Here is a 139,947-nt window from a genome sequence, read left to right as displayed (position 1 = left end):
AAATTCAACTTGAAATGGAAAATTATTTCCTTTGATCTGAAATTTCATTCCTCTTGAAATACACTTTTTTTTTCTTTTTTCTTTTTTCTTTTTTCTTTTTTCTTTTTTCTTTTTTCTTTTTTCTTTTTTCTTTTTTCTTTTTTCTTTTTTCTTTTTTCTTTTTTCTTCCTTCCTTTTTCTTTTTTCTTTTTTCTTTTTTCTTTTTTCTTTTTATTTTTTACAGAAAGAAACAGGCCTACAGAGAAGCAGCTAATATGTTTTTACTGCTGTAGCTATTAAAGGACACATTCACAGCCCAAGTAGGATCCAGCGCTCAGTGAAGCCGACACAAAGCCACTGAATTAAATGGGCCTTAGACAAGCCATGAAGCTCTCTGGAGAGAGCATATAACTGGATATCAGAAATAATATTTAAACAATGGTAAATCATTGCAAAAGATAAAATCACACTACTGCTTTGCTACCTAGTTTCTGACCAGCCTTAGAAGAACAGGCTCTGTGTTAGGTGTCAGGAAGAGCTGGGCTGTAACTCCACTGCTCATCCAGGTGTACTGGACAGTGGTTATTTTACTGGGAGGGGAAGGGACAGATGGGAACAGTTTCTCATCTTGCTGAGCAAGATTCTTCACAACTCACCTGTCGATGTCTGTGGTGAGTCTCTCAGCACCCTTGGGGAACACACAGGGTGTCACTGTTCTGGTCTTAGGAAGACAAATGTTGCAGCAAAGGGACCATTGTCTCGATCAGACCCAGTCAGTGCAGTGCCCTGTTCCAACTCCTGTCCCAGCTCTGCTAGCAAGGGGCCGTCCCCAGAGTAGAGCTGAACTTGCAGCATCCCTGGAAGTCACAGAACCACAGAATGGGTCAGGTTGGAAGGGATCATCATGGGCCATCTGCTCCCACCTCCCTGCTCAAGCAAGGTCATCCCAGAGCACATGGCACAGGATTGTGTCCAGATGGTTCTGGAATATTTCCAGTGAGGGAGGCTCCACACCCGCTCTGGGCAATCTGTCCCAGTGCTTGGTCTCTGCACAGGAAGAAATTCTCCCTCATGTTCAGGTGGAACTTCCTGGGCATCAGTTCCTGCCTGTTCCTCCTGTCCCATTGCTGGGCACCATGGAGCAGAGCCTGGTCCTTCCTCTGACCCCTCCCTGCAGACAGGAACAGATAGGGATAAGGTCCCCTTTCAGATATCTCCAGGTTAAACAGGCCCAGCTCCCTCAGCCTTTCCTCAGTGAGATGCTCCAGTTTCTTCATCATCTTTGCCACTCTCTGCTGGACCTGCTCCAGGAGTTCCATGTCTCTCCTGTACTTATGAGCCCCAAACTGGACACAGCACTCCAGGTGATCCTCACCAGGGCTGAGCAGAGCAGCAGGATCACGTCCCTGACCTGCTGGCAGTGCTCTTCCTAATGCACCCCAGGATCCCATTGGCCACTTGGCCACAGGGACACGGTGCTGGCTCAGGGACAGCTCATTGTCCACCAGGACCCCCAGGTCCTTCTCCCCAGAGGTGTTTCCCAGCAGGTCAGCCCCAGCCCATCCTGGTGCCTGGGGTTGTTTTTCCCCATGCAGGACCCTGCATTTGCCTTTGCTGGATTTCAGGAGGTTCTCTGCCCATCTCTCCATCCTGTCGAGGTCCTTCTGAAGGGCTGCACGGCTCTCTGGGGTGTTGGCCCCTCCTCCCAGCCTTGTGTTACCAGAGAACTCACTGAGGAGGCATCTGCCCCTCACCCAAGTCCAGGTAAATGACATCAGTTCCTCTTCCCTCAGCCACCAACACCATTACCCCATCACAGAAAGCCACTGAATTAGTCAGGCATGTTCTGTTCTTAGTGAAGCCATGTTGGCTGTCACCAATTCCCTCCTTATTTTCCATGTGTCTTAGCATAGTTTCCAGGAGGGTCTGCTCCATGATGTTTCCAAACACAGGAGTGACTCTGACTGCTCTGCATCACTTACTTTTCCTTCAAGAAGGTTGCCAAGATGTTTTATGCCCACACAGCCATTGTCATTTCACTGGCATCGTGCACGTAATTTTCTGAGGTACTGTAAGAGTTAAATGTTGGAATTTCAGGACAGGACAGCTGCAGTGGGGGAGGATGACCTGCTATGCAGGCACTTGCCATTAGATGTCTCCAGCCCCCTGGTCTTGGAAACAGAGGGGCTCAAGCATGACAGTCGGTGGTAGCAGGAGGTGGAATTGGAAAGCTTGTCATTCATCCTCCTAGTTAGCAAGCAAGGCCTGGTGTAAAGCGTCCATTTGCTTGGGACGGAGCTCTTGGACTGAAAACTAAGCTTCTAAATTGAGGTCCTCTCTGATCTCTGGTGGGCCTGGACTTTCTGAATGAAGCAGTCCAGTACCCGGGTGGAAACAGTGGTGGAACGCATTCTGAGGTCAGAATGCTCTGCAAGTTATAAACAGGGACCTACAGAATTTGCTTCTCAATGGTTGAGAAGGCTGCAGTTATTTTTCTCCAATTAGTTTACTTATTTAAACAACACAATAGATTTTCCTTGTGTAATTAACAGGGATTTTTCAGAATAATAAAGCTTCCACTTCCAAAAATACTTACCAAGTCAAGCAAAGCTAAGCAAAGCCAATCTTCATCTCAGTTGGGGCTAGAATAGGATTTCAATATGGATCAGTTTGCTATTTCCATTTTCTATATGAGTAAAACAGCCCAGAGCTAAGTGAAATGACTTGCAATGGACACTGTGCAAGTTAATGGCACAGTTGCAATTTGACTAAATGCTCAGTCTGGTCAGTTTGTCTCTTTCTAGTATTTCCATGTAGCTGATGACAGAAGAGAATGACACATCTGTTCTTTGCGTGGGCTCACTGAAAGTAATTAAGAATGGCAACAGGTGTTAAGATGAACTAAGATCTCAAAGGCAGTGACACAGCTAGGGAAAACTGCAAAGCACTGATTACATTAATTGTGATCAGTTAGAGAAAACTCTCTCCTCTAAGCAGAAGGGTTTTGGAGAACTTGCCTCATGAACTTGCCTCAGGTGCTCAGCAAAACCTTGAGGGCCCAAAGCTAACTGGAAGAGTCAAAGTAGCAAAACTAGACCAGCAGCAGACACTGGAAGTGTTCCACCACCTCAAACCACAAGTCTGTTTCCCTGAGAATGCCCAAAGTTAGAGGCCTGGAATGGGAATAAGCCCGTGGCAAAGGTCTGCTCCCTCCCAGAAGGCTCTCCTCCTGCTCTGGCTGTGCCCAGGCAAGGGGAATGCTCACACCTGGGCATTCATACTGCAATGTGTCTGTACCATTTGCCTGGACACCCCAGCCCAGCATGGAATAGCCCCAGGCACCAGCAACCCTGCTAAGGGCAGGTCCCTCATGGGCAGGCTCAGGCCAGTCCTGCTGTGTTTGGCTGCATCAGACTTTAAATCACCAGCCATGAACAGCTGAAAGGCCACATAAATAAAGAAGAACTTCAAAATTTTCTGATAGTTGCTGAACTTCTTGTAAAAAAAGCCAACAAAGACAAATGAAGCAAATGCTAAATGTTTGAGATTTATGGTCTACACAATGACCTTCCTTTGAAACAGTGTCAGTGTCATTTCCCTTGCTGGCTGAGTGCACACACACCGTCTCTGCAGCAATCCCTGACCATTTCTTTCTGGTTTCACTTCTTCTCCACCCTGATTTATAAGGATGTGTCCTGTCTTCATGTCTCAGGGAACACATTGGACTTTCAATAAACATACACAATGCAGTTCCTTTTCTCCCAAGAGTCAAAAGGAAAAGGCTCCTCCTGACAAGATAAACAACCCACCCGTTCCCTCAAGCAAATACATCAGGGAGGAGATGACCAGCTTTGTGTTGTGTCCTGGAGGTTTCCAGCCTGATGTCTCCTGCAGTGGAGAGCTCTATCAGAGAGGGCCATCTCTTGAGAGTGGCCTGCCATGGGCCATCCCAGGTGGGAACCTCAGGCCCAGCAGTATGTGATGCTTGGCTCCTCCCTTACCTCTTCACCAGAGAGATGGATATTTTGTAGCAGGGCACTATAATGCCCAAGGAGCCAGGCATTACAGACTCCACTCCATGGCCTGCAGGAGCTGATCCAGTTCCTGTTGAACTGATATCAAGTGATTTCTGTGGCTGATGGCTGAAATGTCTTTTAGACTAATAGCGTGGCATGGTTTTGATTTAAAAAAAGAAAAAAATCCATTGACCTATGGACCTTGGAACTTGTCAAATTTGTCTTACAACCTGACCCCAAGACCATTAAAGTCAGTTTAAAGTCCCCCTTTGATTCCATCGAACTTTAGATTGGCCCTTGGCAAATGTTTCAATTAACCTTTGCCAGGTTCCATGTTTGTAATGAAATCTAAATTCATGTTAGTTTTGTGTAGTTCCCATTTCTATAACAAATGTTCTTCACTGCCTTATTTCCAATAAAGAGATGTTCTCGGGCCCTGCAGACCAAGTGCAGCCTCAGATAGAAGATAAATCAGTGGCCACATGGGACCTGTGTTTAGAAGGATGCCATAGCAATGTCAGAAACAAAGTGGTTATTTATCAGAAGGTCCCAAACCCACTTTTCACCTCAGTCTGCTTATCCCTGTACCCTCTGTAGAGGAATAGTCCTGTTATTGAGGAGCAACACTGGGCTCTCTGACTTGGTTACCTGAGGAGGGAGGAAAGAATTGCATTGACGTAAGAAATGCCTATAAGGCCAAAAACCAGGCAATGAAACACTCATCCAGGCTCAGACAGAGAAACAAGAGAACACAGGAGAACCAGGTGCCACCGGTCAAGTGGAAGAAGACAACTGTCTACATGACAACTCTTGAGCTGTAGAAAAAGTGAGGTCATTCACACCAGCATAGGCCTCTCTCATCTTCCATGAGGATGCAGAGATCTCAAATTATCCCACATTTGCCACCTTGCAAATCATCAGGGACAGTTGCCATGGATCAGCGGACACCTGATAACTTGTTACCCAGCAGTAAGTTCTTCATGTGTTCAAACTCGTGATCTCCCTTGGGACTGAAAGGTGCTCTGCAATGTTTTGGAGTGTGCCAGACTTTCTGTCTAGCGCTCAAATGCTGTTTACCTCTCTTTGATGCCCCTTTATTGCTATTTATTTCTAAGAATACCCTCAAAATTGCAGTTTCTGCTATTTTTTTATTAACTGGAATTTCTTGTTATTCACCTGCTGAGTGGAGTGATTATTTCAGAATACCCTTAGTGCTTGCCCCTCTCCTCACTGCAGCTTAAGGACTATCTTTTTGGAGGCTGCTTTTTTCTGGAATGGCTGTGTTTGGTGGTACCTCTGAGTGGGAATAAATTACTTCCAGATGGGCTGTGAAAACTGGTCCTTCAAAACACCAATATTAATCAGGCTCCAGCACTTATCTTTTGTATTGCGGCTGCTTGTCTCCCTCATCCCACCAGAACCAAGAGAGCTTAAATTAGCTTTCAAGGACACAAGTTCTACATCATTTTCACCTCCATTCAATTTTGTTTACTTTCTCAACAGCATTGGCTCAATAGTACCCTGATATTCCCATCCAGTGCTTACTCAAGATCAGTCTGCAGAGCACATCTTCTGATGATAGCTTGGATTTTCGATTTGTAGTCCACAAAGGGCCATGATATAAAGGTGGTAACAAGATTTGGTGCCTTCTAGAATAAAACCTTGCACAGGCAGAAGCCACAGGATGTGCCAGAGCAGAAAGGCAGGCTGGATAGCACATAGCATATGGGAGACCTGGAGAAATGGATTTGGAGCAAGTCTAGCTTCCACGGCAACCAGCAGCAGTGTCAGGTCCTTGGGGTATGCTCTGCCAAGGAACCTTCTTCTGATGATGATGCTCAGATCTTACTATCACGCAGGAGTTTTCTGAGGGCTGAAACGGTGTGGCACTTCAGTTGCCATCGTCACCCTTCTGCTTTTGAGTGCCATTTCAGTCCTGTGTGCCATGTTCAGTGTGGGTTTCCACAGAAATAATTGTATATGCTAGTAGTACATGCTTCACGTTCTGCAGAAGGATGACTGAAGACACTGAGATCCCTTGCTGAGGTGCAGTTTGGGTGCCTTTCTTTACCTGGCAGTCAACTAGTAAACCAGCACAGATACCAGCTGAACAAAAGTTCCTTTCACTCAGGGTTTAAGGCCCCACTTCTTGAGGAGCATGACAACTGTGTACCAAAAAGCCAAGTTATCTTAGCTAGTAACACACTGCAAAAGATGGATTTAAGAAAAATATGGTATGCTTTTCAAACACCAAGATAATTGTGTTGTGTTAGAGAACACCTTTCGAGAAAAAAATTTGCTTGATATAAGGCAGATCCTTATGTCTGAGTCAGGGTGGTTAAAACAACAACAACAAAACCCCTATAAAGCAAGAACGAGAAAGACAAGCAGGAGCAAAGAGCAAAAGCAAATACAAAACATACAGAGCCTTGGAAAGTACAAGAAAGCAGAAAAAGCCTATAAATACTTATGTCAATAAAACAAGCCACTGGTCCTCATTTAATTAGCAATTTTTATTAACAGTGGTTTGTTGACTTGTGCAGTGTTTACCTAGGGCCCACATAAAAAGCATTACAATCAGGAGATAGTGGCATTTTAATCCCCCTATTCCCAGTGTGGAAATGAAAGTGCTAAACCGGTCATTTGTGTCCACCAATAGATCAGGGGCAGAGAGATCACCAATCTTTGTATTTTCCTCAGGAGTCAGGATGCAGGGGAGTATAGCCATGGGCCCAGCTGAGCTGCAGCTTGCAGAGAGGCAAGAGGTAAAATAACTTCGGCAGATGTCATTTCATCTGCTGCACATGGACTCATAAGACCACAGCCAGCAAAACAACTGCTGGTTCCCAGATCCATCTCTTCCTGCTAGTGGTGTAGCGGGATACAAGCCTGAGGTCACATACTTTATTTCCAGTCTTTGAACTCAAAACCCATTAATTATAAATCTAAAGTCTTGTCTATATCTAAAATGTAGGATTCCATTGCAGCAAAGCAAAACTGCTGGAGATTTTGGGCTGGAGGTAAGGGGCCAGGACTGACCTCACCTGATTTATTTACCACTGTGCTGAGTACTAGAGTGATCCTCCTCACTCTCTCTGTTGGCAAAATAGGAAACATGATGGTCCATGATCATTTATTTCAGCAGGTCCTTTCCAGAGTTCAGAAAACATTGCTCTCTGCCTTAGTTCTGCTTCCCTTAATCTGACGTCAGGCAGGGGCTGAGCCACATCCAGAACTATCTTTAAAGGTCAAAAAGAAGTGTTAGATGAAGCTGCTAAGAATGACCCCAAGGGATCAGTGCACTGCTGAGGCTTGCTGGTCCCTCTCCACTCTTGCTAAGTGCCCTGTGCCTGCCCAGAAAGGTCTGTGCTGCCAGGGGCAGGGGCCTGGTGGGGCAGGGAGCTTGTGATGCTGGCCATGGGTACAGGGAGAGCTTCCCCTCCATCCTCTCTGACCCAGGTGAGCTGTGTAGGGGAGGTCAGCCAAAGCTGTGTGTCCGGATGGTGAGGGTAGTGAGCAGGATGTTGTTTGCAGTCCTGGCCTGGACCCAGCAGTGGATCACCCCCGTTGCTGCTGGATCCTCAGCCTGCTTTGTGGACTGGAGGAATTTGTGCAGGGAAGGCTGGGGTGGCAGGAATGCAGCCTGTCTGGGTTATAGTACCTGCAACCCCTAATTAGTCAAATACTTCCAAGTCAGACGCTGGTGACTAAATGGGTGTGGACTGAAATCCTCTTCCTCCAAGGGGGCTGGCATGTGGCTGGGACGGGGTAAGGCAGCAGTCCCCTGCCCGGTGTGGGACGGGTCTGCTGACACGTCACTGTCTCAGGGGGGTTCTTGTGCCTGCCACATCCCAGCTCTCCTCCTGTCACCCGCAGCATGCCGAGGTCAGACTGCCCGGGCCAAATCCAGCAAGGCCCCCCGACATCTGCTGGGCTGGGGCCACCTGTGGCTCCTGGCTTTGTCCCAGGCCCGCAGGTGGCACAGTCCTGGGATCCGTGGCTCTGGACCCACCAGCACCGCTGTGCCTTCAGCCAGCCCGGAGCAGGCAATCCATCCTTCACAAGGGCCCCCCGTGGCTGATGCTGACAACTTTCCACTACCTCAAATAACACAACTCTCGCACCGCAGCCCACTGCAGTGGGCAATGAAAACATGGCTTTTTTTCCGTCTTACAGTTTCCTCAAAAATGAAGGAGACTGAGCTGTCCCAGGCTGCAGAAGCCAGCGTCAGGATCTCTGACTTGCTGCTGGGGCTGGGCTGGGTGTGAGGCATCCCTGCTGGCTGATGGCATTAGTGACCTTCATCTCCAGGAGCAGGGTGAGGAAGGATAACCCACAAGTGGCTTTAATGGGTGACCATAAATATAATGGGAGACTTGCAATCACATAATTATCTGTCTAATCCATCCATCTGTTGTAAACACACTTTATTGATTATACACACACACACATAAGATATATATGCAATATGTATATATATTTGCAAAATGCTTGACAAATCATTCATGGATTGGAAGATTTATCCTACTTGTCACAGCTGTTCCAGCTGCTGTTTCCATTATAGCTATTCTTTTCCAGTGCTCCTAACTTTCTTCAACGTGGCACTTTTATGCTGGCATTTAAACATTGTGTTTCAACAGTCTGAAAGGAAAAATAGGAAGAGACCTCATTTGACCACTTTTACATTCAGTAAAAGTGAAAAATTTCTTTTTCCACGTTTCTGTGTTAATAACAGACTCCTGTGCTCTGTCTGACTGATGATGAGACAATTTACCTGGGAGGCATTGTGATTCTCTCAGCAAAACAAAGCAAGAAACTTCTGTAACTCTCCCTGGTCCTTGCTGCCTCAGGGGAAAGGAAAGGGGAAAAAAAGCAAATAAGACTATTTCCTTCCAAGGGAAGGGAAAAAACGGTATACAAAAGAAAAAAAACCCTTTACATGTGGGTTTATTAGTGCTATTTGTAAATACTCTCCAAGATTGAAGCCTTTTCCTTCCTTCTTTTCAATAAGGAAAAATGTGGGGAGGGATTTTGTCTCATTCCATGAGGAGATTTGAGCTGTTTCATTGTAGGTGGGGATGCCATTGCCCTGCTAACACCCTGCTGCAATGCAGCCTTGCCAGACTAACAGGAGAGCTGTGAGGGGTGTGAGGGCAGGGCGACACTAAGCTGAAAGTTTGAGATGGCACAGTTTCAAGAGGTTCAGCTGTATATAAAAGGAAATAAGCATTGATTTGGGTGATGTGTTTCTTTTCTGTTACCAACACCGACAGGAATGTATGGAAGTAGGGGTGCAAAGAGTACCTCTCCCTCAGTGTGTGAGGTGGGCTGCTCTCCGTCCTGCCTTGTGCAGGAGCTCAGAGGGATGCTCAGGCAGGCTGCCTGGTCTGGAAAGCTTTAGGTCGAAAAGGTGTACATGGGAAAGAACTACACCTGTGCCCATGGCCAAGATAGCATTGTCCTGGAGCCTTAACTCATACATTTCTCTCTCCTGTAGCCAAAAGTCAGATATGCCAGCACAATAGCTGTAAGGCAGGAGATGTTGAGCCAAAGTTTGCTGAGGCTGAGCAAATATTTCTAACTTTGGGATCACTGTGTGAGTGTCCTGTGCTTTGCAATCCTCCCTGTGCAGCTGTGGCTAGATGCTGATGGAGACAAGACAATGGGTTAGAATAGAACAGAATGGAATAGTATATTTCAATTGGAAGGGACCTGCAATGATCATCTGGCCCAACAGCCTGACCAATTCAGATGGATCTCTGATATGACCTGACACAGTAGATCTTATTTTCTGATCTGTTATCTGTCAAACCTAGTCCCTCTTTGTTTAGGTATATTGTAATACACAAGGTGCCTGCCCAGTCCTTTTCAAACTGCGTTGGAAAGGCATGAAATTTCTCAAACTCCTCTGGGAAAAACAAGGTTATGGTACTGCTGCTGCCCTATGTACCAGGCAGTGCCTCCATGGCTGAGCTGGTGGTTGGGATCAGGAGGTTGGTCTTCACACCAGGCTGCAGATGCTGGAAGCAAGGTTGGGGAAGAGGAGATCTGGAGGCTTTGAAGGCAGCATGCTGTCAGTGTAGAAGGTATGTGAGAGCTGAGGGTGGATCGATAGTGAATTTGGGCTTTGCTGGTGATTGCAAGATGTTGAAGGATTGCCCTGATAAGAAAGGTGTTTCTGTAAGCAGGAACAAATTGGATTTTTTAAAATTTTTTTTTAAATAATTGGGCTTTCCTGGCTTGAGCATATATGTCAATCTTTCTGTGGTGTAAATTAGTCTTAGCTGGTGATTTAGAGCCACCAAAGGCCCCAAGCTGAAAGAGTGCAGCCAAGGTGCAGTGATCCCACAGCTCGGTGTGGGTGAATGGGATGGACCAGCTGCCTGGTCCCGGGGCTGGGATGAGCGGAAATGGCAAGGAAGAGGGCCAGCACTGGTCCCAGCAGGGTTTCTGCCCCTCCTGTGACACTGCAGCTGTGAAATCCCGGGGTTAAGGATGTCTGCCCAAAAAGCTGGCACTGCCTGTGTGTCTCTGGCATAAGACCAGCATCATTAGGGAAGGTGCAGGTTCTTTCCTGCCACTCAGCTACCAAACTCTGGCCCTCTTCTGAAACAGTGCTCCCTGCCCACCTGAGCTGTGGGTGGTCAATTAACCCTGCCAGTCTGGGCAACACACCCAGGCAGCTCCTGAGGCCTCCATCCACTGGGGATGGAGCAGGGAGAGCCGAGGGCTGAGGCAGCAAAACGGTACCTCCTGGGTCTTGGGCTTCTCTGCTTTATGGGCAGCAAGATCCCTGTGCATGCAGGAGCCTGATGCCAGCAGCCCCCCTCCCTGGCTGTGGGATTTGGGACTGCCCAGCAGCTTGTCTGGCATGCCCTGGTGCTGGCCACGTACATAATCCCAGGGCAGGAGCCGTGCTTGAACTGCATGTGAACCGTAAATCCCCACTCCTAAAGCCGAGGGCAGTTCCCGCTGGCAGCCTGCTGCGGCGGCTCAGCCCGGGCCCCGGCACTGCCGCCCAGAGCAGCCGGCTCATTTAAATTGCTTTATAAATGGGCCAAAGAACTCTGGCTCCAGCCTTCATCTGAGTAATAAATACACAATAAAGCAGCCTCAGTGACTGAGCGAGGCCAAACAATCAACACTTCCAAAACAGGGAGGATGCTCTTACTGAAAAGAGGTCGTCTTTTGTAATGTTTTAGCCCTTTTCTGCCCCTTTTAAGGATTTCTCCTGGAGGAGATGGAGTAGACGCTGTGTTTAGCAGCTGTATGCCCAGATGGTCACAACATTTATGAACAACATCCCCTAGGAATAATTGTATTAAGTCTTCTTTGGATTTTATACTCTTGAGGGCCTAAAAAAAAAAAAAAATGAAAGATTCTCTAGAATTAATGGTTTGGCACTTCTGCATTTGATTACTGTATTAAGAAAGCAGCCAGTGCCTGACAGGTTTTTGTAACCACCTCCAAACACGAGACATCACACAGAACTATGACTTCTTAATGAAAAGCTGGAAAGTGTATAATTGAGGCTGAGGTAGGATGTGCTGACGTGCCAGAAAGGACATTTGAACCCTGCTATACCAGTATGCCCACATGGATTTAACTCCATGCTCACCGGCCAGGTGAGGAGCTCTTCTCGCGCAGATGAGAAGAGCCAGTGAAGATTTTCCATCCTCCTGTTAAGCAGCACACATGGGAATGAATTTGTGCTCTATTTGGCTTGCAAATTTTACATCACCTATTGCTTTTCCACTCACTTCTTTCTTTGGGGAGAGAGAAAAGAAAGCAACCAAAGAAAAGAAAGCAACAAACAAGAGAGATCAATGAACCACGGCAGAGCACTCTGCTGCACACACACTTCCTACCCACCGTGGGAGAAGGCAGGGAAGGGCAGGGGGGACGAGGGGAGGAATGAAGGCAAAGCCATACAGTTCAGTTAAGGAACATGCTGAGAGATGAGAGTGATGATGGTGACTGGCTAAAAACTTTTCAGGGTGACCATTTGGAAGGGTTTGTAAGTTTTAAAAGCTAGCATGCACTTTCCTGATGCATCCCAGTGGATCACGAAGTGCTTGGCAAGAAACAGCACTGCCCTCCCGTTAGCAAACTCCTGTCTGATGACACCCATTTTACAGACAGGGACACTGAGGCACAGAGAGGTTATTGCAAGGAGAAATTAACTTCCATTACGGAAAGACAGATAACACCTGTGATTGCAGAGATCCAACCATAATGGTCAGGAGGTCCTTACCCAAAAACGTACATTTCTATTTGTTATTGCCGTTTTGGAAAAGTCATGAATAGAGGCATAAAATGGATCTGCAAAACGTCCACCCCACACTGGGATCACCAATACTTCTCTGCAACCCATCACAAACTGTAGTCAATGACTTGCAGCCATAAGTGGTATATAAAGTAAAAAGCAGCTGAAAAGGGTATAACTGGTGGTCTAGGTCCTTGTGATAGCAGGGAATGTACAAAATTACTAAAACAGATGTGAACACTCCCTATTGCTCCAGTGAGCTCTTGGACACCAAAGATGTCCTGCACGTAGTGCATGGGAAATTAGATCAGTGCTTCCCTGAAGCCATAGCAGCCTACAAAACATCACACCACAGGCAAAACCAGCTGTTCCCAGCCCAGGAGACCCCAACAAAAACCAGCTGTCTGGTGTCAGAGGAACGGGAGCATTGCTCTCTGACTCATGTTTGGTAGCTGGCCTCTGAAAAGTGGCTGCTGCAGGACTGCCTGGGCTTGGGTGTGAGTGTCCCTTGGTCCCAAGAAGCTGCTCTGGCTGGCTGGTTGTCCCTTGGTCCCGAGACGCTCCACTGACTGGCTGTCAGTGCCTGCCATGGCCTTTGTTCGGATGCTCTGGGGGAGTTTGGCAGATAGGATTCCTGCACGTCCACTCCGTTCCTCAAGACCCTGGTGAGATGGCTTTGCTGCCCCTCTCTGTTCCTGCACCACTGCAGGCAGCTACAGCAAACCCCATAACTGAGGCTCCTGGCATTATCCTCCTACCACACATACGATTCCTGTCTCTAAAACAGAGAAGGGATGAGATTAGCATCTTCTCCCTCTCTTGCTATGGCAGCTTTTGACAGACAGAGGGATGGGGGAGTAGAAAATGGGGTAAAGATAGAGCTGTGTGTTTTGATAGGAATTGTCATTACCCTGATAGCAGTGAGGTTATGTGGGGACACAGTGGCTCTGACTTGCTGCAAGCCACCGGCTGGAGGAAAGGGTGGCTGAGGAGCTCAACATGGGGTGAAGGGGCTTTACTTTAGCACAGATAGTGGAGTGCATGGGGATAACAAACCTCTCCCTCTGCTGGCACCATAAACATGTAATGCACAAACCCCTGCAGACTCAGGTCACATGATTCATCTTCCTGAATCCCATAGCCCACAGGGTCAGGCACAAACTTTAAGCCTGTTCAATGTATCATTCAGGAATGAACCAGGTCGTTTTTACTCGTCTTTTAAAAGACACAGGTTTTCATTATATATGCTCCACGTGGAGGCTAAAGATCCAGAAACGATGGCTATGGAGTTTTGGCGTTCCCTCTCATCAGTGTGGTTAATTGCTCGTTTCATTTACTAGCTGGGTTTTAACTTTCCTATGGATCACTTGGCTCTTGAAATTCCGTAAGTACTGAAAGTCAGCAAATTTTGGGAAGTGTTCTCTAGAGGAAAGTCCTGGAACTCTTACAACAGGCATAATTTTCATTTGTGCAGGTTTAGTGCTCTCACAGAATAAATAAGCATTAACTATCCCGCAACCACGCCAAAATGCAGTCGGTTTGTAGCCTGCTGTGTGCTGCACTAGAAGCCCGAGCACTAGAACCTTGCAGACTAAATGCCTCTGTGAACAGGAATTGTGATCATTACTCAGGAGATACTTTCCAGATGAAACCTCACTCAAAAATAGCTATGCCTGGATTTAGTACCTGTAATACCAAGACAGTGGTATTTGCATTTAAACACTAACTTCAGTGCTAGGGAACTCATGAGGGAGAAAGGTATACTTTTAACTAACCCTTCTAGCCACTGGGTGCCACTAGTGACTTGTTGGGTTGAGGGAATAGCAGCTACCCTGAAACTTTAGGGGAGCAACCCACATGTAAATCCTCGCAATACGTTAATACATAGGAAGTTCACCTTCAACCTATTCGATTTACTTAAAAAGCATCCACCCTGCATGTCTCTGATTTCCCTCTGTTCTAATTCCCAGTGGCTGTACTTCAGTGCCAGGGTACCATTCAGGGTGCTGGGTTAGAGACTGTGTAACCAGCTCTAGGAAAGCCTGATGACGCAAGCAAAGCACTCAAGCTTATGCTCACGTTTATGACAACTGAGCAGCGCCTTTGCAATCAGTGAAACTGCTCCTCTGCCTACAGACAAGCACATATTTGACTGGATTAGTGCATGAAGTGACTGGAATCGAAGGCATGGTCAGCAAAGAAGCCCAGTGAGCTACTGCTTTTGCTGCTGGTTATCCTCCTCAAATTCATCCTTGGCAATGCAGACGCAGTGCCAGACCCTCACATGAGATACATATAATGACTGCTATTAATTCCTAGCAGGGGACAGGATCAGACCCCTGGGTTTAATGGTCTGCTTTTCATCTCTGTAATCCCCATCCCATCTCTCATTCTGCTTTTCACTTCAAAATTGCTTTGCCTGCCTCCCCCTCCTCCATTCTTATTGTTCTGGTGTTCCCTGCCACGATTTCTCCAAAGGCAGGATGGTGAGGCAGTTCATCTACAATGGTCCATTTCTGCAAATAGTCACATACAGGTGGAAATATGTACATGAGCTTATTCTACACCTGAAAACATACAGGGCAAGCAAATAAACCCCTGGAATCTACTTGAACACTGTACCTACAGAGAGCTCTCCACTGTTTTATTGTCTGATTTAAACTAGAGTGATACAAATTCTGTGTAGGGACAAGACTTAACGAGCCAGTAATTTGCACGTGTACATGAAACCCCTACAAACCAGGTTTAAATAGAAACTGAGCCCTTGAATAAGAAATCCAACAGAGGAACAGGTTTCTGGGGAGCAATGAGCTACTGTGTGTCAGCTACCTCAGGACAACAAGCTGGTTGCAAACCAGTGGTACCTGCAGTGAACGCACCCCATGTCTGTGCCAGTCCTGTTTCTCACATCTCCAGTGTGAGAGCAGGCACACAAGCACTGTATTACACTGGCTGATGTGCTGTCGATCCACACGCTGGTGTATCTCACAATAAGAGTGCCCACAGATCCCAGTGCACAGTCTTCTTTCTTTCCTCCAGTTCCAGGAGTATCCAACGTCCACTGATGGCTCCACTCTCCCTGCCCGTGGTCCCCTTCCCCTCCCTGCTGCTGTTCCAGCCGCAGGGGCTGGCTGCTCCCACGCTCCCATTTGTATGTCGCTCACGCGTCTCTCCCCACTTAGAGCTGTCTTCTGTTTCCTGCTGCCAAGAACCGTCTCTATTTGAGACTCCATTTCAAACCCATGATTACCAGGAGCCTTCCTCTCATCTCATCTCTCTTCAGCTCTTTCTTACTCTTCACTTCTTCGTCTGCATTTTATTTTGGTCTGTGAGCGCGTGCTCTGGGGCAGGGAAGCCCCACGTGTACTTGCTGCGCTGCAGGAGTGATGTGACAGCGCGATCCTCACTGTGCAGAAGGGACCTGGAAAAAAAGGGACCTGGAAAAAAAGGCACCTCATCATCTGAAGGCAGAAAGGACAGTGTTGTGATGAATTTTTAACTATTATCCCTGATTCTGTGGTTGGGAATACTCCCATGTTTTCTTCCTGCCGGTAAGGCAGCCTTCTGGATCAAGAGTAAGGCAGAAGAGGAGCAGAAGTGTCACACAGCTGCTTCAAGTCTCAGCTGATCCGCCCTCCTCAGGGCCACCTTCTAGCATGGGCTGGGGACTGGGCTCGGAGCAGCTTGGTGTGGCAGGCTGCAGAGGAGCACATCGGCGGGAAGCCCTGGGTGCAGACAGGCTGCATGACAGAGTAAAAAGGTTCCAAACAGAGTTTCGTTTTCCAGTAGCTGTACTGGGTAAATAGGGCCAGGACACAGATGGGTAATGTGCATTGCTAAGGCCAAGCCCATGGACTGTGTTCAACTGCTCATACTCGCTAGGACTCCCTTTTTAATTAATAAAGATTTTTCTCCTTCAGACATTTTAAAAATTACTCAGACGGTTCCTTCAAGCTGCAGGTTTCACATGAGAGAAGGGTTGCAAGAAATCACCATTTAATTAAATAAACATCTCTTTGAACGGTGACCCTTCTCCAAAGTTGGAACCTCCTTGCCATCATTAGAGCCCCACATAAACTGTAGCAGTTAGCAGCCTGCTTCGGGATTACAGTGTTCGTAGCAAGAGAAATTGCTCCTGAGATCATTTAACCTCCCTGGGGAGATGACAGGAAGGAATTAATCTTCCGCTGCTAATCCGCCCTGTGCTGCTGGATCAAAAATTGGCATCGATGGGGGTGCCTGCGCAGGGGAGCCTGCGGTGGCATTTACCATCCGCGTGTGCTCCCTCCCACCTCCTCCTCCAGCGCGGCTGAGGAAACAGGGGGCAGCTATTTCAGGAAGTCTACGTAACATACTATTAAACCATTTGTGCTGGCTGCGAAGGAGATTTGGTTTCTAGCGTTCCCCTCCAGTCCTAGCTGTGTCAGCAAGGTGAACACTACAGAAGGGCTTTCACTTTAGTCCCAGGAATCAGTCTCCTCCTTGGCTTTGTCGCTACTTGCCATCTCTTTTATTTTATATCAATTTGTTTTGTACTATTATTGTTATTATATTTCTTAGTGATTTATGTAGATTATTCAGCGGTGCCCAGGTACATTTTTATTCCCCAGAGTGCTTGCAGGAAATAGAATGTGCTGGCACGACCCTCTGCTCATGAGAGCCTTTGTGTCAAAAGCAGTTCTGCATGGAATGGAAACCTCCATTTTTATTTGTTTTTTCTTTTCCTGGTGAGTAAAATGGATCCAAGAAACAATTCCATCTGCTTGTGAGCAATCTGTGAGCAGAGAGGGGGTTCAGGTTTACAGAGTTGAGGTGGGGCTAGTCCTGGAGCAGGGACAATTCCTTGGGATACAGCACCCAGACACACAGTGAGAATAGCAAGTAGAGAACACCCTTAGCAACTGGCTTGTGAAAAAAAATTAATTTGCTAAATCATCGGCATTAAGTTGCCTTGAAGGTTGTAAATCACAAGGCTGTACAAAGGGAAACCTGCTCCTGCGTAGTCTGTGAGCAGAGAAAGACTATTACGATGGATTCAACTATTCCTAACTAATAAGAACTTATTAGAAGGAGTTCAGAAATTGCTAGGCTCATCCAAATCAATGGCCAAGCTCCTGCTGATGTTGGCAGAGGCAGGATGGGACCCCCTGGGCAGATTTTTCACAATAGAGGACAGCATCTTGTTTCCTTCTCCACAGCATTCAGGTTTTCAGCCCAGGACCAGCTGCCCCTGCCAGACCTTGTGCTGTCCCAGCTCCCACCTCAGCAGGCAGCAGGACCAAGGGGATCCACCAGGATGCCCAGCTCAAGCCTTGGCACAGAAGATGCTGTGGATAGGAAAGCCAAACCCAGAGCAAGACAAAGCTGCAGTGAGAGTTCTCAGGAAGGCTCTCACTAGGTGGAAGAGGGGACGGGGCAGTGTGGGAGCAAAGTCAGACCCTTCTGTTGCTAAAACCAACCCTGACACAGGCTCTTTTCTCCCCTGACTGATCCAAACACTTGCAAAAGACAGGTTTTCTTTTCACTAGCAGCACACCACCAAATGGGATTTGCAACAAGGAGGTGTGAGGGATAACAGCCCATCCCTCATACCCAACAGAGCCTGCAGGCTTCTTTTTCTGCTTTCAAGTTTCCCGTGCATTAATCCCCACAATAACACACGATCACCAGAAAAACCTTGGGAAATAGGGGGCAGGGGGATATGGACACTTTTCAGAGAGAAAGGTATAAAAGGAAGCAAAAAACAATCACAGTGGAAAAACATAGGTCATTTGCTCTTCCATTTTTCTGTCAAATGGTGATTAGAAGAGAAAATGTTCTTTCTGTACCAGTCAGGAAAGGAAGAAACATGTTCCACTTCTCTCAAAAAAAAAAAAATCCAGTGAAGCAAGAGTGATGCTATTTCTCTAACTCAGAGAAGCAAAGCAGTCTCCAGGAGTCTGTGGAGGTTTGTGAAGGTGCCCTTGCAGTTATGTGTTAAATACTGGGAAAAGCTTGTTTCCCAAATGTGTAGGGTGGCACAGATGACTCCAGCAAGCTGTTTGTCAGTTCTTGGGTATCCCCAGCTACCCAAACCTGCCTCCTGTGTCTCTCACTTGGAGTTTTGGAAAGTTTTCTGTAGGCTTGCAGAGTTTCTCTGAAGATGCTCCCCCATCTCTCTGAAGATGGCATTAAGCTTCACCAGTGCTGGTCCTGGTGTGTCTTGCTCTGGCTGTATCCTCCAGATGCTGGTACTGGACAAAACCAAGGTTGCCTCTGAATAAATCTTTGTCTTCTCTGCTCCACACTAGGAAGCTACAGGTAGGAGCTGGGATATACAGAAATGCACTTGTGGAGCACACACTTCAGTGTTCTTTATTTCTGGTCTGCGATCATGGGTTATTGTATTCTAGAACAAATGATAGCTCAGATGATATAAACACAGGTTTCAGCTCACCTAACAAGTATATTTCTAGTTCACCACTTTCTCTCAGCATTTCTGTATTGTGATGTCTCTTTTTTTGTACAACAATCGTTTTCATTTAAGCCGAAAAAGTAGTGTTTGGATGTGTTTAGGATAACCCTATTCTGCATTTTGTTTCAAGGAGAGCACATCTACCTATGCCAAGTGAAGTCCAAACTGCCTGCTAATTCATGAGCTGGGGTAACAAGCTCCACAAAACTTGAGCATGTCGCTGCACTTGTGGCAGTAGGCACAGACTGGAGCTGCCTGGTCAATGTGCAGCAACAAAAGGGGCAGAACTCACAAATGGCCACGTCACCCCTGTGGGCTCTGGCACCACAGATCAGCAAGTCCCAGTGCCCAGCCATGACCTACTATAGTGTTGTGGGTGCTGATGACATGCACCAAGCACAATATGATCTCATCTAATACCATTTCACACAAGGAGTCACTCAGGCTAGTGGTTCTAAAAGACCTTTATTCGACCTGGCCCTTTGACAGTCAATTCGTGTTCCCTGCCTAACACAACATGGTTAAAAACAAGCAAACAACCCAGTATAAAACATAAGCATCTGCAGCAGAATATATATTTCATTTTTACATTAAAAACTACTTACAGTGATAGATGACAGCGCGGTACAATCCAGAAACCAGCTGCCTATATTATGCATTATATCAATATTTATTTTAATTCTAAAGAACCGTAGTCTGGGGACTTTTACTAAAATAGATGCTGCAAATGGTGTCCTGATGGATTATTCTTCATTCCAAAGTAACTGTACTTGGACATCTCTGAATGCTGTTTGTCATTTTTTCTCCTCTCTCGGTTTTTCAGCATGCTAGAAAAAGAAATGAGAGAATAAAAATAGAGCTAACTGTGTAACTGAGGTGAGAATAATCTTCCCCGGCAATAGAGCACAATTGGTCTCCAATTGTAATTACTGCCTTTCTCACGCTCTAACAATAGATCTGGAATGGTGTTTTGGGGATACAGGGCTTTCCTTCGCAGAGCCATTGCTGCGTGATTCCCTGCGTTGAGCGGCTGTGCTTCTTCCCTGCTCCCCTTAAACCTTTCCCAGCGCCAGTGACAAATTGCCTAAGCAAATACCACACACGTGCAGCACGTTGTGATATGCAGAAGGTATCAGCTCAGCACATAACCCAAGCCGAGGCTCTGCCAGTGCTGCTGATGTACAAACTCTGCTGGGAGCAAAGGGAACCGAGGCAGTGCTGGGCAGGGGGAGCAGTCAGAGCTCCCTGTGCACAGGAGCTTGTGCAGCCTCTGGAATGACCCAGGGTAGCACTTCCTTGAAGCCACTTCTTTTGCAACAGACAGGGGCTCAACATTCAGAAGCATCAAAGACCATAAATAAGGGCATTTTGCTGTATCACTAATCTGAAAGGTTTTTCTGCTGCTCTTCCCTTGCAGACCCAGAGGTGAGGTAGCGTAGAAAACACAATTCAGGAGCTATCAAAAAGGAACATGGACAATTTTCGCTCCTTGAAAATGTGTTTATGTTTTTGTGTCATCTTCAATGCCTAATTGCTCTTTTTGGGGGGCAGCATGACTAAAATGCAGCATTCATGTCTATTAGAAATTGGAAAGAGCGAGCTATTTCTTTGGTGCAGCCCTGTTTATTTGCAAACAGTTGGCATGTAGAATGCAGGAGGGATCAAACAAGAGGAAACAATTTCTTTTCCTCCAGTTTCAACTTTGTTTCTGGAAGCACTTTAATCCCAGAGCTTTTTCTCTGAGCGTTTTCTCAGTCCTGCTACAAGTGGTGCTACAATTACTGCTTGCTTGCTGACATTCCTGAAGCTGTCCATGTGGTTTCTCTTATTTGTCATACATACAAGCATCCTTTTCTACTTATTTCCATAGCTACCCATTTCAGTTTAATCCATCTCTTAAGTGAAAGATGGTGGTTACACACTTCATTTCCCATATAACTGTATTAGCCAGGTTAATGATGATATTTAAAACCCAGCATTTTGTTGAGGATATTCAAATCAATGATCATTGCTTTGTTATTGCTGTTACTGCAATGATCCAGAATCACAAAATCATAAAATCACAGAATGGGTCAGGCTGGAAGGGACCACAGTGGGTCATCTGGTCCCACCTCCCTGCTCAAGCAGGGCCATCCCAGAGCACATGGCACAGGATTGTGTCCAGATGGTTCTGGAATATCTCCAGTGAGAGAGACTCCACACCTTCTCTGGACAATCTGTTCAGTGCTCAGTCACTGCACAGTGAAGAAATTCTTCCTCATGTCCAGGTGGAACTTCCTGGCCATTAGTTTCTGCCTGTTCCTCCTGTCCCATTGCTGGGCCCCACCAAACAGAGCCTGGCCCATCCTCTTCCCCCTCCCTGCAGACACTGACAGAGGGGGATGAGGTGCCCTCTCAGCCGCTTCTTCTCGAGGCTGAACAGGCCCAGATCCCGCAGCCTTTCCTCAGTAAGATGTTCCAGTCCCTTCATCATCTTTGTCACCCTCTGGTGAACCCAGCAGGCCCAGCAAGCTCAGCCCTGGTATGAAAGCTTTCATCCTCTTCAGACTGCTGGCTCCAGTGATGAGCATTTCTAAAACTCTAGAGTTGAAAAGTTGTCTAACCTCCCAGCAAATCTAAGAAAATCAATCCCACCTCAGAAACTAGTTTACTAAAATGTTATGATGCTTTTATTATCAACATTAAACGGCAGCCAAATTTTACTGGGAGGTGCTCAGTGGTGACAAGGCTTTTTCTGCCCTTGCATTATTTAAAGGTTAAAAGTAGAAGGGTATATCACTTAAGATATAGGACAAAATATATATAAATGTAAGGATGATGGTTCTTCAAATAGTGAACCCTGAAAAGGGCTGCGTGGGTGTAGCCTAAGGAACGACATAAACATCAACCAATTATTTTTACATTTTCTCTTTCTTAGTGTAAGCTTCAGCAGCTGGGTCCCATATGAATATGTCATGACAGATGACAGTGATATGAGCAGATGAACCCCAAGGCAACCCGCTATCCTGTCAAGGAGAGGGCAGAGATGGGTCCCCTAAATATGCATAGGCTGTGTCACTGACAGCAATTTACTGTTGTGGTCAGGCGCCTGGAGTCGGTGTTCTTCCCCAGGAAGCAGGTTTTAAAATATTTTTAGGCAGGAATACCATTAAAGTTTGTCTTCAGTAAGAATCGCTGACAAAGGAGAGCCCAATCTTCCACAACCTGGTGAAATTTCGCTTTTTTTTTTTAATCTGGCATTTAAAACAATGCTTAACTAAGCCCTGCCAGCTGCCTTACCTAGCAACATCAAGCTGAAGAGATTGGAAAAAAGGTTACTGGGATGATTTGTAATAAATGTTTACATTTTATAAACCGGCTTACACCTGTGTTTTGTCTGGCTGTGGCCATGTGGTTCAAAACACTGAAAATGGAGGCAAATGCACAGTTTCTTCTTTTAAGGTGAGGTTTCCAGCACCAGCAGGGTGCAAAAGGAGTGGCCAATCCATTATCTCCATTAGGAGCTGTATAAACAAAGCAGCCACCCTGTGATGCTGACAACACACAGCCTGTTGCTCGAAAGCTTGGATCAGTTCCTCTTCTGGCTTGCACCACAAAAAAGGCACAGTGGCTGTCACAGACTGTGTGTGACAGTGCAAAGCAAGGGCTGAATGTTGCTCCTGGTGTCTCTGTAATGTGAGGAATTCAAGAGCCTCATTTAAATATTAAATCCTTCCTTTTCCATACCCCATCTTCAGTCATGTTCTCCATTTCAAATACCTCCTCTGCTCTCAAGCAGTGACCAAAACCTTTCCATGGTATTTTGAAGGGATGCCAGTGATTTCTTATGGCAGGGATTCATAGGAGGGGAAGCTGGTGTGCATACTGCTCAAATAAACTGTGCTCAATCAAGTAAAAGGGGGGATGTCAGTGCTAAGGTCATAGTTAAAGCCAGTCTGGAATTTGCAGCCAAAAGAGGAATCAAATCCCCCTGTATCAAACTTCCCTGGCTGACTTTAATCTCCAGATTTTAGAAACTAGCTCTTGCATAAGGCACAGAGGGGTTAACATTATTTTCTGGCATAGCAACTAATTTCTAAATTATGTTCATTTTCTTTCTCATTTATTTCTAAATAATTGTAAATACCAGACTTTACAGATGGAAGATCAGATGGCACCTCAAGGTTTCTGTTGTTTTGTACCTGGGGAATTTCAGGCACCACAAATCATTCCTCCTGCTTCGGGTGGCAGGTCCGAATTATGCTGAGTTTAGCCAAAGGGAATGGTTGGGTTTGCCAGTAATGTGAGTTTAAAAGCCTTCCACCTCTTGCATTGCTCACCTGATAATAGAAATTACGGAGGTGGATTTTCAAGGTAACAGGGGAGTGAGATGTGTGGGATACGGGTGCTGTGCACATGATGTGACGAGCAAGTGACAGCACTGGGTGGAAGTGGCTAAGCCCCACTAAGCCCCAAGTGCTCCAGTACCTCTGCAGTACAGGAGGAATGGACTAAGCCTGGCTCTGGGCCCTGAGGTTCTGCACCAGATCAGCAGTGTTTGCAGCTGTCCTTGCAGAAGTCTCGCCCACGTCACCTTCACTCTCCTGCGCTCAGCCCATGCCAAAGGAGCTGCAACTTTGTGCTGGTGTGCACCAGCCCTGACTGCCCCACAAAGCTGAGGCAAGAGCAAGGGGCTTCCTCTGAGGGCTGACGCCATGGGGTTAAGGGCTGCTGGGCTTTTACCCTTCCAGGAACCCAGTCCTGCTCCTGCTCACACAGTCTGTCCCTGGCTTGTGGTTTATCTGCACCTCGGGAAGCTCAGCTGGCAGGGCAGAGGGGTGCAGGCAGCTGCAGCAATGGGATTGTGTGAGGCAGCATGGAAGGGGAAGGAGAGCTTACATGGGAGTTGTTCAGGGTTTGAAAGTTGGGGTCTGCCCAGGCTTTGTCAGCTCACAGATCCTCTGTTTCTCCCTGCTTGGGTCCAGATTGACTACAGAGCCAGTTTTCTCACCTCTCCCCCTTGGAGCTTGTCAGTCCTGCAAACCCACAGAGAACATTACAGACAAGCCCGCACCTACACTTCAATATCTTTACCACCTCTTCTCATGCTGCCCTCCTTACTGTCCCACACATCTCCCCTTTCTCCTTCCCTGCTCCCTCACTGCCTTTATTTTTTCCTCTGTGCCCATAATATATAAACTCTCCAGTGATTCTGTGTAAATGAGCAGTGAAAGAGCTGAGCAAGAGTTAGAAAACAGGAGAAAAGAGTTAGTCTGTGCCCTAGGAACAGCAGAATATAGAATTAATCCAGGACATGGTCTGGAAAAGGAGAGAGAGAAGGGGAGTCAAGTAAAGAGGTCATACAGAAAGCAAGGCGGTATGTGAAGATTTAGGGCTTTGCAAGACACTAGGGGAGGAACAGAGATGAAAATACATGAGCCATGCCATCTGTCAATGTTTGCACAGAAATCCCACCAAACCAAAAATACTGTTTAAAATCCATTAAAGTTGCTCGTGGCACATCCCACCAACAAAAACATTAGAAAGCCATGAAGTCCCTGGCCAAGCCTTCACTTAGGTTTGAAGCCCTTAACCGCAGTTTCACGTTCGGCACATCACCCCAGCGACTTCTAGAACCCACAGGCTTCCTCCCTCCCTTCCCACTTGAAACCTTTAACCTGAACCCTGCACGCAAACCTCTCCTGCCAAGAAAACAAAATGCAGCATCGTTCTTCCTCAGTGCACCACCTAACTCACACCAGCACAGGCAGCAGGGGAGAACTTGTCCAAACCTTGAACTCTCCTACAATAGATTCCCACTTAAAAACAAACAAGAACCATTTGCATCATCGTACATAGCTCCCTCCCACCAGCTGCTGAGACCATGTACCCTGAATTCCTGCGTCTCAGGGCACCACCAATCCACACAATTGCTCCTCCTGCAAACCACACTGCACAGTTTGAGTTTACGGTTAGGCAGCTTGTGTGGGGACAGGGGGAGGAGGTGTGTGGGTTGTGGGTGGTGGATGTGGCTGACGTAACGTGGAGAAGGTGAAATCATGCTCGCAGACAGCTGAAGGCTACATTAGCAACTTCATTGAGTATTTCTATGGCTTTGGAAGTGCCTGGTTAGGTAAGACATCCTCTTTTTTTCTCTTTTCAGTAAATTTTGAGGAAGGAGGAAAGTGGTGGTAAGGAGTAACCAGTAAAACATAAGAAAATAATAAGTCGCCATTTTTTCGAAATTGTTGCTTTGTTGACACATTAAGGTCACACCTGTTGGCTTCACTCTCCCACTGTGAATGAAAGTGCACTTCTGTTTTGGCCAGGATGTGTCCCTATCATCTCATGAAGCTGTGGGCTGCTGCAGCATTGGGTAGGAGGAGCAGATGTCCTGAGACAGTGCAGTCATTGGTTAAAAAACAGGACTCAACTGTATTTTGCAAAGGTAGTAAAGTAAATTATTCCAAAGGGATAATCTCACAGTGCAGAAACAGTAGAAAATATCTTGAATCACACCCTCTGCTCACAGTTTTCACCATCTTCCAACATTACTGCACATGCATGTTTTAGCACTTTTATCCATTTTTGGCCAACCAGAATTAAGCTGGAATTTTTCTAAATAGCTGCTGATTGCAAGTGCACCCACTTTTCCATACGGGCTGTAGCTGAGTACCGAGAAATTCAGGCCTTTATAATCACTAGCTTTTTCTGAAAGTGTCTCCCATGAGGTATCTATCCAGTGCACTGGGCTTTGTCTTTAGAGTTCTCACAACAGGGAGGGAGCAAGAGCACCGTTTTTCTCCTGATGTCAATATCTGTAATGAGCATTGCAGCTGGTTTTAAACTAAAAAAGGGTAAGTTTAGAATGTAGAGTTCTGCAACTGGGGAAATCTGGATCCTCTTTGCACCACTGTAAAAGAAGCAAATATGATGTATCACCATTTAGTAGGGTAGGACCCTAAATGGTAGGCAGCAACTAGAGTGGTAAAGAGCAGAGCTTGTTCAGACAGAAAGAGCAAAAGCCCCTGCTGAAACCCAGCAGTCCTGCCCTTTGCAGGGTGGGCTGGCTGGGCACTCTCCTCTGGCAGCCAGAGGGATGCTCCCAGCCAGACGCTGCCTTCAGGGCAGCACTTCCCAGCAAATCACAAGGCTCTGGGAGAATCTCTTTGCTCTTTAAATGCCTGGGTTTTTCTGCACGGTTTCCCCAAAAGATACCAGTTGTAATTTTAGTGGGTCCCCAGTTCAACTTACCTCATTTAGCAATAACGGTAAGTTTAAAAAAACTTTTAACATAATCGTGGACATGAACTTAGTGGTGCACAAATTACAAGTTACCCTGCATGAGAGCTGATTTGATGGCCTCTGGAGCCAACGCAAATTTTTCCAGCAATCCAGCGACGGGGACAGATATCTGGGAGACTTTGGATCAAGCCAAAAAATTCTACATCTGCTAAATGTTACTCACAAGGTGCCAAATATTGTGCTGGTATTACGAGGGCTGGATCATTATGCATAGCACAGGAAGGGTCCACTGTTTTGAAGTGAGTGTTTGACCAGGCACCAGTGGCCATACATGATGGCAATAGAGAAGTAGACCACACAAGAGCATTTGCACCAAGTGACTGGCATGGTTGTTGGTGCAGAGACCACTGACTGATATGAAATGAAATGAAATGAAATGAAATAAAATAAAATAAAATAAAATAAAATAAAATAAAATAAAATAAAATAAAATAAAACACAGCAATGACATAGTATAGCATAAAGCCACGTTACACAAAATAAAATAATGAAATCGCGTGTTGCGAGGGTTTCCCATCCGGCAGGAAACCATTTCTCCAACAGGAGGAGCTCTTTGCTTTGGTGAGACGATGTCAAAGGAGTGGCCACAGTTTTACTCCAAACCCCCTCCTCCTCCTTCCCCTCCCGCCCCTGTTTTATACGAGAGCGGCAGCTTAATTGATTTGATAACAAAATAAACAGCAGCCGAGGGCTGCCCGCGGGAGACGGCAGAGGAAGGTGATGGATGCCCGCCGCACGGCTCTCCCCGGCCGCCGCTCTCCGGACCCGGCGGGGAGCGAGATGCGAGCTGTCCCTGCGCATCCCGGTACCCCCGTCCGGCACTCCGCAGGGGCGCAGCTTGCTCCGGGCTCCGCACGGTTCGCAGCCCTCCCGGCGGGCCGTGGCTGCGCGCAGCCGGGAGCAAGGCTTTCCCTGCCGTTCCGCGAAGGAGCAGCGGGGGGGTGCCGTGCAAAGGGGATGGCAGACACGGCATCAAGTCCTGCCCTGGGGGCTTCTGAGCGGAGCGAAGGGTCAGCGCCTGGGCTTTCTCCCGGCGCCAGTGCGGGTGATGTTTTATTGTGCTGGATCCCCTCGCTGCGCCGAAACTTCGGGGGTGGGGGGAAACGGCCCGTACGTCTGATTAGTCTGGGGGTGGATGTCCGGCCTGAGTTTGTAGGATAACTCTTGCCTTCAGGACAGACGCTGCTGTCGCCTTAAACGTCCCAAACTCACTACGGAGAGAAGCTGCCTCCTACTCGCGGGTCGCCCCGCTAAGTCATCCTTCTAACCGCGGGCAATGTAGGGCTCGCCGCCGGCCTGGCATCTCCCACCTCACTTCCCACCCGTGCAAAACCCCCCCGCAGCCGCCCCAAGCGATAGTGGCTGGCATGACAGCACAAATTAACCTGCTGTCCGTAAAGGCACTTCACTATAATTCTGGGAACGAGCGGGCCGAGAGTCCGCGCAAAGGTTGCCACGGAGGGAAGCCGCCGTGGGGGCTGAGCTTGCCCGCAGGGTATGTTTGTGACGGGGCGGGGGGGGAGGGGGGGAAGTGGTTCCCGAGCAGCCGCAGCAGCAGAAGGAAAAGCTGCCGAAATAGCTGCGCTAAGCGGCGCTCGGCCACAGCCGTGCCCTCCCCAGGGGGCTGCCCGCGACCCTCGTCTCCCGCGGGCGGCGCTCGCCCTCCCGGGAGTATCCCCACATCGACCCTCCGATCCCGTCCCTGCCTCAGGGGCGTCACTGCGCCTCCACACCCTCCGGTGTCCCTTGGGCAGCTGCAGAGGAGCTCGGAGCCCAGCGATCGCGGGCGGGGGCTGCGGGATCCCCCGCAGCTGCCCACGCGTGTGCGGGCGGCCGGGCGCGGACGCAGAGGGCAGGGCAGTGGGCAAGGCTTCCATCTGCTCGCGCCTTCCGGGATTAGCGCAGCCACGAGCAGCAGCAGCACGGAGTTTCCAGCGCCTTGTCCGCAGTTCCAGCTTGTTTTTCTTCCTAATTATTTTTTAAAGACTCGATGACTTCTCTGTGTGGGTTGTGCTTTTTTTTTTTTTTTTTTTTTTTTTTTTTTTTTTTTGGTGATTTTTTTTCTGGCTGGATGGTTGTTGGGTTTTTTCCCTCTGGTTTTGTCTGCTCTGCGCTGCAATGGGGATTTTGAGCTGTAGAACCCGAAACCTGGAACCGTGACTAATTTAGGGGTGTATTTCTTCAGTGCATTCATTTTAAGACAGTAAACCTTAAAAGATGGAGTGGAGAGGCTGTGAAAGGGAGAGAGGCGGGAACGCACTGCTGTGTCTCTGCGTGAAGTTTGATACACCCTGACACACGTACAGGGCGGTCGGTGTGCGGGGCTGCAGCTCGAGGGGTGGACAGGCAGCCAGTAACGAGCAGATTGCCGTATGATTTAGAGCGATGATGAGGTTTATCATTGAACACTGATGAATTCAGGGAACATGAGAGCTGCAATTGACATTCCTAAAAACAATTAAATCGGTGGGGAGTACTGCTGGAAAATCGATACGGCCCAATGTAATACGGTTTGACTATAAACAGATTCCTCCCGTAGTAATAAACCATGAAGTGAGTGTGAAGTACCGCGATTCCCTGGCTAAAAAGAGGTCTTCCCCCTTCAGCGTCTTAAAACACATCCCCCCTCGCCCTCGGCAATGCTCCCCGGCTCCCGCGGTGCGTCCTGGTGAGCCGGGGCGACGGTACCAAATATCTTTGTGAAATTCTCCAGCAGCAAACGTTCATAACCCCGAGGGGAGGTCAGGAGAGGTATTTAAATAGCTTCCCGAATAAGTAGTGAGCGCCTTTGGTCTTGGACGAAAATAAACTGGGAGTTAAGCTTTAAATATCCAGGCTTGATTTAAGAGCAAGATGCACTCGGCTGAGTGAGCTCTCGGGCTGGCCCTCCGAGAGGAGGCCAGAGAAAGGATAGGGGAAAGGGAACTGTGAGGGAAGGAAGGGAAAAGGGGAAGAATGAGGAATGGAAGGGAAAGAAGGCCCCCGGGCCTCGCTCGGGCTGTGCCGCCCCCGCTGCTCGCCGCTGAGCGCGGAGGCGACGTTTCCTGCGTCCCCTCGGTCGGAGTTGGGGGGGTGTGGGGGACCTCGCCGCCGCCACGGCCCCGCACCGCGTGGAGGCTTCCAACAGAGGGCGAGGGAAGCCCGTCTGGGCTCCGAGTCCGCGCGGGGACCGGGATCGACACGGGGGCCCAGGGACAGCTCTGCTTCCCGGGACCCCCCCCCACGCCGCTGGCGGCTCCCACTAGAGAAAGGCTGAGGGGAGGAAAAGGGGAAAGCGGCGCCAGGCAAACCCCGGGGGCGTTTGCGGAGCTGACTTTTATTTCGGCTTTGGCTGGCGAGCGGAGCGCTCGGGGCCGCCGAGCCCTGCTGTGCCCGCGGCTTGGCACGGGCAGGCAGCGCCGGCTGCCAGCGCCGCGCCGCCCTCCGCGGGCTGCGATCGTGCGGTTTGCAAAGCAGCGGCTGCACGCCGGGGGCCCCCGCCCGCGGGCGGGAGCCGGGCGGCGGCCAAGCCCCGCCGGGGACGCCTGGCAGGGCCCGGGGGCAGCCGCCGTGCGCCGGGCGGGGGCGGAAAGCGCCCGCTTCCCGCGGGACCGCCGCTCTCCGCCAGCTGCGAGGGAAACAGGATCCCGCTGCCGTGCGCTGCACGGGAGCCTGTTCCTGGCAGCCGCCGGCTTCCCGGTGCCTCCAAGGAAGAGGATACAATATTGAATATTGTTTGTGCGGCCGGGACAAAATATCCAGGGCTGACGGGGATGGGGGAGGGGGGAGGTTCGTCCGCCCATGATGAATAATCCGGGCCGGCCTCCCGGCTGTGGCGGCCAAATCGCTCTTGAATCTGCCAAGAGATCAGCCGCTACCTCTGCCCGCTCCTCGGGCGCCGTTGGCCTTTCCCTGGCTGGCTCTGGCAGCACGCACATCGCAGCCGCCGAGCGCACGGCGCTGCCTCCGCCGGGGCCACCCGCCCGGGGCCCGGGCCGCAGGCTCAGCATCAGCCTGGAACGGGGAACGGGGATATAAAGTGTGGCAGCGAAGTTTGGAGAGGAGTGGGGGTTTCCCCGGGCTGGGGATGCCCGGCGGCAGGTGGAGGCTGCGCCGCCGCCCCGCTCAGCCCGGGGCTGGGGCCACTGAGGGGAGCGGAGCCCCGAGCTGCGCGGCGCGGGACCTGCTGACCCTTCCTCCCCCCGCCCGCCTGGCCGTCTGGTGGGAACAAACACAAGCTGTTCCGGACCGGGGCCGCGCAGCTGGCCCGGCGGTGGCGGCGGAGCTCTGCCAAAGAGGCCGCAGGGAAGGTCCTCGGGTTTCCCGCAAGCGCACACATGCTGCCGCCCGGGCGCGGCGCTGGGACCGCTCCCAGCGGTCGTGAGCGGCGGGGGCCTCGTGTGTGTGTGCGGGGGTGGGGAGGCGGGGGGGGAGCTTGTGCGGGTGGTGACGTGCCCGGAGAGCAGCTGGGGACGACGGGCGGCTCCGTGTGTGTGGAAGTCTGAGGCAGCGAGTGCCTGCGAGACGATGTGCGTGGGGAGAGGGAGCGTGCTGCGAGGGAGGCGGTGCGCGTGTGCCTGCGTGGGAAACCCTGCGCTTGTGCGATCGCGTGTGCGGGTCAGCGTGAGTGTGTGTGGCTGTGTGACACAGCCCGGGTGTGAGAAAGGGAACGTGAGAGGTCCTCGGCGTGTGTCCCAGCTGAGAGAAGCAGCTAATGTGTGAGAGCTGCCGTGCTTCCCCGGAGGATGCAGTGCCCGTGCGAGACGGCCATCGAGTGTGCGTGGGAATAAATGTGCGTGTGACACGGAACGTGAGTGTGACACGGAACGTGTGCGTGACACGGCACAATCGAGAAGCGGCAGTGTGTGTGCCACACGGAGCGTATGCGTGACAAGGTGTACGAGAGGCGGCGTGCCCGTGTGACTCAGCGTGCGACCGTGTGAGTGCACGCGTGGGCGAGAGCTGCCGAGCCGCGCAGGGGGCGGACGCGCGGCGGGGCCGAGGAAGCTGGGCAGAAACTGTGCCCCGCTGCCGAGCTGGCGCCCTGCCCGGGCGGCCCCCACTGCCGGGACCGCCCGCGGAGGCTGTTTGCCACCGGCGGTCCCGTCCCTTCGCCGGACTGAGCCCCCGGGCCCATCCGCCTCCGCGCAGCGCAGCCCGGCCAGCGCCCACCGGAGGAGGGAGCTCCCGGGGCAGGCGAGAGCCGTGGCTGGGCGGGCAGCGGGCCATGGAGGAGGGACCCCACGCCCTTCCCCTCCCGCTCAGCGCCGAGGGCCGTTCTGCCCGTCCCCACCTTGTTTATGTGCGGCAGGAACTGGGATTTTCCATCTGCCTGCTCCACTGGTCGTGACCTCCGCGCAGAGCTCGCAGGCACCGGCTCTCGTGAGCGGGGCCGGAATGCAGGGGCAGCGGGAGCTGCTGCCGCCTCCCCGGAACAGGACGCTAATCCTCACACGGGCTCCCGGTGTGAAAAGGGGACGATGTCAACAGCGGGGTGAAGGGATGGAACAGGCGGTGGGAGGCCCTGGAGACCTGCCCTTCCCGGGGAACCCTGCCAGTCCTGTCCTGCCTCTGCACGTCCAACCACTTCGGCACAAGTTTGCGTTTTCCTGCCTCGGCCCGATCCCTCCTGCCAGGGGCAACATAGGCCCTTAGAGGGGTTTTGTGGGGGAGGGAATCCCCACCTTACTTACACCACAGGGCGCAGGCAACCCCGCTGCGGCTGTTGAAGCGCTGCCGGGAGCAAGGCCCTCAGTTCGGCGCGGGAATCTGCTCCTGCTCCTCTGGATCCCAAAAACACGAGCAGCTGCATGGGAGGGATGCTGCGCTGGTACGGGCGCCTGTTCCCACTTGTGGCTGTGTGACTCTCGCCCGAAAGGGTTGGCGGGAGGGTGGGACACGGACACCGGTCCTGCTTGCTCTGGCGGGGGGGGAGAGGGAACGCCGAGGAGCCGCGCAGCCCTGGCCATGTCCGGTTCTCGGATCCGCTCGTCCTCGCCCGCTCCCGGACACGGGCTAGCGAGCGCTGCCTGGCCGCTGGGCTCACCCCCGGAGGGGCGGGGGGTGCCGCGGGCTCTGCATGGAGGCGGCAGGAAAGCAGCGCTGCGAGGGAGCAATGGCTCTCCTCCTCCTGCGCTATAGAGCAGAGGCTGGCTCTGTCTGAGCAGCCAGCAGTGATAAGAGCTGATTTACAGGTAGGGGTGAAACGTGCTCTGAAAATCTCGTGACACTTTCCTCCGGTGGATTCAAATAATATATAAAGACCGTGAGGTGGCGATCTCCCGGGTAGCTCCTAGGATGCGTGGCGTTGTTGTTAACACATGTTTCAATTTTGGATTGAGACTGTCAATTACCCGCTGAGCTGCGAGTCTTAGCCTCAGGCGGGCTGGGAAGAGGGGACGGGTGTATTTATTAACCTCTCAAGCCTGGCTAAGATGCGCTTCCAGCCTCTCTCTCGGCCTTTCTCGCACCTTCCCTCTGACTCTGCAGGTGCCACCCGGGCTGCCCCGGCGGCTTCCGCTGTCCTTGGCAGCCGTACTTTGCCTCCTCCGGCCCCTTCAGAGGCTCTCAGTCCTCACATCGGCGCAGCACCGCAATGAGCCCCACAGCTGCGAGGAGAGGAGGAGGCTCGCCCCGGCCGAGCTGGAGGTGGCTGTCTTGGCCAAAACGACCCCGGACGGAGCAGGGAAATGCACGGGCAGCGTTTCCGCTTGCTTCCCAAATACACTTTCTTTCTCGGTCGGAAAAACAGTCCAGCTCTCCTCGGCACAGCCGATTTGGTTTAGGGTTTTTTCCCGGAGCGGAAGAGACCACTATCTCCCCGGGGGCATAAGCAAACAGCTCCGAGAGCCTGCTCCAAAGGCTGAAGCGGAAGGGCTGACAACATTTCCTCTGGTAGCAGAGATCTGCAGGCAGATCGCTCGGGAAGCGCATCGCCCCCTCCCGCGGCGTGCCCTCGCCGCATCGCACGGTGCCTGCTAAGCACTCCGCGCCGTTTGCAGAGGAGACTTCTTTCTGGAAGAGCCCGCCCGCTGCCCTGGACCCTGCCTCGCACCTCCCCGGGGACGCTCCGCCAGAGCAGCCCGGGGAGGCCCCCAGCACCGCGGTTTGCCCTATTTGCGTCTCCACCGTTCCCCTGCAGTCCCCTGAAAACAAGCCACCCTAACTCGCTCAGCGCAGCGCCTCTGCCGCTTGCCTTTCCTTTCCCTTTCCTTCTCCCTCCCCGCCCTGACCTCCCAAACTTCTCTGGTCGGGGCCGAGTCGAGCCCGGCAACCCCCGCACGGCCCCGTACGCCTCTCAGTGCTGGGAGCCGCGAATGCGTCTCTCCGCACCAAGCCTCCGTGACGAGAAAGGCATCGTAGGCAGCCTATAAATAATTTCCATTATGTTCAGCTGACAGCGCGAGGCGATTAATTTTAATAGCTGTATATTTGCCTGTTTCTCCTAATGCTCTGTAATGAGATGAGAAGCCATCCAACCCCAGATGGCTCCAGCCGCCTCGTTATTTATTTATTTTGTGTGTGCGTGTGTGCAAAAGAGGGGCGAAGGGGAGGGGAGGTGGCGGTTCCTGCGGGACCGGCAGGCCCCCCCCGGAGCTGCCCCTGTCCCCGCCACTCCCGGTATCGCCCCCGGTACTGCCCGCGGGCCGTAGGAGCCATCATGACACTGCACATTCAGCCGCCGGGGCTCGGCCACTCGTGCGCGGGGCCGAGGCAGGCAGGACCGGGGGCCGCCACCGGCTGGGTGTTTCGGGAATATTTATTTATTCTCTCCGGTCGCGCAGAGAGTGACTGCGGGAGCGCCGGGGGCCGATCGGCGCGGGAGTAAATGCAGCGGATCGATGTCGTTCGGGGTGAGGGGCGGGCGAAGGGGACCACGGATCAAAGCCCATCCTATTAACCTAAATTTCGGTTCTGCGTGGCCTGCGGTCCGGGGGCCGGCGGGAGGGGAGCGCTTTGTGGGAGCCGGGAAAGCGAACACGCCGCCCGCCGCCGGCACCAGCCAGCGACGTGGTGGTGGTGGTGTGTGTGTGGCGGTGTGACAAAGCCTCGCCGCGCTGAGCAAGCTGTCCCTCAGCCCAGGCGGCGGGCGGGGGAAGGGGAGGGTGAAGGGAGGTTTCGACATGTAGGAACGGCGGAGCGAGTCCCAGATTTGGGGACTCCAAAGCGGGGGAGGGGGAGAAGGGGGCATTCTCTGGTAGGACGAGGCTGCTTAACCAGGTGGAACAGCACCGAGGCGAGCACCTGTGTCTTTTTCTAAAAGGCGTGTACTGATAATTACGAGAGTTAATTGCATTGCTTTGAAGGTCATTTGAAGTTACGGGGCTGTGTTTTCTTTTCAGGCTAGCAGACAATGCCCGTGCACTGTTTTAAATGTAAATCAGAGGGTATCCGCATAAACCTGTATTGTAGGATCGAGGCGTAATGGATTCACTCCGGCTGTGCCTGAGCTCGCCACAATACAGCTGAGCAGCCGAGCTGGGAGCGCGCCGGGGTTTCTCTGCGGAAACGCAGTTGCTGAAGAACATGAAAAGCATTAAATCGTGACGGGAAGGGGGCGGCAGCGGCGGGGGGAATGCGTTTACACTCGGGGGGGGGGGAATCTCGGGACCGAAAGATGTGTTGCTGCGGCGCAGCCACCCGTCGCTAGCAGCCAGGAAGTTTCTCACCCCGAGGAGACACGGGGCTGGCGTGTCACGCACCGCGGTACCGGCGGGGACGGCCCTGGCATCGCTCCTCCCGCGGGCGTGGAGAGGCATCGTCCCTTGTTTGTTGCCATGCCCCAGCTCGGGCACGGCCATTCCCAAAGGCTGCTCGCTCCTGCGGACGTCCGGGGAAGAAGGGCTGGTCTCCCCCAGGCTCGGAGGACCTTGTTCTTGCCGCCCCCTCCCCAGTGTGGGGCAAGTTCCGGCCCGGCCCGATCCAGAGGAATGTGGCATAAGGGGGACCAGCCCTTAGCCCATCCCCACTGCCTCCGAGCCTTCATTAATCGCACCGCCCGGGGCCGCGGCGTACCGCCGAGCTGGCCTTGCCATGCGATTAGCCCGACGCCCCGGGGTACGGCTCTTCCCGGCGGCGCTGACAGCCCGGCCCCCGCTGCCCCCGCTCCGGCACCTGCGAACAGCCCCGCCGGAGGCGAGGACGTGCGGAGGAGTCCGCAGAGAGCCTTTCTTCTCTCCCCCTTTCCCCACTAATAGCAGGGCACCGCTCGCAAGACGGTCGCGCCGCACGGAACAAACGTTCATTGATTTCCATCTCTGGGCTGCGGAGGAACGTGGGGCGCCTGGGGAACGGGCAGCCGTGCCGTGCCGCGCTCCCGGCCCCGCAACAGCGGGGGCGAGGGGGGCACGAACCGGGGAGGCACCCGATCGCAATCCCAGTTGGGAGGGTGTGCGCACATCCGCGGGGCCGCCTGTAAGGGAAGACGTTCCTCTCCCCAAGGATGTGCCGGCGGTTCGGGGCTGCCTCCCGGACGAGCAGGGGGGCCGCGAGGCGAGCGGCGGCCGCGGGAGATGCGGTCTGTCCCTTCCCGCGATGCCGGGCCACCCTCATGCACATCGCGCCGTGTCACCTCCCTGATGGCAACCACCACCCGCCTCTCCAGAAAAGTCGTCAGCCCGGTACCGCCGCTTCCCCCGTTGTCCACGGCAACCGGCGTATCTGATTGAACCTCGTTGTAGGCAGTGACACCCGCGTAATGGATCATCCTGTCAGTGCTTTTTTATCACAGGCATTTATTTTGGTCACGGCTGGTGATAACTTTGGTGTTTATCCCTTGTGTCGTTACGGGCCCTGCCACGATCTCCCTTCCGCCCTCCCTGCCCGGCGGGAGTGCTGGGTGGACAGGCTAGTCCGGGACGGCGGCTCCCCCCGCCCGTCCGGGGACCGCTGCGAGGGGCGCCCCGATAACCCCCACTCCCGCCCTGGGCTCCTGCGGCCCCGGCTGGGGACGGATCGATCTGTTTGGTTTGGTTTGGTTTGGTTAAGCGCCCTCCCCCGATCGCCCCGGCCTCCCCGGGGCCGGGTTATCTTGGGTCATGCTGGCGCGGAGCGCCGGGTGCGGTAAGAGGCTCCGGCGGAGCCCTGGTGCAGGAGGGAGCCGGGGAAAGAAGAAAGTGCCGTTCGCAGTTCTCCATCAATCCAGACACTTCAAAAGTAAATAAAGCACCGCAGGGAAGGGCCTCCAGGGAGGGGAGAGAAGAGGCCTCTGACAGCCGATTGTCCAGGGCGGAGCCAGGGCTATTTCCAGCCCGGGAATAACAACACTTGGGCTGCGGTGGCTCCGACCCGCGTGTCCAGGAAAGACCGGATCGGGGTGTTTGTTTTGCTTTTAATTATTATTTTGACGGCAGGCTGACGCAGCGCAGGCAAACAATAACCCCAAGCTGTCCGAGAGGGGCACCGGGGAGCAGCGCCGCCCCAGCCCGGGGGGAAAGAGCCCAGCGAGGGGGCGGGCGCGGGGCCAGGTTTGCTGCCTCCCGCGGAGGTCGGGGCCGGAGCCACGGGGCCTGGAGGAACCCGCTGGGGCTGAGGCGGCTGGCCGGGGGCGGCCCCGCGGCCCCGCAGGGAGGCAGCGCGGCGGGCAGGGAGGGCCTGTGAGAAGCAGGACCGGGGCCCCCGGCGCGCTTGCGGGCGGGGGTGTGGGGGGAGGCCGCCGCTCTTATCTGGGTCACTGGGGTTAGAGGGAGCAGCTGATAGAAACAGAGGAGCTGAGCTCCCGCTGCTGCAGAGATAGAGCCGCGATATGGGCCAGGCAGGCACCGAGCTGGAGGAAGGGCGGGAGGGAGGGAAAGAGGGAGGAGGAGGCGGCGGCTCGTTCCGGCTCCCGAGCCGAGCCCAGGTGCGCTGTGGTTTCCCTGCGCTTAGCGCTGTGCTCGGCGGCGCCCCTTCCCTCGCTCCCCATCCCCCGTCCTCCTCCCCGTCTCCCTCCAATGTTTAACCCTTTCCCACCTCCGCGGGGCTGGAGGCTGAGGCGTGCGTTGGCCCGGCCGCGTCCCCTGCGGTTCCCCACTCCCTCCGTGGCAGAGACTGATCACGGTAGGGGAGAAACGGGGGGGGGGGGGGGGGGGAGGGAGCGGGGGGGTTGGCCTTGTGCTGCCGAGCACCGCCCTCCCGGGACCCGGCTTTGTACACACACACTCACGCACACACACACCCAGCTGCGCTGAGCCGAGCCAGCCCCGGGGCCAGCCCCCGCCTGCCGCCGCCGCTGCCCGTGCGGCCGATCTCGGTTACAGCCAGCTGCCCAGCGGGGTTGGCTGCTGCAACCGCCGCCTTCCTCCTCCTCCCCGGTCCCCGCCGCCCTTTTCCTTCCTGCTCGGGTTGAGCTGCCCCGGAGCTCCCCTGGCTCGCCGGCGGCGGCCAGTCCCCGCTCCCGGGCCGCTGCCGGCGGGGAGGCGGATGCGGAGCGACCGGGGAGGGGAAGGGCTCTCGGAGCGCCCCCATCGCGCGCCCAGCCCTTTAATCAATTTCACCCTATTAATTATTAATTTTACGCCAGTCAAGCTTGCCCAGGAGGAGCGAGGAGGGGGAGGGGAGGCTGATGTCAGTCGGAGGCGGCGGCGGGGCCGAGTGCCAGGCTCCCCGCTCAGCCCCGGCCCAGCAACTTTCGGCTCCGCTGGCTCGGGCAGCTCCGTTCGCCGAGAACCGGGGGAGGCGGCGATTCCCATTCCGGTGAATGATGAGGTCCCCCCCTCGCACACACATCCACACACGCTCTCCCTCTCTCTTTTCCGCTCCCTCCCCTTCTCTCCCCGCCCGCCCCCCGTGTAGACACATCCATACAAGGGCCCATTGCATCGTAGCGATGATGGATCGTGCCTAGCGGGGGTGATTTGGTGTTGATCGCATATTATCACGGGCAGGTTGGACTGGTTGCTGATGGACGGCTTTCTAGCAAGCCGCTCCTTCCGACGCTCGGGGAAGCAGCTCGATCGAAAAAGCAGCTTGCTTTTAACTCCTTCTCTCACCAGAACGCGTAGGGCAAAGCTTAGCATCTGTCACAACAGCTCTCCGGATAGCACTTTTCCCTCCTCCCACTCCATTTTCGCCGCGGCAGCCCCGCCGCCGCCTGGCTCTCCCCGGCACTGGGCGAGCACCGGGCAGGATTGGGGGGGCTGGCGACGAGGGCTACCCCGACTCTTCCGCGGGCGAGCTGCCTGCCGGGCGGCGCAGTGCCCTGGCGGAGAGAGATGTACGTGAGGGTACCCACACCCGGCCGGGGAGAGCCCCCAGCCCACCGCCCGGACTCGGTCCCCGCCTGGAGAGAGCTTCTCTCTCTCCCTCGCCTCCTTCTCGCCTATTTTTTATGTAAGTTCCTGCAGATACAAAGGCGGTTTCGTAATGCCTCCCGTCTGCGAGGACCGGGGACCTTGGCTAACCTTTCGAAAAACTGATTGCAAGTGCCTGGTAGCGGCCCGCACTGACCGCACAAGGCACCAGGGGAGGGTCAGCGTCTCGGTGGCAAGCACCGAGGTAGCCATGGATCCGCTGCGAAAGGCCTGCTCGCAGCCTGCCTCCCCAGAAACGCTTCGTGCGAACGCTTATTCTCTGGCGAGAGAGGAGGGCGGTGGAGAGGAGGCTTAACCCTTTCGCTCCGCGCCGCCAGCCGCCTCCCAGCCGCCCGCCCGCTCCGAACCGCGCCGTGCCGGCCAGCCTGAGGCTCGGGGCACCTCCGCCGGGGCCAGGTCGGGCGCTGCCCGGGGACAAACTACTGCCACTTCTCCTCGTGATGGTGCAGGACAGGGAGCCACGAACTGTATTTTTATTTATTTATTATTTATTTTAATTTCATTTTTCTTTCTTTATTTTAATTTTCTTTTCTTTCTTCTTTTTTTTTTTTTTTTTTTTTTTAACACAGGACTCGAAAGCGATGGTGCAGCGAGCTGCCTCCTTATCTCGCTCTTCGCTGCTAGTTTAACTCCTTCCGCCAGGCCCAGCACAGGTTCCTCGGGCCGGGGATTGTTTTCTGTTTGGAAACCGGAGAAGGGGGAGGCTATCGGCAGGAAAGCAATAGCTCGCTCTCTCTGGAGAGCTGCTCTCCAACAGGCAGCGCCTTGAAATCTATTTAAAGAGAGGGAAAGGCGGGGGGGGGGGGGGGGGGGGGGGGGAAAGAACAAAGGGGGAGGAGGAGGAGGAGGAGGGGGCCGAACCAGAGCCAGCCAGAAAGGGAGAAAGCGATGGATCAGCCGGTTTGCAGCGTACATCAAGCTATCACATCTGTATATGCTCCGATCGATGAAAAGGATGGATAATATTTGTCAGCTGCAGACCTTTTTCTTCTCACTTCCCAAGGAAAGGACGGGGGCTGGGGAAAGAGAGGTAATAGGGACTTTCAAGGCCAGAGGCACTTCCTGGTACAGCCAAATAGAAAAGAAAGGCTAGGGATTATTATTAATTATTTTTATTATTCTGCAGCCGTCAAAAGGACGATCAAGGGACCGTGCAGCCCTCTCTGCCCGCTTCTTCACGCTCTCACTCCTTTCTCCCCGCCTTTTTCTTTCTTTTTTTTTTTTTTTTAACTCTTGCTCCTTGCAGGGCTCCAAAGATTAACCCTTTGCTTGAGGCTTGAGGTGGGTGAGGCACAAAAGCAGATCGTGAAAGCCTTGGACTGGAAAAAAACCCCCAACCCCTACACAAGCCCAGAGAGAAGTCAGTAAAACGCACTGTTACACACAGAGCGACGTGGTTTGGCTTTAGGGAAGACAAGAGGGGGGAAAGCGTGAGAGAGACATAGCCTCTCTCTCTCCACCACCCCCCGATTCTGCCAGCCCCTCGCCTGGTGCCTGCAGTTGCACTCTGAGTAAATAGTTCCCACACATGGTCCGCATTTTGCACAGCAGCAGCGTGTTTCCTCTAGGTCTCTCATTGCTGCTCTCTGAGCAAAGGAAATAAAAGAGAGAGAGAGAGGTTTAGAGGAAGTTAAAAATCAGACGAGCTGAGAAAAGACTCTGTGTTACACACATCCTGAACGAAAGCGAAAGCCCAGCATTTCTGCCCTCTGAGCGCCAAGCTCTCACCTCCTTAGTAATGTCACTAGCATATATGTTGGACATACCTCAGTAATTACTTACACCCGGCGAGATGGGCGCTCACAATAGCCGGGCTGGCTGCGGAGCCCTCCAGACGAGGCCGGCTGCCCGCTCGCCTCCTGCTCGCTGCCGGCGCGGCTGCCGGGCCGCAGCTGCATGCAGGAAGCGCCCCGGGGGAGCCGGGCTCCTTCCTCACCACCGGGGGATTCCTCTTCCCTGGAGATGGGGGTGCCCGGCAGCTAAGCCGTGTGTGCAGAAATGGCGATGTCTACACCCGCTCGGCGTTTACTTTCCCAGGGCATCAAGCATCCCTGGAGGGGCAGTGGGACGGGTGGAGTGGGGATGCTGGGTGTGCTGGGTGGGCTCCTGGGAAGGTCACCACCGTTCCCTGCACTGGGGTCCACCCCGGACCCGCGAACCGCTGCTGTCCCCGTGGTTGGGGAGCTGGAAGACAGGATGCCGGAACGGTGTGTGCTGCTTGGAAACCATTATCCGGCGTCCTCCTTTTCTTCTCCCTCCAGGCCCCGGCTCCGTCCCCGCCCGCCCCTGAGCCGGGATCAGCCAGATGATCCTCCGGCCGTCGGCTGAGTGGCAGCCGCTTCGTGGGTAGCATTAGGGCTCGGCCACTCCGCGCTCCCGTGACCCCGCCGTGTCTCTCTCCCTCCATCGCAGCCTCTCCGAAGCCCAGTGCCCCACCAGCTCTTGCTGTGTGATATTTAAAAGAAGGGTTGCATTCTCCCCAATAGAAGCCCACTCGTTTCCTTGTTGCCAGGAACAAAGCGTACATTCAGAGGGGTGGCTGTTGACGGCTCCCTCTGTATAGCACTGGAAAGCGGGTGGCCTTTGGTTACTGGCAAGGAAAATTCTAATCAGGGTGCTTGTAAGCGGGGCTTTATAGAAGCTTAGTTACAAAAGGCTTACACCAGAGTAATGCAATAACTATAATAACAGCCAGGGAGCCCTAAAGAGGGTGGAATGTGCTTGTGTCTGGATGATTTTCCCCGCTCGCACAGAGAGGGACTGTTTACCGCGAGTGCCATTAAGTATCGCTGGAAACTCACCAACCGCAGACTTATTTCAATATACTTTATTGTTGTATCTGCTCTAAAAGCAACTTGCTTCGGACGACTTCTAGATCGTCCTAGAGGAGAAGGGGAGAGAGGCCACCCTCGGGTATTGGAGGAGGCTCGGAGAACAGGGGTAGTGCCAAGGGTGAGGGAGCTGCGAGCCGGGGCTCGGCCGGGTCGGGGCGGCCGAAGCGCGTTCCGGCGGGCAGCGCCGCCGCCGAACAAAGCGGCGAGGCGAAAAGGCCCCCTGCACCCAGCGGCACTAAGCCGTCGGGCTCCTGCCCCCGGAGCTGGGTACGCAGCAACGACCCCTCCGCGGCCCTCCTCGGCTGTCTCGGCCGGTAAGGGCGTGGGGACCCCGAGGGACACCGGGGCAACGAGGGGAGGAACCGAGCATCGCCCTCCCGCCACTCCGGCCGGCGCCCCGGGGCGCCCCTGGCTGCGGTGACCCCGCTGTTCCGGCTCAGCCGCTCCGGCTTGACGAGGCTAATGGGATCAGCCACTGCCCTCCGCCACCGCTGCCGCGTGTTGATTTTTCCAACCTCTCCGCCCGGCCCCGATGCCCGCCGTCCCCCAGCCAGACCCAGCTACTGCTTGGCTGCCGGCGAGGGGCCGCGGCTCCGGAGGGCAGGAAATGGCTTGGCCGGGGAGCCGGGGCGGTCACCCCGCCCCGCCGCGATCCCGGCGTACGGCGGCGGCCGGCGCGGGCTGCGCCGGGAGGCGCCCCGGAGACCGCGGCGGCCCCGGGCGGGACGCACGAAGCGGGCAGAGCTCCACCGCCACCCCCACTACCAGCCTCCCTCGGCACCCCCGAACAGCCTTTGCAGCCCTTTATTTTAGCGGAACAACAGAGCGCGGCGAGCAAACTGCTGCTCCGCACAGGGCAAGAAAAATGGGTTTTTAATAGGCAAGGTCGGCGTGCTTGGCAGCCGGCCACCGCGGCCGGGGAAATAAACAAACAGAGGAGCTGCAACTTCAGGACGGAGCAGAAGTTGCGCTCCCGGCGAGATGAGCCCGCGGCACGGTCCGCGGGGCGAACGTGCAGCCGCGTACGGAGCGGCCGCGGAGAGCATCTCCGGCCCCCTGACCCCTCACCTCGCCTCGGGGGCGCGCCGGCTTCCCGCGGCCCCGGGACAGGAGCAGGGCCGGGGCAAGCACCCCCCCTGCGCTGCCGGGCGCGGTGCCGGCGGGCTGGCAGCGGGCGGAGGGCAGATGGCCACCCTTGTTTATCGCGTTCCGGCGGTGCTGCACGCCTAAGAGCTGCTGTGCGGCACGGCCGGCCCCGGGGAGGCAGGAAGGGAGAGGTGGAGGGAGCGGGAGCGGAGCCTCCCGATCGCGAAGCGGCAAGACGGCGTCTGCCGGAGGGTTTGCAGCCATGCCCGGGGGTTCCCGCTCCGCCGCCGGGGCTCGGCCGTGTCGGCCCCGCTGGCCGCACCGCGGGGGCGCCGCGCTCCCGCTCTCGCGGCGCGTTCCGGGCTCGGTGCCGAGCACTCTCGGCTGCCGCGCATCAGCCTCCCCGCTGCCTCCCGCAGCCGCCTCGCTCACTCCCGGATGTGCAGGCGGCAGGGCAGAGCTGATCCCGCAGCCTCCCCAGTGGCAATGGCCCCCGGCCTTTACGTCTTGCTCGAGGAACCAGCCCGGAAAGGGCGGGGGGGGGGGGGGGGGTCCGCTCCTCCGATCGCCCTTCACAAGCGTCTCTGCAGCGTCGGCCGCCGCAGGCCCACACGGGAGGAGAGGCGGCCCCCGCCTGAGCAGGGTTTGTGCAGCCCCTCTGCTCATGGGCGTCTCGGAGGGGACATCACTTTAGCATCCAGTTGCTAACAGGGCCAGAAAAGCACCAACGCTCCCGGGGTGAGGAAGGGACTCTGCATGCCCTCAGCAGAGGAGGACGAAAGGAGCTTGTGTCAGGAGAGCCGGGAGCGAAGTCCAAGCCTAGAGAAGCTGGACGAGAGCTCGAGAAGAGGCCGGCAACAGTCGCCCCGGCGGTCACAGACCTTTCTTTCCCGGCGCAGGTGTGGCAGGAGAGGACTTCTCGCTGCTGCCATGGTTCCCACCGGAGCACGGCCCGAGCTGGGGCCCCGGTACGCCGGGACGAAGCACGGGAGTGAGCCGCGCCCCTCGAGTTTCCACGGAGCCGCGGCCTGGGCTCCCAGGGCAGCTACACCGCCACCATCATCTCTCGGACACATCGCGGCAGAGGGGAGAATCCCCCCCCCGGTCCCGTCAACCCACGCCATTCCCCGCAGCTGGAGACAACGGGGGCTGCGACCGGGACGGGCTCCGGGCAGGGCGGCGGCCGCTGTCAGCGGCGCTCCCGCTCCTCACCCCCCGGACAGCTGCCAGCTTTTTGGCAGATCGCTCTGCAGTCGGCTCCCAAGGACTCCTGCAAGGGCTGAGACGGGTCACGGGGAATAGCTGAATAGTGCGATAGGCCGGCTAAAGCACGGCAGAGTAGAGCCAGGGAGAGCGGGGACCGGCCAGGGCAGAGAAAAGGGAGAGGTGCAAAGAGCCCGGGGGGGCAGCAGGCAAAGCCACCAGCCTGCAAAATGCTGAGTTGGCAGCATGCCGAGAAGCTGGGGAGCACTGCAGTCCCGACAGCCAGGGAAGGGGCCATGAAGAAGCAGCCAGAATGGGGCAAAGACCTGGTGTGACCCATCGTTTAAAAAATCTGGCTTCCCCTTCTCGTGCCAGGGTGTACCTGCAGGGTAGTCTCTGCCTTTCTGTCTCTCGTCCCATTATTCCACTACAGTCGAATCCTTCTGTTGTGACCTACAGCAGCGCTCTGATTTATTTTTAATGCGTTCCGATTCCTGTTCCGTTGTCAAGAGATGCATTGAGATTCATTTTCCATTCCCTGCTTTTCATACTTCTGTTCTGCTGGAGGGACCCGCCAATAGAGTTTAATTCGATTTGATATGATTTAATGAACACCTTTATCTTTTGTTTTTAGCAGAAGGATAAATAATACAACTGCATTCAGCTTTTGCTAAATCAGACATGTTTCCCACCGAAATCCTATCTGGTGATACACACTCACTGTAACATTTCATTAACAACCCCCTTGATTTATTGATTTTTAATATTTGTATTAAATGTTGTGTAAAATTGAACTCAGGCGTTAGAAGAGATTGTGCAAGTCACAAGACATGACTCCTACTTAATTGTTATTTTTTTTCGGTCCTGGAACAACAGTTGGAAAGAGGCCGGCAGGAGGGAAAAAAATTAAAAATAAATTCTCCAGGGGGAAGGCGAGAGGAATAAAGGGCAGTGCCCGGGAGAGTGCGGGGGAGATGGAGAGAAAGTGCAGCCCTGAGGGAGAGAGGGAGGGAGGGCAGCAGGGCCTGGCCGACGCTCCGCCGAGCCCCCCAGCCTCCACAGGCCCCTCGAGGGCCGCCCCCGCCTGCCCCAGCGCCCCGGGCCGGGGCGGCCACCCGGCTTCCCACTGCTTCCCCTGCTCTCCCGGCTCGCTCGCTCCGTGTCGCCTCCCTCCCTCCTGCTCCATATGGTTTCTCCCCTCCTCCTCCTCCTCCTCCTCCTTCTCCTCTTCTCCCCCCTCCATGTTGTCTCCGTGACTCTCCCCACTCCACGCTACTTCTCCGTTCCCCGGGGGAGCGTTTCCCCGCCGCGGCGTGGAGAGGCCCCGCAGAGCGGCCTGGCCATAATGTCTGAGGGGCTCAGTCGGGCCAGCATGCTGAGTGGAGGGGCAAGCGGGAACAGCAGGGGAAGACTGTGGGTCAGGAGAGGGCCGTGAGGAGGGGTGACAGCCAAAACTCCCGGCCAAAGTGTTTCCCGGCTGTGCGGTACAAGAGCTTGAAGAAGTTCATCTCCCCCACACTCTCCCTCTTCTTGTTTTCTTTTTCTCTCCTTCCCTTCTTCCCCCCCCCGCCCACCCCCCGCCCCGTGGCCGCCACCAGGAATACGAGGCATTCAGAGATCAACATAATTCACCTGCATCAAAAAAAACCTCGCGAGCTATAAACTAGCGGCTGATCCTCTGCTTAGACTAGTGTTTAGCCGTTCATGCATCATGAGTGTCAAATAAATGCCTGATTGAGGCCCTCAGCGGAGGAATTAGCTTTCCTTGTGCTGGAAATGCATAATAGAGAAAGTGCTGAGGCATCCTCCCCGGAGTTAGCTCGGGCTCCGTTCCCTGCTCTCTTCATCTCGTGAGTTTTCCCTGCCTTATTCTGACTCCGTCCCCCTCCCCACCCTCCCCCCCCCCCCCCCCCCATCAGCATGCCCAGCTGGCCAGGGGCGAGGGAAGTTCTCCGGTGTGTCCCGGACCGAAGGGGGCCGGCTGAGGGCGAAAGGAGCAGCCGAGCATCGCTCCCGTTGCCCGGGTCCCCGGCGCTGCCCCGCGGGCGCTGCGGGGGCACCGCGGGGAGCGCTGCCTCGTCCGCCCGAGGGCGGAGACGTAGGCGGAGGGAGCGGGGAGCGGCGGGGGGACCCCCCTCAGCGAGCTCCTTGTCGCTTGGCCACCCTTCCGCGCCGGGGGCCTCATCCTGCCGGCGGGTACGACCCAGCCCCGACGTTTGCTGGCGAAGGGGGTGGGGGGAAGGCTGGTGCAGCGCTCGGCTCCGCCGCCCCGGCCGCCCTCCGCAGCTCCGCGCTGGGCTCGCTGCCCGAACGGGTCCGAAGTCCCTCCGGGCAGGGGACGCCGGAGGAGCTGGGCAGGCGGCCGAGGCACACAGGGGTTAACCGCGCCGCGGCCGGGAGGAGCAGCTAAAGTGCACGGGCTGCAGATGCTTTTCAGGCCTCGATGTCTACCGTTTTAAATTAAAAAAATGCACCCGGCCCGACCATGCACCAGTGACCTGCAATTTCCCCTTCTTTTCAAACTGAAATATGGCCAAACTATCTTCAAGTTAACTTAGGGGCTGGGGACGGGGGCGGGGGAGGTGGGGAGGGGGGGGAAGGAGGAAATCGCTCTGGGTTGAGATCTCTGTGTCAAGTTTCATCCCCTCCTGACATGTCTGGCTCCGTGCCAAAGTCCTGAAAATGGAAAATTGGGGAAGGGCGGGCTGTGGGGGGTGGGTGGAGGAGCGGGGTGGGGGGGGGGAGCGGGCCAGAGCTCTCGGCGGAGCGGCAGTAGCGAGAGGCTCTGGCCAAGAGGGATGCATGAACGAGCCCGTGTGAGCGGAGCGCGGCGGCATCTTCCGCCATCCATTCCGCCGCCCAAGCGCGTGGAAAGCCGCCGGCCGCTGCCATTGTTACCGGCGGGCGATGCGGGGACCGGAGCCGCCGCTCCGGCGAGAGACAAATAGCCCCTGACAGCGCCTCTTCGCACCCACAGCTCGGCAGATTGGATTCGGTGGACGGCCGCAGGTCTGTGTCGCTCCCTTTCGCGGGAGTTCCTTTAAATCACTGCTCCACTCCCCCCTCACCTCTCCCGGGGGATGTTCCCGACCGTCCCCCACACAGCAGCCCTGCCGCCCTCCCCTGCCCGCTCCCCCTCCCGCAAGCGGCTGCGGCCCCGCTGCCACGGCTCGGCACGGCTCGGCGCCCCCGGCCCGGCGCGGAGCTCCGCCGGGGGAGGGGGAAAACTCTCTGGTGAAATACTTTCGGCACGCTGCGACTTTGCCAGGAGGGGCCTTAGCGTCGGATCTTTTGTCTTGGGGCCTTCGGCTTCATGCCCCGGAGCGGCTGGCGGCTCTCCCGGGAAGAGCCTCTGGGCAAAGTGCCGGGGAGTCCCGGGTTGCCGCCGCGGGCAGCAGCGCCCCGGCCCCCCCGCTGCCAGCGCCCGGCCGGCACTTCTGCAGGCTCGCTCGCCTCTCGGTTCCCCTTTACCGCCGCAGGAACCGAGGCGCTGAGGCTGGGACCTGCCCTCCGGAGCCCCGTCCTGCCCGCGACGCCCATGGGTGGTGAGCGTGACAGTGCCCCATGGGGAGCTGGGGGGGCGTGTGTCCCTCGCCAGCCGCGGTGCCCCCCTCCACCGCCCGTCCCGGAAAGAGGAGCAGGGAACAACTCTGGTAGCCACGGCGCTACTTTGGAGCTGCTCCCCGCCCCTGTGCCCAGTGGCCGGGCGCGTGCGCTCCGGAGCCCCCGGCACGGCTCGGAGCTGCCGTCCCCGGGGACACCGGGGAGTGCCACATCATTCGCGGGCGCCTGCAAGCGGCTTGGCGTGAGGCGAGCCCGCACTTTATTTTTTTCCATCATCACTTTCCTCGCCCCCTGCCCCAGCCGGAGCCGAGCCGGTGTGCGTGTGTGCAAGGCGAGGTTATCGCCAGCTCGAGTCATTATTTCCAGGCCGGCTGCCGCGGGAGTCTCTCCCAGGTGGAGCCGGTGCGGGCGGCCGGTACCCGGGGAGACAAAGGCGGGAGCTCGGGGTGCGACCGAAGCCCTGCTGCGCCGACAAGTGCGGGCTCGGCCGGTCCCGGTGTGGCCCCCCCGCCAGTGCCGGGGCTCTGCCGGGACCGCGGGTGCTGCCGCCGCCCCGGGGAGCCCGGGCTAGGTTTCCCGAGTTACATTTGTTACATTTCCGAGTTATATTTTCAGTTATACGGAATCTACTTTTAGGCGATTGTTTTCCCTTTCCACTTGTTTGTCTCCTGCTAGCCTCGTAAACTGCCTCATGATTTATTACCTAGGCTAAGTGCTTAATTTGTGAATATGAAACAGATTAAAAGGAGATCGCCGTATTTTAGCAGGCAGGCCAGAGCAAAGCCCAGCAGCTGTTTCGAGTTTGTAGGCATCTCCAACCTCGTGTAAGCAGCCCAGTCTGCAAGTGATCAAGGGGGTATCCCCGGGCTCTCTCCGAGAGGCCCACCGCCGCTGGCTCCCCGTGCGTGCTGCTGGAGCGGAGACCGCCACGGGATGGCCGCTGTGGGCTTTTTGGGGGGGGTACAAACACACGACTGATGCCGTCCGTCAAAGCGACACCCGTGGCTCTGGGATTCAGGACCGGCTGCGTCCCCGCCACAGGCGGGCTCTGCCGGCGGAGGGCCCAGCAGGCACGCAGGGGGTTAACGACGACTCTGCCCTCTCCTTCAAAGGACTCACTCGAGATAGAGTAAATACGGTCGGGGCGGGGGGGATGTGTGTGTGTGCCGCTCGGGCCACATGATGCAAAAGTAAGACAAGCACACTCCGGAGAACAAAGGCTTCCTACCCCCTTCCTCCCCCTCCCCCCCCCCCCCCCCCCCCAATCTGTCTTAATTCTGCAAGTAAACTTGAGCAGCTATAAAACAAAGGCGAACGATGAAAGTTATAGCCAAGGGACAATCAAAATAAATACCTTTGATGCAGTCCAAGCACGCACTTGGTATTTTCTGGAGTTCCCTGCTACCCCCAGGAAGCCAGGGCATCGCAGGCTCTTCCCAGGACAGGGGTGACGTGCACGGCCGGGGTTTTGGCTCGGGCTGATGTAGGCCACGTTCCTCAGCCCGGAAAGCACTGCCCGAGGCCAGCACCACCTCGTAGCCCTGGGCGAGGCAAGCAGGGCCGGACCGGGCCGTGCCGCCGGGGCTGAGGCCGGGGGCGGCAGCAGCGGGACGGGGCTTCTCCGGGTGTCCGCCGGGGCTAAGCTAGCCCGGAGGACTGCGGGACCGAGAGACGTCCCGGTAAGACGTGCCCGGGTCCCCGTGGAGGATGTGCAGCACGGCGGGGGGCTGGGAGCGGTGTCTGAGTTGTGCCCCTGCCCCCCGGGAGCCCGACGGGAGCCAGCCAGGGTGGTTTGCCCCCCGACCCGGTAATGGCCCCAGCCCCAGGTCATGCAAGTGACACCTTCCAGCCCGCGCCCCCCTGCTCCCGACTGCCTTACTCTTGCAGAGCCAACCAGCTGCCTTCATCCTTGTCACCAGCACCCTGCAGTAATTCCCATCCCCGGTGTCCCATAGAGCTCTGCCTTCTCCCTCTCCTCCCCTCCACCCCCTTGGCCTTTGGAGGAAGTTTTAACGCATCAGGGACGGCAGAGGAAGCGAAGGGGCACAGCAGCAAGCCAGCTGCCTGTGCAGCCCTGCAAACAGTGAGGCCTGACAAGCACAAGGTACTGCTGCTGAGCCCAAAAGTCAGAGAGAAGCAAAACTCTATAACCTGCCCTGTACCTCTGAGGGCCGCTTAAGAGGCAGGAGCAAGAGCACTGTGCCACTCCTGCTGCAGAGCCAGCTGCCTAGGACATAAATGATTCACGTGCCCTTCTTGCACCAGAGCAATTGCTCTGGTCCTCCAGACGTAGCTGGTGTGGGCACAGTGGAAGGTGCAGGAAGTGGGGATGGACTCTGGGCAGACCATTGGGACGAGGTGTGGTGTGGCACATGCCTGGGCAGGCTGAGCCCTGGTCTGCCTGGGAGCAGGAGAGCAAAGATGATGCACATGGCATTCAGAAAGATCCCTCTGCGTGTGTGTGTGTGTGTGTGTGGGATGTCAGAGTAACTCTTGTCTGGAGAAAACTGAATATAAACTGTGGTTGGGTAGCAGTCCTGTAGGCACATGTGAATGAGGGCTTGGGAATACCCCCTCCCATGGCAAGGAAGCGCCTGAAAGAAGAGTGCAAGAATGAGACAACAGCAGATATGTGTGTGTCAATACAACTCTTTCAGGTTTGCTTGAGACAAGGTCCTTCTTCCGTATTTGGGGCAAGGTTTGTGGCAAACCAATACTACAACTCATTTCCCAGGGGCCTGATGGGGTTTGGGTGTTGTTGATTGGTCCCTGCCTTGTGAGGGGAGAGATATTGCACAGGGATATAATACCACCAGTGTTCCTAGCCCTGAGCCTTGTTGTTCACTGTCTGAAGGCAGGACTGAAACTTCTGAGCAACCTGAAGAGCAGTAGGCAAAAGTGGCCCCAGGGTCTCCACACCTCCCTGTAGGTTCTGCACGGAGCTGCACTCTAAGTAGGTACACCCAGCATTTCAGAAAGGATAGGAACACACAGGCTTGTGTCGTGATGATACATCAGTTTTCAAGCAGTATGCATTAACAAGAAGCTGGAAAACCAGACAGTAGCAATGAAAAAGGAAAACAATCCTTTCCAACTTGTTGGCTTGGCTTTTGCAGTCATCCCTACCTCAGGGAGGGCCGTGGTCACAGTGTTAAGCCTCGGTTGTGCAGCTGAAATTCACCATGCTAAAAGTCACCTGGTCCCTTGAGCGCTCTTGTAAAGCACTCCAAGGTCCCATAGAAAATAGTTTGTGTGTACTTGAAACTATGTGGATTTGCTTCCAACAGAGCATTATGCCAGGTTCAGCCTGATCCTGTCTGGCTTTCACTGAATTAATGCCTGGATGGATCTAAGTCCCAGTGTCTCAGACCAAGGTGGTTCAGACAGCCTTCCCACTGCTCTCCCCTTGCTGCCCCAAAGGCATTTTAAAATCTCCTTGGAAGTGGTGTTACATGGTGATGGCTAAACCTCAGAAAAAACGCAGTGGAGAACATTACTAAAGCAGAATGGGCAAACCCCAGTGGCTTGGAGCAGTTGGCTGGGACACCAAAAGGTATGGAAGCATCTTCTGATTGGAACACAGGCGCACCCCAGGCCCCTCTTCTAACCCCAGCCCTTTGCTGCCTGTCTTAATTCTGCAAGAAGTAGCAGGCTGCAGGCACCAGTCCCTACCAGCCTGCAGGCCTTCCTGCAGCCAGGCTTACACCTTTGATGTTCTCCCAGTTACAGTTTGTCAAGTCCTGTCTCTCCTTTTCACTGCTTCCTAATATCTCACCATCCTCAGAACACTTCTGAGAAGGGAAAAAACGATTTCAAAAGTCCTGCCACTGAGAATTCTTAAAGACCACTACATGACCACCTAAATGATGCCTTCATATTCTTAGAAACTCTGTTTATGCTGCCTGTCTTGTTTCTTTGGGGTAGACTCTGCCTTGCATCGTCTAATGTACTGTTCCTGTCATCAGAATATAAAACAGTAAGGAGAAGTTTTGGAATTGGATAAGGCTCAGGACACACAGAGATAAATAGGGGGATTGACATATTCTAAATTTCAGTGCTATTTTATCTTTCCAGGTTCACAAATGTTGTGTCATGTGCCAGCAGCTTTAGAGTGCTGGGCACTCTGAAAACAGATTGCTACTGGCTGCCCCAAAAATGAAAGAAAAACTGGAAAGTCTACAGAGGCAGATGACCATGAGTGCTATGCTGGTGGCACAGGGAGGCAGGTGAGCTCCTGGATTTATGGGCTCCTTTGCTATATCTCACCAAGGCCACCACTCCCAAAGTCTGTGTCCTGTGCTTAGAAGGGAACAGTGTGTGTTTGTGTGTGTGTGTTCATGTGAATGTAATTGTGTTTCCACATAATGTGGATTATCTTTCTTTTGGCAGCAAATCTGTTCAGGGGTTTAGATAAAAAGATAAATCCTGCAGCCGTTCTCTCCCTGGGAAAGGGCATGTCTTCTGTCACTTTCTCTGCTCCTTTTTCTGAGCGGTCCCCAAACACACTTTTTCCTAGCTCAGCATCTGATATCACCTTGAGAGCCTGCTCACTGTCAGTGTGACACACTCCCACAAGGGGAACAGGGGGAAAACACATGGAACAAGGCACAGAAGGTGAGGTGTTGCTTGGATGAATGAGAAGGGAAAGGAACTAGGGGGTAGGGTCTAGAAGTACCCCCCAAGAACATTGCCCTACATGGTGCTGATGTGAGGGTTACACTTCCACAGCTTCCCAGGAAACTCTCCTGGCAGGGAGATCAGGTGTGCCATAGGTGCAGGACATCTAATGGGCTCCCTTCTTTGGAAGCCTGGTAGAGCTGCTTGGCTTGGTGTGAAGGCAACCTTGTCAGGAGAGAGAGCTCCATTGATTTAAATGCAAAATTACCCTCCTGCAGTTCTAATTTCCCAGGCGAGGGCCGTGCACGCTCTGAAAACATGAAAGTTGTTGATGTATTGGTTCAATTAATTTTTAAAATAAGTTTGAATGCCATTTGTTTCAAATTTGATAGGAAAGTGCTGTAGATTTTTGCAAGCAAAGAGTGAGGTGAGCGCGGATGGGGTGTGCATTTTACATGCCCTTGAAGACAGGGCTTAAACGATGCATTCATTTAGTACCAGACCTCCTCACAGGGATGAGTGAAGCCCGTGGTGAAAGAAAAAGACCTGAACATCTGTATTTGCTAAGTGGCACTGGCAGCAGTCAGCCAGCCAGCTCACAGAGAAGGGCAGACGTGCAGGTGTGAGACCCAGCTGAGACTGTTGGGTCCCTGGTCCTTTTAAAAGGAAATAATAGCTTGTGGGGGAACCCTTTCTGGTGGCCTTGGCTCCCGTGACCCCCCTCTGATGTATGATATTTAAACAAGGAAATGTCAATATTGGTTTTCCACATAGAGCCTCGTTCTGCTCTCTATGAAAACCACTGACAAACCCCTTAGAGGGTTGGAGGGGAGCAGACCCCAAAAGAGTTGTTCAGACCCAAATGCTGTTGGTGGCATTAGCCTGGAAAGAAGCAAGTGCAGGTTGTCACGAGTGGCTGGGCGACGTGTGCTTGCAGGTAAATTAGACAGAAGAGAAGCAATCCCATCCCGCAGTATGCGGTGCCTCAAAGCTGCAGGTCTGGTGGTTTGAATGATTATTGCTTTTTAAAATTATAAATTGCATTTTCGTACAGCAAGTGCTGTACAAAAGATAATGTGCTGCTTACTAGAATTAAGTGCAACTCAAGGGTGTTTTGTTATAACAAAGGTGACTTCTCTGTACTCGCTTTTTCATGCTCAGGTCTAATGGAGAATTTGATTTGAACCCAATGGCTATCTAGCAGTGGTTTTGGAAAGGAGTAATGCCCATTCTATGAGAGGATATCCATAAACCGGGCCATCAGATGTGTCTTCTGATATATGTGTCCTCTGAGGTAGGAAAGTGTAAGTCATAGGAAGAGAGGGCAAGTGTGTCTGACTCATAGTAAAACGAGGGCACATGGAAAGTATAAACGAAGGGAGGGCTGCTACTAGTAGGACATGAAGGCTGTGCTGTGTATCATGGGAAAAATAATTTAAGATCATGGATAATTTATGCTTAAAGGGGCAGTTATGGTGCAACCGCATGGCGCAGAACGTGAGATGGGGCATAAGCGAAAAAGAAACGTAACCCTTGACCCTGCGCCGTCCCTGTCTTAGCACTGGTTTATGCAGGCTGGGCCTTGTCAGGCGTTGCAGTAGCAGCTTCAAGGTCCTCTAATGTAATGTGAGCTCCATCACATTAAGTTCATCACATACTAAGTTCACCTTAGCACAAAAAGTGTAGTTACACAGGCTTTATGCTCTGTCACCACATCCCCAGAGGCAGTGGCAGAATAAGCAGCATGCAAGTCCCTTAAGCAGCTCTGTGCAAATGGAGAATCATTCCTATATGGGGACCAGCTTTCCCAGGCAGGCCATAGCTACTTTCCCACTGGGAGGTGACCACAGTGCAGGCCCACTATGCTCACCAGTCTCCAGCATGTGCCATGACCTCTGTTAGGGCACAGATCTCAGCAGGGACCGAGCAAGCTAGAAGATGCCTTGTGCCAGTCTGATTGTCTTTGGTAGGAAAAGCAGCTTTGGTCTGATGCAAGACCATGACCAACATGAATCTCTAACTGGGACCATGAAAAAAGACCTATAATTTGGGAGGAAAATAAGTAGATGAGTGTTGTTCAGGTGTGACTCCTGCTAGGAAGCACAGAGATCATGTATGAGCTGAGGCTCAGCCATTTCCTAGAATGAGTCTGACCTACGTGATTTTCTGCTTTTGAGGATATTTCTCTTTTTATGAAAAGAGATTGTTGGGTCAGATTGTTTCATCCTTGCTGTACAAAGCCCAGCACAATGCAGTCCCAGCTACTGTTGAGGCTTTTGGGAGCCTGTCTTACTCAAATAATCCAGGGCATTTTGGCTTCAACTCAGGCCACCTCTCATGCGGAACGGAGTCCAGGCTTGCAGCACACAGTGCAACGTCACTCACAGCCCTACCATGCTTAATGTCTGTCTTTTGGAGCAGAGGTTCACGGGAAGGTGGATGGGCAATGGGCTGAGGTGTGAAAGCAGACCCTTTCACGTGGTTGAAAAAGCCCTCATGGAATCTCTCTGTGAGCTCTCTGGGGAGGAGTGTCTCAAAACCAAGCCCCACCACTGGGGTACTGAAAGGATTGAACTACTCTGAGTCTTGGAGCAACTTAATGAGGGCTTTGGTACAGCAAGAGAGGAACAGGGAGAAGAGGGAATGGTGTAGTGAAGCTCTGTCTATGCTTCTCTGTTGTGGTACATCCAGGGATAGTGCCATCGTGAGAATATGCAGCAGTTGCTCCTTAAAGACAGAAGAAAAAAATATGAAGCCCTACTGAAGGGTAGGGCCGGTGGAGCACTGAAAAAGCCCCAGCTAGAAAAACTAAGCTAGTCCTGGATTTTGGTCAAGCGATGCTCAGCACTGTGATTTTGATGAAGAACACGAGTCTGCATGAAGAGAGGTGACTTTCTAAATGGAGTTTTAATAAAGTCAGTACTGCTAAGGCTATCTACAAAAGTTACCTGCATAGGGTTTTAAACAAGTAAACTTAATGATGCCATTAGTGCTTCCGACATGAATGAGGCTGTTGCTGCAACATTGTGTCCAGCTCTGTTGTGGTGTTTGCATGCTAAAAGTGCATTGGGAAATTAATATGGGATCAGAAAAGAGCTAGAAGAGTGATTCAAGGTCTGGGAATTACATCTTATTGCTAAAGACTAAAGAAATCCCATCTATTAATTTATCCAAGAGGAGGCTATGACTTGGTTTGATCATAGTCTTTAAGTGCCCTAAGTGTCTCTATGGGGAGATTTCTGATAGTCAAGATCTCTTTAATATGGCAGACAAAGGCATAATGAGATCCTATGTTGGAAAATGAGGCTCTATGAATTCCGAGCAGAAATAGGTGCTTTTAAAAAAAACAGTGAGGGGACATAACCACTGGAACAACTGAGGCAAGCAGTGGTTTTTCCTGTTACTTAAAAGTCTTCAGAGCAAGATTGGATGCCAGGTTAAAAGCTCAGGCAGAATTTATGGGTCTGATACAAGAATGTCTGGCTGAAATTCACTGGCCCATGATATGTGGCAGGTCAGACCAGCTGATCATAACAGTCCGTTCTTGGTTTAAAAAATCTATGAATTAGGTATTTCAAGTCCCCTGAGCCCTGATATTACTGGAGGTCTCAAAGGAATGCATTATAAGCTGTCATCATTTAATTGTTACGCAAGCAGGGGCATTGCCTTTTTCTTTTTTTTATTAATAAACTTATTTTCCAAGAGCTTGTTAGACACCAGAGTTAAGCAGCTATTAACAAACATGACAGCATTTTAGAAACAGTTCAAATAATTCTCCTTCTCCCATTCGCTCAGCTTTGTTTTGCAGCAGCACAATTTCATTCATGCCACATCTACCAGTGCTTCTCTAGATGAAATAGCAAATTCCAGCAAAATGAAAAACGCAACTTCCATACTTAGGGTGGGCTCCTTACACCGTGTCCTCTTCCATGTGCATCCCTTAGTCTCAGAGATACATTGCAGGCTTTCTCTCAGCACCGTGCATGAGCAGAGCAGGGAAGTCCATCCGTCTTCTGGTGCAGGCCCCTCAGATAGGTAGGAATCCATTGTCTGTCACGGGAGTGCTTGGCCTACAGAGCTCCTGGTTTGTCTGAGTAAATGGCAGAGAATGAGAAGATATTAAGGAGAGACCTGGTATTCCTGAAATTATGTAAGCTATTAACCTCTTTGAGGTTTCATAAAATGGCCTCCAGCAAATGGTCAGAATGTTTTTCTTACAGAGGAGTAGTTTTCAAGACAGCATAAACTTTCTTAATATCCCTTTAAAAGAAAAAGAAAAAAAAAGAGAGAAGAGAGAAAATAAGATAACAGAAAATCCCAGCCATAGCTCTTGGGAGTCTTGAAAATCATATCCACGGTTGCGTAGACATTCTAAACCTCTGATACATTCAGTGCCTCGTTAGCCTCAGTTATCAAAACTGAAACAAGAGGTGGTAAGGAGCGCAGCAGAAGATGGAGTTTAAAGTCGCTCGAGGACTGCGCTCCCGTCGATGGGAGTCCTCAGCCGCCTCCCTCCGCCCGCGCCCCTAACCCCGCGGCGTTTGATACGCAGGCGGTGAGTCAGAGGGACGAGGCTCCGCGGCTCGGCCGGGGCGGGGGCCGCCGCCGCTGCCTCCCGGGGCGCGGGCGGGGAGGTCGGCGGAGAGCCGAGCAGCGGGGGGAAAGGTGAACCCGGAGCCGAGCGGGGCACAAACCCATTAGTCGCACATAACTTGGGAAGACGCTTGGCCTCGCCATGACAACCGGCGGCCCGGGCTGCTCCCACGTCCCGCCGCCTCCCCCGGGAGCCCCTTTCCGTCCTCTTTCCCGACGCTTGGGGAATGCGGGGCTGGAGAGACGAGCCCGGTGCGGGTAACAAAAGGGAATGAAAGGAGCTCTGTAGCTCACTTTACACGTCCGAGAGGCATTTTCATGCCCTGTAATGAGAAGGGATCACTCCGAGGAAGTTCAGATCAAAGGGGAGAGCATCCCGGGCATTTGCATAATTGCCGGATTTCGGAACACGGGCTGCAACCTGGGCACCTCACCGGGGGCTGCTCCTCGCTCGCCCAGGGGCTCCGGGGAGAGGGGAGGTTGCAGACCGTGCTCCCGCGGGGAGAGAAGAGAGGCCTGCCCCGGGCACGAGATACGGAGGTGGCCGGGCCCCGAGCAGGGTGGGTGCTGGGGCACGGCTGCGGTGCCCGACGGCAGGAAACCCTCGGGGGCTCCGAAGGGGTGCGAACGTCCCGGTGCGCGGCCAAGCGGTGCCCGGGTCCCCGGGGGCTGCTGCCATTGTGGAGGTGGTGCCGCTGGGGGTCGGCTCCCTGCTCCCACCCCGCGACATCTGCGGCGCCGAGCCAGCACGCTGCCTCCCCGGCGGCTGGCGGGTGGCTCCCGGCCCGGCGGCTCGCACTGCCACCAGCGAGCGGGGATAAAGGGATTAAACGGCACGCTCGTTCCGCCGGGCGGGGGGGGCACTTGGCCGGCTCCAGCCTCCCGCTCCCCCCGAACGCCTCCCCCGCCGCCTGCACCCCCGGCCCCGCGGCGCTGCCCCCGGCCGGCCCCGGCAGCGGGGAGGCACCGGGCGCGCCCGCGGTGGCTCATTGTTCCCATAACCAACCGGGGCTGCCACCGGCGCCCGCGGTGCTCGGGGCGACGGGGTTCGCCGCTACTGCTACCGGGAAGGGGATGCCCGGGGACACCCTTTTCAGCCATTTTAAAAAGGCAAAGCTGGCGTCTCGCCGCGGGTGCCCCGTTCCCCCCTCCCCTCTTCGGAGCCTATTCTACGCCCGGACGATCCTGACGGAGATGCGCGGGTTCCCCCCGCCCTGAAGCCGGCACCACCCGCACACGCCCCGCACCTGCGGTCCCCAGGCGAAACTCCACCCTGCGGGGACACCGCGCTCTTCCTGAGCCCTGTCCTGGGGATGTGGCCAGTCCTGGCCCCTGCTCCCGCCCCCGTGCAGCCAGCTCCCGTTCCAGCCCCAAACCGGGATGCAGCCGGACGCTTCCCCAGCTCTGGCTTGGGCTGCTGCCAGCCCCAGGCCGGGGTGCAACCTCCCCACGGGAGTCGCGGCTTCTCCCTGCACGGCTGGGCCCGGGCGGGCTGGCCGGGCTCCAGGGAGGTGAGGTTAGCCTCGGAGCTGGCTGGCGGATGGCATGTTATTATGAAAAGCGAAAAGCGAGCGGGGAAGGCAAATAGGAGCATGGCACCGTATAGGCTCACCACGTGACCGAAATGTGTTTATCTCGCCCCGGAGAAGCCGGGCGGCCTGCGGAGGCCAACCCTGCCTTCATGGCACAGGCACAACTCCCGTGGCCGCGGACGGCTCTGGGCCCTGCGAGAGACCACTTCTGTTTGCTTTTGCTGTCGCTTCGGCTCTTATCATTTGCCTTGTCATTCATCATCAACCTCTCCCGGGCTCCCTCCCCCTTGCTCCCCCCCGCCGCCTCCCCCAGGGTCAGTCGGGAAAAGACTGAGAATCCATCTGAGGAGTGAGACGCGGGAAGAAGGCTTGGATGGTGATGTGGCTGGGTGGAGGGCGGAGGGGGTGTGTGTGTGTAAAAGCAGCTGCATGCAGAACAAAGGTGCTGGAGGGTGGCTTTTGGTGCTGGAGCAGAACCTCGTAAATGGGAGATTTCCGTTCACAAGACTCTGCTTGCACAGTTTCTGTCCTGCCCTTGAACTGACAAGTGAATATCTGCATTGCAACCAGAAAGTAAATCACACCGAGCCTGGCTCGGGGAGGGCGCGCACGACGCCTCAGTCTGTTGCTAAGTGCGAAAAAGTGGAAGATTTCAGCTTCCCAGCGCAGCCCCGCTTCTCCGATACACTATTTACTTTGGGAGCCCAGCGAAACGCGCTCAGTGTTTATTATGGAGAGTGCCGGGGCAAGCTCGCATTTGCGTGATTAGGAGCAAGCGGAAGAGCGGCCGTGGCGCGGAATATCAAAGCGAGACCGCCTTGGCAGGGCTCCCAGGCAGGGCTTTACTGGCACCCGCGGGATTCCGCGGGGCAGGGCGAGCGCGGCCCGGGCGGCGGCGGCTGCCGCTCCCCGCTCGCCGCCGCCGGGGCACGGGGGGAGCCGCCGGCCCTTCGCGGGAGGCCAAAAGCAAATATCGTTCCAGCCGTGGGCTCCGCGCTAACGAGGCGCAGCGGCCGGGCCGGGCCGGGCTCTGCCCGCCGCCTCGGCGCTTCCCAGCCCCAGCCGGGCGGTAATCTCATTAGTGCCGTCGCGTTTGGGGAGTAAAGCGCCCAGCGTCCTCGCCCGGCCTCGGGAGAGCAGACAAAGGTCTGCGAAGCAAGGCCCTGCGGCCGTGCCACGCCGGCCGGCCCTGTTAATGTTCAATCGGGAGCCGGAGAACCGTGCCTCTCCGTGTCGGGGAGGCGCCGACCCCCGCCCGCCGCTGCCGGGCAGCCCGCGACGAGGCCGGTCCAGCGTAGCACGCCTCGCCGCCTTGCCCCGCCGGGATATTTTCTCCCTGGAAGTTATGCTAAAATAACATTTGTGTGCACGTTAATGATTTATTTATGTGGCTAATAACGCTCACATTCTCGCTGATATTTGTCTAGGCGAAAGACCAGCTGCGAAATGCCCCGCAGCTGTAGCCAGAGCTAGAACAGAGTGCCTTGGAACCAGAAATCAATGCTCCTGAAATGAACAAGTGGACAACTTATTAGGCTCAGTCACTCCACACGCTGTCCCCTGATAACGAATAGATGAAGTAGATGCCGGAGAAGGGACATGCCTGGAAAGGCCACACACGCCTGCTCCTTCCCGGAGTGGCTGGGTACCACCGCGGGGCACAGCCGGCCACACGGACATCCCCGGGCAGGGCAGAGGGCCGTGACACGGCACTTGCGGGTTGCCCAGGGTTAGATGGCGATAAATACAGCAAACTCCCGGGAGAACGGCTCCGGGGGTCACTGATAAAGGTGTCCGGTTTCCCTGCTGCTCCAGAGAGCACAACCGACAGGTTCAGCGAGATCACGTAGTCGTGGCTTCTCTGCCTAGAAACAGTCACGCTAATTTTGCATTTTTACCATCCACGGGAAGGAAAAATACCTGTCGTCCCGCAATGCAAATCCTTACGCAAATAGATCTGCGGGCGCACAGGGAGCTGCTGGCAGCCTGACCTGCCAGCCGAGAGTCGCTGGCCTCGAGTTTAGAGGTGCTGGCCAGCAGCGGCACGCCCCGAGAGCACATAGGATCTTGAAGACCCCCTGTTAGCCCCTCGGAACTTGCTGCTGCCTCAGAAAAGTCCGAGAAAGAGCCTGCGGTTAATCTCCGAGGCCTTCATACATCTCTGGCGAGCAGCGCCCCAGCGCTAAGTGCAATTAACATAACAGACACTAAAATAGGAGAGCGGCGCTGAATTTAATTTGCAGGCTTAGGGGAAAAAAAAAAAAAAAGAAAAAAACCCCTTAGCACTTAGGAGCGGTCTGCTGATGAACGCAAGAAGTGATGTGGAAGGCGGCGGAGTAGCCCTCCTGCCTCGGAGCGGGGCCGCGGCCAGTTCCGTGGACCCTCTCCGGGAGCCGGGACCACCTTGGTGCGCGCAGGTTTCTAGACAGGTAAACTCCTCCGACGGAGATGCCTCCCGCTGCATCGCTTCAGCGCGGCTCGCCCCCACGGCGAGCGCTCCTGTGGCGACCAGGGCAACCGCAGCGCGACCAGGTCGCCGGCGCGGGCAGGCACCTCCCTGAGCCTCCCAGCTGCCCGCCCCGACACGCACACACCTAGATCCGGCTCACTTTCCTGCCCCCGCTGCCCCTGGGGAGAGGGAGGACATGGATGGGGGGCAGAAGCGACGGGGTAGCCCCCTCCCCGCTTTTCCCTCCCCCCCTCCCCCCCGCCTCCTGCAAACTGCCGCTGAAGTTCACAAAAGAGCGAGACATAAAGAGATCGAGGTTTCCGAGAAAAGGGAGAGGCGAAAATAGCGAGGTAAAGAAAAAAGAAAAAAAAATTGGTCGCAACAGAGGGACCCACCGACCGGCTGGGAAGCTGGTGGTATCCGGCCGGGGGAGAGGGGGGGAAGGAAGGAGCAAAGAGGGCTTTAAAAAACTGGAAGGCAAAAGCTGTTGGGGAGGAAGTGTAAACCGAGAGGGAGGCTGGGGGAGGGGAGAGAGCGCCATCTTTTCATGTCACAGTCACAGAGACAGCGCTGGGCTCGGCCACAGTGTCTCGGTTTCTTTTTAACAGCGGAAAACGTGCGATTAGCAGGCAGACGGGCGGAGACTACCAGCCTGCGCGCACACACTAGCCCGCAGCTCTGTCTCCGCGCCGTGTAATCCCAGCGCTCAGCCCTTCTGCACCCCCTCATTAAAAACCCGGAGATTTCCTCCTCCTCCTCCTCCGCTCTCCGAGGAAAACAACGCCTGCCACCGCCTAAACCCTGGCAGCGCCGCCCGCCCGGCACCGTCCGCCCGGAGGCCGCCCAGGGGCCCCGCGCTCTCCGGCGCCCTGTACGGCGAGCTGCGCGGTCCCCGTCACTCGGCCCCTGCTTCCTCTCGGGAGGCTGATTCTGGCCGGCCCCCCCTCCCTTCAGTCTCAAAGGGCCGCCCCCGAGGGGACGCACAGCGGGGGGAGGGTGTGGAAAGCTAGCTACAACCCCCCGTACCCCCCGTCTCCCGTCCCCAGGGGCTGCTGCTCCCCCGCTGCCAGGGCGGCTGCTCGTTTCCCCTCCGCGCCCTCCCTTTATCCATCCCGAGGGTGAGGGTGGGGTGCGCCGAGCTGGAGCTCCCCACACTGGGGCCGGCGGCGGGGAGCAGCGCCGAGATCGCCCGGGAGCCGGCGATCCCGCGGTGGAGCCGGGCACCGCCGCCCACGGCCCCATGAACAGCGCTTTATTCCGCAGCGCTCAAACCCCTCATTGTGTTTGGCAGAATCACCTGCCTCCTCCGGAGCCGAGCGATTAATTTAATGCGATACAGAGTGCGCTCCCTCCCGGCCCCTCCTCAGTGGGGAGATCTCCGCCGGGCGCTCCGCGCCGCGGAGGAGGGGCACGGCACAGCACGGCGGGGCACGGCACGGCAAAGCGGGCTGGCATCCTCCGAGCGCCGGCTCTCCCGGCGGCGCCCGGGGAAACGTTCCCCGCCCGGTAGCGATGGAGCGGCAGCTCCGATCGGAGTCGCACACAAGCATCCGCCGCGCAGACCTGCTCGGTGCCCGGGGGGGCTGCGAGGCGGGCGGGGGCCGAGCCATGCCTGGCCAGGGGATTTGATGGGTCGTTGGCTGCGCCTGGGGAAAGGCGGGCGGGGGGGGGGGGGGCGCGGTTGGCTGAGCCTAGCGATAGGGGATTTGAGAGGGAAGGGGAGGGGGGGGCTGAGCTCGGTGGAGGGGGTGCTGACTGCTGGGGACGACGGCTGTTATTATTGTTATTACTGTTATTGTTATTTTTAGGGGGCGGCGGCGGTGGTGGGAGCGAGGGGGGTGGGGCGGTCCGCGCTCGGCGGGGGGCGACGTGGTAGGGGGGCCGCCGGCTGCGCCCGCGGAGGGGGCATGAGGTGAGGGCGGTGGGAGAAGCGTCTCCTCTGTTTCTAATAAAGGAAACGACTTTTATTGAACGATAAATGCAGGGGAACGAAAGTCGTGTGGGTGCGCCTGGTGGGGGCGATTGATTTGGCAGGGGAGGGGTGGCGGCTGCCCGTGCCAGCGCGGGCTGTTTGGGGCGGGAGGGGCCGGCTGGCCTCGGCTGCTCCTGCCCGGGAGGGATCACGGGGAGGGGGCGTTGGCCGCCCCGGTGGAAGGGGATGAGGGCTGCCCCTGTTCGTGGGGGGGCTGAAGCGGGGGAGTGCGGGATGCTCGCGGTGGGGGGTCCGGCGGGAGGGGGGACGTAGGCCATGGGGTGGTGCGGCCTGCCCCTCTCGGGCAGGGGGGGCTGAGGGGGAGGTGTCGGCTGCGCCTTGCCAGTTGGGATTTGATAGGGGCGGTAGGAGACACGTCTCCTGTTTCTAATAAAGGAATCGGCTTTTATTGAAGGATAAATGCAGAGAACCAAAGTCGTGTGGGCTGCAGCCGCCGAGCTTCGTTAGCTGCCGATGTGACTGTGAAGATAAAACGCTCCACAATAACTCGAGCGCGAACAGCGCCGAGGATGGGGACGTGCATTCCCCGATGGCCTTGGCGCCCGGCCCCCTCAGCCCCGGCCCCCTCGGCCCCGGCCCAGCGGCGGAAGGTGCCCGGGGAGCCTCAGACCGTGTTAACGGCTCGGCCTTGGGACTTCGCCAAGTTTCTCTGACTTAGGGGAACTCTGGGGATGAGTAATCGCGCCAGGCTAGGGTTTGGGAGGGAGTTTTTTTTTTTTCGCTCTCTCGCTCGCTCTCTTCTTTTTTCCCCTTGTCATCAGCTGCTGACCCACTCACTTCGAGAGCACGGCACCGACGGGTTTCTGAGAAGGGCGGCAGGAGGAGACGGGGGTGCGGCGAGCCAGGGAAGCCCCCCCACCGTCTTGGCTCCCCGCCGAGCCACCCCGGCTCCGCTCCGGCCCTGAGCACGTTGGGGCAGCGCAGGGTCGCTGCTATCACGTTTCCTGTGCGGTGCCCTCGATGTGTCTTTGCCGGCGGACAAGGGGACGTACACACCCCCACGCCACACACACTCCGCTGCCTCGCGTGGAGGCCCGCGTGGAGGTTTCCCAGGGCAGCGAGGACACGGCGCTGCCGCGCCTTGCCCTCGGGAAGGTGTCGGGAAGCCTTTTCTACTCGATATCTCGTTTTATCGCAGGTGCCGACGGCTCAAGGACGGGAGGGGGAAACTCCGGGCCCAGGGGAGGCCCCGGGGGACTGGGAAGCAGCGCGGAACCCCGGCCGTGGCCGTGGCAGGCGCGCCGTGCCGGGCCGGAACAGCGCCCGCATCCTGCCCGCGGGCCTCGGGGCGGGCGCGGCGGGGCCTTGCCCGGTGCCGCAGAGGGCAGGGCCCCCGCCGTGTGCACCGGGCGCCCTGCCCGCACACGGCCTCCGCCTCTGCCTGCCGGGCAGCGGGGAGCGGGGGCGGCTGAGAGGCTCAGAATCAGAACCGACTCGACGCCGAGCACCGCCGCCCACAGCGGATCCTGCAGCTTGGCTGGGGACAGGCCGGGCTGGGGGAGTGTCGCCGTCGGGGGTGCTGCAGCGAAACGAACTGGGAAAGGCAGCCTGGCTCTCGCTTTGCCTCACCCGCCGCGGCTTGTGGGGCCGGCGCGGGGCTTTCCCTACCGCAGGTCTCTGCCCTCTCTACGGCCAGCGAGGGGCCGGGTCCCCCGCCTGCGACGGGGACGGCGAGCGGGCACGGCCGGGGAGCGGCGGGGAGCCGCTAATCTCGGCGCCTGACAGGTTTTGGTCCTCTGATTACCTGCGTGATTTGGCTTCCGAGAGGCGCTCTATGAAGCGGCTGCTGCCCTTGTTTGGGTGCCGTGATGGCGGGGGGGGGAGGGGGGCGCGGGGGAACGACGATGTAGAGAGATGAAGTGAGGACGGGGTTTTAAATGGCACTTCTGAACGCAAAATACTTTTATTTTCCCTTGGATTTTTGAAGCTGCTTTCGAAATGAACATTTTCTGCGATAAGAGGTGACCGATCAGAATCGCTGGGGGGAGGTTGTAAGCAGACGTTTTGCCCCAGCTTACTGTTATCTTATCTTTCACACTTGCAGGGCGAAAAAGTGGCTTATCTTTATACCCACCCCCCTCTCGCCTTAATTGCTAAAAACACTGTGAAGTGTCAAGTACAGGACTAAAGAATCTCTCCGCGTGTCTGCCATACGAGTGAAGGGGCTGGGGGGGGTCGGTCCGATTTGAAAAATTAGGGGCTTTTCTCTGGAAAGGTACACACGTGTACGCACCGAGAGCCCCTCCCTGCCCTCGCTCTGCTGCTGCTTTGATGTTGCAGGCTCTCATTTCATATGTATGCACCCCGACGAGCCACCCGCCGCTGCCGGGCTTCCAGCCGGGGCGCAAATCCCGCTCGGCACGCCGGCGAGCCCGGGGGCCGCGCCGCGGGGCGCGGGCGCGGAGGGCGGCGGAGGCCTTCGCTGTCACCTCTGGGGGGGACTGAATAACCCCAGTGTTTATGAACCCGGGCTCGGAATTGGTATTCAGCGCCGAGCCACCGTCTCCTCGCTTTCTCTCCCCACCCCCTTCGAAACAAAACACAACACAAAAACAAAACCAGAAGGAGGACGGAGGTGATTCATCGACTGTATCCAATTATTAACATACAAGCTGTAGTCTGCACAAACACACCTTCAAACCATGGCGGTTCCCCCGGCCGCCGTATTATGTTTAAACTCGGGAGCACGGTGGCTTCTGTTCCTCCGCCAAGCCACCGCTCGCTGCTGCTCCTCCCCAGGCCGCCGAGGGACGGGGACGGGCCGCAGTCCGCGCCCCCTGGGGCTCAGGGACCCCACCGGGAAAAGGGGTTGTAGCCTCCAGCTCCCGCGCATCGCCTTCAAAGGCGAAGGCTCAACCTCGCCCCCGTCGCTTTCCGCCGGGCCGGGGTTTTGTCTGGCTCCCGCTCCTGTTCGCCCCCTGAGCCCTCCACGCCGCCCTCCCGCCGAGCCCCACCGCTGCCCCCCGCTGGGCTGGGGGGAGGCGAGGAGAGCGACAACCTCGCCGGCGCTATTTTTACTCCTCTCCAGACTTGTGCGGCGCACGCCCCCTCCCCTGCAGGGCCTTGCCTAGCGGCTGCATCTCTCCGCTCGCAGGAGCCGCCGGGGCTGCCCGCCTTTCACCTCCGCCTGCCCCGCCGGCCCCACCGCCGGCACGGCCCGGCCCCTGCACCCGGGGCAGCGCCCGCAGCAGCCCGAGGGGACAGGGCGGGGGCGGGGGACGGGGACACACACACACACACGGGCGCGCCGCAAGCAGACAAAATGGCCGTGGTATGCAAGTGGGAGAGGTGGAGGGGGCAGCTCGCAGCCAGCCTGCCCTCCTCTTACAGCTGGGCTGCCGCCCTCCTTCCCCAGACCGGGCCCGGGCCGTGCATCGAGCCCCGGTGGGTCGGCGCTGCGCCCTCCGCTCCGAGCTCTGTCCGGGCCCGGCGAGCGCTTCTCCCGGGCGCGGCAGGCAGGCCGAGCTCCCCGGCTGGGGGCAGGCCGACAGTGCGAGTGTTTGTCTGCCTGTCCCTCGCGGGCTGTCCGGTCCGGGCGGCGAGCGGGGGCCGGAGGGCCGCGGGCATCTCTGCTGTTCCGTGGAGCGGGGAAGGGGTGCGGAGCGAAGCAAACGCAACCAGAGCGATTTGTCATTTGCCTTTGTAAGAAAGATAGCGGCGCTTAGTCCGTGAACCGAGCGCGTTTCGGGCTCTTCTGGGGAGAGGGAGAGAAAATTATGGATCTCCTGTCAACAGAGTAGCCCTGAACTACGAAATAAAATTGTAGTACTTCTGCTATGCAAAACCGCTTTGATTGCACGGGGAGTTTGCATGGCGGTGTAACAATATGCTGATGCCGTGTCAGGTCTGAAAGCGCTGCAGACCCTGTATAACGCCAATTGAGGCTTGTCTTGTTTTGTTATTCAGATTTCTACACTTCCATTAAAAATAGCCTTACAATAACCAATGATAAAGGTCTGATTTAAGACACACTCAAGCAGGGCAATTCAGAGCTTAGGACAGTGATCTGTTATTTATAGGCTTTCCCTAGCACTCATCACCAGGCTGTCTGAGCACCTCGCTCGCATTAATTCATTTTACCTTCGCAGCACCCATCTCCCCTCTGTCTCATTTCCCGTGCCCGAAGGACCTGCGTGCTCTGGTTTCCGTTTGGTGATCAGGGGAGCAGGCCGTGGATGGCGGCCAGGGCCCGGCCTCGCCACTCCTGCGGTTTAACCCCCAACTTTCTGAGGTGCGTGGGTCGGGGGCGCGGGGAAGCTTCCAATTAGAGGCGGCGCTGGAGGTAAATGAGAGCCGGCATAAAGCCATCCCACTTGGAAGCCTCCTGCGAGAAGCCTATTCTGCCATTAACAATGGATTTGTCTTTACGAGGAGGTTAAGTACTTAGCATTATCGGAGCAGCCGTTTTTGCGAGCGCATCCTCTCCCGGCTCCTCGGCGGCCGCAACAGCAGCGACAGCGCGGAGCCCTCCCCTCCCCTCCCGGGGAGAGAGCAGTGTGCAGCGGCCTGACCCGGGGGTCAGCTCCCTCCGGGGCGTGTGGGAGGGGGGGAGGCCGCCCGGTAATCCGCAAGGCAAGAGCATGCTTTGAATTTTCCGGGGTTAGCTCGGCGGTGCCCGCCGGACCCGCGCTGGGGAAGGCGGCGGGGCGCGCAGCCGGCCGGGGCAGGCCGCGGGAGGAGCGAACTGAAGCCCCAATGTCTTCGCCGGGAGTCGCCAGCCTCCCGCTGCAAAGCTCGGGGACCCAGGGAACAAAAAAGGCACAGAGGCGAACAAGCGCGAGTCTGTTCCTCCCCGCCACGAAGGAAGCTGCGTTCACAAAGAAAGTTTACGGTTAAAAATAAAAGCGGAGCAAGTTTACCCCGAGATAACTTTTAAGTCATTAGTGAAAAACAAAAAAACAACCACCCCTGCCCCAAGCACTCAGCCCCATGCTCTAGGCACACACTTGTGATCCGGACTTCGCAGCCCAGGGGAAGGGAATCGGGCGACTTTTGTGATGCAAGTGCGGGCCGCTGGCACCGCAGATCCAGACCTGTGGGAAGAGACAAAGCCCAGATCAATGAAGCCGGGAACCCGCGGCTGCGGCCACCTCGCCAGGAAGCTCGCTAGTTCTGCTTTCATATCGAAAGAAGCAATTTTAATGAGGTTTTCCTAGGAAAGGGGGAAAAAAAAAATCCAACAGAGGCCTCCCCTCCAGCTGTGTGCCTGTAACTCACGTGTGTTCAGTCTAATAACTTTTAATGTCTAGCCCTAAAACATCTTTATAAAAAATAGCTTTACAGCGTAATAGGCCAGGTGTCCTTCTGCTTGTTATTGGAGATTAAAAAAACGTGTGGGAGCCTTTTCAGATGCGTGGCCCGCCGCGCCAGGATCAAACCCGGCCGCTACCCAGGGCCGTGCTCCCCGTCGGCCAGCACAGTGGGACCGCAGCCCGTTCCCCGTACTCGGCGGCTCCCGGGGCTCCCCTGCGAGGAAGCTGAAGTGGTGCGGCTGCCGTTTCGGGTTTCAGATGGTGGATATTTCACTTCTGCTTTGAGACAGGCGAGTTTTTTAAGAGACGTAGTGAAACTCCAAAGCCTGTGATGGCAGTTTCATGAAATGCCAACCCTCTGGCCGTGACCCGGGTGCATGTGTGTATGTATGGGATGTGTGTGTGCTTTTCTCTGGACTCTGTGTCCTTTTCCCGAGCATTGGGCGACCCCCACTTTTTTTTTCCCCAGACGTAGTGTAGCTTTTCGATTACAGGCTTCTAGATTTGGGGCGGGGGAGGGGGGGGAGCTTTAGTAGGGACAACTTTGGGGAACTCTTATTTTCCCATCTTCAGAGATAAGCAGCGGCGGCGCAGAGCAGGCAGGCAGCCCCGGGCGTCGTGCTCTGGCGTTGAATTCCCATCGCCCTGCTTGCTGCTCCGGCGCCCTCAGTGAGGGAAGATTTTGCAGCTCGTAGCGTCTCCACAGCCTTTTCGCGCAGGGTCCTGAACGAGGCGATTAAAAATCCCCCCCGGGGCAAACTGTCCGCGTTAATCGCCTGGCGTTTGGCTGGCAGTCGCTCCCACACGGAGCGGCGGCGAGAAGGGCTCGATGCGGCGCCAGCGGCGCTGAGGTGGCAGAACTCCCGCTTCCCCGGGAAGGCGCCGGGAGGTGCGGGGGAGCAGTGGGCCGTGAGCCCGCCTGCCCCTGAGGCCGGGGCCGCCCCGGGAGCTTCCACGCCGCGGGCTCTGCAGGACCAAACCTGGGAGTATCAGCGGGGATGGGCGTTATGAACGTAAAATTTACGAGTCGAGCTCGCCGAGCTAAAAGTTGCCTTGCCAAAGTAAATAGATGCAGCCGATAACTACCAACCCGGAGATTAAAGGGCTCCACGATCCGGGCAGAAATCTTAAAGCAGCCGTGGAAATGCCAGCGAGGGAAACGGCGCTTCAGTCGTTCACCCCACCCCGGGTTGCCACACTGCTCACACCGGGTAAAAAGCGCGTTAAGGGCTGCCAAAGCCGGATCAGGCGAAAACGCGCTTTAATAAGGTCCCCCTCGGCCCCCCCGCCCCCCGCAATGCAGACGTTGACAAACGAGTGGCTTTTTTTCCCATCCCGATTCAGAGCTCGGAGAAGCGGACCGGGAGGAAGCGCGGAAATCAGCGCGGCCGAGCCGCGGACCACGCGAAGTTGGGGGCGGCGGGTGGGACCAGAGAGGGGCCCCGGGGTCGAGGGGCGACACACCCCCCTCCCCGAGTGTAGGAGGCTGCGGCCGAAAGGGTCCGCGCGTAGTGTGACCCCTGCGGAGGGTTACGACGGCTGCGAGCCCTCGGCAGGTCCTGAGGGAGCGGGGATGCCTTTGCGCGACGGGGGGAACCCGGAGCCGGCGGGTGTGACTGGGGGCGCGGGCTGCATCACCGGGGGGGTATCCCGGGCGCCGCGGGGAGCACGGGGGGAGCGGGGCGGGGGAGCCGGGGGCGCCCGGCGGAGGGGCCGGGGGCGAGCGGGGTGGCGGGGGGTGGCAGCGCGGCGCGACCCGCCGCGGAGGCTCGCAGCGATGTCTGGCAGCGCCGCTGCCGCCGGGGTTTTGACAGCTTGGCGGAGCGGAGTGAACGGAGCTTTATGGTAATTGCGGTTCTCCACTGGCCTTCTGGGTAGCGAGAGAGGGGAGTATCGGCGGGGCGGGGGGGGCGGCTTTCCCCTCCTGCCGGCCGGGGAGCGCGGAGTCCCCCCCCGGGGCGCCGCAGCTTGGCATCGACCTGTGCCAGCCGGGCGAGGGGCTGGCGGCGCGGCGAGGGGGGGCAAATCAATTAGTCAGGGCAAGGGGGGGAGCGGGCGAGCGGCCGGGCGAGCCCTGCCTGAGCAGGGAAACGCAGCCAGGGGAGGGGGAAACTTGCTGAGGGAAAAAGCGGTGGCGGCGCTGCTGCCGCTGCTGCTGCTGGCGGCGGCTCCCTCGGTGCAGCGCCTGCCCGGGGGGAGGGGAAGGGAGGGGAGGCGACGGCTGGAGGAGGAGGAGGAGGAGGAGGGAGAGAGGGAGGGGGGATGCGAGGGGAGCGCAGCGTGCAGCAGACGGAGCCCGGTCTCCCAGCGGCAAGGTGAGGAAGAGCGGCTTTCCCGGCGGACTAAAGAGGGGAGGGGGGGGGGGAGAGGAAGAAAAAGAGAGAGAGAGGAGGAGAAGAGGAGGAGGAGGAGAATTAAATCCCCAGCCACACACACACAAAGCCGCGGCGGCCAGGGCACGGGAGACGGCGGCGCGGGCGAGATGTGGGGAGCGCCGCGCTCGCCAGCGCAGGAACTTCGCCCGGAGCAAGCCAGCAACATGGCGCTGCCAAACCAGAGCCGGCAGCCGGAATGAGCATCGCGGGCTGCCGCTCCCACTCCCGCTGCTGATCCCAGCCGAGCCGAGGAGCAAAGCCCTTCCCGCGGGCACCTGCCCCGTCGGCGCAGAGGGTGGCCACGCTCCTGCCCCCCGCGCCCCGCAGCTCCCTGGTCTTTCCGCGCCCCTTCCCCGACCCGCCCGCGCTGGGGCAAGCCGCGACACACGCACCCACGGAGAGGGGGAGAGGGATCGTGAAACTTTTCTCGCCTCTTCCTCCCACCCCCGACGGGGCTGCCCTTCCAGGGAGAGCAGCAGGGCCAGGCGACGGTGTGGGGACCCGCGTCTCGGACCGCGCACGCCACAGCCCCGCGGCGCGGCAGGAAGGTCAGTGTTCCGCTCCGCGAACAGCTCCCGTGCGGAAGCGCCGCCGCCGCCGCCGAGTCCCGCGGTGACGGGGCGGTCGCGGGGCTCCCCTCGGCCGGCCGCGGGGAAGGCAGAGCGGCGGCGCGGCAGAAAGTTACGGCGCGGGGCAGCGGGGCTCGGGCGGGAGTGGCGGGCGGGCGGCGGCGGGGGCAGGAGGGTCTAGCGGAGCGCCTCCGGGGCTGCGGTGTCGGAGGGGAAGTTTGGAGGCAGTTGCTTGTGAAGATGCCTGTTTGGGGCAGTGGAGGCGGGGGGAAGCACCCGGTCGCGTTGTCGGCTCCGGTGCGCCCGTGTGGGGAGTGGTGGCGGTGTTCTCGTCGTCTCGCACTTTGTGATTGGGAAGGCTCCGGAGCAGCGGCATTACGGGGGTTCCCGTGGGACGGGGCGAGCAAGGAGCGGCGCTGCCGGCTCGCGGAGCGGGGAGAGCTCCCGGGCCGGGCTCCGCGCTCCCCGCCGACAGCAGCGCGCAGTCCGGCGGCGGCAGGCAGGTGAGCGGCGGGGAAATCCCGCTGCCGGCTGCCTTCTTCCCGCCGGGAGAGCCCGCTGCTGGCTGCCTTGTCCCCGCCAGGAGAACCTGAGGCGCTGCTCCCCCCTGTCCCTCCGCCCCGGCGGGGCGGGCGCCGCGGCGCACGTGGGACAGGGCGGCCCGGGGCTTTCCCGTGCGCGGAGCTGTGCTGGCGTGAGGTCCGGCGTGACACGGAAGTTTTGTCAGCCCGAAAATGTAGTTTGGAGTTGGGTGAGCGAGCCGGAGGGAGGCTCGGGGCTTGCCATCAAAGGGCCGGCCGGAGGGGGACGGCCAGGCGGGGAGGCAGTGGAGGCTGCTTTGTGAAGCCAGGGCCAAGTGGGGCGGCTCTGCGCAGCATATGAGGCATGCATTTGATGTTCGCGGAGCGAGTCCGGGGGCGAGGGCTGCGGAGCGTTCACGTTCCTCTTTCTTTCTCGATGTGTGTATGTTGGTTTTTTTTTTTTTTTTCCCCTCCTTCCTCCCTCCCTCCCTCCCTCTCGTTTCCGCGATGTCTGTCGGATCCCGGGTTTGGTGATCGCAGAGGGGGCGAGGGGAAGGCGAAGAGCACCTCCCCCATCTACCCCGACAAGAAAAAAAAAAAGCCCCGACCATAGTGAGCAGTGTAAAACTGACAAAGTGTGGGGACTGACTTTAATGGTATCGCCTCGGAGCTCCTCGCAGCATTAATTAATGAATCTTTTCCAGAAACTCCGTTCATTGCTTTCATCTGCTCTTTAGAGCCCGCAGCTTTTGTATTCGTGTTTGCATTAAAAAAGCGGGGGGGGGGGGGGGGGGGGGGGGGAGCCCAACCCGCACCACGTAGCCAAGCCCGGATTTTCCAAAGGTTTCTATTAACTTTTTTTTTCCCCGCCCCCTCCCCGTGGCCCTACCGCGGGGGGCGGCCGGGAAGAGCAATGCCCCGCCAGAGCCGCTTGGGAACAAAGCTGGGGGCGAGAGCAGGCGGGCGGTGCGGGGTCTGGGTCCCTCGGGCAGCGCCCGCACCCCCCGCCAGTGGCTCCGCCGCTCCCGGTCACCGCCGCCCGCGCTTCTCCCGCGGCTCCGTGCGCGCCGCTGCCCGCCGAGCCCGGCGTTCCGCTTCCTCCGGCCGCCGCTCTCGCCGACTTTCGTCCCCGAGATGCTGGGGCTTGTCTGTCTGTCTGGAGCCCGGTGCTGTCGCCCTTGCGACACACCGATTCATTTCCTTTCGGTTCTGCTGTTGGAGCCGCTGGGTGGTTTTTTTTTCTCCCTTTCTTTTTTTTTTTTTTTTCTTCCCGAGAGGTAGCCAGCGCAGCGCTCACCCTAATTGCTTTTAGGAGGATTAGGAGCAAATTCCTCCCCCAGCTCCCCCCCACCCGCCCGCCGCCTCTTCTCTCCCCGCCCCCCCCGCCGGGTTGCCTTCGCGCGCCGGGGTTGCAGTTTATCCCTGGTGCAGTTCTTTGAATTGCTGTCACAAATAGGTGACTCAGAGTTAATTAGGAAGTATGCACCGGATCAATGGGCTGCACAGCTCATTAGTTATTCCCCAGCCTTTTGCAGCGTTGGACCTCCGGCTCCTCGCCCCGTATACCTCTTTAATACGCAACCTGGAGGGCTGGCACGGACCAGGGAGCACTTCAGGTGAGGGGGGCTGGGTGCGAAGGGGCGTGATGAATACGGACATTGAAGCTTCCAGCTTGGGAGGTTGTATATGGACGAGTGACCGGGACTCCTATTGCTCCCCTAGTCCCTCCCGCCCCCGCTATCAAACCTGCCGTCACGCACGGGCGTGGTGGGCCCTTGCCCGCCCCGAGATCGGAGGGACGAGCCGGGAATGTTACAAAAAACAAACAAGACACCAAAAAAAAAAAAAAAAAAGTGTGTGTGTTTATTGGAGCGTACGTTGAGAGAGCAGACAAAATCTCATTTGTCAGGCATGAAGGTGGGCTGTGTGGAAGGCTATAAATATACCGGGGAGGATTGTATCGCGGTCACTTTTCTGTTCTTCGCCATTTCTAAGGTGAGTGGCGGAGGCTGAGGGACCGGGCAGGGGCTTCTCCTGGTATTGTTTGTCCGTCTGTGATAGATCGGTCTAGACAGCCGCTCAGGCTCCCTGCGAGCTCAGGAACCAGAGTCTGAAAGGGAGAGTGGGGGAGACGGAGAGGAAAAGGTCACCGCGATATTTTTTCTTCCCCCCCCCCCCCTTTCTTCCTTCCTTTCTTTCTTGCCTTTTTTTTTTTTTTTTTTTTTTTTTTTTTTTTGTGGTGATGGTTGTTAACCCTTCACGCCAGAGGGGATCGGGGCTGGCTATCCCGGCCTGGAACGATGTGGTAGCACAGCAGCGATCGCAGGGATGATGTCGGAGCGGGGGGGACGGTACCGCGCCTCCGGGCCCGGGCGCTGCCCCGTCCATCTAATGGCTTTATAAGAGATGTTTCCCACAACAGGAAGAGAGTTCACGAGACGAGTGCCAGATGATTTCGTTCCCAGGAGTTTCCTCTCTGGAAACTCCGAGGAGCGCTTGGAGCCGGGGTCGGGCAGCCACAGGGCGCCCTCGGGCTCGGGGGCGTCCCCGGGGCTCCCCGCCCCTCGCGGCCCTGCCGTGTCCCCCTTCTTCCCGCGGGCCGCAGTGGAAATCCCGAGATGAAGGTTCCCGGGCCCGCGGGGGGAGCGAGTTTCCATGGCCGCCTTCAGGTTCCGTCAACTTCTCCCCCGGCAACTCGGCGCCCTTCTCCCCACGGGGCCGCATGTGTGCTCACAGCGTGGGGCAGCCCTCGGCTCGTGTCCGTGCAGGCAGGAGCCGGGCGTACCTGCCTCGGGATGTTTGGAAGCCCACGGTAGCAAACACACCTCGTGGAAGGCAAGGGCAGCAGGAGAGAGGGGTCTGTGTTGCAGCTCGGGTGGGCCGGGGTTTGTTGGCAGCTCCTCCGTGCGTGTGCACTTCCTTTTGTGCTTGAGACGTCCTCGATGGATGAGATGCGATCCTGGCGTGCAAGCCTGGGCGGTACAGATTAAAAGCAGTTAAGGCTTTAGAGCAATAGATAAAAGCTGGTTTTGTTGGATTCGCCTGCAGCGCAGACCATTCCCATCCCTCTTTGTCTGAGCCCTGGTTCCGGGCGCTATAGCCTTATTGGAAATGCTCCCGAGCAGTCCACGCAGCCAGGGCAGCAGGCAGCTCAGCGCTTATTTACACGTCACATCTAAATACATCTCTAATTAGATAGAAGCAACGCCGGAAATGGCAGATTTGTTGCATATCTAATAGAGACCAGTGCAAACAGACTCAGCAGGGTTTCCCTCTCTTCTCCCCCCCCCCAAAAAAAACCCCCACCATCAAGACCAAGCCACTAATCTGAGAGCGAACAGAAATGACTTCTCCCATTTGAGTGCATTATGAACCACATTGGCAAATGTCTCTAATATTTAAAGCAATACTTGTGATGTGTGAGCTGAATGCCCAAATATGGACTGGGTCTTGAAACAATACTGGTGCCTTGGCTTTATTCCTGTGTTGGTGGACAATCCAGGCTCCGTGTCACACACTCTATCTGCCTTTACCAATGTGCCAAGAGCTGCAGCTTCTCAGGCAGTTCAAAATTGTCATCCCTCTTCCCTCCTCTTCCTCCACCCCATGATAATTCACTTTTTTGAAGACTGATGAGGAAGCCAAGATCCCCTAACAGTGACTGAACTGCAGGGGCTCCTGTACCATTCATGCAAGCAAACTTTCTGGATCTGTGTAGCTGTGAGACTGCACAAAGTTGTTACGTTTTCATGTCTCCGTTTGCAGAGAAAATGGACCCAGGTCACCACAGCCCAAAATACTGAGTGCTGCACATACCAAAGTAGTTTTGGCAATCTGTGGCTGTCGTTTACAAGGTCTCTCAACTTTGACCGATGAGTGGCCCCTGCAAAGACAGGCAGAAGGCCGGCTGCAGTTCAGGTCGTAGCTAAGCAGCCACGTTGCTCTCAGACTAAATATGGCTTGGAGTAAATCGGTGCTTAATGTGGAGGACAAGTGATCTCCAGTTTCTGCATGTCTCGACAGAGGTCTGTGCTCTTGCTGGGACCCTGCAGCATAGTTGGGTTGCACAGGTGATGTGCGATGTGCTGTCTTTCCCCCGAACACTGCAATACATCACATTTTAGTGTGGGCTTAGAGCAGCATGAAGCCGAGTTTAGTACTTCCTCCTTAGGCTGGTGTTGCTTTAGAAATAATTGATGGCCAGAGCAGGCCTCCTCCCCTCATTCTTGGTTTTGCAAGAACCTGAGTAGAGGCACGGAGAGCCGGGCTTACCCTTTTTAACTACGCCTAGCAGCGCTCGCTGGCTGCATCGCGTGTGCGTGCCGGAGGGAACGCGGAGGCCCGGGCTGCAGGCAGGGGGAGTTCCCCTGGCCGTGAGCAGATCCCGTTAATCCTCTGGCCTTTCAGGGAACCGGCTTACAGCAGCCGCTGCTCCGGAGCGACCTTTCCCTCCGACCTGACCTGCTCAGGTCCCCGGGCTGTGGCAGGCAGGGAGGTCTCTGCCAGGAGAGTGCATCCTTCCTCAGGTTTCTCCGGAGCAGGCAGCCAGCGCTCCTTTGAATGGCCGAGCAGATGAGGTGGGGACGGAAAGGAGGAGGCCAAGAACTCCTTGCAAATGTGGCTTTAGGAAAGTTCTGCTGCTTTCCAGCAGGGAATTCATTTTTCCTTGTTTGCTGGACAGCAGTTCTTGGCTGAGTGGAGATGTTTTTCCCCATCTCTCTTCCACTGCTGGAAAAGTTAGCGAGTAAGAGCACGCCTCCGTACCTGCCCGCTTGTGTTCCAAAACTGTTGTCTGAATTATTTGGGACTCCTCCTTCACTCTTTGCACCCCAAACCTACCTCATGAGCTGACAGATTTGGTGCTGTGTGATTAGACATGCAAGGAAGTCCGCTTGGAAAAGATCCTGACAGCATGAAATATAATTTGTGATCTGAAAGACAGTTTCCAGTATAATCTCATTATGCACCACAGACTCCCGGTGTTATTTTGTAGAAGGCGGACAATGATCAATTTACATTGACCTAGGGCTGGGCGAGCTTTTAGATGGTAATTGCCATATTGATTTGCATGCAAAAAGAAGACCTGCTAAAATTAAAGACCGGAAGCTAAATTAAACTAAATTTATTGTCTAGGTGCAAACTAAAAGACTTGTTAAAGTCTAGGGTAGACTTGGAAAGCTATGAAATTGAGAGAAACATGATTCTCATCCCTATCACTCCGTAAAATGAATCTACACGATGGGACAAGGGGCTGCAAAGCACCCATTGTGAGTGGAGGCACACAAGCCGGGGCTGTTCCGTGTAAGCCCTGACTCCCTAAACAATCAGAGAATAAAATATCTCCTCTGTCCAATGAAAATCTCCGTCTGAATGTTGGGATTGTCGTGCTAAGGAAAACAAAGCTTTATTTGGATAAGACAATTAAAGTGGAAAGCACAGAATCCACCAGCCACACTGGGAACAGCTCGTATAAAGAGCTGAGTGTGTTCAGTAGAGCACAGGGGAAAGAGGAGGTTCGGGGCTGTGTTCCACGGCCGAGCCTGCATCGGGAAAGCCTCATTGTGCTTCCTGTGCCTTCTCCTCGGCCAGGAGGGCGAGAGTGCTCCCAGCCTTGATGCTCTCTTTCCTGTGGCTTCTGCTGCCCTTGGAGCAATCTCCCATATCCAGGAGCAATCTCCCATATCCAGGAGCTGCAGCAGCTCAGTGCTGTGGTGGGGTCTTTCCCCATGCACCTCTAGACAGCCCAGGGTGGGTTGCAGTCTGCCAGCCAGCTCATTCTTTCTCAGAGCGTGGTTTGCTTTTCGTTTTCAGCTGGAGTAGCTCATGGTCGTACCCCAGTACCTCACCTGGGGACCTTGTATGCCTTTCAAGTATTCGTATATTACAAAACGTTTGGGCCTGTATCCTCAGTTACCCTCAAAGTCAGAATTCCACCTTCACTGGGAGTATTGGAGTAGATGGCACTTGGCATAGTTGATAGCAGAGAAGTACGCCTGTACTTGCACAGAGAGCAGACTCCATGCTTGGGGCAGCCCTATGGGTGTCCTTCTGCCTGTGTAGACAGGTGCCATGGGGCTGCCTGTCCCTCACCCACCGCTGTGTTTCCTCTGTGTTCCCCAGGGGTGGGGTGGCATTGCATCTGGGAGTCTCCTGGAGGGCTGAGAGAGCTTTGCCGGGCTTGTTTAGTCGTGGTTTGAGTAAGGCATTTGTGTATGGTGACAGGTAGGGACAGAGAAGTGAAATCAAAGCTGGGGGGGTGTATTCTCAGCTCTCCTTGAAATTCACAAAGAACTTGTTAATGGCACAAGAAGGGGTGGGCTGAGCTCCTCTTTCTAAGCGTAAATTCCCTCCCTGAGCCAAACTTTCTCCATGTGAAAGCTCCCGGCTATGGAGAGATCCTACAGGGATCTCTGATCCTCGGGCAATCCCCTTTGCTCCCACGCCCCGGTGTGCTGGGTTGTGCTTTAAGCTTCTCCAGCTTGCCCACAGCAGTGGGAGGCTGAGCTGGGTGTTGGGGAAAGCCCTTCCCACAGGCTGCAGTCCCCCAGGTTCACCTTGCTCTGGCCTGGTTGTGCTCCCCGTGCAGTGTTTTCCTTTCCTCCCGTTTCAGTAGTCAAGCACAAAGTGGATTAGCAAAGCCCGGTGCAGAATTAAGCAGCCCGGTGTGAAGTTATGCGGAGCTCTGCCTGAAGGACTGGCCTGCCTTCCGCTGCAGACCTCCTGTGCTGTGCTGTGCTATGCTTTGCCGTGCCAGGGCAGCCCAGGACCAGCGGGCAGGGGTGGATGCTTCCCGGGGTCTCCACGCCTCGCTGGGTGAGGAGAGAAATACCTCTGGCTAAAGTTGGGAGCAGCAGGGGAAGCCGGAACACTACCTGCAAGCCGGAAGTGATCTCCCAGGGTAAACGTTTTAATGGAAGTGTAACCTGGCATTGCACAGAACCCCAACCCAGGGTGGCTGCTGCCAGCTGGGGAGGATGCAGAGCTCGGGGAGATGCGTGGGAGGCTGTGCCGTGCAGTGCCAGGGGCACTCACAGCGGAGCCCTGTGTGCAGAGCTGGAGGCGGCTGTGGCGCGGCCTGCCCTGAGCAGGTGGCTGAAGGTTGTCTTATTTTAGCTACAGAAATATCTCTCTAGATCCATTACTGCGAGATCTCGTTTGCAATAAACTATATTGGCTCCCCTCTTTATACAAATTGCTGGTATGAAAGAAAACCCAGCCTATATGCATGGAGGCAGGCATGAGCTAGTGAGATCAGGTTTCCTACTGAGCTCCCAGAGGAGAAGTCAGCATTTGATTGAAGCTACACTTGGTTCTTGGTTCCCAGGGGACAGCAGCCCTGAAACACGAGAGCCCTCCCTCCTTTTTTCCCCCCTTCTCTCTTCTTCCTCTAAAAGCCTTTGTGCTGAAAGAGCCTCAGTAGGCACGAATCGCCTGTCTCTCACAAGACTGTGTTGCAGCCTTTGCTGACATTGTTCTGTTAGCAGTGGTTTTTACCAGGCCAGCAGATTTCAAGCTACGTATAGGCAATGAATAGTCGATGATACTGACCTGCGAATATGTACTGGCATCTTTGGGCGGGGAATCTGATTCGGAAGTCGATTGGAGACTTATCACATGAGCGTGAAGCACCTTACCTGCCTGGGTAGTGCTGCCCTTTGGCAGGAGTTAGGCCAAGATGGAGACATGCTTCCAATAAAATCAGCTGTTTTTCCTTACTGGTGCCGGCTCCCAAAGTGCATATAGGTACATAGAGAGCGTTATTCCAGCTCCTGTGGCCTCGTAAAGAGTTTGTGCGGGACACAAATTTCAGAGAAAGTTGCCGTGTCTTGGTTTTCTCTTAAGAGATACACAGTTTGGGTAATGCCAGGAGTCAGACTGGGCAAGGAAAGGTTTCCTCGAACAGATTTATTTTCCCCATGCTTCTGTAAAGTAAATTCCACGTCTCCTCCAACTTTGCTGCTGATGTAAAAATAAGTAAGGGCAGGGAAGGAGGTACGAGGATTTACGCTCAAATTCCAGCTGTGCCCAAAAAAACGCCCTCTGAGAGCGTGCAGCGCACTCCTTTGCTGCCAGGTGGTTTTATCATGAACGAAGCTGGAGTCGTGCTTTAGATTATTGGCATTTTTCTTTTCTCAGTTTTTCTTTCTCCTTACGATGGAAAGGAGAAGGTGGGAGCGTGTTTCTGTCGCCCGGCTGAGCGGAGGGGCCGGGGCCGCCGCGGGTTGCGGGATCACCGCCGCGGGCAGGGCTGGCGGAGGGGCCCCTCGGCGGGAGGTTCGCTGCGACAGCAGGTCGGACGCTGCCGGCGGCGGCCCGGTGCGAGGCGGCCGGGCAGGAATCGGGGGAAGCCCGGCTTTCCCGGGGAAGGGCTGCTCGGGGGCGCGCCGCGCCGCGGGGGCGAGCTCGCCGTGTGGCGCGGGGCGCTGCGCAGCTGCAGGCGCGGCTTTCCCCGCTACAGCGGGGTTCCCCCTCGCCTTTCCCAAAAGCCAGACCGAGAGCGGAGCTCAACTTGTGATTGTGCAGGCGTTTCGTCGGGCGTGAGTGCTGACTGGAAACCCCTCTGTGCTGTGGGGGAGAGCCCCGCGGCGCTCGCACCCCGCCGGCATTGGGTTGGCGGAGCAGCACCCCTCAGCCCCGGGCCGGCCCGCAGAACCCCCCGGGGCAGCGCGGCTCCGCCTGGCCAACCTCCGGGAACAAGCACGTTTCTGGCCCCGGGGCGGGGGAGGTGGGTAGAGGGTGTTCCTTGTTTTGAGTAAACCAGCTGCAGTAGTTGATGGTAAAGCAATGAAGGCAGACACAATGCTGCTGTTGTTGGTTTGATCTCTAACTGGGGATTGTTAGTCTGGATTTAACTCTGTGGCAAGGGAGGCGGGGGTTAGGAGGGGGGGGAGAAAGGCGAAGGCTGTTTACAGCCAGTGCAAATAATGTGACAGCTGTTGGAGCGCGAAAAGCCCGCGCCTCGCCGGCACTCGCACACAAAAGCTCTCGCTGCGGCCGGAGTGGCCCCGGGGCCGCCCCGCCGCTCCCGGAGGCACCGCCCGGCGCTGCGGGGCCCGGCGGGGCGCCCCGGGGCCCGGCGGCATCCCGAGCGGCGGCGGCGGGGCGCCCAGCCGCGCTTCCCTGCCGCCCGCCGCGACGCTTAAGCAAACGCCGCTGGCCCGGGAGAAGCGTTCCTCCCCCTCCCCCCCGGCCCCTCTTTCCGCCTCCGCTTGATTTACAAGCGCAGCGAGGCAGCTGGAGGAGCGGCCGGCTCCGTGCCCGGCCCCGGCGCTGGGAAATCCCTCCCGGCGGCAGGTTTGCGCCGGCCCCGGTGACTTTGCGGGAGCGGCGGGCGAGGCGTCCCGGCAGCCCCGCGGCTGGAGAGGGCAGCCCGGCTCCGAGCCTCGGCTGGCCTGGGGCACGGCACGGTGCGGTGGCTGGCAGCGCGTTTCCCTCACAAACACGTGTTGGCAGAGAAGTTGTTATCGCTTGAGATGGCAGCGTACGACCCCCGATAACCTGGACGTGCAGAGACCTCTGGAGTAGGTCTTCAGTGAAAAACTCCTTGTGCATAGATTTCCCGAGTGGCTATTTTCTGCTCAAAGCCTTTGCATCTAAGTCCCTCGGTTTGCCTTCTGAGCGTAGGATATAAAATGCTGTCTGTTCTTGAAGTTTGCTCCAATACCAAGAGTGATCTCCTGGCCCTTTCAGAAGAGCCTCTGGAAAGTCGAGGGAACTTGGAGAACTGGGTTCTGGCCTATATTTGTACTTGACATAATTTCACTACCTACAAGAACCTCTGTGTGTCATATAGTAAGTGACCTCCACATACTACTGTCTTTTTGACGAGGCGGCTCTGGGGTGGAAAGCAGGTAAGGGGAGATGTTTATTCCTCCCTCACCCCCCTTTTAGTCGTTTTGGTCGATGGGTTGTCTTTATCTATTTCTCTCCAGTCAATCTATTACGTTTTTTTCTCTTTTGGCCTTGACTGTCCCCTTAGTCCTTTATGGATTACACTGTGCTATTAGTGGCAGAACTACAACAGTAGTCATTCAACAATTTTAGCATCAATTCCTATAAACTGGTATTTTATATGACATGTGCCATTTTTCTGCAAGAATACTGCTTGCGAAACTAGTTTCGCCTTGGAGCAAAGGCGGAAAGATAAACAAGCCTGCATAGCCAAAACACTTGCATAGCCAAAACACTGGCAATTGCTGCCTCCTTCCAAATCTTTTAAAGTCACGGAGCAGTATTTTCAGGATTATGCTGCTGCCTCTGAGGAGGGAATGTCGGCGGCGTTAAAAAAAAAAAAAAAGAAGCTAATGCAAATTAGAGAAAAATAATTTTCTTTCAGCGATATGCAATGTATTAGTCACTTGTTATCATGCTTAGAGGCAGACCTCATTTGCGCGTCTGCCAACTCGTTCACATCTGCTCAGAGCTGTTCAGGGCATTTTAACCTTGGCGGTGTCGTGTCGTAGTCCCACGGATCAAGAACGAGTAATTAAAGCTCTAAGCAGCAGCAAAAAATTCATAGCCGCCCATCTGCATCGCAGTTGATTCGCTGCTTTGTTTCGGTGCGCAGGGCCGGGATGGGAAGGCAGGGCCGGTGGCGGCCTTCACGCTGCCTCCTCTCCGCCGGGGCACCGCTGCTACCGGCAACTTTATGTCCTTTTAATGTCCTTTTTCTTCCTCTTTTTTTTTTTTTTTCCTTTTTTATCTTCATATTTTTTCGAGTGTTGTTGGGTTTCCTTTTTTTTTTTGCCCCCGGTGTTCTCCGCACACTGAGTCGGGCGGTGTTTGGCGCTGGCTCTGCCCACCCTGGACAGGCGTTTCCTCTAAAGGTCTGGAGAAGGTGGTGGATGCGAGGTCGGGACACGTTGCGGAGACATTTAGTCGAGGTGCTCGTAATGCAGCTTTCGTAACTGAGGGCTCGCCAGCGCTTTCCAGAAGTGCTCGGGAAAGCGTTTCCCATTAAGGAGAAACGTTAGCGCCATAAACCCGACATAAACTTTGGGGCGAGGCTAATTTTTATGCATTGTTCAGGAGAAACCGAGCTGTTTATTTGTTTGTTGTTGGGAGGAGGAGGAGGGAATTTAAAAACAAAAACAAACAAAAAAAAAGGAACAACCCCCCCAACTTGCCAAGCACTTTTTCTTGCATGCGGTCGCCGAAGGTCCCCGTGCCCCGGCCCTGGCCCTCGCGTGGCTGTGCAGACAAAGCCCTGCGGGGAGCGAGAGGCTTCCAGGCCGGCTGCGCTAGGTAAAACGAGAGACGGAGGCACCTAAGTTTAATATTTGCCTGTTGTGCGCGGCCATTTGCTGCATGAGGCGCGGAGCCGCCGTCCCCCGGCGGGGCTGCGAGGCTGGCGCTGGGGGAGGGAGGGAGGGGGTGTTGGGGGAGCGGATGGAGCCGCTCCCTACCCTTCAGCCCCGCGAAGCTGTTGCTCCGTAAATGAGGGAACCACAGGCCCTGTCAGCCGTAGTTATGCAAAATGAAGTCGTCCGTGATCAATATCTCCCAACGTCCCCGACGGATGCGTGGGGGGGCCGCCCCCGCCCAGCGTGCCGCGGCGGCTCCGCGCCGGGGAGCGGTGTGCGGGGTGGCCGGAGGGAAACCAAGGGCGTACGTCCTATTAATCACTCCACCCCCCTGGGGTGCGGCGGGGGCTGGGGGAAGGAAACGGGGGCCGTGCTCCGGTATTTCTGCAAGGATAACGTTGCGGAAGTGAGCGCAGGCCTTCGCCCAACTCTCGCATGAGCGCTGGGACTTCTGTATTCAGTGGGGGGGGTTCTCCCCCACCCTGCCTCATAAGTTTCCCGAGCTATTGGGGGCAGGGGAGGACTCGCTGGAGCCCGGCTAATGGCGAGCCCGTGGCGCTGCGCTCTCCCAGCTTCCCGCGGACGAACAATGGGGGACGAGCGGGGGGAAGGGGCTGGCTTGGTGGTATTTTTCTGTTTTTTTCCCTTTCTTCCCCCCCCCTTTTTTTTTTTTCTTTCTATCCCCCTCTAGGGAAGCAAAAGCCATATGGAATAAAGGCAACAATGAAGGGCTCCCGGGATGCCGAGTGCGCGGCGGGTTTTAATGGGCTGGGGGGGGGGGGGGGGGCACAGGCCTGCGCTTTTCCTTCCCCGCGCCGGGAATGCGGCCTTAAATTACCTGAAATGCACATTTCTGCCTGGCCCGCGGTGCGTGGGTGTGTGTGCTTGCGTGTGTATGTCCCTCTCCCACTGCTGCCGCTGCTCCGCCTGCGCAGCGCGGGCTCGGTCGCTGCCTGTTGTCTCTGGCAGCGGAAACCTCGCTCCCGTGCGCGCGCGCGTGTCTGTGTGTGTTTAAAATGGCGCGGACGGCCTGGGTAGGGAGATGCCACGGCGGATGGGCGACGGGACGGAGCCCGGGCTCTCTCCGGGCGGCCCCGTCTGCGCGGGAGCCCGCGGGTTCCTGTGGCTGAGCCCGTTTGTGGCTCCCTCCTCCGCCACCGCCTCCTCCAGTAGCCTTGTTTCCCGGCACGGCCGGAGCGGCGGCAGGAATCCCCCGGCCCCCCCGGAGCGCGTATCCCGCCCGCCCGCCACCGCGGCGTGCGCCTGGGGGACAGAGGCATCGCCTGCGCCGAGGGGGGGAGAGGGGGCCCCGGAGGCGGGCGCCGTAGTGGTGGTGCGGGGCTGCCAGTGCGGCGGACGAGGTCGGTGTTTCCCGCGAATCTCTGGGAAATCCTTCATGCGGTGATGCCTCAAAGTTGGGTACCAGCCACCTCAGCTCCCCCCCCCGCTGTGTGTGTGGGAGCCTTTGCAGCCTCTCTGTCGCACCCCCACGATGTGGTTTAACCGGAGGGAGGGAGAGGGAGGGAGGGAATGTGAGTCCCCCCGCCATGCGAATGTCCCGTAGCCTTCAGGTATGGGCATCGCGGTGTGCGGAGGCATCCTTGGCCCCCTGAGGCAGCCTTGACCCCGAGGAGCGTGTGCCTGGGGGTCCGGGTCTTCCCCCGAGGCTGCGCGGCAGGCAGTGCCGTGCGGGCTCTAGGGAGAGGCAGCCAGGGTTATTTGAAGGATCGCCAGCCATTTTAACTTTCCCTCATTGGCCTCCTCCCCCGCCCCCTTCCCCAGTTCCTAGGCTTATCATTAATTGAAAACTTTTTTTTTCCTCCCCCTTTTTGGCTGCCGCCGGCAGCTGAGAGCGATGCAATGATTCGCCTCGCAGCATATGGGAAGGGGAACGCGCCGCTGCCGCTACGGCGCAGCGCCTGTCTGTGCAGGGTCCAAGGCGTGACAGGAGGCGCGGGGGGGCGCGGGGGCCGCCGCTCCCTCGGGCCCCCTGTGCCGGAGGGGCCGCCCCCGCCAGAGCCCCGCTGCACCGGGGGTGTCTCCGTGGGGCCGGAGCCGGGCGCGGAGCGGCGGGCAGCCCGGCGTGGCGGTGCCCGGGCAGGGGAGGATGCCCCGCTGGCGCTGCTGCGGGCGTTGGCGCTGCCTCGGCGGCCCCGGGTGCCCCCGGTCGGCTCCTCCGCGCCGTGTTTACACGGCAGAAAGTCCCGGTCGCTGTTCGACACGTGACGGTGTGGGAGCCACGGGAGGGGGGAACACGGGGGGACACGGGAACGATGGGGGTGGCTGTGGCAAGAGCCTTAAAATAGTCGCCGACCCCCTTGTGCTGCCTGCACGCTGCCTAAACCGAGATGCACTACTGTCGTGCATGACTCAATATGTATTTTAAATCGGTTTAGCGATCTCGCTGGCGCATTGTGCTTAGCTTTATGGTTAAATGAAATGCCACACGTCCCGGGTAAAGGTCAAACTTCTTCTCTAATCCGCGGATCCGTGCGGCGGCTACTTAGTCTGCAGCTTCCTCCTCTGGTTTACAAAACGTGTCACTAGCGGTGATGTCGTGTGGAGATTGCAAAAAATAACCCACAGTATATCTTATTTTTTATATATATATATATATACGCACACACATATATATATATAAAAAGCGCAGCCAACCTTGTTCTTTAAACACTTGTCTAATATTAGATCGCTGGCTGCTGCCAGAGCTTTATACGGCGCATTGTAAACGGTGCAGCAATACGGTGTCTCTGAAGTCTCCTTTCTAGCCGTGGCACAGATCGTTGTTTCTGTAAGTCGTAAATATGTAAGTCGGAGGTACAAGATAAACGAGGTACCTAAACACATTCATAAGCATCAGCCCGTATTTAAGCTTATAAATACCGTGCGAGCGCTGCCCTTTAAATCAAGCTCCAGATGAACGGGGCTGAGGGCTAATCGAAGTAGATCGCTACGAGTCCCCGACTGCTTTTCACTTCTTTCTCAGGGATTTTCACAAATCTAGAAATGATCCTTCCAGTGGCCTGGAACCGGGTGGCGACGGGGCGGTGGGGGGGGGGGGGGGGGAGGGAGTGAGGGTGTGGGTGTGTGAGATGTGGGGGAGGGATCAGAGGCCGGTAATTTATCGCATCGCTTTTAATATCCGAAAGGCCGGGTTGTTTGCCGAAGCTCCCGGCGCTCCGTTGGTGCCATCGGCTCTCGCAGAGGTTTTTTTTATACCCGCGTAGCCCTCCCCGCCGGCTGCCGCTGCGCTGCCGCTGCTGCTGCCGGCTCCGTGGCTTGTGCAGTGGAAACTGGCGGGCTGCCAGGCGGAGCTCGGAGGTGGAAAAGAGTAAAGGCGCCAAAAGGGAACTCGTGCGCCGCTGCAATTCTCCTCCCGACCCGCTTCCTGGCTCGCTGCAGCCACCGGCCCCGCCGGGCTTCCTCCAACCCACCTCCCCCCTCCGCCCCTCGCTGCGACTTTCACCTCGCAAACTCGCCGCCGGGCACCCCGGGGTCATGGGGGTGGAGGGGGAGGGGGGAAGAGGAGGCTGCCCTGTCCCGGTTGGCGATGCCATCCCCACCTCTTTCCCCCGGAGGCACGGAGAAGTGGAGTCTTCCTCCTCCTTCTTTCTCCCCCTCCCCGCGGGCATCGGGTTTTTCTCGTTTCCACGCCAGGAGCGTGTTAACAAAACTTTGCTGCTGCTGGCGTCAATGGCTGCCAAAAGTCTGTTGACGTTGCGAGGGAGACCCAAACGTTTCCCTTTTTAATCAGCTGCCCGAGCAGTGCGGTGTGTGCCTGTGCCTGCCTCTGCGGCGCGGGGCCGGCGGGGCGCGGGCAGCGCGGGAGGTGAGTGGGTGTTCCCGGCGCGGCTCGGCTCGGCACGCCGAGGCCCCGCTCGGCACCACGCCGGGAGGCAGGTTAGTGCTTGCAGGCGCTTTTCACAACTGGTTTCACACGGCGGCATCGCTGCGGAACCGCGTGTGCGTTGCGCGTCTCACTCTCTCCCCCCCCCCCCCCTCCCCGCGCCTCCCTCCCTCTCTTCCTCCCTCCCTCCCTCCTCCGTGCATCACCGTCTATATTTAGCCGCAAATGGCTTTATCGGCCAGACACCTCCCGGAGGAAATGCCGTGCGCGCTCCGGCTGCCGAGCCCCGCTCCGCGCCCCGCCGCGCCGCGCAGCGGGGGCGGCCGGGGGGGGCTGCGGCGCCCTGGGGCGCGCTGGCGGTGGCCCGGTGGGTGACAGGAGGAGGGAGGGAGAGACGTGTCCTCGGTTTCCTCCGTGCGCTGGGGCGCTCAGCCCGCCGTCGGGGTTGCATAACGGGACCGGCTGCGCCCACCCCCGCGGAAGCTGGGTATAAATAGGTGCAGTGCCCCCCACGCCCCCGCCACTGTCCCTCCCGTCCCCGCAGCGCACAGCGCTTGTGGCACTGCCGGCGTTTGGCCGAGCCTCTGGAGTCCCCTGCGAGCCGGCATCCCCGACAGGCAGCTGCTTGTGGGGAGAGAGAGAGGAGGGGGAGGGACAGGGTGTGCGAAGAGTTAAAAGTCTGCTGCTTGTTGCAATGAAATTATGGCTGGCAGTGGCGCCGCTGCTCGTTCAGCAGACCTCCACTTCTAAACAGTTCACAAGAAGTTCATCAGGGCGGCGATGATTATAACCGCACACACGCGCGGACCCGGGGCGCGCAGCGACAAGGGGTGGCTTTGGGGCGGGGGCTGGCAGCCGTCGGGGGCGCGGGCTCTGACCTGCCCAGTGGCCCCGGGACGTCCCACCACCTCCCTGCATTCGGGCGGGCTTTGCCCTTGCTCGGGTGGTGGTGGCTGTGGGACATGGGGCCTCCTGATTACTGCTTTGACTGGGGAAGCTCTCGCTCCCCCCACGCAACTTCAGCATTTCACTATCTACACGTGTCAGGGGATTGATGTGCTCTAGTTCAGGCACCTCGCCTTATCTTAATGATACATTTCCACCGAGGAAACCGGGCGGGCACAGGCAGCCCCTCTTGAGGAGCCATGGCCCCAAAGGAAAGCGGGGCACAGGGAGCGGGGCCGTGCGCTGTCGAGGCCCTTCTCCGAGCCGATGTCTGTCCCCTACAGATGAGGCAGCGCACGGGGTGGCTACTAACCTTACGTAAAACCCTAAATCACTCTCTCCATGCTGCTGCTGCCTCTATTGAAAACATTACGAGCGGCGCATCTGGAAACCAGTAAATCTGTCCAGAAAACGTCTTTCCAGTGAAATAACTCCTTTTGAATGATAGCGCGGTAACTAACCTCTGCGGATTTTTGTTTCCTCGCGGCGATTTGTGCGGACTTCATTAGGAAAAGCTAACCGTTGTGGAGAAAGGAGGGTCAACATGCCGTTTCATTAATATACATTTGTTCCAGACGTGGAGTTTTGCACAAAAGGCCTCTCTGAGGGGAGAAAAAAGTGTTGGGGAACAAGGCTTTCCTGCCGTTTCAGTTCTTAAACCTCTCTGAACGTGTGTGAAGTATTGTGTTAAAGGCCCAATCTGGGCTTCTTCCCCATTAAATGCCAAAGTGATCATTTGCATATTTTGTAGCCTGACAAAGGAAATGAGTTTGCTGGGGAAGCATGGATGCTTTGGGAGACGTTAGGCATTAAACTCCCAGTGGTCAATCGCCCGTTACTGGCTTGTGTGTGTGTGTAAAAGGAGTATCATGCCTCCTGCTTAAAGGCTTCTATTTTTGTGAGAGAGGAAGAGCTGAGGGATATCCTGTGCATTAAAGGCTCCCCCTACTTATTAACCCAGCATTTAGCAGCAGGATGCAGGCTGAAGCTCAGTCAAAAGAAACGACTCAACCTCCGAAGAGCAATTAAAATCTTGCACTGGAATAAATCATGCGCCGCGATAATCCTGTTAATAAAACGCAGCTTGTCCTGACACTTCGCTCATGCAGCAAACTAGAATTTAATGCGAGCGGAGGTGGCGTTAGGCAAGGTAGAGGGGAGGAAAAGCCTTTCCCTCTCTGCCGCTGGATGCGAAAATGTGGTTACCTTTCACCTGCCTCTCCGGCTGCACACGGCGCCGATCCTCTTGGACTGCTAATACTTCTCCAGTGAGCCCGCTAATGATTTCTTTCCCTGGAGTGAGCAGGCATCATTGAATTACTGAAAGCACTCGCAGCAGCAGCAGCAGCAGCAGCAGCAGCAGCAGCAGCTCCGATGCAGAAGCCACCAGGGCTCCGTGCTTAATCAAATCAAGGGGTGGGGAGCTCGCCAACCCACTTACTATTTTTAACCCCTTTCTCCAAGTTAGTCATGTGCAGACGCTAAAAGGGAGGTTTTTATTTAGATGCCTTCTGTAGCAGTGTCTCTTCAGTTTTAAGTCCTCCTGTAAAAGCCTTATCAGCAATCAGTGTAGCTAATACACACGGTATGTGGTTGTTCTTGCCATGCCCTCCTGCTCCTGTGTGTTCCTAGTGCAGGACTTCTGTGAGCGCCTGTGGGTTGTTTGAATGTTCCCCCAGGCTCATGGGGTCTCCCTCCTTGGTTCAGTCTATGTGAGATGAAGATTTGGGGGCTGGTGTGTACTTGGCCGGCTGAGTTATTTCTTGTGGAAATGAAATGCTGTGGAGAAACTTTTATTTGTCGATAGTCTGGAATGATTCTTAATTTTCTGGATGTGCGCTGGGGAAAAGATCCATCTCCTCTGACCTATAAATGCCCTCAATTTGCTCCTTTATTGCCGGGTATCTCCCTTAGCGGTTAACGTAGGCAGCTCACTCCCCGCACCAATCCTGCATTCATTATTAATCACCCGGAGGGAGGCTGGCTGCTCCGCTGTGATGTTTGCACTTCCTCCTAGACAAATCTGCTCAACTTTTTTTTTTTCTTCCTTTTTTCTTTTTCCTTCTTTTTTTTTAATAGAATATAAAACCGTGAAGAAAAGCGTTGATTTTTAAGAAGACGTCATGCTTTCTGCAACTCCCCTGTATGGCAACGTTCATAGCTGGATGAGCAATGAAAGGGTCCGCATGTGTGGAATTAATGAAGACAGGTAAATATTTAAGCTTCTGGCAAGTTAAACCACACTGTAATTCTGCAGAGCGAGGTCTTGGAGTTTGCTCGCTTCCCTAACACTGGAGCAGAAAGCTGCCACCTTGCATCGAGATCAGCCCAGCTTGGAGGGAGGGCAAAGGGAGAGAGTCAAGATGTGCCTGAGAGCAGTAGAGCAGATGCTCATTTACTACTGAACAGGCAACCTGGGTCAGTGAAGTAGGGATGCCCCCAAAGCAGCCTTCGAATGTGCTTTTACACTTAACTTATTATTTTGCATTTGTGAAGGGGAATTAAACCAAATAGTGCACGTGTTCTTGTCGTGACTCTGCAGCAGAGGGGCTTGTGCCTGCAACTTGGTGTTCCCTTCCTTTGGACCAACAGCTTGTCATGTGAGATAGGATCAGTAGTGCCTGTCTTCCACAAGTGAATTTCTCCTCCTCCCCACCTTTTTTCCTGCTGAATGTAATTCAATTGATGATCAAAATTACAGTCTTCAATGGGGTGACACAGGCACTGGCAGGTGTCCCCTTACCTTAAATCCCAGCATTTTAAAAAGCAAAATGATGCTGGACAGAAGCTGCAGATATGCCTCCAGTTCTCTGTGCCAGTTTTGTGTGGTTTTAGTGCTTTTCTGTCTTCTCATTCCCTGTTCTCACTGTTGTGTGAAAAGCCTCCAAAAAGCTGGTGGAAGTTTTTGGTCTTTGCAGGGAATACTATTTGCAAACATAAGCTGAAAGAAAACAACCAAGCATCTCACTTTCTCATCGAGCTTTCTCACCCTCTCTCCCCACTTTCCTCCCAGTTGTTTAGGGATAATAACTGTATGTGCTACTTGCAGGGAAGGTGCATCTTTTAAAAACAAATGGATTAAAATCGCATTTCTGCTTTATGGTGCTGATGTGCCTTTAAGCACTTTGATTGAAAGGAGTTCTTTTGGGTAATGCTGAAACTTTCCTTCTGCTGCATGTCAGCGATTTTTATCCCTGGGATTTGGAATTCGGCACTAAGGTATATTCTTTATTGGTGATTTCTGTGATAACAAGTCCCAGTGCTGCAACACTGGTATGGCACAGATGTGCAGCTCTCTCTTTAGCATGGAAGAGCTGATGTTCGTATGATATTAGCGTGTGTGTTTTGATTTTATCCTCAGCAGTGTTTATGGATGGTATATGAACAGAGTGTGTTTAAAATGGGATATTCTCACCCTGGAAAAAGGAAAGGGCAAGGAGCAAAAGAGAAGACCTTGACAAAAACTGCTTGCTTTGGAGGAGGCTGCTCTGAGATGTGCTTGGTGTGTTCTCGTCAAACCCCTTTATGCTTATTTTCAAATGGTTCTTGCTTTTCAAAGTAGTCGCCATGTATGGGTACGGAGAAGGATAAATATGTTATCTCATGGGACTTCTCTTGGGGAATCAAAATACGGAGGTGATATGATACCATACTGATCCAAGATGCACAGGATGTTTTCAAATAGTAAGCTTCTGTTTTTCAATAGGAAAATTCCCGTTAATGATGGTGATGCACCGAAAAGCAGACTGGAGTTGAGGGAGGAAAATCACCTGAATCACAGTGTGGTAAGAAGTTAAAAGCTTCGTGCTGCAGATGAATCCGTGCCTGTCCTCCCCACCGCGACTCCTGCCCTTGGCTGTTATTACGCGATCCATTTGGAGAAATGATTAAAACACCTTCCTGTTGCAGCCCTAGTGGGCTTGGGCACATGCACGTTGTTTCTGTGAAACAGTGAAGTTGGGGCTTTGTTTATTTATCTCGTTAATCTCTTGATGCTTTGTGATGTGTGTTGTTGTATGACGTCAGGTTCTTAATTTTGCTGTTACGAATAATGCCATGCGGAATACCAGCATGTGTAACAAAAATAGTTCACGTAAGCATTAAGAACATCAATGTTCCAGCAAAGTTGGTGAGGCTTTTCCTTTCTTTGAATCTACATGGGGAGCAGCATGTGGGAAAGAAATTCGATGGCAGACCTTTCTTCGTGCTGCATCCTCAGATGTCTTGTGCCATGAATTGTGTGGCGGTGGCAAGCCCCAGAGCAGAGCTGCAGTTGAGGGAGAGGTCCTGGAGGAGGAGGAGGAGGATGAGGAGGAGAGGCCCTTCATCCTTCTCTTTCTGGTCTCTATGCCACAACCCACATCGTCTTGCTCTGGCAAGGCTGGGGCTGAAAGGCCAGTGGTTGCACAGGAGCGGTGCCACTAAGCATCGTCTCTGGGCCACTCCGGCTGCTTGGGTCCTCATGCCTTTGTTCCCGGCTGTTTGAATTTTGGATTTGGGGAGATTGGTGTTGATGTTTGTGGTGTTATACATATTGCTCCGTAGGTTCCTGTTCTTCCATTTTCCAGCGTAATCAGCCTCTGTACGTTTTCACAAAAACAGCATGTTTGCATTGTTACTGTTTCTCTTCCAAAATGCTGATCTATCTGTAGCCTGAATGGTAGTCATGTTAGTGAGATGTGAAAGTAACATGCTTCTTGTTCTGTAAAGGTGGATGCGACTACAGCACATCGCATTGACAGTCTTGCAGCTCTGAGTATGGACAGGTCTGGACTCATGCGAGAAGGACTCAGAGTCCCCAGCAGCATTGTCTATTCCAGCTTGTGCGGACTTGGCTCGGAAAAATCACGGGATGCTACGGGTTCGATAGCCAGCCTGGGATTTACTCCTGAAAGAAATCCAGAGATACAGTTTAAGTCTAATCCCCCCGAAGCGGTGGAAAGCGCAGCTGTCTCTGGAAAAGCCCCGAACGGCTTCAGCGCTATATACAAAGCGCCACCTGGAATACAAAAAAACTCTGTCCCAACAGGGGAGACACTGGGTTTGGACCGAGCTGCAGGTGACAGGCAGAGTCCCCTTGGTGTCAATGGTGCTAGTTACCTAAGGCTCCCCTGGGTAAACCCCTACATGGAGGGCGCAACGCCCACCATATACCCTTTCCTTGACTCACCAAATAAGTATTCGTTGAACATGTACAAGGCATTGCTACCTCAGCAGTCCACCTACAGCTTACCGCAGCACCTGGCTTACTCGCCCGTATGTACAAACGGTGAACGTTTTTTATACCTGCCTCCCTCCCACTACGTTGCCCCTCACATCCCTTCGTCGCTGGCATCACCCATGAGGCTCTCGACTGCTTCAGCTTCACCAGCAATCCCACCTTTGGTGCACTGTCCGGATAAGAGCTTATCGTGGAAGATGGGGGTGAGCCCAGGCAACCCTGTCGACACGCATGCCTACCCCCACATCCAGAGCAGCAAGCAGCCCCGGGTCCCCACCGCCAAGCCAGCCCCTGCCAACTTGCCTGCAGATCCTGCACTCCTGCTGCCGCACTCGCCCCGGCCGTCCCCTCGCCTCCCCCTGCCCACCCAGGTTGGGGATGCCTATGCCGATTTCCACAAACATTTCCCCAGGATCACCACCTCTCCCTCTTCTGCTGTTACGCTCCCAAAGCCCTATGTGAACATCGGCAGTGAATTTCCACCTGCTCGTCTCTCCAACGGGAAGCTTCCCAAAGGCAGTGATGCTGGGGAGACACCCCTGCCATCTGCCCCCCATACACGGAAGGCTGGCCATGACCGGAAAGACAGCAGGTCTCCCCCACTCCTGGAAAAGCAGACTCCGACCAAAGACGTCACCGACAAACCGCTGGACTTGTCGGCAAAAGTGGTTGATGCAGAAACTGCTGGCAAGTCAGACCATGGTAAGAAAATTATGCCAACCGTGCTGGTGCATGGAAGGGCAGGAGGGGGGACGCACTTGCCAGGCAGTGACATCGTTCAGAAAGAAACCATTTCTCCTGGGAACAGCTGCCCCATCTACAGGCCTGAAATTATCAGCACGGCACCATCCTCCTGGATCGTTCCTGGTCCCAGCCCCAGTGAGGAGGCTGGGAAAAATGTCCAACTGAAAAACAAGGCACTGGACTGGGTTATGCCACAGCCGCGGAGTTCCTCCTGCCCCAGGATGGGTGGCACGGAGGCAGTGGTCGGCAGCGTTTCGGGGGCGGTGTCAGCGGGGGGGCGGCCAGCATCAGCGTCACCAGCTCCCAATGCCAACGTGGATTGCGCCAAGACGGCCCGGAGCTCTGCGGAGAGCACCGCCTCGGTTATACAGCACGTCGGGCAGCCCGTCGCCACTCCTGCGAAACACAGCACTAAGGTGGCCAAATCCTGTGGTCAGGAAGCCAACTTCAAGGCGACTGAGACTGCCCTGGCCTCCAGCCCCATCTTCCTGCCACCCAATGAGGCATTTCGCTCCCCACCTCTGCCCTACCCCAGGAGTTACCTCCCATATCCAGTGCCGGAGGGGATTGCCATCAGCCCTCTCACCCTCCATGGGAAAGGACACGTCTACCCACACCCTGTCTTGCTGCCCAATGGCAGCCTCTACCCCACCCACCTGGCTCCCAAACCTGGCCTCCCTTACAGCCTGCCAGCTGGAAGGGGGGAGTTCATGACCTACCAGGATGCACTGGGAGTGGGGATGGTGCACCCCATGCTGTTGCAGCATTCTGCTTTGGAGATCAACAAAGAGGAGAAGACAGATCGGAGGTCACGGTCTCACGAGAGAGTCCGCTATGAGGACCCTGCTCTGCGGGGCCGGTTGCCAGAGCTCCTGGAGAGTGGTGGGAAGATGCATTTCGAAATGCCCAGTGACAAGAGCGTGAAATTGCACCAGAGCTCTGGCCATAGCAAAAACTCTGCAAAAAGCGACAAACACCTCTTCCCGGATCTTCTGCGAGACGAGCAAGAGGCTAAGAGTGAAGCAAACACAGCGAAAGCCAGCTTTGCTACAGAAGGCAGTAATCAGACTAATGACCCTACAAAGCACAAGGTAGAGCAGGCGTCGCAGCACAGAGATTTTATTGTAATGAGAGAGGAGTTTGGAAGAAATAATGATGTTCACGAAACCTATAATTTCAAGCAAGCCCAGAGTTCATCAGTGTTCGGCTTAAGGAAAGAAGATTTATCTGTGAGCCAGCCTAAAGAGAGAGTGGCGGTCCAGCCTTCGCCTGTTTTCTTGGAAAGCGTGCACGAGAGCGATACTCCAGCTCTGGCTTTTGGCAAGGTGCAGGAGGACGCAAAGCCGTTCTGCATGGGAACTGCGCCGCCGAGCATTGATGCCAACCAGACCTATACCAAAGATGGAGCCGACGACGCGGAGTCTGCCGATGGCAAAATACTGAAACCCAAGCCGTCGAAGTTGGCCAAGAGGATCGCAAACTCTGCCGGTTATGTAGGTGACCGATTCAAGTGTGTGACGACTGAACTCTACGCTGACTCTAGCCAGCTCAGCCGGGAGCAGCGGGCGTTGCAGGTGAGTCCGCGCGGTCCAATGACCGCCGCGCTTTTTGTCGTTATTTCTCTGTTGCAAGTCACAGTTGAGTTTTTAAAGTTGAGAGAAGCAACACAAGTGGGGAGACCAGAAATTCTTTTTGTTGGGTTGTACTCGCCGGAAATGGTTTTAAATAGCAAAGTAAGTTTGTTAGTGAGAGTGAGGCGATGTAAAGAATAGTATGTGTGGCTTATAGGTATGTATGGGCTAGTGAGCTTTAAAGGGCTTTTACTAAGATCTGATACAAATGTTAATGCACGTCAATGCAATGTTTGTGCAGTTTCGAGGGGAGTCGGACAGGCATGCATGTTACCTTGGTGCTGGCTGTAATTTCTCGGCTGGCCTGTAGTGCCAGCTAGCACAGCGTACCCAGAAGTTGTGATTAGCATGCCAAATGTGCTGTTGGATGGCAAGGAGTCGCAGCCATGCATTAGTGGGTCTCAGGCAACGTTGGTGCCAAGCGAGCGCGTAGGGAAGAGTAGGAGAGGTATTGAGGTTGATGCTAAGGGATGATAGACAGATGCTGTGTAGGAATATTCTTAGGGTGTTTTACTTATAATGAAGGGATGAGTTAAGCCAAATTGTTTTGCATTGTTAAGAAAAGAATTGGTTTATGCTTATAAAAATGGATGAAATTATCTAAATGATCCATTGAGTGCCCATTTTAATTACATAGATGGAAGGATTACAAGAGGACAGTATTTTATGTCTACCTGCTGCTTACTGTGAGGTCAGTTCTTCAAATTTTTATTACTAGACTCTTACATAAACCTTTGAGTTAAATTTCATTTCCAAATACACAAAGGGAAGTTTGTGGGCCATGGTCGTTTTTTATTCATTGTATGGTTTTGTGTTGTTGTTTTTATTTTATTTTACTTTATTTCTTTTTGTTTTTGTCTCTTTTTACCTCCAAAATGGAATGTTTTTGTTTTATATATAATATACATTTATATATAATCTTTTATATATATGTACTTATATATGAAAGAATTGTGTGGCTATTTGCTTATAAGATGCTAGAACGCTGTTTTACAAGTCAGGTGTGTTATACTCCTACCCTTAACTATCTATCTGAAACCTTGGTTTTGAGTCAATTTTTTCTTTGGAAATGCTTTCATATAAGGTAAGGTAAATGAAGTAGTTTTTATTGCAAGACTTTTTTTCATATCAATTCTCTTTCTAGCGTGCAATGATGCGCTTCTCAGAGTTGGAGATGAAAGAGAGAGAAGGCCAAACAGCTACCAAAGACTCAGAGGTCTGCAGATTCAGCCAGGCAGACTGGGAAAACTTGAAAGGAAACAGTGAAAAGAAGCCAAAGTCTGTTGCTCTGGAAGATGCCATTGCTGACCAAAATGACAATGACAGATGTAAGCGAATTTAGATGGCTTTCTGAAGCGTGTATGTGTCTCTGTGCCATGGCAGCTTGCAGCAAAGCAAGCAAATCTTCGTGTTCTCACCATGTTGCTGGTGAAAGTCACTGACCTCATCCTCTGCAGGTGCTGAGTTGCCATGGCTGGTGCCCTCTGTGCTTGTTTTGGGGTTTGCAAGTTTCTGGTTGCCATTGTACCTGCTTTTCAGGAGATAAGTTAACTGCCTGTCACTGAGTTCCTGCCTTAGAGAGATCCTCCTTTTGACTGATGGGGTGCTGCATCAGTCAGTGAACGCAAAAGTCCAAGGTTATATTTTAAATACGGAAGGGAGATGGGGGAAGAGAGGAAAGCAAGGAGGAGTTCAGCTTCCTGAAGTTGCAGTAGCACTGAGATATGCCAGTATTGCAGTCTTCAGGCAAAGCAGGGATGGAGGACAGAAGAGTGATGGGAAGTGGGGAAGGATGTGATTTGCCAGGCTGGCTTATCCATAAAAGCTGCCAGTAACGACTCCAAATGATAAGAAGCTACTTTGCCAGGGTGACTTCTGCTGCAGTGGCTGGGGAGGTATGTGAGGCACAGGTTCTTGCAGGCAGAGTCTGTGAAATTCCCTGTGGGGCTGTCAGTTCCCTCTAGGCTGTGGCAGGGTGTCAGAGGACTATGGGAAATGCAACATCTTAAAACTAAGATGAACTTTAAAATAAACAAATGGTATTAGGGGATTTTTTTACTGTATGCAAGAAAAGATCACTTCTTTTTTGTTTGTGCTCTTGGTAAGCATATGGCTTCTGTCAGTTTCCACAGGTTTTTTTTGTTTTACCTATGTATTTAAGGAATGGATCAGTTCCTTCTGTTGCTACTTTGTTTTGAACAACTCAGAAAAAAAAACTGTGCTGAAAGCATTGCAAAACAAGAGGAAACGCACTGCAGGCTGCTCCTTGTGTGTGTGTTTGTGCACTGTGTAACTCAGTGGTTAAGTGTGCTCTTCTGTAGGTGGAGATTCATGGGTAGGGCTAGTAGAAAATTTCGTTCAGGCAATTTAATAACTTTGAATTATTGTTCTGGTCTTTGGTTAATGCTTTTGGCAGAGAGCACGCTGGTCAATCGTACTTGCTCAGTTACTCACCTAAATCAAGTTACTGTGGTATTGCTATTGCTGAAATAACAGCCTCAACAAAAATCGGCCTGGCAAAACAGCAAGGGAAAGTTTTAATTGTGGAAGTGGAGAGGGTACCAGGGTGGGGAGAGGCAGGCTGAGGCTCTGGAAGCTGGGCAGCCTTTTCCTTTTCCAAGCTCTGTTGAGGTAGCTGCAGGGAGGAAGGCACAGCTTCCTTTGCAGTCCCCGTGTAAAAGCTGAGAGCTGGGCAGGCTGCCGCCCTTGCTGTCCCCATTGCAGCCTTCCTTGCTCCTCAGAGGACTTGGGATGCCCTGGTGATGTCCTCTGTTAAATTCCACCTTGGCTGTGCTGGAAAGCTAGAAGAGCAGCGGCAGCAGCAGTCCCGCAGCTTATTCTGGCTGCAGAGAGGGCTCAGCAAAGAGGAGGATGATGGGCTGTGGAGCTGAGGGAGGGGCCCAGGGGATTAAGAGAGAGAGGGAAGGCAGGCTTGCTCAGGGACATGGGGCTGCTTGTGGAAGGATGGCAGGGGGCTGTGGAGAGGATGAGTGTTAGAGCATAATTGTATGCTGAAACCCCTCCCCCCATCCTTGCAAAAGGCTGATGATACGGTTTGTCTGTAAACTCACCATTTAGTGAGATCTCTGACACTTGAATCTGCTGGCTAAAATGTGTTTGAGACTATTAAATAACTGTTGGAAGCAAGGAAAGTATGTTCAGTTCATTCCTTTCCTCTGCTAATTAGCTCTGACTTAACAGGCTATTTCAGACTTTGGCCAAATGTCTAAACTCCTAAAAGCACGGGTGTGTTCTGCTGAGGGAGCTCCTTTTTTTGCCCTTCTGGGCAGCAGCAAGTACTTACCAGTACAGATTCAGGTCTCAGTAAAAGTTTTTTATCGAGGTGGTCCACCTCCTGCCCCTTGGGATAGCAGCTGATAAATCAGGAAGCCGAGTTTCACACCTCTTGAATGCCTCTACTGTGGTGGCTTGGGCTCTCTGTTGGGGCTTAAGCCACCGGCAGCCTTAATGCATCTCTCACTGAGCGACTGGAGCTCTGCCTTCTCTTCCCCTTCGGTGAGAGCCAGGGCTGCTTATCTTTTGCCTTCCCTTTGCCTTCAATTTCTGACCACGCTGTTGGTGCTTTTGGCTTTAAAGCTCCTGAACGGGAACGAGCTGATGGTTTGCAGCCTCGTCTGTTTCCCTTCTGCCTCCTGCAAGCGATCTTGCTGCTTGAAAAGTTGTTTCCCCCTGTTTCATGTTTGTGTGGCACTAGCTGAAAGTGAAACAGCCATGCCTTTACCTGCGTGAGGAGGGAATTTAGGAGTGAAACCGGTGAGCTGTTCTGCCCCCACTGCCAGCACTTCACCTGCCTGATGTCGGCGGGGAGGAAGGAAACTGCATCCAAAACTGTGATTGTGGCATGGAGCCAACTCCCAGGGCTCCCCCGCTGCCGCCTCGGCACGGTGGCAGCCGTGCTTGGCATGGAGCACCAGAGCTGATCGGGGCCCTGGCAGCTGCCTGCCCCCTTGGCTCCTCTAAACCTACCAGTGCAACAAAGGGCTAAATAGCACAGGCAGGTGATGCTTACAGAGGCATCTGATGGGATGGAAACTGCTCTTTTTTTTAGCTTGTCCTAGGACTTGCTGATTTTCCTAGCTGTACTGCACGTGTATAGACTTTTTTGGAAGCAGATGAAGGCATAATATCTGGTTCCTTAAGTTTTCTTCTGACTTGGCAGTGCATGGCTTTGTTGTACTGGGAGTCTCCTTAAGCTTCATCGAGCCTTCTGGAGAAGGGTAAAAGAGGTGGGCTTTTGTTTTGTTTAGGTTTTTGTTTTGCCTTTTTTTTTTTAAAGGCCCAATTTAAGGCAGGTAGCCATGTTAGCTAATTAATGAGCAATTAAAGCCGAGCAGTAAAGTAGAAGTGCTTCAGTTCTCTCCCATCTCGTTTAGGTTTTGCTGGGCATCTGAGAGCGGGCATCTGAGAGCAGCCGCAAAGCTGCTTTGTTGCCAAGGTGACTTGTAAATGTTGCTGAGGCAATGCTGCTCCAGTGCATTTTCATAGCACAAACATGATAAATTATGGGATGCATGTGTCATGAGTCATAGGATTGTTCAGAGATCAAGTGATTTAAGCTATTGGCATGGACACACGCATCAATACGGGCATGTGATGATCGCATGTTGGTTCGTAACAAAGCTCTTCCAGAGGTTTTGAAAATCATGCTTGAGTGTGAAAGATTGAATAAATTCTACAAGCTGTGAATTTCTTGGTTGGGGAGCATGACTTTACCTGTCTATTTAGTTGTTTAGGATGGAAGACACTGCCTGTTTAAACCTTAGCTGGGCACAATTACCCCGATATATTAAAAGCCTGCTCTTAAGGCATGAGGTTATGAGGAAGAAGTTAAAGCAGTTTGTAGGTGTGAAGGTAAATGGTGTGATGTGCCAAAACACATTGCACAATTGATCTTAGCGTTGTAGCGAGGTGCTGGTGTCTCTTTGCATGGTGATCCCCTGCTTTTCTTTTTTCTTGCTGAGCTGTGTGTACACTGGAACAAATGAAAGATGGAGGCAGTAAACATGTCCTTTGCCCTGGTCAGTTATTACCTTCCTGCCACAGGACATAGTGCAAAAAGAAAAAGGGAAAAAGAGTGGTGGTTGCTTGTTTGTGCAGTGTGGTAGGCTTGGGCAGAATGAAACAAAATGCAGAAAGCTCCCAAGCAGAGGTACATGGAGGGAAAAGTGAAATCAGCTGGGTTCCCTCTGCCCCATGGGATACTCAGAATTGAATTCTGAGGATGTCTTATGGAATTTCTTACTGTTGTTGTGATCTCCGTGCTGAATACTGGGTTTTAGCATTTGGATAGTCATTACTGTTCTTGGATGAATAAAAGGTGCCTTGCATAAGTGAGCACAATGAGAGGTTGCTCCAGGGAAGAGGGAAGGCAGTTTTTAGCTGCCATGTTATTTGAACAAAAGAATCTGCAGCTTAAACACTAAGATGTGTTTCCTTGTTTGCATCGCATGGGAGGGCCTGGTCTCAAGCAGTTGACAGCAACAGGAAGATGGAAAAATGAAAGAAAGGTTTTTTTGGGTAGTGTGTTTGTGTGTGCGTGTAACTTTCTTGTGAGATTGTAGCCCGTGCACGAAGACAGAAAGCCCTGAGATTGTAGCCCGTGTCTAAGCCCGTCCTTCAGACAGAAACCAGATGTGAAGAAGCATTTTCTTAATTCTTCCTCGTTTCTAGATTGGTAGGACAGTGAGAAATGGTTTGAATTGTTGGTGTTGGTTGTCACAGCTGGTGTGAGACTGGCAAATACTGGAGGCTTGAGGAAGGAACACATTTAAGAGTTTAATCTCCTTACTCATAGAGGTGTGTTGCTATGAGAACTCAGCATTTATCCTGTGTTTCTGGCTACCTTGCCACTGTTTGAATAATGATGATATAAAAACTCCCAAGTATTTTGTTGTTGTTTTCTTCTTCAGGCAGAGAAAAGGATGTTGTAGATACATGGCATGGGAGGGGGGTGGTGGGAACAAAAGCAGATAAATTCTCCTCATCCTTGTTGGGCACGCATGTTATGCTTATGTTGCTGTGCTTCTTGTTGACATTTATATCTTAATTTGGGGAGACATGGCGTCTGATCCCGGTTGCTTGCAAAACAGTTTGAGGACGGAGCGGAATCCGGTGGTAAAATATTAATAGAGCCTGCGTTCCGTGAGGCAGCTGCAGCTGTGCCAGGGGGAAAAGCCTCTGGGCTTGCGACGTGTCCGTGCAGGCTGCGAGGAGAGCCTGACAGCCTGTGGGCTGTGCCGTGTCCCCAGCAGCGACTGACCTTTGTTCTTTCGCACTGGAAGCCCAGCTGTGGGAGAGGCGGGAGCGCCGGAGCAGAGAGGCGAGGACGCGTCCCGCGCGGCGCCCTGGCTGCGCCGGGGCTGCGCTCCCGCGTCGATGCAGGGTGGTTACACAACCGGGATTAGTGCGCGGAGATGCCGCTTCCCTAATGGTCTTAGCTGCAGCGAGCGGGACGGATTTCAGAGCCGCGTGTGCAGCGGGCGGTCCTTGAGAGGGATTTCTGGCTCGGCAGCTGCGGAGATGCAGCTCTGGTCCCCTGAGGGTCCCTCTCGAGCGGAGGCCAAGGTGTCACGGAGCTGCTGGCAGCGAGGGCTTTTTGGATGAACCGCAGTTAGGTGTGTGCTGTTCTTCCCAGCATGTGGAGCCCCGGAGGAACGCTGACAGTGACAAGCTGTTAGCAAGGTCTCTTCCCTCTTTATTTTTCAGCACAGTCTGAGCGAGCGGCGCTCGGCGTCCCCGTGCCAAGTCCTCTTGCAGATAGAGAAGGAATTAATCTCTGCAGCAGGTCGCTTTCGGTGGTGGCAGGCTGGAATTAGCTTGCTGTTTCCTGCAAGCCATAAAGATTAAGACCGTCACCCCCCCCGCCCCCCCGCCACCTCCCTACACCCTGCTACTTCCTCTGACCCTGCAAGAGCTTCTCTGGGAATTGGTCAGGATGTGCCTGTCTTTTCTCAGGCCAGACAGTGTTAGGAGCAGGAAAGCTATCCCAGTGTAGCGACTCTCAGCATGAACCATGGCCTGTAGCTGTTGGTGCTGCTGGAGATGAGAAGGCTCTAAGACAGCAGGAGCGTGGCTGAGAGTGCCCTTACCTGATCTCTTCAGGGAAACTGACCACAGAAGTATAATGTTTCCTTATGAAAGGAGGAAAATAGCAGATTGCATTAAAAATGTAAAATGAAATCTGATAGACGCATTTATTTCTATAGTGATACTTAAAACATGACTGGTCCAGCTGCTTTTATGCTATGTGAAACAGGACTGCTGGTGCTTTTGGTGTGGTTATAGAGTACAGCTGTGGGGCGGTGTCCTCATGCCAGATGTGCGAGCACAGGGTGCTGCCAGATCCATTCTGATCTGGGGGGACGCTGCGATTTAGAGGCACGTCATAGTAAGCTGAGATACCTGTTCTCTGGAACATTTCAGCGTTGTTGGCTGGAAGAAGTGTGACAAAGTGCATTTTAAAGTCTGGGAGGGAGCATGTGTTGGCCAGACGGCCTTGTGGAGAGGAGCATCGCCAAACAGCGGAGCAGCCCAAGCATCCCGCTCGCCTGCAGAAAATCAGCTTTTGTTTTGATTTTTCTTGGCCCATATCTTGTGCTGTTTTATAAGCAGCCCTGCAGGCAGCTTCCCAAGCAGTGTAAAAATTATGCTGGGGTGTCTTCTGGTGCCCACAAACATCTCCAGAGCCCTTGGTGCTACTTGGAGCCATTTCCAGGTTGTGGTGAAGAGAAATCTCACCAGGGAAGTTTCCCCTTCTCACCGCCCCCAGCCTTCCATTACTGACAACAGCTATTTCAGGGAAGGTCGAGAAACCAGGAGGGGTTGGCAGAGCTGTAGGATGGTGCAGTCAAGATAAGGTGAGATAGAGTTGGGCTGCATCCAGATGCTGCCAGTGGTGGGTCTTGGAGGGGACAGGAGGGGAGATGGGAGAGGGGAACAGTGTCAGCCCTGATGAGGGGGAAGAGCAGAAGCTGAAGGCCAGGCTGGACAGGGCAAGAGACTGAGTGAAAGAGAGAGAGGATCCGTGGGAGGGAAGGGCAACAGAGCTGTCAGGAGTCCAGATAGGAAACCAGCAGATGTGTTTGCAGGAAGGGAAGTGGGAGAGGGAGGAAGGGCAAGAAGGAGGAAGAGGAAAAGGGGCAGAGAGCCGTGGGAAAGTAGGATGGAACATAGAGTTTGCCAAACAGTGGCAGAGGTGTGGAGTATTGGTTGACCAGGAGGGCTAAAACATGTGGGAAACCCAACTTGTTTGTGAGAATTGTAAATGGGAGCTGATTATTTTTGTTGCAGTCTGCACTGCATCTCTGCCTAACCTTGCCTTTGCTAGTTTGGTTGAACCCAAGAAAACAACATTTTTCAAGATGGTGATTAAGTGTAATTTTAAATCAAGCATCCATTTAAAATTGCATAGGCTGTCTCTGAATTTGGGCAAACAGTATTGGAGGGAAGCTGGAGTTAGTGCAGGCGAGGCAGCATGGGTGTTTTCGTGGCTAATTTGTCAGACTAGTTTCTAGTAAGCTTTTCAGAGCTCACCCTCTTGCTATTGCTGGAAATACTCCTTGAAAAAAAGTAAGGTCTGTTTTAAAAGGAGGTGACAGAGATCATGTGAGGTACAGTGACTGGTTGGTTACTTGAAGTGAGGAAGCCTTTTTATAACCTTGGATTCAAGTAGTGCTTTTTTGCAAAATATCACAGCTATTCTTAGTGGCATTTCTGTGTCCGTGTGTGTGTGTTCTGTATCCCATTTATATCTCCCGAAGAAGGGATGAATGCTTTTAAGTCAGACTCTGCAATTCGATGGGAGAAGTTAGTGAAAGATTAGGAATTAAGGGAGGACTCATACTTGGTTGTCATCAGAAGGTGTTTTTGAACTGGATTGTTACTTGCCACAGTTTAGGGAGGTGAGGTTGCTTTTTGAAAAGGGTTTGTGCTTTCAGTATCTAAAGATGTTTCTTTATTTAAAAAAGCATATTGTGATGTTTCTATGGATACAAGCATTGTGAATGTTGTGCTTCTTAAATTAATGTAAAAACAACACAAAGTAGTGTGCTTTTGGGGGTTTTGTGCTTAACTGTTGAGAAAACTGCTGGCCAGAGGAGACTTGTTCCCAAGTACAGTTTTGTGTTTATTTGCATGCCTCATGAGCCGTAAGTCATGATGGAGATGACATTGAAGAGATCAGAGAGCAAAGCCTTCTCACAGTGAATTGTGTTGTATTTATTAGGTCTTGTGGTGTTTGTTTGTTTTTTATTTTTAGGTAACTTTACTAGTACTGAAAACAACCGAGGTCACTTTCTGGAAACTCCAGAGGAAAAAGATCTCTCAAATGAGAAATGTTATTTAGAGAGGCATTCTGTATATGAAAAGGCAGAAGACCAGCCAACAGAAGATATTGGCCAACATTCATGTCCACGTCTGGACAGGAAACGTAAACACTCTGGTGAGAGAGTGCAAAATGATGGCAGCCAAAACGAAAGCTTTGTGGATGAACTGCAGGATGAAGTTATATCAAAAGCAAAAAAGAAGAAGAACTCCAAAGGTAAGACAGCATTTTGCTTTGGTCTCTCTCAAGGAATGTCTTGTGAAGGGAACGTCGCTTTGGCTTAATGTGTTTCCATTTTTGAACTTGCTAGTTACTAATGTGAGCACTGTCATTTCACTTTAAATTATATATATGTATATATATGTATGTATATATATGTGTATATATATATGTATATATAAAAAAACTTGGTATGTAAGGATAAAGCACTAGTCATTGGACACTGTAGCCACAGCAGTGCAAGTTACTGTAGTGCATGTAACCCTTAATGAGCGAACCTTTAAAATGCATAGTGTGGTGCTAAAGCTGAGACTATATGCCCCGAAAGTGAAATGTAGCTTTTGTTTTAAGTTGAGGGGGCTTTTTGATTAATTTTTAGTTATTTTTCCATTAGATGACTGGCCTGAGAGGGAAATGACAAACAATTCCTCTAACCACTTAGAAGAGCCCAATTGTAATGAGGTGACCAACCTGAAGGTGTGCATTGAATTAACAGGGCTCCATCCCAAAAAGCAGCGTCACCTGCAGCATCTTAGGGAACTATGGGAGCAGCAGGTGTCACCAGAGAGATCCCCGTCCGGCAAGTTGGGCCGGCAAAGCAGGAAAGATTTAGCTGAGGCTGTTCAGCCAGAGGCCACTGCAAAGGTCAAAGACTTCACAGAAGAAAGGCACACCAAGAAAAGGTCAGAGGCCAAAAGCAATAGAAGTTGGTCTGAAGAGTCCCTCAAAACAAGTGACAATGAACAAGGTATGCAGAGACTACTAGGGAAACCAGCTGGCTTTAGCATTTACAGTGACGCATGCTGCCACCGATGTTAAGGAATTGTCGAGAGCTTTTTTCTTTCTTTTTTTTTTTAAATTATATATATTTCTGTAGATGTCCATTTGTATAAGGACTGAAACCTCTTTAAGAATGGCACTGTAGCTGATATTTGTCAGACAAGAAAATGTGTTTGTGTATGTGTGTGTAACTATGTGTTTGTGTGTGTGTGTTTTGGCTTTAAATATTTTCATAGATGATGTGAAGATGAAGTTTATGGCTCTAGAGGAGAGCGGGGTGGGGGTCATAAAACGTGGGCATGCTTTTGGGTGAGACAGGGAGCAAACAGGCTGCTAGTTGGTGTAAGGGTGTTTAACCATGCATAGGACTTGAGGGGCTGTGAGCTTCTGAAACAGAGTCAGCACAGCTATAGCAGCTCTTGATCTCGGGAACCCAACACCTCCAGCACCCTCAGCTCTGCTAGCTTTCCCTGCCTTTGCCAGGACATATGCTCAAGAGCAAAGCTCAGCCTCCTCCTGAGAAGGATGCTTTGCTGGTTCGTCCTGAGCATGTCCTGTAAACCCCTGTCACCCTACTTCCCGGCCCCTTGACAGAGATCTTCCAGCAGCTCTCTCCTAAGGGATTGCTTCCTCGAAGCGTATCACGCATTTCCTTGACTTGTTTCTGGTTTCTTCTTTCCCCCTCACTCCACTTCCTCCTTTCCCCATCTTCCCTCCCATTTCTGTCAATTACCTACCCTGGGGGAGAACCTGTGGATCTCTGCCAAAAAAAATCTGCCAGATTTTCATTGGGATGGACAGGTCACTCTCCTGTCCTCACTGTTCTCAGCCCCTGGGCACATTTTCTTCTCTGATGCTTTTCTCCTTCTCTGCAACATTTTGCTGCTGTAGCTTGGCTGAAGAACTGATGGGGAATGGAATCACACAGTCCACAGGGTCCTTTTCTTTTCTTTCTCTTCTGTTCTTACTCTCCAAGCCCTCTGGGTTTTTTTGAGGAAAGACTATTTCTGGGAGTGAGAGCTCCATGTATGGCATTTGGGCTCCTTCCTCCTTCACAAACCTGGAAGCTTCATCGACTGGAAGATGTTCACATTCCAGCTGGCCTAACCTGTAGTTTAGCTGAGATCCCCTTTAAAGAGAGAAGCATGAGGAGAGTGGATCCTCTTGTCCCGTGCCATGGAGAGGACCGAGTCCAGATCATCCTGTGCCAGTGAGGACTTTCCTTGGTAGTGTCTGTGAAACAGTCACAGGCAAAAATATCAGCTTCCCTTCAGTCCTAAAGCTCCTCATCTGTCCTTCTCCTTGGTAGGACTATCTGAGGCAGAAACCCCCAAACTTTGATGCTTATTGATGGGGAAGGTTCTCCAAAAGGATTTGTGGAGCAGGAGATCAAAACTTGGTTTAAAAGGAGCCTTGAGTCTTACTTCCTTGCTTTATGTGCTGCCTTGGCGGGCATGGTGTCGGCTCAAACACCCCTGCCCCTCACCTTTGTACTTTCAGAGAGTGATACCTTGTAGAGATTAAACGAGGGTCACTGACAAGAAGCTGTACTGTGTAAGGATGCTCTCACTTTCCCCTGCAATGCCTCCTGTGGCAGTGATAGGCTCATGGCCTTGGGAAAGAAAAAGAGGTGGCTCCCAGTTTATGCACCATTCCCAAAGGCATTTAGGTTCAGTTGCTGCCCTGTGGCTATGAAAAAACTCTTAGGTTGGGAAGCTGCTATAAAACCATAAACTTGACTAAATTGCACCTCGCTATTCATTGTTCAAAGACACTGGATATCATCCAGATAATTTTGCTGGTACTTCTCCAGCCCTGTTGAAGTGTAAACTTTTTAATCTCCTTGTTCTTAGTTGACTGGGATGAGGACATTTGTGTGATAGAGCATCCTCTGCATGACAGTCTCATGGGGATGGAGACTTCCAGCTTGTCTGTCTTGCTCAGGACCAGTCCTCAAACTTTTCTTAAGCAAGCAGAGACTATCAATGTGAGAATATACACCATCACTTGCAGCTTTTTTTTTTTTTTAAATTTGGGGCTGGGAACAGCTGTTCTCTGTGCTCAAGCACTGCCTGCAGTTGTGGTAGTCTCTGCTGCTGGGCAGCTGGTTGTATCCCGACGAACAGGCTGTAACAGGACATGAGGGTTGCCTCTGTGCCTCTGAAGCCTTAGTCTAACATTATCAGGATGATTTGCCACCCCTGCCTGCAAATCTCTGGGAATGTGGATGTTTCTGACTTCTGGGCTTGTCACCCCAGTTGTATTTATCCAAAGCAGTGTGGGCAGCAGGTCAAGGCAGGTGATTCTGTCTCTCTGCTCTGCTCCTGTGAGACCCCACCTGCAGTGCTGTGTCCAGTTTTTGGGTCCCCAGCGTGGGAAGGATGTGGACCTGCTCTGGAGCAAGTCCAGAGGAAGACACGAAGATAATCAGGGGGCTGGATCACCTCTGCTATGAACACAGGCCAACAGGGTTGGGATTGTTCAGCCTGGAGAAGAGAAGGCTCTGGGGAGACCATAGAGCACCTTCCAGTACCTAAAGAGGGCTGTAAGAGAGCTGGAGAGGGACTTTTGACAAGGGCATATAGTGATAGGACAAGTGCTAACGGATTTAAGCTGACAGAGAGTAGGTTTAGATTAGGTTATTAGGAAGGAATTCGTGACTGTGAGAGTGGTGAGGCACTGGAACAGGCTGCACAGGGAAACTGGCTGCCTCATTTCTCATCTCTGGAAGTGTTCAGGGCCAGGTTGGATGGGGCTCTGAGCAGCCTGGTCTAGTGGAAGGTGTCCCTGCCCATGGCAGGGGGGTTAGACCTGGATGATCTTTAAGGGACAATCTCCCTTCCAACCCAAACCATTTTGTGGTTCTGTGATCCTGTTGCAAAGTGATGTTGCCGTGCTGGGTCTCCGGGGTGCAGCAGGTCCATGAACATGGGGATACTGCAGCCTCAGGGCATCACACTGCTTGCCCAGCCCCATGACCAAGGCAGAAGCCACGGTCTCTGTGGGGGTCCCAGCTGGGCAATAACGCTGTGCTGCTGGCGGTGCAGAGCCAGCTCTGCTGATGCTCCCCTGGGGAGCCGCAGCCGCTCACCCGGTGCGAGGAGAAAGCTCGAACAGCGCGGAAACAAAAGCCCTGAGGAGAGGAGCCAGGAGGATCTCTCCCACTGGGAAGCCTGTGCCAGCCCCTCGGAGCTGCCTGGGGCTGCAGGCAGCGTGGTGGCCCCGGGCTTGGCAGGCAGGAGGAGGCAGCTGCTGGGGTGGGAGCTGAACAAGCGAGTATTCAGGTGACGCGGCAGCAGCTGCTTTTCCGCGCGGACCTCTCAGCAGCCCGCTCCTGCGGGAAGGGAGACAGGTCCTGCTCTGAGTCAGACTTGCCACAACCCACATCAGTCAGAGGCCTGAGTTTTTTGGGGGTTTTGGTTTGGGTTTTCTTTTTTTCCGTGGATATTTAGGTATATTCGTCCTCACTCTTGTTTTTCTTCTGCCTTCATGTGGTTAGAAAGACGGGGTGGGATTTCAGGATTAACCACTTGCTGCTTTTCTGCCCGTGTTGTCTTGCATTTCCCAGGCTGATGCTTGGCTTTTTCTGTGTAGTGCTGGCCTCTTGCAGTGTTACTGATCCTGAAGCTCCTGGGCATAGCATAGCTCTCTCCATCTCCTAGCTCCAGTGCATGTTTAGCCTGGTGCCTGCTGTCACCACTGTGGAGGGTCAAAGTGAAGCAGAATTGATGACGAGTTTGCAGGCAGGGGTACACAGGTTTTGTGGTGATTAAACTTCTGCTTTCAATGCCTCGGCATCTCTGCATGGGAAAGTCTGCAGTTCTTTGAGATAAGCTTCCTGTGTTTTTTTTTTTTTCCTCCATCCTTTCAGTATTCCTGTCCTTTGCCAGACCTGTGAGTTTTTCATTCTATTGTAGTTTTTCTGCATGCAGCAGTTGGTTCTTTTTGCACTCACCAGAGCTCCTCACTGCTGCATTGCATCTTTTCCATGTTTTTTTTTTAGTAAGTGATTAAGTAGGTAATGATGGTGCTTCTGCATTGGAATTGTGCTTTTCACGTTACTCAGTTAGGTTAGTTGGGAACATGAGAATTAAACACTCCTTAATTTGTGCTGTCTACAGAGTTGGAAAGACAGCCTTGCATCCATAGGCTCAGCCTATGACTAGGTGCCTTCCTTCAGTGTTGCAAAGCCTGAAAAACTTACATGATTTTTGCTGAACAATCTGCACATCATGTGTCCCATAAATTCCCTGACATCTGCTTGGCAAGCCGTGGTATGCATCTTTTTCTAGAAAGTGGCTCAAAAGAACTGAGGGATTTCTGTTTTCATCCTTAATCTAGAAAGCCTTCTGTGAGTTGCTTTCACAGATCTATTTAAAGGAAGACTAAAGTGTGAAACTGCCCACCAGGAGGATTCTAGATTTTATTTTCTTTTTTACTGACTAGTTCCAGACCAAATCTCTTTAAGTAAGGGCGTCTCTCCTCTGAGCACCTGCTTATTTGCTCCTGCCATCTCTTGTGTTCTGAAAGTAGCATCACTTAAGAGACTTCTTGGAGCAAGGGAGCCTCTTCCAAGTTCTCAGGGTTTTTTCCACGCTTTCCCTTGGTGGTGTGGTACTGTTTGGCTGAAGTGTCCCTTCCTTTCCAGAAACCTTTAATTTTTCTGCAGAGGAGTTGGTTCTGAGGTCACCTCAATTCTCTTCCCAAGGGAAATTCAGACTATAAAAAGTCAACTTTCCTGTCGTCGTTTTGTTGTAAGCCTGCTTGCACTCTGAAAAAAACCCCAAAACTAACCATGCTTTTTGCATGTGGCCCAGATTGTGGGATCCAGCTTGCTGGAGCTAACCCCCAGAGAAAACCCAGCCCTACCAGTATCCTGCCACAGGCAGCAGAGCACTGGCCTTACTGTCCCAATGTCCCAGAGAGACTCACTTCTGGGTGGAGTTCTGGGGGGAAAAAACCATCTGATTGCTTTTCTTGCAAAATCCCTGTGCTTTCTGATAGAGAGCTTGCACAGGGCTTCTCAAGGATGGCTCCTTGAGTAGTCTTTCTTCTCTTGGATTGTTTTTGAAGTCAGAATGCTGCCGAGGAGATGTTCCCTGTCTTACGGCCATCCTGGGGCTAAGCTCAGTGTCCTCACCTGTGCTGTCCCATTAAAATCTGATCCATGCTCCCACCTCTCTTCCTGTTCCCTCTTCCCTTGCCATCCTTGTGTCTGCCCTTAAACCCCACTGAGACAACCCGGGCTGGGCCCAGGCTGCTGGAGGAGTTGGTTCCCTTTCAGATCAGGCAGTCCAGTCCCAGGTAAGGAGGCGAGTTTTTCCCCCAGTGGGGCGGTGCTGCAGCGGTTCCACTCCGCCCGTGGTGGCCGGGCTGTGGCACTGCCAAGCTGGCCTGGCACGCATCCCTACGGCCCTGGCGCTGCCCGGCACCTGCGCGGGGCATTTCATTCAGGGATTTTTATTAGAGCCCGATAACTGTTAGCGTAGCATCAACGGGCGAGATGCTATTTACAGTTTGGATGTGGAACGCTTAAAATATTAATGATTTGAAAATGTAATTGTAGATCTCTTAAGCAGTCGAGGAGCTTGTGTTAAGTGCTAGCAATGCATTTTCCTTTTAACGCACCATGCGATGTGTAATGCCTTTCCTTCCCATTTAGGCTTGCCTGTATTCCCGGTGTCTCCGCACATGAAGAGCCTTTCATCCACCAATGCAAACAGCAAAAGGCAGGCTCAGCCAAGCTGTACTCCAGCCTCGAGGTTGGCTGCCAAACAGCAGAAAATTAAAGAAAGCCGGAAGACAGATGGGCTGTACACAGACGAAGAGGAGGATTTCCAGCATGCATCTCTGCTGCCGAAATACAGCGAGTGTGAGAAGCCATCAGGGAAACGTCAGTGTAAAACAAAACACTTGGCACTGCAGGAGAGGAGAAGGAGGTCATCTCTGACAGGGGATGACACCACAGATATCGAAAATGCTGAAGATAAGGTATCTTTATTTAGACTTAATTGTCCACCGGCCTCTGAGAAGGCAGAGCCAGCTTGCTTAAAACCAACGCGCTGTCGTGCATGCTAGGGTAGCGGGCATTGCGTTCAGATTCGTCTGTGGATGCTTTGCACATTTTGTGTTTGCTTTTCTTAACCTTAGTTGTTGCAGGGGTGAAGCATCTTGTGTTTAAAAGCTGTAGCAGGTCTTTCTTAAAAAATCAAATACGAGTAGAAAGGTGTAATTCCTTGCTGACAAAACACAGTCCCATCACTGTACCGTGCGAACAGAGATTAAGAGCCCCCCACCATAATGGTTTTGACAGGTAACGGTGACGAGGAAAGTCAGGAAGCGACCGGAGCCGACTTCAGACTGCGACTCCTCGCCGGCCAAGCCGTACGAGCAGAAGCCGTACGAGCGCCTGCCGCAGACGCCCTCGCTGCTCCCCGCCCCGCCGCCCGCGCAGCTGCCCATCGCCAGCCCCCCGCAGGAGACCACCCCGAGCCGGCCGATGCCGCCCGAAGCGCGGCGCCTGATCGTCAACAAGAACGCGGGGGAGACGCTGCTGCAGCGGGCGGCACGCCTGGGCTATGAGGTAAGGCTCCCTCGGCGCCCTGCGGGAGGATGGGTTTTTTTAATATTTCAAAAGTTAAAATCCTTTTCCTGGTTTTGTAGATGGAAATTCTGTGAAGTAGCTGCTTTCAGTTGGGTCGTCGAAACTTGTAGCCCCCGTTGCCCTGCTGCTTTCCCTTCCCTGGCGTGTGGGGTTTGGAGGCAGGTTGCTGTGGGAATGACACCCCACCGCTGCTGGGTCAGCTGGCAGGGATGCAGGGTGAGCAGCATCCCGTGGGAATGAGCAAAGGGTGAAGTTTTATTGGTAACCCTCACTTCCCTTTAAATATAAACCATCTGCAAACAGAACAAATGTCTTTTATTTATTTTTTTTTCCCCCCAAGTAATCTTTATGGTGATCTTTAATGAGCTGTATGTTTTCTGCTTTTATTGTTCGTGAAGAGCGTGTAGTTTAGGAGAAGGGTTTTATTTTTTGTTCTCTCCAAGGAGTATCTGGTATGTGACACAGGATGTAGCGCTTGGAGTGTCCTCTTGCATGATCAGACGCATCATAGGAGCACTCTGCATGCTTTATACTCAGCGTCTGGAGCTGCTTGGTATAGCTGGAACAATGTTGTCTAATGAAAGGGACCCCCTGTTGCTACAAAAATCAGAAACCGATGAATCCCTTAGCTCTGCTGTTTTGAAGCACGCTTTTATTGGGGAAATATGGGCATGTAGGTATGAGCACCATTGTTGCTCGATTTCAGATCTGGTGCAGAGGTGTTTCATTGCAGAGAGCTGCCCTTGGCATGGCTGCTGGGTTTGCTGTGCTGGTGAGAGGGCTGCTTGGACCATGGAGCTGGGCTTGAGCCCCACGTGGGAAGGTGGCATCAGCCCAGGTCCAGGTGGGGCCTGCCCAGCCTTGGGGATTTGCTGAAACCTTGAAATGCCCTTTGTATAGCTGGAGAGAGCTTTCTGTGGAGCAAGGCCTTGTCCAGCTCTGGAAGGCAGGGTTTATTGGAAAGGTCTCGTTTACCCTAGACAAAAGCTTATTCTAACTCAGGGCACTTCAGCTCTAGCTGGGAGAAGTGGTTGTTACAACATTGCTATGGGATTCTCCATAGTTTAAATGGTTTTATTTTCTGTGGGTTCAAAATCAAAATGTGTTGTAGGATGTGCTCCAAACTATCGGTGCGTATTTTCTTCCTGCATGGGGTCTGTCAGGGTGAGGCTGTTGGGCACTTGGCTTTCTGTGCCTGCCACCTCTGCTCAATGGGAGCCGCTCCCGAACTTAATGATGGGCTGACATTTTGTTCAAGCAGGGACCCAGGGCTCTCCATTTGCTTTGATAGCAGGAGCTCTCTGCTGCATTGCCTGGTTGCAGGAAGGTGGGGATACCCAGGATCACCAAGGTGTAGGTAACATTGTGTGCCACCACGCCTTTCCAGTATCAGCTGGTTGAGGATTTTGATTTTCTGACTTGAATTCACACAAAAGTTCAAGCGAACACCATGCTTTTAATAGGCTTAAATATTCAGCCCATTTGATTTGATTGTTTGGGTGGTGTGGACTGTGCAGCAGTCAGTTCTGTTGCTGGAGGAGCGTGGGGCAGGGAAAGAGCCCAGTCCATGCACCCAGACTGCTGCCAGAATCTGATGTTGTCCATGTCTTTCAAGGTTCAGAGTGGGGGTGGCTGTGCCACCCTGTTGGAGCTGTTTGGCCCATGGTGAGCTGTGATAGTTTAATCATCCATGGAAGCTCCATAGCTGAGGGGTTTTTCTTGCTAGCGACGAGACTACTGCAGTTAGTAGAAAGCTGAATTTCTTCTGTCTGCAGGAAGAGAGAGAATGTCCAAGAAGTCAGTAATTCCTCTATTAAAAAAAAAAAAGAAAAACCTGCATGAGTTGAGGTAATATGCTGGTCAGTGACCTGTGGCAAGTACACAGGTCAGTTTTCTTCCACCCCTGTTAGCAGGGCAGCAACCTCTGGGGGCACATGGGGGCTTCCCTTGGCTGCTGTGATGGCAGCCTGAGGGCAGCCTGGCGGCCCTTCACCAGCTGGGTGGCAGGAGAGGCAGACGAGTTTGCATCATCAGGGCCACAGCTCCCAGAGGGAGCCGAGTGCTGATTCAGGACTCGGAGCTGGAAGTGGCTGGCACCGCAGGGCACCACTGAGCCCTGGCAGGAATGCTGTATTGCCCTGAGACCGGATGAGCTCGTGCCTGCCCTTGGCAGCCTGCCCGCCTTTGCAGCAGGGATGCCCTGAGGCTGTGCAGAGATCCCACTCCAAACCCTTCAGCATGCAGAGGTGCTGGCAAGCTGTGTATATCACTCCGGGGCCCGTGGGGAGCCCAAATGCTGCGAGGCCATGAGCTTCTGTCCTTCTCTCAGTCCCACAGTGCAGATTTGCATCGTAGGAAGCAGGACACAAGCAGGACACAAGCGGATATGATTCGGTGTGTAAAGCTGACGCGAGTGTGAAATGCCGAAGGACAAACATGGCTTGTGTCTGGTCAGATAAATTGCAGGGCTGCAGCCACCAAGGCTACTTAAAGACAGTACAGCAAATGGTCTTTGGCCCTGGAAATCCCTGATGAAGCTGGTGGGAAGCTTTGCCTTTTCCTTCCTAGGTTTCTGCACCGGGCCATGCTTCAGCAGGATGTTACCAACCCATCCCAGGGTATGGACACTCTTGAATCCGTTCTGTTTCCCCCATTTAAAACAAATGACTTGAGATAATGGTAGTCTTAAAACTGTAATTTACTTTTTGTGAAGTGGGAATTACAGGGAGCGTAGAGTCTTTTTGGGAAAAAAAATTACAAAAAGCTTGTGTAATGAATTTGACATGAGAGGAAACACTGGCTGTCTTTGTGCCTCGTGTTGCTTTTTCGTGTGTGTCTGGATGTGCTGGTTTTGGCTGGGGTAGGATTAATTTTCTTCCCAGTGGCTGGTATGGGGCAGTGTTTTGGATTTGTGCTGAAGACAGTGATGATAATATAGGGATGTTTTTGTTATTGCTGAGCAGGGCTTACACAGAGCCAAGGCCTTTCCTGCTTGTCCTACTGCCACACTGGTGTGGCGTGTACACATGGTGTGCATGGGAGGTTGGGAGGAGACACAGCCAGGATGGGTGACCCAAACTGGCCAAAGGGATATTCCAGACCATGTGACATCCTGGATCAGTGTATAAAGTTGGGGGAGGAAAGAGGGGACGTTTGGAGTGATGGTGTTTGTCTGCCCAAGTCACTGATACACGTGATGGAGCCCTGCTCTCCTGGAGGTGGCCAAACACCTGCCCAGCCATGGGAAGCAGTGAATGAATTGCTTGTTTTGCTTTGCTTGTCTGCAAGGCTTTTGCTTTCCCTATTAAACTGTCTTTATCTCAGCCCATGAGTTTTCCACCTTTTATCCTTCCAATTCTCTCCCTGGTCCTGCTGGTGGGGGAGTGAGTGAGTGGATGCCTGGGGCTTGGCTGCTGGCTGGGGTGAAACCAGTGGACAGTGGACTTGGAAAGTTCTCTCATCAGTTTGGTATTAAATCCTTCCTGGGAAGGCAGTGAAATTAGTGGAGTGTGTGGTAGGGTGTTTAAACGCACGTGAAGGCAGAGCTTATCCAGGCACAGGGAGTTCCCAGTGTCACTGTCACAGGAGCAGGAGCTCCAGAGCATCATCCTGCCCTTGCACAGCTCCTCTAGCGTTCCTGCATCCTGCCCAGCAATGGGCAACGCTTCTGGGGTTTGTTGTGATGCTGGGGGAACTGTTAAGGCTCAGCATATAATGCCTCACCCAAGGGCATTTCCAGGTTGGGTGTGGGAGGAACTGTGCTTCTTGGAGCATGGGGGATGCAGACCTCTTCCCCTGGTAAAGGAGTACCTAAGAAGGGCAGCTCCTTGCATATGAGGATGGATCATGCATATGTGCACATTTTGGCATTGCAAGCAGCAAGAGGTGGAAGTGTCCAGTTATGTTCTGGTTTGACTCTTTGGATTAACTACGAGTGATTTTCAGATTGCTGGTTTAAATAGAGCACCTGAACAGACATTAAAGTGCCCTGTGGCAACTCTCACAGCCTTCCCCGAACCTTAGTGAGAAATGCTTGTGAAACCAAAAGTGTGTTTGTGGCACCACATGTTCCTGTATTCGGCAGTGATGGCTAATTTTTTTGTAAATTGAATAAATCATGTTAAAAAAAGTTAATGAGGCATTTAATTAATTAACAATGTAGAGTTTTATGGTCTTTATGGTTACATTTTGTGGTTAATGACATTCTTCTTATAGCCTCTTAACACAGAATTGCTCGACAAAATTAGCTTTTTTGTCCAGTAGTAGGTATTCCACCCTAGGATGAGCCTTTCCTTTCTACAAAAATAGATGGAACATCTTTTATTTTGAGTTGCAAAATCTATTTTAAATGGTGACTGCATGCTAAAAGTGGAGCTGAATACAGCAGCTGCTTCTGCTACCTATATCCATCTGCTAATTTGCCTGGCAGGGTGGTCTGGTTTTGAAGGAAAATTCATACCTCCGGAGTACAATTTGCACAGCCCTTTCTTATGGGCTCGAGCATGTGCAGGGTAAAGAGCATCCGTTCTGGACTGATTTCTGGCCTTTGGGCTGATTAGTAGGAGCATTCAGAGCCCCTGTCTGGTGAGAGGTGGGACTGTGGGGGTCCTGGGTTAAACCGGGGGGGTGAATCAGGGGTAGGTGGGTGCATCCCTCGTGGCAGGTGGAGGGGGTGCTCTGGAGCCTGGGACAGGCAGCTCATTAGCTCCCAGCTCTAGCCTGGTTAGTGAGGGCCTGCTAAAAGAGCAGCTTCATGCTGTATCCTGGATACCGGCTCTCGAGTCAGGTGTGCCCAGAGCACAGATTATTGCGGGCTTTCCGGTTTATTTTGAAACGGGAAGAACAAATGCATTGCGCCCGACAATTCCGTTTTATTCTCTTGTTTTGGCAAAACAAGCACTCGCCCCCTCCGTGCCGTATCTGGCTTTGCAAGGATGTCACTCAAATGCAAAATGAATGGTTTACCACTAATCTGGGAACGTGGGGGCTGTTTTATGCATTCAACATCTCTTAAAAATGTGTTTTGGTTTTTTGTTTTTTTTTTTTTTTGCTTTCTTTTGCATCCGACACAAGTCGAGGAAGACTCGCACCATCCTAAATTTTTGGTTGAGTGATGGAGCAGTCATTGTTCCAAGGCTGCATGGCAGTGCAGAGCTGAGTCTGGCCCAGGCTCTGGAGCGTGGTGTATTTGACTGCAAGATGAATTGTGTTAAATTCACATGGCTTCCTGCGGCGCCGGGCTCGTTATTGGAACCTGGCGCCTGGCTTTAGTTCTGCATGCAGAAAACCGGGGTGGGTGAAAATGGGATTTCCCTGATCTCGATAGAGCCAGGCTGGTTTTTGTTTGCTGATAGCAAACCATCCTTTGTGTGTCTTAAATGTTTCGGGTCATGCACTTTTTAAAATCAAACTGATGTCGGCTGTGCTGCTGTTACACTCGCAGAATTTTCTGCTAAAAATGCAGATGTAAGAGTAACAACCTTCCCTCTAGCTTTATGTGTGGAAGTCTTCAGAAGTGGAACATCATGAGTGTTGTCTGAAATTTTCACATTCTCCCTCTGTGACAGTTCCTGATGTTGAGGGTTACAGGGTTCTGTGGGTCATGGAGCTCTCGATGTCACTTTGCCCAAATTAGTCTGCCCAGGGAAGTCGTGGTCTCTGCTGTCTCCTGAACAGACAGGACTGTCAACAGCTCCCTTTTATTTTCCTTTTGACTGGCCCATCTCGTAGAGGGTAACTTAGCATATCATACGGGTTTTGTGTTTTTGTCCCCTTCCCCACCCCCCCCCCCCCCTTTTCCTTCGAGCAGAGAAATCTGCGCCATTTACACAGCAAGAAATAACTCGATGTTCATCTGTCTTCCCTCCTGTTTCCAGGAAGTGGTTCTGTATTGTTTGGAAAACAAGGCGTGTGATGTGAATCATCGTGACAACGCGGGTTACTGTGCCCTGCACGAGGCCTGTGCCAGAGGCTGGCTGAGCATCGTGCGGCACCTCCTCGAGTACGGCGCGGACGTGAACTGCAGTGCTCAGGATGGAACCAGGTTAGCAGCACCCCTGGCCCACCCGCGGCTCATCACTACCTCCCTTCCCTCTGTGCCTCTCCTTTATCCTCCCCTTGTCCCCCCATCCCACCCTCTGACGCTCAAAGCAGGTAGCGCTGCCTTACTGCTGCTCCTTGGGCAGGGGCGTGCAGGACTCGGTGACCTCCTCTGCTCTCCGGTTAATAAAGCAGTGGGGACACGCTTCTGTTGTGACTCGGGTTCAGGGTAATTTCTTTTTTTCTTCTGGGAATTTTAATAAGTTGTGCTTTGGTTGTTTTTTGTTAGTTAGTGGAATTGCCAGCTGCAGGGCAGGAAGGAGTGATACTTGAGCTGCAGTCCTGCTCATGTGCCCTCCAGGTCCTTTGAGTTGTGCCAAAAGAGTGGAGTTTGCCTTGTTAGCAGGGTTACTTTTGAGAGCACTTCAGGCTTTTGTGGAGATCGGGTGTGCGAGCCCTGTATATGCTGTATAAAAATGTTGTTTGCTGAACTGTTAAACTATCTGCTCCTTTGATATTTTGGATTTACTTTTTCTCTTTTCTTTTTTTAATCCCGAATTAGCCTTTTTTTTTTTTTTTTTTCAGTTTCCTTCACAGATTAGTAGGGGTGCTTAGTTCCTGTGCTGCCAGAATAGATAGCGAGCTTTTCTTTTTTTTGCTTTGTGGAGAAAAAAAGTGCTGCTCCGGATCTGTTTTTAAGCTTCTTGTGTATCTCCTAAAGCACCTCTTTGACCACCTCTGCGAGGCTGACCTTGGGGTAACTTGTCCTGAGCATATGCAGAGCGTTATTCAGTCTATGCATTTTGGGGACAGGTCTCTTTGTATTCTGCCAATCTCCTGCAGCTTGTTATCTTAAATGGTTTATCGCCTTTCCTATCACCATCCAAATAGCCAGGGAGGTAAAATTAGCGTAACTAAGAGCCTGCTTCTTTTGTTTTTAAGCTCTTTATTTATTAACTTGGGAAGGGAGGAGTCATGAAAACAAAAAGAGAGCTGGTTAGGATGGTCCATTAAAAGTTCATGATGGTCCATTGTTACCGGCCCATCACCAGCTCATTACAGCCCAAAGGAAAGCTTTTTGGAGAAACATTAAAACCCTGACTGGATTGTCAGATTCCTCCTCTGTCGCCCACTTCTTTGTAAGAGTTCTGAGCTCTCCAGGCTGCCAAACAGCCTCGCATTTTCTGCTGCCTTCAGCTTTAATACGTGACCTGTGCCAACAGCAGCGAGTTGCCGTAAAAAGAATCCTAAATTATTTTTGTCTCACTTGCTGGAATAACCTATATAGAAAATTATCCCCGGGAAGTGTCTGATCGGTCTTAATCACCCGCCAGTTCAGAGTCCACCTTTGATTTCTAGTCACAGACGGAGCTGATTTTCAAGAAAGAAACTTGGCCAATGTACCCTGAAAAGTTGTTTTGGGGAAAATGGATTTTAGAAATGAACATAATGATGATCTGATCATAGATGATAATGTCAGAACTCAGCGTGCTGTAGCCTCTCTTTTCTGAGGGCAGACTTACTTTTCATTTGGAAAGGTGCCCAACAGACAGCAAGAATCCAAAACACAACTAATATACAGAGGAAAGATGGTCTGAGTTGGGCAGGAGAGAGAGCAGAAGCTTCTGTAAGGAACTTTGGGTCTGTGTAATGCACTGCCTTTTGGCGGAACCAGACTTCTCTGTCTCTGTAGAGTAAAACAGGACATTCATAAGACAAGTCCCATTTCTCTCTTGAAAGTTTTTCTCCTTTAACTTTTAGGAGGAAAGATGTGTCAGTCTTCCTCAGCTGTGTTGGTTTTAAAATTAAATTCCTGAACATGTTCAACGCTTAGAAATACAAAAAAGTCTTAAACAGAACAACAAAAAAACCCCAAAACAAAACCCAAAATAACGCACCATAAAGACCTGTCCTCCTCCCCTGCTCTTTAAATGACACTTAATATGCTTTTTGTTTTCCCCTCTGCCACCTCACCTATCCAGAGGTACTTTTGGTCGTGCTGTGGAAGCTCTCAAGCTGCAGACGGTGACAGTGGGTGTGTGTAGTTCTGTTCAGTTAGTGTCAAGCAGCGCACAGGGGTGATGTAACTGTGATGCAACTGCGTGTGCTGTGTTAGTGCAGCTGTGGCAGTGAGGGGTCACCTGAAGCTTTTGGGCGCTCTTCTTTGCTGCCTCTGCCGTCAGCTTTTTTGGAGGACACTCTGAAAAGTTGTGGCAGGTGAGGATATGGCTTTGGTCTGTACAGGATGTCCACGTGAGTGTGAAGGATGCAGGGAAGTTCTGTGCATCTCTCAGTCCTGTCTGAAGTGCTGCGGGTCCTCTGATCAGGGTGCTGGCTTTGCATGTGTGTGTTTTGGGATGAGGCACGCGTTCAGCCTCTGGTTCCTGATAGTATCAGGAATCTCGGTGAAGTCAGAATCAAACAAAGCGCCAGACTGTGGTGTAGGGGCAAGGAGGTGACAGCATTTGGGGATGGTGCAGCCCTTCTCTTCACCGCAGCTCGGCACAGGATGTCCCTCTCTGCCCTATTCACAGCACATCTGGCCAGGCTAAATGTGGTAGGTCTTGGATGTTTTTCCCCTTAAACTCTGTGCTGATAGACCGCATGCAGTGCCTGCAGACCCTGAATACACAAGCACTCTGCTGCTCAATTAGTGCCTAATCAAAGATTATTGTAGAACCCGGAGATCTTTAAGACCTGTCTCCGAGGTGCTGCAGTCACTGAGGGCTCTTAATCGTCTTACCTATAAATAATAATAGACCGTGCTTAAGAGGTGAGAGCTTCCCTTCCCTGACAGGACCCCAGAAAGTGCAGTAGCTCGACAAGGGGTGTTCGAACTGACATGAGCAAGGCTGTTTGCCGCGTCTGTTTGGCCTCATCTCGCTGTTCCTCTCCTCTTACCTCTGCAGCATGCCTTAGCTGAACCCGTGCCACTATAGAAACAAAGCCACATGCCAGAAATACAGGCGTCCCCTGCCTATTAGCGAGGGCTTCACGTTGCTTCAGAGTTCGCTCGCTGGATTCTCTCTCCGCAGCCAGTTTTGCTGTATCCTTCCCGCTGGCAGCTGACGAGCTCAGCCTTTTTTATTTTTTTCCCTGCGAGGACCATGCCAAGATGGCTCTCTTCCTGTGTCCTTTCAGCTGGTCTTGGCAGAGCCATACCTTCCAGCAGCTAATTGCGTTAAAGAAGAGTCAGCCTGCGTAGCTGCCCTCCTGCAACTCGCGCCGTGCCTCTTCCATGGGGCAGCCTTGCGTAACGGAGCGGGTGGAAACAAAAACACAACGCCAAAATATGGCATTGCTCGGCGAGTTACAGGACCTCTTACTGCAGCGAGGAGAATTCTGGTGGTGCCTGGAAGGCTGAGAGCAAACCCTGACTGGTCTAAATAGTTTATAATTTTGGTGGTGGAATGATAAACCCCCAGTGAAATGTTTTCCTAACTCTAGTGGTGGTAAAAATAGTAGGAAGAATTCGACAGTACACAAGAGAGGGTTGAGATGTGTGTCTTTCGTAGGATATTGCAGCTCTTGAATGTCCCCAGATCCTTCTGGGGCCTTTTGAAGGGTTTGTTTTAGAAACGAGCTATGCTACGTTAACTATACCGTTAGGGATAGAGAGTGTTTATTTCCACGAAGCTCAGGGCAGAAGAGATTGTATGGGCAAAGCAGCCCAGGAGAGGATTCCCAGGGATCTTTTTTTCCCCCACTTCTGAAAAAGTTGCCTATTCCAGTAGTTGCTTTTGCATCCTACAAAGAGGATGGTTAAACTCTGCCAAGACCGAAGAATACTCCCTCCTCTGCTGGCCCTGCTGGGAGAAGCAAACGAATAGCTGTGCCTTTGCATGGTCCCGCTCTTGAGCTTGCCAAGAAGCTGTTCTAGCCAGTAAAAGAGTCTGTCAGTGCTCTGTTTTGGCCTTTTCTCCCTTAACTTATCTGTGGGGAATCTCCTTTCCCCCCCCCTCCCTGCCAGTGTTTTCTTTCCTTCCTTCTATTTACTGTTCTTCCTTCTTCCGCACTGCTTTACACGCCTTTCCTTCCCCATGCCTCTATAAATTCCCCTCTTATGCCTGGGCAGCCTCCCTGTGTACTCTTAGATGACGAATCTGGGTCTGCCTTCCCTGCTGCCTCTGTCTGCAGCACCGCGTTGGGCTTGGTGACCTGTAAAAAGGGAGAAGGAGGTTCCATCACAGGGTTACAGCCCATGTGCTGCAATTTTTCCTTCCTGGGAAATGCCCAGGCACCCTTTAATAAACTCGTCTGAGTGTCGTTAAATCAATTGAAACACTGGGCGGTGATTTAGATGCTGTTTTTAATAAGTTAAGGGATCATCTTGAATTCATTACTGCTTCAAAAGCCACTTAGGTAAGTCAGTTTAAAATAAAACCCAAATGCAAACAAGAAAACCCGCAAACCAGTAATCCCACAACACTCCTCAACCCCCTCCCAGAACCAGAAAATTGTAATTCTGAAATAAAATTTAAAAAGAGTTCAAAATTAAAGACTCCAGTAAAGCGAGGGAGTGGGGGAGAAAGGGCATTCCCAGTACTTGGCAACAGCCGTAACTCTCATCTGCTCCCCGTGCCTGTTGCCAGACTTTCAGCCCGGGATGCTTCGTGCCCAGTGGAGGACAGGAGGTTTTGCAGCAAGGCTGACCTTTGCTGCTGTAGCTGCTCAGAGTGCCGTGACCCAGCAGCTCAGGCCTCAGATGCTTGCTGACAGCAAGGAACACCCGATACTTCTGCATCCTCTGTGTCGGCACCTGTGTTATTTGTTGCCTCCTGCTTGGTGTCACCTGGGATGTGACACTGTGATACAGCACTGACCAGATCCTGGATGTGATGCTTCCCCTGTGGGGAAGCACTGAGTCAGTAGGTGGAGGTGGGAAGGTGAGACTTGCAGGGCATCCTGGGAATGCTGGCTCCTCCAGCACTGTCTGTGTCAAAGGCATCAGTTTCAGTGTTATGTTAGAGACATTCCCTCAGAAACTGAGAAAGGGATATCCTGACCCTTTGCAAGTGATCCTCATGGACCTCTCTGGTCTTAAAATGTGAAGGTGGCTTTCTGAAGAGTGATATGTTGGGATTTGAAGGTGTCCACGTGTTGTGCTCTCTGCTGCCAAGGGTCTGAGGGTTGGCACAAGCTGGACTGAGGACTGTGCTCAGTAGCTCGAGGATCACCTGCTTCTTCACTCTGTTGCTGGCATGGGGTGTATAGGAGGCAGGCAGCATGGGATAAGCCCTCTTTCCATAGGGAACAAGCCAGCAAGTCCCCAAGTACACCTCCTCATGTCAGTCTCTTGTTCACATGTCAAAACCAGTATGACATGCAGCTTTCCAGCAAGATGGGGGCAAGCAAGAACCCTTCACGTGTAGCCTGTGTTAGTCACCCTAAGTCACACACAGCCTACTGGAAAGTACTTGGAGTAAATATATCTGGAACATCTTTTAGAGACTTACCAGAGTCCCCCTCCTCCCCTTCCTACCAGCAGTGCGGTGTGATAGATGGGAAAACAGTGGTATGCTGTTCTCTTCTGACTGCTTGGATCCTCCCCTCCTCTGTCCTGAGCTCACGTGGATGCCAGGTCACGCCAAAGCAGTGGTGACATAGAGGGGACATTGCCATGTGAGGCAGGAGTGGTGGGATGTGACCTCTTGGCAGGAGAGAGTTGAAGCCCCGGTTGTCAGCAGAGCGTCGCTTGGCAGATGGGGAGATGGAGCGGAGAGGTTTGCTTGGCTGTGCTTCCAGATGACTTCCCCTTTTAACGTCATTGTGAAAGCTTTCCAGGAAGGCAGTGTGTGATCCCGGTTAAAGTCCTTCCTTGCCTTTAAATACAAGCTTCCTGAGAGCTTGAAAGCCTTGTTGGGGGGTAGCAGTATTGACAGCCCAAAGGAGGAGTGTTGAGCTGAGTTGGACTGCCATGATCCCTGTCCACACATTGGACTCTGCTTTTAGTTCCCTGCTCTTGCTGTCTAAGGAAAAGATGGGATTTTAACACATCTTCATTAGTCTGAAGGGTAATACGTTCTACTTCCAGACAACTCCCCGTTACATATAATCAATTTTAAAGGCAAAAGTTAATGCGATTTATAATTAGTGATAAGGAATTCTAAACCTGGAATTGCAGGGCTGTATATTAATGAATAATCCTTCTGAAGGCTCACAAAATCTATGTCTGAGCTTGTATAGATTGCTCATGCCGCATAAAATGCGTTAATTTCTGGGTGGACTACACTTTAAAATAACATGTTTTTCTATTCTCTGATTAGAAGGGTTGAATTGTGCTGCAAATATATTCACAAGTATTGTTTAAAGAGGATGTTCTGCGTGGAAGTTTAATTCCTAGCAAATTTTCATAACTTATTTCTGTGTACGTAATTTAGAAGCTTTGGGTAACTGATTTCCGTGCTTGCCCAGAGGCAGGCTGAATGAGCCTTTCTCCACAACACGCTGTTAAATTGGCAGAGATTTGGAACGGTAGAGTGACTTGCAGCAAAATGATGTTTGTGAGGCTTCACACAAACTCCTGCTTTCTGTTACAGCGGTGTAATTATTTTACTGTCCTTCGAAAATGTGTACAGCAAGGAGTAGACGTAACAGAAATACCTGCCCTGAGCAATCTGACTGAAGACAAGAGGGGAGGGGATGATGTGCAAGTAAAACCGACAATAAGATGATTGGCAGCTGTATTAATAGTGTTACATTCTATAAATAACTTTGATCTACAGTCAGAAGTTTCTTGTCAAAAACATTTGCATAATACTGTTGAGTCAAAATGTAACACGGTGATTTTTCTTTTCCTTCACACCAGACCAATCCACGATGCGGTCGAAAATGACCACTTGGAAATTGTCCGCCTGTTACTGTCCTATGGTGCTGATCCAACACTTGCAACCTACTCTGGGAGGACCATTGTGAAAATGACCCACAGTGAACTCATGGAGACCTTCCTCACAGGTCTGTGCCCACATTGCATAGGGCTTTCTGGTCTTGGCAGATGGGGGCTTGTTCCCTGTCCCAAAAAGTCCCACCCTCCTGGCAGGGGTGACTTCATGCCAAGGAGCCATGGGGTGGGGTGGGCTGCAGTAGCTCCCTCTGTGCCTGCAAAAACCCAGAGGCTGCAGGTGGGAAGTACAGCCATGCTTGGGGGCTCCTTCTAATTGAAACTCTTAATAAGTCATAAGGATTATTCCACTGTCAGATTTGATAGGTGGGTAGGAGGTCAGCGGGCTGTTTCGGTGCCTTCAGTTTTCTGCTTGAAATGTGAAAACAAGAACCTTGCCAATTCAAATAGCTGTTTGTTAAACATACTCATGTTTTCCCATGGTCTTGCTTTTTATCTTGGACTATTTTTGGTTTTGCCAGTTCTGCCGTGTTTTATATCTGAAATACTGTAAAACTACATTAAAGGCTCTTGTCTTTAAACATGTCCATGCTGTAACATGGTTTTAGGGGTTTTTTTCCTCTTAGTTTTGGATGAAGACACTTACATTCCCTAATAACTTACCTCTGAGCATTCACAGTCCATGAGTTTAAGTATTCACCTGTTTTACCTGTTTAAAGGGTGCAGTATAGAAGGCACATAAGTGTATCAGGACTCCAGTCTGATACAAAGTCCAGCATCTTTGACTTCCTAGCATCCTGAATCCCAGTATCTTTTCACCAATTCAGCTTGTAAATCTCCCAAATTATATCTGTAGAAGAGAACTACACCTTCTGAACATATCTGTGTGGAAAAACCTTGTTCATCAGTTTATTTGGGGGCCACAGTTTCACCCTCAAGTTGGTGTCCGGTGTAAAATGTGAAGGCCAAAAAAATGAGATCTTCACAAAAATGAGATGCTGCTCTCAGTTTCTGAAGCTGAAGCTTGGATCTGTCCCTGTTAGACCTTTGATGTGGTGTGTCATTATTTGATGTGGGGGAATGGCGTGTATATGCTGTTGTTTGTAGCATGTGTGCCAGGAATATGGTGAGGGATTTTTTGATGGAAGGTATGGAGGACGCATATTGAGGCTCTGTGACGCACGGTCTGCTAAACTTGCCAGCTTTTTGTTCTCATCAGTTCGTTTTTGTTGTTGTTTTTTCCTCTCCAGAGTATTTAACTGACCTGCAAGGTCGAAGTGTTGATGACCCTGGTTTGTACTGGGATTTCTATGGCAGCTCTGTGTGCGGTGAGCAAATGTTGCCCTTTATTTCTTTGTATGCAGAGACTTTAAAAACATGGGGCACGTGGGGGTGGAGGGGGCTGTTCTGTTGTTGTGGTGGAGGAAGCTAGGAAGGAAGCAAACTGATTTTGTTTACAGATCACGTTACTGAGAAAAAAAGCAAGACCTGCAACAGTCTTTTCATTGCTGACTTAGCACCTTTATTCAATTTTATTTAGATCCAAAAGATGAATCTGGATTTGATGTCTTGGCAAATCCTCCTGGCCCAGGTGATGAAGATGAAGATGGCTTCAGTGATGTGTTTGAATTTGAATTTTTGGATGAGCCTCCCTTACCGTGTTACAACATTCAAGTGTGTCTCTCTCAGGGGTAAGAACAAGTACAGGTTTTGGGGTAAAAACATGTGGGATGTCCTGCTTGGGGTTGGTGGCAGTTTGTGATGGTGGGGAAAAGCACAAGACATACATTTTTAATATAAATGAGAGATCAATATTTTAGCTGCTGGGGTTTTTTGGAAATAAACTAATAGGAGGTGAGAGGGTCTGGTTTGTCAGGGCTGAGTTTTTACTGCCATATTCCGAAGCAGGACAAGTGACATTTGAACACAAATCCCTTTCCTCATCCCAGACAGGCATCTTGTTTATAACTTCTCAAAATAGAAGTGCTTCTAGCACTTAAATTTGGATATCATGTTTGTAAGGTGTTAATTGTATTTTGTGGGCTTTCCTGTTCTGCTGCTGAGGGGACATGCTTTTGTGGATGAAAAAAGGACACCATTACTGCTTTTCTAGACTTTGTTGCAAAACTGGTTTAAAGCTCTGAATTGGAATAAACAAATAAGCTTCTTTGGGAAGATTCTATGATACTTAATAATAAGCAAAGACCTGGAAAGTTGTATTATCTATTATATTTAAGATATAAATTAGATTCGTATACAGCTGTTGTTCACCATTTGCACCGATTTTGTTGACAGTTGGTTTTAAATACTCATCATGCAGGAGTGTGGGTTTTAGCATGATTTTGTTACTTGTGTGATGGATGTAACTTAAGTTCCCTGAAGTAGACAGCTACAAAGATTGAATTTAAAAACTGTGTTGTTTATCTGACAAAAAACCAACTCACTGTTGACTTCTATTTAATATTGGCATCTCTAGAAGTCAGAGGTGCTGAATTTTGTGGTTATAAGTCATCTACTAATTTGCAGATTGAAAGTTGGGCTCAGCTGGGCTAACCTTCAGCTGTATGAGTTGGGGTGGCTACTGGCCCACGTGGGCACTGAGGAGCCCACGTTTTATAGGTTCCAGTGCCCCTGTGTGCCTGGATCCCTCCTTCCTCAAAGCTGCAGGCAGCAGTACTCTGAATAAATACATACACACCTGCTCATCTGTTACATTTGACCCCTGGGCAGCAGCCTTGATTTCAGAGGGGTCGTTTGTGGGATCAGGGAGGGTTTTACACAGAGCAGTGTGGGGAAGAGTCAAGAATCCTGTGACTTAATGTCAGTAATTGGAGCAATCCCGTGACTTAATGTCAGTTATTGGAGCCTCTTTCTCCTTTGCTTCTGCAGACCACGGAACTGGCTTCTGCTCTCGGACGTGGTGAAGAGGCTAAAAATGTCATCTCGCATCTTCCGCTGCAACTTCCCCAACCTGGAAGTCGTCACCATCACGGAGGCAGAGTTTTACAAACAGACTTCCCTCAGCCAGTTGTTCTCTTGTGCTACGGACCTTGAAGCCTTTAACCCAGAGAGCAAAGAGCTGTTGGACTTGGTAGAGTTCACAAGCGAGCTCAAGACTCTGCTCGGCTCCGAGCTTCACTGGTTGCATCCGCACGAGGACCCTCCCTTCGACATCCTCTGGTGAACCTTCAGGCCATTTAATGTACAGTGCTCTATACAGTTACTTCTTTATGTATATGTGTTCAAATGAAATTGTTTCTGTAAAGAAAGGACACTATTAAATATGAAAATATCTTTCCTTTATATAAGAGATCTGAATTCCAGTTGGATGGATTTTGGAAGAATTTTTTTTTAAATTCAATCAGTTTTTACAAAATTGTTATATAATGTTTCTTTAAATGCACACAGGCTTTGGGATAAGTTTGTTATTACTCGGAACACATTTTTTTTTTAAAGAACACACCCACACACATTGACTTTGTTTCATACAAAGCACTGATTACACAGAACATACTTTTTCTAGGTGATGTGATCAAAGTCGTGTGGCTTGTTTGGGAGATAGAATTCGGTAAGGCACTTGGTGATATTATTTTCATTTTTTTTGTTTACAGAATTACCTGCTTTGGCCAGGTAAGCACTATTGAATATAATTCAATAGTTTGTAATATAAATTAAACCATATCCATACGCATCAACTAATTGTAAGAACTTTTATATCCTAATTTAAAAGCTGTGAAATTTAGTTTTCACACATCAAACCGGATTGTTTATATATGTTTAAACATTTTATGCTCTTTATTTAAAGAAGACTTTGAACTATTTTTTCTGTACCTTGTAAAATATTGAAAAACTAACATATGTTGAAGTTGCTTGAAACTGTACATAAACTAAATTTTCTGAATTGTGTGTTCATGTTTGAGATCTGTGTTTTAACTTTGTAAGTAAATCTTCTGCCTTTGTATTTATATTTTACAAAAATTTTCTTAAAGGCAATAAAACTGTTGAGAAATGAAGAGGCTAAAGTGACTCCCATTAACTCCATGCCTGGTTGTGACATGAGCTTCATCTCATTAGTGTTTATGAAAGGAGGGAGTAGTTTCTGAAGTGGGGCAGGGCTGGTAGAGGTGCAGGCAAAGCTGCTGATGAAATCTGGGCCAATACAATCTGTATTGGCTTTCTAAATTCAATGTTGCAAGAAAACATCAGGCAGGCTTTTTGGTGGGACAGAGGTTTAAAAATGGTGTTCACAATACCTTCTGCACCTTTTTGCTAAAGAATTGTGAATAGGTTGGGTCATTTTCCCTCCTTTGACATCCTTATAACTTCCATTGGCTAATTCTCTTTTCAATGAAGCCTGCAGAGTGGAGGAAAAAACAGTAGCAGGGGAAATGCTTTTGTTTTAATGTGGAGCATTAAAGCTATGAGCACATTTTGGGGGGATCTAAAGGGACAGTGACCAGAATGTCACTTTTGCATAGCTTGGGAACTTGCACCTAAGAGGCTGGGCTCTCTGGGCTTGGGCAGACCCTCTCTGCCTTCCCCTTGTGGAAGGAAGTTCTTGCTGTGAACTCAAACTCCTGAGTTTTAATTTGGGGCTGTTATTAAGAGTAGTATGTCCTTATGATAGTCAATTGCTTCTGAGGTGTTTAAATCACACTGCTCTTCTGATGAGGGCCAGGACCCCACCCAGAGGGTCTTGAGCAGAGCACCTGGTCAGTCTGGGAGAAGAATCTGGGAAGAAGTTTCTCCATTGTCCTGAAGGCTGAAGGTAAGGGGGAATGATGTCTCATTTCTGAAGGTGCCCTGGAGGGGAAGACTCAGAGCTGCTGCCTCTCGCGGTGCGTTGCTGGTGAGTCTCCTGCCAAATGTTTGTACTGTGTGGCTTTACAGCGGGGCTGTTCCTGTGGGTAAGGTGGTTTTGTAGCTGAGCCAAGAGGTGAGAGAAGGGTCCAAAAGCTGCCTGCTGCTGGAAGCTGAAGTCCCATTTCTGCCCGGGACAGGGCGTTTTTAGTCCTAATACATCTGCCGACATCTTTTTTCCAGATTTTGGGTAAGGAGGATGATGGTCTCTCCTGCACAGCTTTTATGTGCATGCTGTATTTCCTTTTAAAACAGTCTCCAGCTTTGCAAGGAACTGAAACACAGACACCTCTATAGTGCCAGCTGCTTTCATCCCCTGGTTTTCCCAGCAAAAAGAGGTGGGCCAGAAAATTTAAGGCAAGGGAGAACATTAAAAGCAGTTGTTACAGACATCTTTATCTGATCAGCTGTGTAATGCTTGGATGGCTTAAGCTGGGTATAAATCAGCTTTGTGCCACTTCCCGGGGTGTGTGGCAGACACCTTACTTCTCGCCGAGCCCCTCGGGCAAACAAGAGATTGACACGGTTTCCTCTTCTGGCCAGCTCCTCCTCAAAGAATCCTGAGCACGTGCTCTCCGAGCATCTCTGCTTAGTCAGCTTTCCCCCGCCTCCACCGGGTACAGTTGGGCCTTCTCCACGCTGGCTCCTGCCTGGTGCTCAAATACAGTAACAGCCTTATGCTGCTGTAATGCGAGTGTGTGTGCCTGCCCTGGGCGTCTGTGCTCTAAAAATAGGGCCATGGCAGGGAACACCTGATCCCAGCGCCGTCCCTTGGCATAACGTAGCCGTTTTATACTCTGGGATGTACTTCTTTAAAGGGACTTGGCTGTGTGAGGGTGCTTGAGGGAACGCAGAGGGTTCAGTGGAGCAGGAGGGGACACGAGGCTGGCTTGGCTGCCCCTGTGCTGGGTGGTTTGAGAGAGGCTGGATGCAGGTGTAGCTTTGCAGGAGGCAAGCCGAGGGGAGAGTTACCTTGGGAGAGCAGAGATGGCAGCGTGCCAGCAGGGAGTGAACTTTGTGACAGTCTGAGTGTGGGCAGGGCAGTGAAACACTGGCCAGCGCTGGGACTGTCTGGATCCTGCAGGGCTGGAACTGGGTGAGCTCCAGCCAGCGTGGGGGCTGTGTTCAGCAGTTCAGTTTCTGATCTCACACTGCTCTCCTTTAAAGCACTTCCCTGTGCATCCTCCTTGGGCCAAAGATGCTTGCTTCACACTGCTGGCTTTGCTCCAGGTTAATAAAAAACCAAGGAAATGGAAACGCAGCCTTTGGGTATGGTAAAACCCTGCTGAGCCTGTTTCTTGCCTTCTGCAAGGTGAGAGCATGGTGTTGATGCTGTTGGGGACAAAGCCGAGGTGTTTCCTTGAATTTCCCCTGCTTATCACTTGGATTTGCTTGGCTGGGACTCTGTGCTGCCCTGTGGAGGTGTTGGACAACCACTGGTGCAATAGGGAAAAACCCTACTTCCAGCTAAAGCTGGCAGATGAGCCTCGCTTACAAGAGGTTCCTTTGTGAAATTTTTACTTGTTGCTGGCTGGGAAATCCCAGGGAATACCCAGTTCCAGGCTGGCTGCCTGGTGGGGAGGCTAAGGGGAAGTCACAGCACCGGCAGCGCTGAGAGGATTCCCCTGAGATAAGCGATGCTGCTGAGGACCAAAACACTGAACCCCTCTTTGTCCTTCCTGCCTTACCCAGGAGTTCTGCAGTGTGGGGTCAGCCCTGGGAGTTTCCCGTTCGGGTCATTTCTCCCTCCAGCCACTCCTCTCATTTCTTCTGCTTTGCTGTGGTGGCTGAGCTGGAGTCTTGTGCCAAGGACACTGATGCAGTGAGTGGCAAGCAAGGGTCAGAGGAAGAGTAGATGTGGTGCTTAGGCACATGGCTTAGTTGTGGGCTTGTCAGGGCTGGGTTAACCTTTGGACTTGATGATCTTGGAGGTCTTTTCCAACCTTAATGATTCTATGATTTTAGTTAGCAGGAGCAGAATGGAAATTATTTTAAAAACTGCTCCCAGGGGCCAAGCTCACTCCATGAATCAAAAGAGTTTGAAGCTGACTCCTCCCTTCATTTCTGTGCTAAATAATGAAACTATAGATGAGACCCATCATTTGAGCATTAATGATTGGGGTGGTAAGTGCAGGCAGCTGCCATTCCCAGGCTCTGTGGAGCTGCTGGTAAACACTCAGCATCATCAGTTTGCACAGGGAAAAGGCACACATTATTACTTTAAACTTGCACAGATCCAAGGTAACTGGAAAAATAGCATTTTGTCTGCTTCAAATTGTTTGCAGAACATATTTTCATTTCAGTACGAGACCAGTGGTGGTAGGAGAGGGCTTGGCACCACCACACAAGGTGGGAGAATTGAATGCCATTAATTGTGAAGACACAGATCTTTTCTCAGTGTGCTCATTCACTGTTGCATTTCTGCTAGAAGGAGGAGCAGGAGAAGGTAACAGGCATCCGACAAGTTTCACTTGGAGTGATGTCAAGGACAAAAATCTCCAAAGAGATCTGAAGAAGATGAAGCTCTAAGCACCCCACCATGATGCCCATCTGCATCAGTCTTGCTAGTTCTGCGTTTCACCCATTAAAGTGGTTTGCACGGGTTCCCGTGCTTGCATAGTGAAGAGAGTATTTTCCTGCAAGTTAAGTGATGGATCCTGAGGAGCAGCAGTGCCTTCTGCCCTTGGGGTGAAGAGAGCCATTGCTTGTTTCTGTTTTGCCGGTCTTGAAGAAAACCCCGTCCACGCCATGTGCACATTTTCCTCCAGCAGACTGACGTGACTGTAGACGGTTGCTCTCTTGAGCCAGGTATGAACCACAAATCTGTCACTAAATAGATTTTCCTTTTGTTGTCACATTAATTTGCAACTCATTAATAGTGACAGCAGTGAGGTACTGCACTGATGCAGATTTGCATATTCATGGCTAACTTATTATTAAACAAATAAGATTTCCCTAGCTTAGGAAGCGCCCAGAGTAATGCCACATTGTGCATTATAACAGCCTGAATGTTTTATTTTCTTTTTAATATGTTAATAGATGCAAGGGGCGCTCTTTTTTTAAGTAAATGTGCATCTATAAAATAACGTGTAATTTAAAATATCACAATTGTTTAAATAGTAATCCATTGACAAACCTGCCAATAATTGAGCACAAATACCTATTTAATGTACAAATCAATTAATCAATTCTAAATGCTGGCTTTGTTGCCTGATGACCGTAACACAGGCAGTACCAGCAAGGCACAGCCAAGCCACTGTGCCGGCGAGGTGAGCCAGAGGTGGAGAGCTGATCCCATGTTTTATGGCTCGTTACAGTCAAATTGGTTGGTTTTCACAGTCGCTTTTGTTTCTTCTCCCCAGAGGAGTGGTGGGAGAGAAAGTGAAGACTGAGCTTGCTGTGGTACCCACTGTCACCCTCTTGTCTTACTGGGCATGGCTGAGGAAAATATGGTCATCTTGGCTCTGCAGGGACCTCCCTGCTCCCCCTTTTCTCTGCCAGCAGGCAGAGACACCAGCTTTGGCTCAGCCCTGGCCAGGAGGAGGGCAGAGCTCTGCCCCCAGCATGGAGGGTGGGCAGTGGGCAGCAAACTCCCCTGGCACCATGGGTTTCTTCCCCTGTGCTGAAGGAACCGTGGTGAAAAGCCCTTGGAGTTCAACAGGCACCCAAAATCTGCAGGTGGGAGGAACGGGAGGTGTGGAGAGCAGGGCTGTCCTCAGGCAGGTGTTTTAGTTCACTTGCTGGTAACAGCCAACGTCCTTTGCCCATGAAGTAGCACAGCTTTTTTCTACTGGGCTATTCAAGACGATCCAGTATGCACAGCAACCCCCTCTTCAGATCCCTACTACCACATCCATATTTTTCATTCCTTTCTGGCTCTTCTAAAAATTTGTAGGGTAGTGGGAATAATTGCATGTGAGGAAACCAGCTGATTATTGCAGTTCCCCTCAGTCTTGAAGTGAGGTTTTTTTTCCTGACCTGACTTTCCAGAGTCCACTGACGGTGTTGCCTAACCACAAAATGCGGTTCTTACCCCATCCTGCAGTTGCCTTGTGAGTCACAAGCCCCCCTCTTTAAACCACCAGCCTGTGCTCCCAGCCTCCCCAGGCTCCGGAGCTCCTGTTTCTGGCTAATGGCAAAGTGTGTATGGCCCTGAAGAGACACAGATAAAACCAAGGACGCTGAAATGCAACCAGAAGTCACCCCAAAGACTGTATCCCTGCAGGTGCAGAGCAGGGTGAGGCTGTTTTTAAAACCTGTGTACAGCAAGCTCACAGAGCCCTTCTCCAACAGGGGATAATTTAATTTTCTGATGTGGGATCTGCTTTCATCTTCATCTCCTGGCTTGGGTCTTCCCTTGGCACAATGAGGAGTGCCAGCGGGACTGCAGCCCAATTTCCACTGCTCTGTGGCTGCAGGCTTTTCCACTCACTGAGGATGTAGAGGGTTAGGCAACACGTGTCAGACGCTCATGATGTCAGAGACAGTGTTTAGTATTTGTAACTGTCGAAATTTCAAGGAAAAGGCTACCTAATGAAAACCCCTTTCCAATGTGCCATAAAACTCCTGTTTAAGTAAAACCTCTGTGAAGACAAGTCCTGACAGGCCTCCCGAAATGAAAAGGGCAGATTATTTAACAGCTGATCAACACTAATAACCCTTGGCAAATACAGTATGCAAATTCAGTGCTGGAGCCAGCATGAGCCGAAGGGACTCTTCTGTGACAGCCTGGTCTGGCTGCTCTCAAACCACAGAGCCCAGCACGGGGAGTGGGGAGACCTGGGCTGCCACTGCCACGTGTTATCTCAGTGGTCTGTGGGTGCTTGTTGAGGAGAAGTTCCTCCACCATCACAGGAATCTAATGGGCATTTGGCGTCTGACCACTCAGTGGGGCTGGGCTTGGGCTCCCTTGCTGAGGTGCTGGAACTGATGGCATAAAGCACCAAGGGAACTGAAACAAATAGTTTGGAGCTGGGTATCTTGTCTCCCCACTTCACGACATCTTAGGGTAAATATCACTTTTAAGTATCTTCGTGACCTGCCAGTCTACACAAACGTAATTCTTCTTTCTGAATTGGGCCAACCCATGGGCAGTTAAGCAAGGGATGGAGTTGGGTTTCCAGGGTGAGTTCATCCTTCTGTCCCCTAGCTCCATGACACGAGGGTGGCTTTGTAGCTGCCTGGCTGCCCTGCACAAGTCGGCTTCCCCAGCCCAGGGACTGTACCTGTGCTACCCAGTGGCTGCTGTGAGCACCTGGGGATTTGAGGTGCCTCCCTGAAGGGCCAGCTCAGCACACGGCAGTGCTTGGGAACGTCCCCACTTGGGCTGGTTGCACTCCCTAAACCAGCAGAAGCCCCTCAGGGTGGGTGAGAACAGGGAGGGATGGTAAAGGGTGGGAGATCACCCATCCCCCTGCAAGGGGAGGAGGCAGTGCTGCCTGGGTCTGGGAGCAGGGCGAGGGGTCAGGCACAGGCAGGGAAATGTTGCCCTTTTGGTGGCAGTGTGGCGTTACCTTGGCTCAGAAAGTTGGGTAAGCCTGTGCCTCCGAAACCTGGATGCTCTGCCCATCCACCAGCTGGTGCTCCCAACACAGCCCCTAACAGCCTGGTGACCAAACCTGGCTGGTCCCCAAGGGGTTACCTCTCCTGAAATGGCTGCCATGCCAAAAGAGACGGAGTGCCTTTGAGTACCACTGTTTTCAAAGGCTCAGGAGTGAGCTTGATTAGCAAAATCAACAAAGAGATGCAAATACGCTGCAGCAAAAAGGTGCTTTGTAAGTCTGGGAGTCGGGCCCCTGGGTAGCGGGAAGCAGCCGCTCTGTGTGCTGGGAAACGCTGGAGAAGGGAGAGTGTGTTATTCCCGAGAAAGCAGCGGCTCAGACCAGCGCACGGCTCTGTGGACACAGAGCAGCGTCCCCGTCTTCAAGGTTATTTAATAGTAAACAAGAGCTGTCAGGAGGGAAGGAACCACCGCCGCCCAGGCACTCCCAGGCTGTCTTGAGAGCACAGCAGGAGATGTGGCACAGGCAGTGCAGGCTGGGGGAATCCAGAAAGCCCTTCCCAGGCTCATTTCTCCAGCTGCAGATCACCTCAAAAACGGAGCCTCACGCTCAGCCCACGTTTGACTTGCCAGGGCTTCAAACACCCCACCAAGTTTCTAACAACATTAAAGCCTTTCCTGCTCAGTGTTTGCTTTCACTTCACCTGCAGTAACTCTTGGTGCTCCGTAGGGCCCTTTGCTTTGGAGGCAGAACAAGGTGAGTCAGCCCCATCTCTCACCCAGCCAGTGCTGGAGGAAAAGGAGGAGGATGAGGATGAAGATGTGGGGGAGGAGGATCGGCAGAGCGGACCTGCTCAGCAGCTCGTGCTGAATCACAGCAAAACAGCCCCAAGGACAGTCCCTCTTTGGCTGCCAGCGGCTCCCAAGTGCACAGGAATGCAATATCCCAGGCAGTCTGTTTGTGAAGGCGTGAGGCAGTTTTTAAAATACACAACAGAGACTTCTGCAGGGCTTGGTCCTTTGTAAAGTAAATTTATTTGACAGGTTTATTTCTTTATCAGGTATTTGTCTAACCCCGTGACACTGAGAGAACTGATTTCCTGGTACAAATGTTAAAATGTAAACTCCCAGAGGTGTGGACTGTCACAACCAGTGTCCAAAATATCCTCACCCCGATTTCTTGTTGAGTGTCTTGGTGTGACAGCAGGAGACTCTAGAGACGCTGGATAATCTATGCTATGATCACACCAGGACACCAGGAAAAGAGCCCCAGTAAGAGGACAGGAGACAGGCTTCTGGCCATCCTGGCTGAGTGGCTGGTGGATTCAGGGGTTAAAAACAAGCCTTTTGCAAGCGGTGCCTCCATCCAACAGGATGGAGAGATTAGAAACACCTAAAGCGCCTGAAGGTTTGCAGCACCACTGACTGATCAAATAAAAATATGTGAATCATAAATCAATGTAATTTAAAGCAGACTTATTTAGAAATTGAGATTGGGCACTAAGGGACTTACTCAAATCACTCTGGCTTGCCATTAGCCACCCCCTGAAACTCTGTGTGCTCTCTTGGGGTAGCTGAGGTGGGGGTGCAGATGTGCTGCCGCTGGTTTAAATCAGACCTGGGCAGGGAGCTGGGACAGAGTGGCTGGGGAGGGACCCAGGGTGAAGGAGGGACCCGGGGTGAAGGAGGGACTCAGCTGCCTGCTCACCCCGGCTGCTGCCTGGCCCTGCTGGCCACCGCCAGATGACGGCCAGACGGCAGGAGCAGGCTGTGCCGTGTGGCTGCAGGATGGCATGAGGTCTCAACGCAGCCCAGCGTGTCAGGGACCACAGCCAGTCCCAGCAGAGACAGACACTCTGGTGAGTGCCTTCCCTCTCTCACTTGGCTTAACAGGCAGCTTTGGCTGTGCTTCTGCCATCATTTGCCACCTCCCCTCCTCAGCATGCAGCAGTCCTGAGCATCTGAGGAGGGACACGCTGCAGTTGTGCACAGTCTGTGGTTGTGTGTGTGTGTGTGCACGTAAAGGGGGTGCTAGCTGCTTGTTCCCAGCCCCAGCTGTGCAGGAGATCCTATTACCTGACCTAGAGCAGGAGCCAGGAGGGAGGAGGTTGGCTCTCGGCTCTCTCTTCCCATCGGGCTTGCAGTCACCCTGCAGACACATTAGTTTTCCTAAAAAGGCACCCAAGAGCTTGAACAGCAATACCACCGTGGCATTTATTAATTTTTTAGCATAGCTCTCCCCCGACCTCCACTGTGATTTGCATACCTGTTAATCCTCTCCCTGCTGCAATAATTCTGTGAAGGATAGGGAAATTATATCTGAGCAATAACTCCTTGACTCGGAAGTTGTGGAACCCTGTGCGCCATCCCGATCAGAGCAGAGACTTCCAGCGAGTGGAAGCAGGAGGTTTAACCTCCTAAGAGCTGCATGTCACCTACAAGACCCAAGGAAAGCCATCCATTCCGAGTATGTGGAACCCAGCCCTACCATTCCCAGATGGTTCTGCCTCCAGGAAAGCTCTTGCTCTTGGCAATATTTTACCTTCACAAAATTACTGTTCCCTACTGGCAGTGTCCCCTCCCTGCAGCAAAGTTTCTTCCCATGGGAGAGGGGAGGAAAGCCCTGTGCCCTGGAGGTTTCATTGCTTCTTCCAGCCCTCCCTGGGGAGCTGGGAGTGCCACCAGCTTCCTGCACATGCTGGGACTGAGCATCCCATGGCAGGACTGTGCTGCAAGGCAAGCTCTGACCCCAGCACTTTGGATGGCTTCTGGTGAGGTTTGTGACAGTTTTAACCAGCAAGAAGCTGCAGACCCTAGCAGCTTCATTAATCGCTTTTCTTATTGCTGTCTTTATCCTCTTCCCCCCAGCTTTTTATTTCATTTGGATTTGTGGGTGCCTAACACCTCTTCCAGTAAAAATCCTAAAGATGAGTCAGTCAGGTCCAGGTTCAGGTCCAGGTCCAGGGAACAAATTCGTCCAGAAATCCCTGGAAAAGCTGAGCTGGTTTTTCTTGTCATTCCACTTCCTCTGTGACCAGGAGGGGACAGGGCAAGTAGGCAGTGGAGGAAGGACAGCAGGGTGATGAGTAGGTGGTGGAGAGCTCTAGGGAGCTCACTGCCCTTATTTGGAATCAGCAGCGTGGGTGGACAACAGAGGGAAACACAGGAGAAGAGCAGGAAACTAAGTTTGAGGAGGAAACTTTTATCACGGGATGGTAAGTCCCCAAACAGCAAAGCACCTCTCGGTGAGGGAGCGACCAAAACCCCAGTCTGCTGCAACTTTGTTAAAACTGTGCTATGCTCTGGCTCTGCTAGAAAAAGAAATAATTCTTAAGGTCTGAAAGATGCATCTTTGAGGGCTCTGGCATCCTTGTGTGCTGTATGTGCCCCCTGTGTGTACAGCTGTACAGACTCAGCGTGCAGCGGTGAGGGAGGTGAGAGAAGAGAGGTCTCTGTCCTGGGACCATGGGAAACAGCCCCTGGTGCTTTTTGCCAAGCACAGGCAGGGAGGATCAGAGGCATCAGGACAGCAAACCCAGCATGTGAGCTAGGGTGAAGAAAGGCTTCACCACTGTCCTGTAGGGCCAACAGGGAGTCTCCCTTGCCTCTCTAGGGACAGACACTGAGCTCAGAGGCTCATGCCAAAGGCAGGGAGCTGGGAGGGTGGGCACGGCACATATGGAGCAGCAGACTAAAGCAAGCAGGCTAGGTGCCCATGCTCACACCATGCACAGCCTGGAAGCAGCTGAGGCAGTGGTTCACCAGGCACCTCAGCCCTGCCGGCAGCGTTTGCTCCATCAGGCACTGACAGCGAGGTCTGGGAGGTTCCTCTTTCTGGACTATATTAAGGCACACACAACGGCTCAAGAGTGGGGTGAGAGGACAGCAAGGAGTTGTGAAAGAGCAGCACGCCGGAGCCTGTGAGTAACTGAGGCCTTTTGGCAGTGTTTCAGAAAATGGGGTGGTCCAGTTAGGGAGTTCAGGAAATTGTCTGAGTTAGATTAAACATTTTCTAAAACCTTCTGGGTGCTTGAGAGCTGACTTGAAAGTTGGCAAAGTTAAATAAAACAAAAGTTAACACATTCCCCTCAAATTATTTTGTTACAGGTCTAGTATAAAATAAGACTATTTTTCATTAGTTTCAACATCCCCTCCCATCTGAAGGCAGGAGTATCTGCACAGTAAAATGCTGGGATGCTTGCACAGCCATGCAGGAGGCCACATGTGACACATTAGAGCTTTAGAACACATTCCAAAAGCCATAAACCACGTAACCTTTAGGCTGAAAACTGGGTTTCTCTCTAGTTGAAGACTGGGTGTAAAAGAGTCTCTGTGGCTCTGAGGCTCAGTGGAGTCTTCCTTCAGCACCAAGGCCCTGGAGTGCCCAGCAGCAGAGAGTCTGCTCTGGACATGCTGCTTGAGAACAAGCACTTGCGTAGCTGCACTTTGTCCCTCAGGAGACAAGACTGCCACGGTTTGGGCAAGAGAAGCATCACCTCTCACATCAGCCCTGCACAACAGCAACCATGGAAGCAACAGTGGGGTTTCTCTCTGGAGAGGATGGGAAATGCATGGTGCCTGAGCAAAACAAGAGCTCCTCTGCCCTCATGCTCTCTGAGAAGACTGACTTCAAGCTGTGTGTCTCCCCTTCCCTTCAGAGAGCAAGTGGTGTTCGAGCTGCCTGAGGCAAAGGATTTCCACTGCTCATGCAGGCTCTGTGCAGCCAGGAGCTGCAGAGCAAACCCACACCCTGCCCCTATCCACCTCCCTGGTGGAAACAGAGCCCGATTCAAAAACCCCACCAGCTTGGGAAACTACTTGCTCCTGTCTCTTGGGAAAAGTTTCTACTTGTGGAATCGGAAGTGGTATCAGGCACAGAGCAGATGCTGGCGGCTTCCTCGCTCCATGGAAATAAGGAAGTAGGAAGCCCATTTAGACAAACAGTTCCACATAAATCTTAGCCTGATGTTTCTTGCCTGTACGATCTCTGCAAAGGGCAAATTGAACTCTGCTTCATTGATGAAGCCCAGTGCTATTAGTTATATCTGTCTTTACTGCAGAGCTGCTTTAGGTGAGAAAAGAAAAGCAGTATGGCCCCAGGAGAGAGAAAGAAATCAGAACATAAATGCAGGTATCAAAGCAGAAAAATGCAGAGAGTGGTATTAGCCCAGGGTATGTTGGAGAAGAAAACGAACTCTTATCACAGCAAGAGCAGAG

General features: G+C 53.1%; 2 protein-coding genes across 11 annotated transcripts; one reads left to right on the top strand and one right to left on the bottom strand.

The window, feature by feature from the left end:
* The first annotated feature begins 46,175 nt into the window (after positions 1 to 46,175).
* Positions 46,176 to 128,392, top strand: BCOR (BCL6 corepressor). Of its 10 annotated transcripts, none has more exons than XM_032100928.1 (15): positions 46,176 to 46,400; positions 89,028 to 89,157; positions 90,655 to 90,733; positions 91,659 to 94,487; positions 95,182 to 95,235; positions 95,689 to 95,872; positions 103,822 to 104,103; positions 104,501 to 104,854; positions 110,549 to 110,877; positions 111,200 to 111,469; positions 117,367 to 117,533; positions 124,338 to 124,483; positions 125,621 to 125,698; positions 125,911 to 126,061; positions 127,260 to 128,392. In XM_032100928.1, the coding sequence occupies exons 2-15, from the start codon at positions 89,072 to 89,074 to the stop codon at positions 127,552 to 127,554; spliced, it is 5,304 nt and encodes a 1,767-aa protein (XP_031956819.1). In that variant the 5' UTR covers positions 46,176 to 46,400; positions 89,028 to 89,071; the 3' UTR covers positions 127,555 to 128,392. The 10 variants fall into 10 exon arrangements, with proteins under 10 accessions (XP_031956819.1, XP_031956821.1, XP_031956818.1 ...); XM_032100930.1 differs by lacking the exon at positions 46,176 to 46,400 and adding an exon at positions 60,316 to 60,496; XM_032100927.1 differs by lacking the exon at positions 46,176 to 46,400 and adding an exon at positions 69,637 to 69,706.
* LOC116439874 (nascent polypeptide-associated complex subunit alpha, muscle-specific form-like) lies at positions 65,207 to 73,513 on the bottom strand. Its single transcript, XM_032099915.1, has 9 exons — positions 73,212 to 73,513; positions 71,746 to 72,008; positions 70,452 to 71,202; positions 68,926 to 69,261; positions 68,152 to 68,357; positions 67,086 to 67,172; positions 66,764 to 66,946; positions 66,220 to 66,343; positions 65,207 to 65,711 (listed from the first exon to the last, which is right to left on the bottom strand). The coding sequence occupies exons 1-9, from the start codon at positions 73,511 to 73,513 to the stop codon at positions 65,207 to 65,209; spliced, it is 2,757 nt and encodes a 918-aa protein (XP_031955806.1).
* Positions 128,393 to 139,947: the final 11,555 nt, after the last annotated feature.

The sequence above is a fragment of the Corvus moneduloides genome, chromosome 2, assembly GCF_009650955.1.
Source record: "Corvus moneduloides isolate bCorMon1 chromosome 2, bCorMon1.pri, whole genome shotgun sequence".
NCBI lineage: Eukaryota > Metazoa > Chordata > Aves > Passeriformes > Corvidae > Corvus > Corvus moneduloides.
This window is presented reverse-complemented; position numbering and strand designations above follow the sequence as displayed.

Bases quoted from the DNA above. Each gene is read 5' to 3' on its own strand.
- LOC116439874 (XM_032099915.1), bottom strand. From the start codon at position 73,513: ATGGAAACTCGCTCCCCCCGCGGGCCCGGGAACCTTCATCTCGGGATT. The intron at 71,203-71,745 runs GTAGGGCCACGG...TATGCTGCGCAG, and splicing joins CTTCCCGGCCGCCCCCCGCG to AGCCGCCCCACTTGGCCCTG. The intron at 65,712-66,219 runs GTAAAATGAATT...TCCACGGAACAG, and splicing joins GGGAGATGGGTGCTGCGAAG to CAGAGATGCCCGCGGCCCTC.
- BCOR (XM_032100928.1), top strand. From the start codon at position 89,072: ATGCTTTCTGCAACTCCCCTGTATGGCAACGTTCATAGCTGGATGAGC. The intron at 95,236-95,688 runs GTCAGTTCTTCA...TTCTCTTTCTAG, and splicing joins TACCTGCTGCTTACTGTGAG to CGTGCAATGATGCGCTTCTC. The intron at 125,699-125,910 runs GTGAGCAAATGT...AATTTTATTTAG, and splicing joins CTATGGCAGCTCTGTGTGCG to ATCCAAAAGATGAATCTGGA.